The 144,179-nt window shown below is 39.3% G+C and overlaps 4 protein-coding genes and 1 long non-coding RNA gene across 12 annotated transcripts in view; 1 reads left to right on the top strand and 4 right to left on the bottom strand.

Annotated features, from left to right (window-relative positions):
- LOC119480558 (dipeptidyl aminopeptidase-like protein 6) overlaps positions 1–18,753 on the top strand; it is a 239,993-nt gene extending 221,240 nt beyond the window's left edge. For all 4 annotated transcript variants that reach the window (XM_037756936.1, XM_037756937.1, XM_037756939.1 and 1 more), the window contains 18 exons: positions 2,419–2,573; positions 2,667–2,764; positions 3,274–3,397; positions 3,498–3,536; positions 3,673–3,780; positions 4,038–4,129; positions 5,858–5,905; positions 6,035–6,153; positions 7,662–7,733; positions 10,070–10,177; positions 10,689–10,758; positions 11,492–11,686; positions 12,467–12,521; positions 13,533–13,632; positions 14,402–14,460; positions 14,564–14,636; positions 14,746–14,819; positions 16,725–18,753. In XM_037756936.1, the coding sequence (XP_037612864.1) occupies positions 2,419–2,573; positions 2,667–2,764; positions 3,274–3,397; positions 3,498–3,536; positions 3,673–3,780; positions 4,038–4,129; positions 5,858–5,905; positions 6,035–6,153; positions 7,662–7,733; positions 10,070–10,177; positions 10,689–10,758; positions 11,492–11,686; positions 12,467–12,521; positions 13,533–13,632; positions 14,402–14,460; positions 14,564–14,636; positions 14,746–14,819; positions 16,725–16,874 (1,739 nt within the window). In that variant the 3' untranslated portion in view covers positions 16,875–18,753. The remainder of the gene's footprint in view (positions 1–2,418; positions 2,574–2,666; positions 2,765–3,273; positions 3,398–3,497; positions 3,537–3,672; positions 3,781–4,037; positions 4,130–5,857; positions 5,906–6,034; positions 6,154–7,661; positions 7,734–10,069; positions 10,178–10,688; positions 10,759–11,491; positions 11,687–12,466; positions 12,522–13,532; positions 13,633–14,401; positions 14,461–14,563; positions 14,637–14,745; positions 14,820–16,724) is intronic.
- On the bottom strand, positions 15,967–19,763 carry LOC119480559. Its single transcript, XR_005204953.1, has 3 exons — positions 19,549–19,763; positions 16,707–16,844; positions 15,967–16,115 (listed from the first exon to the last, which is right to left on the bottom strand). It is a non-coding gene; the product is annotated as an uncharacterized LOC119480559 (long non-coding RNA).
- A 2,811-nt stretch (positions 19,764–22,574) lies between these two features.
- On the bottom strand, positions 22,575–50,303 carry LOC119480662 (gamma-glutamyl hydrolase-like). 4 transcript variants are annotated; one of them, XM_037757148.1, is made up of 15 exons: positions 50,088–50,303; positions 49,892–49,996; positions 49,630–49,751; positions 49,417–49,505; positions 26,621–26,851; positions 25,657–25,683; positions 25,410–25,518; positions 25,259–25,309; positions 24,810–24,899; positions 24,384–24,471; positions 24,166–24,304; positions 23,560–23,666; positions 23,240–23,330; positions 23,001–23,135; positions 22,575–22,902 (listed from the first exon to the last, which is right to left on the bottom strand). In XM_037757148.1, the coding sequence occupies exons 1-15, from the start codon at positions 50,100–50,102 to the stop codon at positions 22,784–22,786; spliced, it is 1,518 nt and encodes a 505-aa protein (XP_037613076.1). In that variant the 5' UTR covers positions 50,103–50,303; the 3' UTR covers positions 22,575–22,783. The 4 variants fall into 4 exon arrangements, with proteins under 4 accessions (XP_037613076.1, XP_037613078.1, XP_037613077.1 ...); XM_037757150.1 differs by having other exon boundaries at positions 24,384–24,468; XM_037757149.1 differs by lacking the exons at positions 49,417–49,505; positions 49,630–49,751; positions 49,892–49,996; positions 50,088–50,303 and adding exons at positions 27,760–27,848; positions 28,037–28,158; positions 28,338–28,442; positions 28,608–28,750.
- On the bottom strand, positions 32,212–46,817 carry ggh (gamma-glutamyl hydrolase (conjugase, folylpolygammaglutamyl hydrolase)). 2 transcript variants are annotated; one of them, XM_037757152.1, is made up of 9 exons: positions 46,675–46,817; positions 44,906–45,014; positions 35,607–35,657; positions 34,717–34,801; positions 34,499–34,637; positions 33,194–33,300; positions 32,874–32,964; positions 32,635–32,769; positions 32,212–32,537 (listed from the first exon to the last, which is right to left on the bottom strand). In XM_037757152.1, exons 1-9 carry the CDS (start codon positions 46,799–46,801, stop codon positions 32,419–32,421), a joined length of 963 nt encoding a protein of 320 aa, XP_037613080.1. In that variant the 5' UTR covers positions 46,802–46,817; the 3' UTR covers positions 32,212–32,418. The 2 variants fall into 2 exon arrangements, with proteins under 2 accessions (XP_037613080.1, XP_037613081.1); XM_037757153.1 differs by lacking the exons at positions 32,212–32,537; positions 32,635–32,769; positions 32,874–32,964; ... (2 more) ...; positions 34,717–34,801; positions 35,607–35,657 and adding exons at positions 41,421–41,695; positions 41,797–41,931; positions 42,035–42,125; ... (2 more) ...; positions 43,135–43,219; positions 44,723–44,773.
- Positions 50,304–52,463: 2,160 nt separating the features above from the next.
- LOC119480680 (collagen alpha-1(XVIII) chain-like) lies at positions 52,464–122,426 on the bottom strand. The gene is made up of 44 exons (XM_037757186.1): positions 122,151–122,426; positions 121,979–122,058; positions 79,838–80,085; positions 79,541–79,711; positions 78,016–78,147; positions 71,560–71,634; positions 70,140–70,232; positions 68,491–68,629; positions 68,010–68,053; positions 67,249–67,440; positions 67,043–67,069; positions 66,660–66,722; positions 66,509–66,577; positions 65,820–65,867; positions 65,379–65,513; positions 64,329–64,382; positions 63,879–63,914; positions 63,626–63,760; positions 63,373–63,432; positions 63,223–63,258; positions 62,935–62,979; positions 61,562–61,615; positions 61,177–61,212; positions 60,990–61,073; positions 60,752–60,817; positions 60,398–60,451; positions 60,137–60,217; positions 59,927–59,962; positions 59,728–59,781; positions 58,936–58,992; positions 58,713–58,772; positions 58,249–58,290; positions 57,395–57,422; positions 57,132–57,200; positions 56,742–56,767; positions 56,536–56,634; positions 55,757–55,910; positions 55,532–55,605; positions 55,256–55,384; positions 54,525–54,572; positions 54,357–54,419; positions 53,507–53,704; positions 53,266–53,381; positions 52,464–53,176 (listed from the first exon to the last, which is right to left on the bottom strand). Exons 1-44 carry the CDS (start codon positions 122,159–122,161, stop codon positions 52,975–52,977), a joined length of 3,723 nt encoding a protein of 1,240 aa, XP_037613114.1. The 5' UTR covers positions 122,162–122,426; the 3' UTR covers positions 52,464–52,974.
- Between the last annotated feature and the right edge of the window lie 21,753 nt (positions 122,427–144,179).

The following is a 144,179-nucleotide window of genomic DNA, read 5'->3' as shown; positions in this document are numbered from 1 at the left end:
TTGAAAACATGTGGAAACTTGATAATTCTGTCCATTCCTAGTGCATTAATACTACCATATGGCTTGTATCCACAATAGGCATATGTCTTTTTAGTATTATATCTTCTAATAGCAAGAAATGAACTAAATGCCACTGGCTATGTTTGATTTTCTTCTTTTTTTCTCATTAGTTCAGCCTGCGTGTATCTGCACTCATTATTTCCCATTGGCCACTTGACTCATGGTATCTCATGCATTAATAATGTCCTTTACTCAGTGAATAATGTAGTCTGCACAGCAGGACGGAGACGAACATGGAGAGAGGAGATGAGTCTCAGACAGCTCACCTTGGTAATCATCACAATGAGGCGGCTGGAGAACGAAAGAGACGCAATTTCACTACTTAAGAGAGAGAAAATGAAGAGATGGTTCATCAAAAGTAGTTCTCTTATTACTCTCTGTTGTTGCCTCACTTTCCTTTGTTATCACGCACATATCAGGACGCTTCTAGAAACTTAAACTACTTTCTCCTTGACTAGCCAAGGTGACTGGGCGTCCCCAGCCGAGCGGATCCGACAGCCCGGCGGTTCCACTCCACATGGAAAGCTTTTTAAGCTGCCGCTGGTGAAGTCAGCAGGCAGCGGCAGAACTAGCCATGCGGGAAATCATTTTTATTTTTTTTTTACCATCATTTGCAAGTGCAGTGTAATGCTGTGCTGTGCTGCTCTGTTCATCATCAGACAGTGAGATCCAATCATTCCCCACTGAGCTGTGCCAGCAGGGTGCAGGTGGACACACCAGGCAGGCAGAGAGAGCAAAGACAAACTGGACTAAATGCTACTATTAAGCCAATTTCTCCTCATGTCACTGGCATAGAGATGCGTGGCGTTATAATTAGTTTAGCAGTGTCCAGCAGTGACAAGATACTACAGGCGCAATTACTTCTGCAGAACTGCATTAGAGAACAAATGTATATAAGCGTCTGTACTGAGGCTGTTTGTCAAATGATGCCGCATATCAAGTAATTCCACCAAGCGTGCACAGTTAATGAAAATGCTAATTGGTAGTTGATGTCTGTTAATTCCCTGAAGCCAGCACCCAGTCCCACAGATAAACAGCATTAATGAAATTTTAATTGCAAAAGTTGGTAGAAATGTAGCTGTTGGCACGCAGTAACAACGAGTTAAGACTGTTTCCAACGCCGTCTGCGTCGTCGCCGCAGACTTAATGATGAAGTAGAATTGTCACGGTCATGCGTTATGTTGTCAAAAAGTTCCCTCAGTGAGATTTTATTTGCATAATTTCTTAATAACTCACCGGGTGTTGACAGAGGAGTTTGTGTGTGTAGCAGAAGAGATGAAGGACCTGGACTGCTTTTATCCTCCATTATTTTCTCTGGCTGTTGAGCAACAGTGTGAGAGATTGCAACGTGATTTTAAATACACACACCTGCACGCAGAGGGGTCTCGAGGGAACCCTCTCGGTCGCGAGTCTGAAATGAGTTGACGTGAGTTTCTTGCTGAAAATGGTACACGCACACACACACATATACTGAGAGGTAGCGACAACCCAGAAACTAAAGTTTTCTGTGAAGCACACTGTGGTGAAAAATTGCTGTTTGGTTCATTTCTAGGAAATCTGACCGAGTTCTATTTTGGTCGATAGGCTGTACTGAGATTAAAAGCTGTTGAAAAGCTTGTGATTTATGACCTGAACATTTGGTACTTGGTGTGTTTTTGTGTTTAGCTTTAAGAGAGAGAGACATGCAGAGTGAGCAGTGGTGGAATGTAACTAAGTACATTTGCTTTTTGCACTTTACTTGAGTATTTCCATTTGCTGCTACTTTTGCCCCACTACATCTCAGAGGACAGTTTTCGTTACTTATTGAGAGTTATATATATATATATATATATATATATATATATATAACTAACAGGTCAGGCAAGATTTAGTACAGTTACAGTATTGCTGATAAAGCACATGTTCTGCCACTTTGAGGTGATTTTAAGATCACTTTTGTATTTTATTAAGGGAATTCTATAACTATTGATTTTTTTTTCTAATTAAATGGTTTGTGACGAACTGGCATTTTCTTCTGGTACTAGGTACCGTGGGTTTTGTCACTTTGACACTACATATTTTGACTGTTGTATAATCAAAAACTTAACATCCATAAATTCATTCATGCATGACTAATTTAATGAGTTTCTGTGAACAGAGCGTAATGCAATACAAAGAGTACTCCTAATGTTAAAACATTTAATACATTTTTAAAATAAATTTTCCCCACAACACCTGTTAATTTCTAACCCTGACAAGCGACATCAGTGTGATTATGTTGGCCTGCAGCCATGTAATTAACTCATGTCTCTGCTGTGTGAGGTTTTTTTTTAATTCAGTTTATTATGATTGATGGTCATTCTGTTGTTACTCTTCCAGAGGAGATTTTCCAGTCCCACATTGCCCATTGGTGGTCTCCAGATGGTGCCAGGTTAGCGTACGCCACCATCAATGACACCCTGGTGCCCAGGATGGAGCTGCCCATGTTTACGGGCACACCCTACCCAATGGGGAAAGAGTACCACTACCCTAAGGTGCACAGCTTTATCCTCAACACTTTAGACTAATTTCTTTAGATGTTAGATGTTATATGATTTAAACTGTCTCCTCTATCCTCTTCCATTCAGGCCGGTGAGGAGAACCCAGTTATCACTCTGTATGTAGTGAACCTTAACGGTCCTCTTCACACCATCGAGATGAGGAGACCTGATGATCCCAGGATGGGGTGAGGCGTGCAAACTGTCAACCAATCAATCTCTCCACTCAGTCAAATGATGCACATTTTACACCTTCTGCATTTGTACTGTAAATGTACATATTTAATTCATATTCACATATTCTGTCACGTGTGTAATCTCTCTCCATGTATTCATTTTCTGATGCTACATCTTTTATTTTCCAGAGCAAAGTTTCTGTTTCTCCAGCAACACATTTTTACTTAATGCGGTCCCATGTTGAGTTCCATCAAGTTTAATTCCCCCATTTGCTCTGTTCGCATTTATACCCAATCTTTTATTCCTCCTTTGCTGTGGCTCATTATATGCTGCTCTGATATCTCGGTTTTTCTGCAAGAGATCATTAATGTTTCATGCCTTTTTTTAATAAATTCTGTCATAATATGCAATTAGTAAACGGAAACATTTTCCAACATTTTGTCTCAGCAATTGGTCATTTACCCTCTGACAACGCTGATTTGCAAACCTTGCAATGCAATTATTTCTCTGTGTTTTTCAGTGAGTACTATGTGACCATGGTGAAATGGGCCACCACCACCAAACTGGCCATCAACTGGCTGAACAGAGCCCAGAACATCTCTATACTCACACTGTGTGAGGCCACAACGGGGGTCTGCACTAAGGTCTGTGTCCTGTGTGTATATAATATGTGTGCTGTACGTGTCAAAGGCACTCTGGACTGTTTTCATACACTAACTAAAACCTGTCAACCTGTTTCTACAGAAACATGAGGATGAAAGTGAAGGATGGCTGCACAGACAGGTGAGAATATTGACACACGTGAGTTGTTGATTAAGGTGAACTTGCTTAGATTTAACTTTTAATTTGTGGAATTGGGTTTAGATTTTGTTTATACTCTTACCTGATGAGATTTGAATGATCTCTTCTGTGTCCTCAGAATGAGAAGCCTCTGTTTTCCAAAGATGGGCTGAAGCTGTTCTTCACCCGCGCCATTCCCCAAGGAGGCAGGGGCAAGTTCTTCCACATCTCCATGTCCATCTCCCAGGTAAGACATTATTTATGTATACAGTATTATTTAGAGTCAGTAAACATTTATCGCATGTTTATTATTCAGTGTGTTTCCTTATAAATAATCCTGACAGTGACTTATTCAAAAGTGTGATTTATAAGCTTATGAAGAGTGAGTGTTTGAATGTTGCAGCTAAACTTGCAGTTAAACTACACTTTTGTTGTCTTGATATGCACCTGGTCATCATATAATACAGTTACCACACTCTTTTACTTTTCTGTTTATCTTCAAAGCCCAACACCAGTACAGACACACTGCAGTCCATCACGTCCGGAGACTGGGATGTCACCCAAGTCCTGGCCTATAATGAGGACAGCCAATTGATGTGAGCCCCCACGAACAAACCAACATCACCACCACCACACTCACAGAAAAAAAAACGACAACAGTATAATTCTGTAGTAGTGTTATGTAGTTACACATTGTTTAATTCTGAGCAAACAAAAGTCACATGAAAGGAAGCACTAGCTTTGTCAAGCTGTCATCCTGTTAGAGATTTGGCCTGAAGGGGCATCAAAAATAAATGTGTTTCTACTCTCTATAACGTTAGCTCAACATGATGAACATGTCAGTCGTCTTAATGAGGAAACATGATGTGACACATGAGGAAATAGCTGGCATGAGCAGCACGCTCAGCTCCAACACTAAAGAAGATGACAATAACAATTATTGTTTTTAATTAAAAAACATCTTTTAAACTTGTTTTAGTGTGAATCCTTTCAAATATGTTTTCGTCATTCTAACATATAGTGTTGGACAAAATACCAATTAGCTATATATAATAACAACTTAAAACGTTCATGTACATGTGTTTGCTATTTCAGCAAAATCACTGGGGTTGCATTCGAAATTCCAGACTAATATGCTATTGAGTACGCTAAAACAGTATGCCAGATATTTTAGTATGCCTGAAACCTTAGTATGAAGCCAATAGTATGCAAATTGCATACTATTACCGGTGAAATATTACAGTATGCAAACACTGGATACTACACCGGCATAAATATCCCAAAATGAAATGCGGTAATAATGACAACGTTCATAACAGACAATGGCCGACAGCTCTGTAACGTCAATAATGCTTCAGTTTAAGTGTAGGTTTAAAATTCCACTTTGCTATAGGCATAATATAATTCTTTAAAATTACTTTCACACAAATCCTTGTTTGGCCACGAGGTTGGCACGGGTTACCATGGTTACCCAAGATACATACTACTGTTTATTCACAGAAAAGTATGTTGCACATATTCAGTATGTAGTGTATAGTATGTGATTATGGACGCACACATAGACTTGTTTTTTGCAGAGAGACAATGAGTTGAATGTTTCAGCACCATGAACAGAGACATTTGTAGGGTTTCTCTGTTTCCCAGCATTTGGATGCTTCAGTACCATTGGACAGAGCACAGTGAATCAGATTGTTGCTCTTCCAACAGGCAAATGACCCTGTTTATTGTCAAGATGTACACTGATTACGATCCGTTTATAGCCCTGATGGTACATTTCGAGAGAGCAACTAAACTTATCGCCTGTTGTGGTGAGTGTCGTGTTCCTCTTCCAGCTCGTACAGTTCCACCCAATAAACCGCTCGAAATGTGCTCGGTGTAAAAACACCCTGCATCTCTGTTGCACCCGTGAGGATTGTTGTGACTCATCCCCATCACTCCCAGATCATTTCACACCCACACTCCCAGGCCACGAGGCAACTGTGATCTGACTAACCTGATCTCACACATGCACATCTGCATTTGCGCACACAAACCTATAGTTGCTCATTGTTCCTGGTGTTGAAGTGACTTGAAAAACTCACCCAAAAACCTATTTCCCATGGGGGTAAGATTTGGCCTACTTCTCTTCTAAAAGGATCCATCCCCTCTTTTTTTTTTTCCCCCATCATTTATTTATGAAACATCTATTCTAGTGAGTAGTTGGGGCACTGCTTGTGTGTTCCAGGTGCTTTTTTTTTCCACTCCCCAAGCTGAGTGGTGAACACGTTATAGCCAAACTCAAATCTGCTGCCATGACGTTCTTTTTCTCTCTTATATTAATGTAGATACTTCTTGAGCACTGAGGATGGTCCGAAGAGAAGACATTTGTACAGGTAACGGCTGTTCTCTGTATTATATTTTCTGTATCAGAAAGTTTTGGAAGTGGATTACACTTTGCTCATTTGGATTAAAACAAAAAAAATCTGCACAAAAGCTAAATGTCTTCTTCTTTGTTTCCATAGCGCCGACACCTTTGGTTCGTTCAACCGTCGCTGTCTGTCGTGTGCCTTGCCCGACAGCTGTGACTACGTCAGCGGCTCCTTCAGCCACAACATGAGCTATTTCCTGCTCAACTGCCAAGGTAGCTAACACAGAGTCTTTGACCTAAACTCTATCTATTCCTCTTATCTTCCCTCTCAACTCTCTGTCCAACGTATCCACTTTAAGTAGACACACAGGGCTCTTTTTTATTAATGAGACTGGGACAAAAATGGCTCAACAAGAGTCCAGTTTGGCTTCTTCACGAAGGGAAATAATATTTTCTGACCAGTTTGACATGCACAGAAGTTTGTGGCGTAATTTTGCAGTGCTGGCTTTGGCAGTTTTTAAACTAGAAGCTGCAGATGTAATGCTGCAGTTCCTCCGTCCTTCAGATGGCTGTAGGGATTTTAATAGCTGAGGGGGAAGAATTTGATAATGTACCAACAGGTGAAGATGTTGGAGCGAATTTTTAATTCTTTATTGACAGTTAGGTGTTTTTTATTCTGGAAAACAAATAGTATCTTTAGCTGATAAAAATAACTAAATAAAAAAATGTTCATTGTTCATCGTATAAGGTACCATAATATGGAAATACGCGAGTAGAGTACTTGAGTAAATGCACATAGCCACTTCTACTATTCAACATTATTCTGTAGTTTCTGTATATTCACGTCAAGTATTCTGTCTGCACTCACTGGTGGAATCACTTAATGATAAAAAAAGTGGATAAAAGATCTAATCTTGTGACTCTCCTTATAACTTTGATCTATATATGCTTTGCTGGACATGACAATACCAAAAGAACAGACAAAGCGCTTCTCAAGATCAGAAAGGTGTCAAAATGTCGTAGCACTCTCTTCACACAGAGCCCAAAAGATTAAAAAGCTTCATGTTTCAGTCCGACCTGAAGCTCCGTAGCTTCAATATTTAATCACCTCTGAACCTTACTAAGTGATCATCTCTGAAGTCAGATCAAACAGGGAATGACCCTCCTTGCGGACCCCAATAATCACTGATAGTCAATTGTCCTGCACCTCATGCATTTGTAATCCACCTCTCTCCTCCCGGCCTGCCCAGAAGGATTTATGTGATGAGGCTATGATATCATTACCACGAGGAAAGAGAGGGGGAGGGAGAGGGTGAGAGAGTGTCTGGTGTACTTCCCACCGTACGCAACCACAATGTTCCTGCACTGTGTTCCCAATTTACTAAGAGCATCAATCACTTCATTTGCTGTCCCCTCTCCCTCCGATTTGAGGTCTTGGGGCTGTTGTGTGAGGGACTTTGCCTCTATTGGTGGCCTAGATATGGGAGCGCTATTTCAGCCATTGGATTATATAAATCGAATAAAGAATTGTCTCTTCTGACAGACTAAAGCTCTTTCAGAAAAGGAGACAAAGAGACCTTGACGTCATTGTGTTGATGATGAACACAGACTTTGCTCTTGCCACAAACAAAAACTAAATATAGCAATGTACCTGTGTGTCACTACTTTAGTGTCTTAAAAAAAAATTAACCTCAGAAGCTGAAATTATGCCGAACATTCCCCCGATGTTTCACTGATGTCTTTGAAATGATGATGATGAAACTTTCTGTTTTCCTCTATAGGACGGGACATCCCATTCGTAGCCGTTTACAAGACGCAGAGAGACGGAGAGAGTGAGACGCAAGACAGGGAGAGTGAGTATTTTTCCACCCACTAAATACCAGATTTGCATTTACAAGACTCTGGATTATGTTAAAGACGTCACGAGCGACCTTGTACGCAGTAGCATAATAGCTACATTGAAAATGACCTTGTCAAAAGGGCACATATAAGTGTTTCCGTTGCAGTGCAGAGTCACTGTTGGTCTACAAGCCAACTCCAGCATGACAGTAATCACATTACACCTCACGATGGATGTCCTCATTAAATTATGACCTGCCCAACGTCGATATCAGCATACTGTAATGTGATTACTACGGTGTGCTTGTGTGTGTGCCAGTCTGTCATCTTTTACCACCATGATGTCCCTGACCTGACTATGTTAAAAGAACTCTTGATGTTATTACCATAGATAATTTGATGTATTCAGCGGTTTTAAAACAGTGTTTTTTTAAGAGCAATAATGTTTCCTAAATGTTCACCTACTAAACTGCTGAGTTTGCTGTTTATTTTAAATGCTTTTCCACTCTGACGGATCTAAAATATTATTGGATGTTAAGATGACTGACACTCATTAAGTTGTCATAGCAATGCAACCAGGATACCATAATAATTAACAAGGCTGTAACAGACTGACTGTAGCAGCTATGTGACTGTATACTTGAGCTAAATGCTAACATCAGCATGTTCATCTGATGTTCAGCAGGTAAAATGTTACATTCACTTGCTAAACATGAGCATATTAGCATTGTCATTTTGAGCATGTTAGGATGCATTGATTTTTGGTTTCACACAGGACACAAACAGCAGCCTCCTGGGTGAAAGTCCTGTTTGTTTGACCCGTACGTCCACCCCGTCCTCCTCCCTACGTGGACTTTGTTTCTCTTTATACTACGTCACCTGACTTCCGGAGCAGTTTCTCTGAGCTAATCTAATATTGCTGCAGATGGGTTTACATTGGAGTTAGTTGAAAGACTGGTGTGTCTCATATAGACGCTAAAGGGTGCAGCGTGGGTCGGTATCAGACGCAGAGGGCCGTGACAAAACGTCTGTATGTGACGCCCTGCAATGAGACCGCCCAGTCCGGCTGCTGCTAATGGGAATGTCATTAGATTTGCAAGTATTTAGTCATAAACTAAAGTAAGGGACACATTTTGACCTGATGATGGTGCTCTAGGAAAAGTTAACAGATCACAAAAGTTATTAGAATTCAACATGAACAAGCAGACATGAATGTGTGAACCAAATTCCATGATTATCCATCCAATAGTTGTTGAGATGTTTCAGTCTGGATCAAAGTAGTGGACCAACCGACCGGCCGTTGTTGCCATTCCTAGCGCCATACTGTTGTTGTGACCAAAACAAATGTCTGGTTTTAGTGATTTTAATATGATATGAAGCCATAATAGGTAACATAACATTGTTTGTGCTCTGTATGTGACAAAGTCATATCAGAGTTCTTCTATGCATGCATACAGAAACACACTGATTGTAGTGTAAGGCTCCAGTCAGTAATGCTGGCAGAGCTCCTCTTCTCCTCCCTCTAAGAAGGTTTAATTGAAGTTTTCCTCCATCGGCCTGTCAGGTTTTATCTGAGTTTGTCAGTACGGGCAGCCGTGTGTGGATTCCCCTCCTGGATGCTGCCTCTGGACCGTTTACACACACCTATCCTAACACACTACGTTCACTACATCCCCTTTGACTCCAGCAGTCATGGCAACTGAGGCTGATAAGTTAGTGGTGCACAAACCAGCTGTAGCTGTTGAATAAGTACAGCTAGTTCTCTATTCAGGACAACCTCCTGAGGCATGAAGTTTGCCTTCAGCGAATCCAGGTCCCAGTTTCAGCTGCTGTCATGCAGTTTTTTTTTGTGGTTTGTATTTTGTCGGAGTTCATGCTGAAAGTTTTGGAGGACGAGAGGCTCTGATATTGTGAGCTGCTTTCTTGTATGAATTTTATTGCACAGTTATATACAGTATGTTTTTCTACACCATCAAAAATGAATAATATATTTTATTGCACCAGGAAAACCCAATAACTATAAAAACTACTAACCGGTAGTCTTGTGTATGAATATATTAAAACACAGTCACATTAATAATACATATAATTTGAAATAAAATAATATCTAATAAGCGCATGTCAATGTTCAATCAATGTTCCCGCCAGTAACTGTGCCTTACCAATTTAAAACAATTTAACAGGTTAATACGACCATGTCAAAACAAAATGTATGCATCTTTATATTGTACTGTAATATGACTTGGTTGCCAGGTAATCTAACTACAACTTGGACTTATTATATATATTTAAAAGGCAAGCTATTGCCTAATTGCTGCCCAAATATTAACACAGTAAACTCTGTCTACAGGTATTGCGGAAGTACATAAACTGGAGAGCAATGAGAAACTGAGGGAGACCCTGGACTCCATGCAGATGCCCACAGTGGAGTACAAGGAGATCAACATGGACGACTACAGTATGTATCAGAGCCGCAGTTCAATTGATGGACAAAGTAAAGTCCATGTATAGCAATTATCTGATAGTTGACAGAGACAAACAAAAACAAAACAAAAAAACGTACTGTATAGTTCCATAAACTGTGATGTTTTTAATTATAATGTAATTTAGAAGCGCATCAATTTGGCATTCTCATCTACCTATGTGATATCACACTTCATTATTTACATTATCCGCTGAATCAAATCTGTTATTTTTTGAGAAACACCAAATTAATTAAATGAATATCAGAATTATTTATAAAAAAAAAAATAGCATTCAGCTATACATCCCATCCTCCATAGTCCTCATTTTAGATGCAGATCGTACAGATCTATACTTTTATCCATGATACTTTATCATGAATTGGTAACAAACTATATAAGGTTCAGATACGTTAGAGTTTCCCAATGAAAGGTGGCTAATTGAATTTATTGTGTATTTACTGTGTTGTTTTTTTTGGATAACAGCTGGTTGTATCTGCTTTACAGCCTTATCGATGCAGATTCTCAAACCCGCCGGCTTCATGGAGACAGCACACTACCCGCTGCTCCTGCTCGTGTATGTATGAGCGCACATTTTCACACACTTGTGTATAGAACATTTGGTGCACACACGCACAGAGAGAAAAGTGTGTGTCCATTAAGCAGTGGCGACCCTACATGGCTGTCCTCATCAGTGGAGGCTTCCTGGACCGAGTTTTAATCAGGCTTTGTCCTCTAATCTAGCTGGATAATAATTACACTGTGAATGAGGAAACTTGCCCTCCTGTCCACACAGATTTTTCATTTGTATTTCTTTCCTCAGGCCATCTTTCATTCTGCAGCTCAAATCTAAGATTTCCAGAATGTGGCCCTTTGTGCTCTGTCTGCTTCTCGGTTGTCACTCAGTTTTAGCACCTACATGTCTCGAATAATCAGACCATACGCAGAGAGTTTCTGCATTAATAATAATTAGTATAAGTTATCAAATTTGACTGTTTTGGAATAAGTTATGTGTGCTGCATGTTCAGCTTTCTTTCATCCTTGTACCGCTTCTCTGTACTGCTGATTTCACAGTACCTTCCCTGCACACTTATTGCCAGCTCACAGATACTCCCAGTAAATAGTACATACCCAAAAACATAAAAATGATTGAAAAGCAATTTTCAGACAAATTCTGTGTACCCACAGGGTCCCAAACAGATACAAGCTCATAATTTCTATGCAATGATTTCATTTAAATTTTGCTATAAGGGAGAAAAAATCATTATATTGCATTTGGTAGTATTGATTGCTTGTGTGTGTGTGTGCAGCGATGGGACACCTGGTGGCCAGACAGTGGCAGAGCAGTTTCACATGGACTGGGCCACGGTGCTGGTGAGCAGCTTCGGGGCCATCGTGGTGCGTTGTGACGGGCGAGGAAGCGGCTTCCAGGGCACCAACCTGCTGCACCGGATCCAGAAGAGACTGGGGGTGTACGAGGAGCAGGATCAGAAGAAAGCACTCGAGTATGTGATAGTTTCATCTTGTCTTATTAAAGATTTAACAGACATTAGAGTAAACATGGGGCCCCGAATTCACCGTTGTGTGACAATTATACAAAACATCTATTACAGAAGGTGCTTTCCAACACCGCTGACATGCTCTATCTCACACTACCTTTTCTAAAAAATGGGTTTTCCACTCAATGCCATGGTGGCTTTATCTCTTGATATTTACAGCATTTAGAAAGTCTAATCTAGCTGTCATCAAAACAAATTTATAAATATATATATATATATAAATATATATATATATATTTTATAAAGTATACTATTTCCTCTGGCTTACAAAACAGTATGAAGCCACATATATTCCCAAAAAAGGAGCAAGACCATACAGAATCAATCAGATGTGAATCAGAATCATCAATCATCATCAATCATCATCAATCAGAATGAATTGGCCCATTTGGAAATAAATTAAAATCAGTTAAAACAAGTGTTTTAACCCTTTAAATTGCTATTAAACAAATCAAAATATGCCATGCAAACATCCCCTCGCATTACTTATTATATTAAGAATATATATGTCTTTTAATTTTAGCATTTAAATATTGAAGCAATATGTTATCATTGCTAGTAGTAGTAGTTGTTATAGTAGTCGTAATAGTATAATTAGTTTTCTTGTAAACACAGCTGCTAGAAACATCTTGTAGTATTAGCCACAGTTGCTATGGTGAGACAGTGTATGCAAAAGTAAAAATAGAAATGTTCTTCCTAACTAGAACCATTGTTTATCTTTTGCAGTTTTATTTTGGAGGAGTCCTACGTTGACAAAACCAGAGTTGGAGCTTTTGGGAAGGTAAGAATAGTCTCTGTGTGTACCTGACAGAATCCTGCATGTCTTTGTTAACACAGGTTGGACTGTTATGTTCTTGGGGTGTCAGCTCGGGGACATTACAGGATGCAGTGTCCAAAACTCAGAGGTGCACCCAAAATAGTCCATTCATACTATTATCTGAATTCACACTGGCTGGTCAAAGAGTTAAAAAAAAATCCTGCTGTTTATGTGAATGTGCAGTTTCTCAGGCTCTGTGATAACCAGTAGTGGAAGAAGTATTCAGATAATTTTACTTAAGTAAAAGTACTAATACCACATTATAAAAATACTCAGCTACAGATAAAACTCCTCCATTCAAAACCTTACTTAAGGTGTATGTAAGTATTATTAGTCAAATTTACTTAAAGTATCAAAAGTAAAAGTATTCATTCAGCAGTAAAATATTCCTTGTCATTGTTTTCCTAATTTAGATGATGTTTCTGAATGAATATTTCTGCTTTAGATGTTTAAAGTTGTGCTAACTTTAAGTACTTTGTATACTGTTGGGTATTTTAATCTACAGAAATGCATAATTTTCTATAAGATCATCATATGTTTGGAGCGTCACTGTCACTGTGAGAACCATGAGCTCAGAAAAACAGCCTGTTTTCAGCTTTGTGATGATGCATTTCACAGCTGATCCAAGAGGCTTTTTATATAGTTTATTTAGCTTAAGAAGAAGGAGAATTTTTTTATACACATGAAGGAATATTCAATCCTTCAGTTTATCACAAACATTCAAAATCACCAAATTTGGAGGTGCATGGTTTTCACTGGACGGGAAGGGGATGACAAATTGTAATCTGAAAAGTAACTAAAGCTGTCAGACAAATGAAGTGGAATAAAAAGTACAAATTATGTGCCTCTGAGTTTTCAGTGGAATAGATGTATACATTTGCATGCAGTTGTACCTCAAATTTGTACAGTACTTGAGTGAATGCACTTAGTTACAGTCCACCACTGGTGATAACATGCATGTTTGTTGTACCTCAGGTGTATGGAGGCTACGTGACCAGCCTGTTGGTCAGTGGCGAGGATTCCCCTGTAAAGTGTGGCGCTGTGCTCTCACCCATCACCGACTTTGAATTATATGGTAAGCTGTGTCTGTTTGCAAAGATTTGTTTTTCATCTGAATACTAAGTTAAAGTCTGTGCTGCATAGAGTAAACAAATGCAGTATCTCTGCATAATCATTCAGGCTCAGGCAGTGCTGTCAGGATTCAAAAGGAAAAAGAGATTGCAAAGCTAGAACCTTTACCCCTGCAGCTGGGAGTTATTTCCATGACTGTGTTATACATGTATGTACTCTGCATGTGAGGGAAAAAAAAGAGCGTGCTCGCCTTATCAGCGTGGTGCTGCAGATACACCTAGAACCCAATCATAACAGTGTCAGACAAAGTTAACTACACCAGCCTCACCTCGGCTACCAAAGGAATGAAATGTGTGAAATGTAGAATTGTGTGTATCGGGAGAGTGACGGAGAACGAGAGACGACGCTCGTGTAGCTGCACCGAGTCGGGAAACTGCAAATTAAGGAGGAGCTGTGTGTTGCGGTGTGACTGATTTCACATCAATTTGATTTCTCTCGCTTTGCCAGAGGGGGGTGAGAGACATGCCATGACACTGTATAAGTTTGGAATTGCAAATGAAGACACTCCGCAACCCCTTCGAGACTAAAGAATATGTAGATGGCTGAATATATTTGAATATGGAGAAGAAAAAACCTGAAAAAGTGTACTTTTGCATTCAAAATGGCCAGAGAGCAAGACAGAAATGACTCATCAATCTTGTTGTTAATGTGTTGTTTTGATTAGATATTGATGTCAAAGCAAAGTATTAATTGAAGCCATTTTTCTCCTATAGCGTCTGCATTTTCAGAGAGATATCTTGGGCTGCCTAAACCTGATCCAAGGGCGTACACAGTAAGATTCAATTCCAGTTGTTATGTTTCAAATTCCAGCTGTGAGAATTATTGTAGGATCTGATTTGTTCTAATTTGTTGTTTTGTCTCTCATTACTTCTCAGAATGCAAATTTAGCACACAGAGCATCTCAGTTCATGGATAAGAAGTTTCTTATTATTCATCCAACAGCTGATGGTAGGACAAAGATGTTCAATACCGTACATCTATTTTTTTGTTTTTTAGATCTTACATGAAGCAAAAATATCTCTAACATTTTGCTGCATGTCTCATTATGTTTTCCCAGAAAAGGTCCATTTCCAACATACGGCAAAATTCATCGCCCAGCTCATCAATGAAAAGGCCAACTATACCTTACAGGTATGTGGTTTTACTTTCACTCCTTTGTAGATACAACCACTACTGATCCAATTTCTCTGCCTGGTTCAGTTATTCTCCAACCTCTGGGAGCTGTGTGATCCCAGTGGGATCCCACAGCAGGCAGAGGATTAGCCCTCACAATGCCTTCATTCCACATAATGAGATTATGAGACCTTCTTGGGCATCCTGAATTAACACCAGGACTAATCCAATTAGGGTACAATGGACTGCAGCTGAATGTTCATCGGAGCTTATTACTGACCGATACACGGGTTACTGTGCATTAACCTGGTTTCTCTTCACTCTAATAGGCTTTAGGTCAACCCATGTAAACATGATAACTCAGTTAGAATATCTCTGTTAAGATAATGCTCCAGAAATGTATTATGAGTCCAGTTAAGTGCTAAATTAATTAGTAAATCCAAGCAAGTTATTGATAAAATAGTTTTCCTTTTATATCATAAATTTCATTTGAATCCCTTTTGGTTTTGAACAAAACAAGACCTCCCATTACAATAGGCATTTTATTTTTACAATTTTTTTTTTACGTACTATAGTATGACTTTTTTGTGACTTTTTTTTTACTTTTTTCGACAGACTATACTATGACTTTTTTTTATTTTTTAACATACTATACTATGACTTTGTTTCGACTCTTTCAACATATTATACTATGATATTTTTTTCGACATACTATACTGACCTTTTTTTAACTTTTTTCGACAGACTATACTATGACTTTTTTTTTTACTTTTTCGACAGACTATACTATGATTTTTTTTTACTTTTTTCGACATAGCATACTCTGACTTATTTTTCTAAATAATATACTAAGATGTTTTTCAACATACTATACTATGACTTTTTTTCTACATAGTATACTGACTTTTTTTAAAAATTTTAAAATGTTTGACTTTTTTCGACATATACTATGACTTTTTTTTTGACATAATTTACGATGACTTTTTTTCTACATACTGTACTTTGACTTGACTTTTTTCAACATACTATACGATGACTTTTTTAGAATTTTTTCGAAGTAATAGTATAGTATTTTGCATAGTATATGATGAACAAACAAACAAAATGTATACTATGGTGTTGTGTAGAGTGTATTTTGGACCAAAAAACAGAACTCAGACAGAGGTTTGCAAATGTTCAAAGGCAACTTTATTTAAGATATAAGTGGTCAGAGTAGATTCCTCAATGGGGTTGTGCAGGAAACGCTGAGAGAGTAGAGCTGTCAGCTGGAAAGCAGACTGGTAAGTCGCTGGGCGAGGTAAGCGGAAAATGGACCTAAAGCAAAGGTAAATACAAATTATTAAATTCAGGCAAACATGAGGATTTAACTGACCAAAACAAGAAACTGGCCTTAGCGTTAGCACTACCAAAAAAAAGTCATAGTAAAGAATGCTGAAATAGCATAACAAATCATAGTATGTCAGAAACATTAATAAAAAAGTCGAAGTATATTATGTCGAAAAAAGTAAAAAAAAAAAGTTATAGTATGTCGAAAAAAGTCATAGTATAGTCTGTTGAAAAAACTCGAAGTCATAATATAGTATGTTGAAAAAAGTAAAAAAAAAAACAAGTCATAGCATAGTAAGTCGAAAAAAAGTCAAAATAAAGTTATAATTTAGTATGTCGAAAAAAAGTCATAGTATAAAATGTATGTATAGTATTGTATGTCAAAAACATGTCATGAAAAAAGTCATAAAAAGTCGGTGCTAAGACTTGAACATTCAGAAGTGATTTGTCACAGTTTTTACCAGTACATTATGTAAGAAATCTATACAGATAAAATATAATTATATCTGCAATAACTGGTCTTGCATTTACTGATATGTCTATGACAGAAAATGTGGACAAATGCAGTGTCTCATTCACCTGTTCTTTATGTATCAGATCTACCCAGATGAAGGCCACTTCATTCACAGTGAAGCAACGAGGCAGCACCTCAGCCAGTCCCTTGTGAACTTCTTCGAGGAATGCTTCAGGCTACCGGAACGAGTGTTTGAGGAGGCCCTGGAAGAGGAGAGCGAAGACGAGGGTTAGCTTGGCTTGCTGAGGCTGGTGTGCCCCAAATCCTTCCCACCCATACGTTTGAATACCTAACCTCCATCCTGTCCCCATGCCCAAGCACAGCACTGGCATAGCCTACAGTTGTCCACAATATGCAACTCTAGTCTGTTCTTGCTCAATTTGATTTGCATTTGGACTCCCCGTGTCCGCATGCTGAACCTGAGACTGCCTTTCCAGCAGATGACGGATCTAGTCCTACATCCATCCTCCCACCTTCTGCCCTGAGTTCAAATTCAAACGGCCCTCCAGAGAGCCAACAAAGACTGATGACCTGACATGATGTTTTGGAATATACTGATTGATTTAACAGGGAGCCGTCTCCTTCACAGCAGGATGGACAAGCTCCTTAAAAGCAGTGGAGACAAAGCATCAGCTGTCACACAGACTTCCAAGCTGTGAGGAGAAGGAACACCTTATAGCACATAACTCGTGGGCTTGTATATTAATGAAAATCAGACTCCTGGTGAAGAACACTGGTTGACGGTGTTCACAATGGGGGTCTGGAATTGTGGCGATACAGGAAATGTTACTATTTTTAAAGTTGTGAAGAACTTTCATGTTGGACTGTGGTTGTGTCTATTGTTCTTACAGTATGTAAAATAGCACACAAACATTCACTCGGCTATTACGGATATATTTTCTTTTGGTATTCATGTTTGCCCTGATGTTCATCTCGTAGCCCATTTTATGTATTTCAGTGATGCTGACGGAATTCTCTAACTGGCAAAATGTTTGGAAGAAAAACAGTGCCCATGGGTTTCTTAATGTTCATTTGAGACAGTTTAATTGTGACGCTCCAGTTTTATCAAATGTTTTATCAAAAAACAGAAGCATTAACTTGTTTTAGTCACTGTGCCTTATTTGTCAGAAAAAAACATCCTGCTGTGGGACTGCATTTATGAACTACAACGAGGCGAATTTTATAGGAATGGTTTGATTTTGGAAAATACACTTATTAGCTTAGCTTCTTGTCGAGAGTTAGAAAAGAAATTTAGTTCCATTCTATATCTGCCCCTTAAATATGAAGCCAGCTTAGCTTACTTAATATTCACGGACAGACGCAACTGTGGTATTAAACTTATCAGACTCTCAGCATATTTCCCAAAATGGCAGCTATTGTTTTAAATCTGTAGCTTGAAACAGATAAATATTAAGAGAAAGGTGTTAGCTACTTTCAACAGCTACTATTTGATTGGGAAACTAAAGGGATTTTGAAGTTTCACTGAAAAATATCAATCGTTCTCTGGAAATATGCCCAATGACGACATTACACCGAGCTAAAATGTACAGAATCTGCATGCATCATTGCTTATAAGATGTTAAAGAATGGTACAGTAGGTGAAGAAAACGGTACAGAAACTGCAGTGTTTTTAAGGAAAGTGATGTCTCCCTTACTTAAATCTTAAATCAGTGAATACATTGTTCAAGGTTGAAGGCAAGAAGCCATTAAGGATTAGTGTTATACCCTGAAAAAATTATGCATTTGTATATAAAGGAGGAAAATTGTCCAATGAAGCCATGCAAACATGGCATACAAAGTTATGAATTCTTGAGGCACATGTTTAATTTTCTATTTTGTTTTATTTGAATGACCATTTGTGTTACGTTTTCAGTGCATGTTAAGAGGTTATTTGCAGCACTATCCCTGATAACTCAGTTCCACATGGTAATTTTGACATCTTGAATGTTCCTTACTGGATTGCATAAATTACATTTCCAGTAGTATTGTGATTGAGATCCCAGTCTCGTCAGCTTGATGTGTAAATGTTATTCAAATATCATTTTATCCTAAAAAGAAAAAAGAAACAGTATTACCTGAGTGTTATTTGTGCATAAAGCATTTTGGAAGTTACATTTGACTATTCATTTCCGTTCTCCTGTTGCTGTCCTTGAATTGCATTGAAAGTGGACTTTATAAATGCCAATGGCAACATCAACCTCTCTTGCCCTGGTTTAGGACTTTTTCAAGATGTTCCACTTTGTTATCCAAAGCATAGAAGGAAATTAATGGCAGATTGTGGCATGAAGGTAAATGTTAGAATAAAAAATAGATATTTTATCAGCCTTCAGAGTTTTGTGGCTCATCTGTTTTATTGTGAATTTTAAAGTTGTATTGATTCTTTTTTGGCAGCAGAAAACTGAACATTGACTACATGCACAATATATTCCGGGTTTTGCCCTTATTCCAAAAAAGACAATATTCCTACTAAGGTGTTTACATGGATAATGAAAAGGAATATTCCACTAATATTACCGTTTACATGCAGCCGTTCATACTCCGTTTAACGTAACTGTTCGCGGACTTGTTCGACGGTGCAAACTCCTCCTCCCTCTTTCATTCTGCCAACCACTTTCTTAAAAAAGGTTGGCATTGCGATATTTGCGCATATTCAAAAACCTGTTGATATCCAAGTCTTTCATAATGTTTAAAGGTATAATATGTAACCGTCGTTAGTTGCCGTTTGTAAACACACAGAATTCAAAGTTTTCTACTCCTCTGGCTCGATGAGCAAGAAAGTGAATATAGAGTGAATGAAGAGAGAGAGCGGTGTTAATGAGAACAATACAGTAAATCAGAGAATCAGATTGTTTCACAGCAGTTACGTTCTAAAGCACAAATAAAACCCACCCACAACTCTGCACTAACCTGTGGGAAGGTGCCAAGTTGCCAGATTTTTAATGAATGCAGCTGAAGGGCAGGCTTCTATCCACTGTGGCTCAGCGCTGCTTTCGGTCAAGGGGGGACCCTTCTGGAACACATGCACATAAGAACACACAACCCGTTGTCATCTGTGAAAAACAGTTGCTTTGTATTTGAGAGAGCTAAAGGGGGACTTGTTTCTCTATATCAGACGCTGGGGTCATAACATTATTATTTATCACTAAAAACAATATTAGTTTTTTCAAACAAATTTACATATCAACACTTCATTCATAGAAAAAAAATCTTCAAAAGATAGGACGTGAACCTGGATTTCCAGAGCTGAAGGTAACTGTATTAATTTAACGATAAGACTTCTCTCATTGATAAGTAATCAATAGTACATCTATTAAGACAAAGACGTACCATTAGTTCGATCCCCGGCTGCTCCGGGTCACATGTCGATGTGTCCTTGAGCAAGACACTTAACCCCAAATTGCTCCCGGAGGCATAGCCATCGGTGTGTGAATGAGTATTTAGATTAAATCCTGATGGGCAAAGTTGGCACCTTAGTAGCCTCTGCCAACAGTGTATGAATGTGTGTGTGAATGGGTGAATACTGTGTAAAGTGTAAAGCGCTTTGAGTGGTCGGAAGACTAGAAAAGCGCTATATAAGTCCAAGTCCATTTACCATTTAGTGAAGTTCAGAGGTAATGGCACACCGTTTGTATTGGTACGTGACAGTAAGTCCATTCCACTCGTCAAAACGATCAGCTGCTCATAACCAAGACAGTAAAATGTTTTTCTGAAAACATTTGGGGTGAGAAATAAGCATTACAGTAACAGGATATTGATTCATATTTGATCAGCGCTGCCTAGTTTGATAATTTCATCGGAGTTTTGCAAGCAGTGATTGACAGCTGCTTAAAAACTGAAATCTTGCCAATGCCATTAAAAGCACAGGAGGACACAGAGGAACATACTTTTTTTCACAGATTATCTGTCTCATGCACTACTGTCAGGATATAGATTTATAAAAATATTTTTTTATCATATTTGCGCAAATTTACCGACATCAGCATTAATGAGAACAAAGTTTGCAGACCGGAAAACAATGTTTTGTTAATAAATGCAGCTCGGCAGTTTGGTAAAGCACATTTTGAGACATTATTGAAAAATATGTTGTGTGTAACTTGATACAACGACATTTATTAAGGGGCAAATAATTTTCTAAAAATATGTACAGGTAATAATGTAATTAAAGTTTACTATTTGTTACTAAATAAAGCTAAATTGTATAATTTATTGTTGTAAATTTCATACGTTTAATGTTATTCCATATATAGTATATACTGAAATAATTTAATAAGTATGAGATTTATTATTGCGAAGGAGAACAGAGAACATTTTTCCACTGCTTTTTTCATAGTGAGGACATTAAAGTGTTAATGAATTCCATTTTATATATTGGTAATTGTAAATATGAATTCCTTAAATTATCACAATAGGTATTCTGTTATAGCATTTGTAGCACCCCAACTCGCTATAGTAGCTATAAATAACCTTAAACTAAGATGAAGGAGTGTTTGAGTTCGGTTTCTTAAGGTAGCTACCATAAAGGTTTACCTGTTATGGGTGAAAACTATATTACCCTAGTGATACACAATCTATTTACCCTCACAGTGATGTATTTTAAATAACTGACCCCAGACAACTTCTCTGAATGAAAAATAATAGTTTACTGACCGTTTTTAGTAATGTACAAATAATATTTACCCTTTTTGTTCAAAGAAAAAATAACAAATAACACACTTTAAGCCCCTTTAAAATCCCAAAAAATCAACACTTGCCATATTAGACCACACTTAAATCATCAGATTACCTGAGCAATTAGTTAGCAACACTTAAATTACCTGGCCAGTTACTGGCAAAACTGAATTGTCTTACACAAATATACTTTAACAGCACACTTAAATCAACTTAGATTCCCTTTGAAAATCCTATTTCTTCCCTTTTCTTTTTTACCATTATTCCCCTATAGGAAATAAACAACTTCAGATCCAACACTGAACTCAACTAGACTCTAAACATTTCAGTGGGCCCACACACACACCTGTTGCTCGGTGCGGTGCGGCCGTCCAAATCTTTATCCTCAGCGAACAAAGACGTGAAAAGTACTACTTACAGTTCGAAGTCTTCCTGGAAGAAACAGTTCGTAGTTCGGGAAAAACAGTTCAGGTCCGAGAGATGAATCCAACGGCAACGGAAACGAAATCCCCGTCACGAAGCAGGCAAACCGTCCTCCTCACGTAGCAACAGCTTTCCTCACAGCGAGCAAGCGTCCTCCTCACGTAGCAAACAGTCTTCAGTTAGCAACGCCGTCCTCGTGGCTAGCAGTCTTCAGTTAGCAACGCCGTCCTCGTGGCTAGCAACTTACTGACGTTACCATAGCAGCGACACAGCTCACACCAAACATTCACTTAATCCACTGTGATGAAAGCAGAACGGTGTGATAGTCCACAGCTACACTTTTCTACTGTTTACATAAAACATTCACCAGGCTATCAAACCCAGCGTTCTTCCCACTCCTTCGTTCTCTCTTCTCCTACGTCTGTTTTCCGTTTTCCCTTCTTCTTCTCCTCTCCTTTCTCCGCGTCTCTTCTCCGTGTGTTTCTCTACTCCCGCCCCCTACTGGTTCTCTTCCTTAACTGCAGCCAATCACCACAGGTGTTATTGACTGATAACCCCAGTAACCAATCACAACAAAATAGTTGAAACTAAAGGCACAGTCTGTGTATTTTTCACTTAGTTTAAATCCACTGTTTACCTTAAAACAATATAGATCTATTTATTTTGAGCTACTCATTAACACATTAACATCCTACCTTATTTATGATTTAATTACTTTTTAATTAAACCTTTGTTCTTTCTTCATTAAACTAAATTACTTTCAGTTTAATTGCTTTACTGGATTTATCCACCTAACTTTATTAGGCAAACTTGTTTTAGTCCCTGACTGTTTTACACCGGGCTACACATTTATTCACTCAGCTGTAAACCCGGCATCCACAAAGCACAATTTGACATTTTTTACTCAATACTTGTTTAGTTACAGATTGGACAGATGGAATGTGCAGCAAATGCAAACAAACAAGTAAAATTATCTGCAAACATTTACGAGTCACGTGACTGAGACAGCCAATCAGCTGTTGAAAAAGGAAAAGTGTTCCGCAAACAGACATCAGAAATAATAGATTTGCTCAAAGACACTCTCAGGCCCAACGTAAACAGGATTATAGTTGTATATCAGCGCTTTAGTCTCCTCCTTGTCAGATTCAAATCTGTGAAAGTTCTTCCTGGCTGTGAGGAGAGAAAACAAGATTTACAGATCACAAAGGCTCTATCCTGCAACTACTGACTGTGTAATTAAGGAACCAAAAATGATGCTGTGTTCATACCTTCATTGACAAAGAATTCAGCCATGTAGTAGGAGGTCCTGACTGCTGATGGAGAGTGTGGAACGTAAGACTGCTTCCATTCAAATGCATTTTTCTCTGGATGCCACTGTGTCCCATAAATTGGGTACTCATATGCTTTAAAGAGGTAAGGAAAGAGAAAGTAACTCATTAAAAAAGTTCCCTCCAGTGTTATTTTGCTGTAAACTTGTTCCGATGAATTGATGCTGCGTTGTAACTACCTTCCACCGTTGACACAAACTCTGTTTCTCCATCCATATTCGTGGAGAGAACTTTGTAAAAGTTTTTCAGCTTCTCATTTGTGTTTTGAGTCTGAAAGAAACCAACAAAGAAAGTTACAATGCACCCAATAAAACAACACCCGGTTTTCACTTTCTCTACGAGCATCATTCCCCTCAGATGGTACCAAAAAAAAACACCGGCTAACAGGAAAAAAAGCTCATATTTCACAACAAACCAGTAATATTTGTGTATTCTAGCGGTTCTGTGGCTCTTATACTGCTCTCGTGTTTTCTCATCATAATAGTAATGAATGACGTACCGACATTAACAAACTCCACTCGTGAACATTTGCAGTCAGCGGCTCAGAAGCCAGTTCTTCCATGAGTTCAGCTGGCACATCTTTAAACATCCTGCTGTCTTTGGCTTCTGGAAATGGGTCGTAACATTAATATGTATCATGAATAACAAAATGAGATATTTTAAGACAAATATGTATTTGCATCAGATATTTAAACGGGTTGATGTAAAGGTCTATTGTTGTCCTGTAAAATATGATAAATAATTAATAGTCTACAATTTGGTGAAATGAGCAATAGCACTAAAATGCAGATAATACTGTATCTAGTGGGAAAATTAATGTTTATATCATGTTGCTCCCCCACTTCCATACAATTTAGCCTCTTCATCACATTTGTCAATCTAATTGTCATATCTAGAAAACTCGTTTGGATTTGAACACACGGATAATGTTCTAAATACAAAATAGCTTCACACTTTTGGGCAACACTTCACTTGTAAACAAAATCTTCAAAAGTTAGGACTTGAACCTAGATATCAAGATCTGAATGTATCTGTATTAATTTAACGTTAAGGCTTCTCTCATTGATGAGTAATCAGTAGTACATTTATTAAGACAAAGACATACCATTAGTAAAGTTCAGAGGTAATGGCACACCATTCGTATCGGTACGTGACAGTAAGTCCGTTCCACTTGTCAAAACGGTCAGCTGCTCATAACCAAGACAGGTGCCAAACACAGGAAAATAGTCGCCTCTCTTGTTTGCCTGAAACATCACAGACAGTCTGCAGCATAATTCAGCATCAACACACTAAAACCTAGTTACTAATATTTTACACTTTTACCTCAATAGCAAGATCATAAAAGACTTTAGCAGCTCGTTGATAACCAGATGATGTGATGCTGGCACTTCCGCCTGGGTAAAGGATCCTATTAACAAAAGACAACACACAGGAGCTGAGTCACGAAAGAAACAAAATGTTCTGTATTTTATTTATTTTTTTAAGTGTGTGACATGTTTTGAGGTTTATGTGTCGTCAGTCACTTTGTGAGTTTATCACTTTCCACATTATATAATTCTGTTTGCAAGAAATGCTCAAAATATTCAGCTGGTGCTTACTATATAGCTTCTTTGTACATCTGTAAGTAGCCTAATGTTGCCTTGAAAAGTTGTTTATAAAAGTTGTCATACCAGTATTGTTATATATTGACAATTATTATATATATATATATATATATATATTAAAGATTTTATTATTAACCTATATTATCTGCCATTGTAATTAAGATTTACAGCAGTTTCTGCTGGTGTATCAGTCATAAACACAGCAGAATTATGTAACGTGGTAAGGGTAAAAGTCCTGATGTCATGGGCAAAACACCGAAAAATAACATTAGAAAACCAAATTCTTTGTGGGATATTTGTCTCATAAAAAGGGCCTTAAAATTGTCTATTATATTGAACTAAATCTCAACAAAAACTGAGCATTATGACTTTATCCAAACTAAAGTTTCTGATATTTTATCCACCCGGTACATAAAGTTGATTTACTTTTCTGGAACATACTGTAGACCACATGAACCTGTCAGCAAATGTTCTTTTGTCAAAAGCCATTTATAAATAACCACAAATATATCTCATCATTATTCATTTTTTAAATAAATTCCCCCAAACCTAGCATAGAGGCTTTGACTGCTAACTATTTTATAAGACATTTACCCGTTAATGGAGTTGAACAGTGTCTTATACTCCTCCGGTGTCTGGTTAATCCTGCAGGAATTAAAAAAGGGGAGGTTTCAGTTCAAGAGCACTGGTGTTGCAAATGATGTTATGTAGAATGAAGTTAGGAAAAGGTTAAATAATAACTCACATGACGGGTACAACCCTTGCTCCCGCTGACTCCAGGGTCTTGACATAAGAGGCAGCAATGTAAGATATTTGATTTCCTTTTGGGTTACGAATGTCTTGAGACAGTACACCTTTTGAGAGAAAAACACAACCAGTTTAAACACTCATAGGTAGTAATGACACTTCTGTTAGCATGCTGTCACTGAGCCTATCAAAATGTAAGTTAGCCAAATTTAATGTTGCAGTTAATACCATGTTAATAAAATTACCAATGATGGGTCTGTCATTCCTCTTGGCTAGACATGTAAGAGAAATGCAAAACAAGAACAAGATTATTATTCTAAATGAAAAACAACACTGTAGCATGTTGGCGGCAGGTTACATCGTTGTCCACAACACTTCTGGGCTACTTCCTTCAGAGTCACGTTTGACCTCAAATGACCTTGTTTATAGATTTTTATTTTGGACTTTTAAGTAACCAACAAGATGCAAACACATTCTGTATTATATTTCCTGTGGAGATAATTATTCCAATTATTTATTCTCCAAAAAAAAAGTTATCCAAGTAAATTGTGAAATGTCCATTTTAGTCTAATGACTTCATTACTCCAGCACTAGATGCTCTCAACATATTTTTAAAAAGCTGTATTTTAATGATACATAAACATTTGGGGATTTTGAGGGATGTGTTGAATATTATGTAGTTTCACGTTTTAACTTAATTGTTATACCTTTATCTTGAAGTCTACAACCAGAATTGGATGAATTATCTTGTACATGAAAGAAACAATTAGCTGTGTAATAACAATTTTAAGTTGCAACAACATAAAAAAACAAACAATTAAAATATATATTTGCAGAATAAATTGAACTCTTTTTTTCTATTTATTTTTTTGTTGTTAATTTATTTAGATAATTTTTGGGGAATATAATGATCATGAGCTGTTAGCTTATATTCGATGTTTACATTTACCATTTGCCTTAAAGCTGGAACCCACAACACAATACACGATAATAACTTGATTATTTTACTGAGCTATACAACTATACAACAGCAGAAAGACCTTAAGGCACAAATGCCCCTAATTATTGGTTAGTAATGAACTTTTTCCATTGTTTTGGCACTGATAAAACCACATTGGTTTACTTTAATGTTAATGTTCAACCTTAAAACTGTGATTCAACAGTTCAAAACAGAACCTTGTTCCCAATTTTTCTTTTGGCTGATCATACCTCTGGTCTGGTCACATCCAGTCTGATCGCTGACTGTGATGCCGCTTATGTTAACACCAGCAGAAGTCAGCTCATTATGTAACCGGCCGATGACGTCCTCAGTCAACACCCGAGTGCGAGCCAGAATCCAGGTAAAATCAACGTAGAAAGTTCCATAGTCAGAACAAGAGTACACCAGCGAATAGGACTGGTAGTCGGTGTTGAGCACCCAGTAGGGACCACCTGGAATATCTGATGATAAGAATGGTATGAAATAGAAGAATGAAAGGTATTCTGTATTGTCTTATAATAGTAAAACATACTATATATTACTGATAGTAATACACGCAGAAACTTAACCATTATTTTTAGGATATTTGACAGTGACTTTTGAGGAGCAGGTTAAGTGAGTTGTGCAGTCCTGCTGAGAAATGTCTCAAAAATCAAGTCATACCTGTCTCATGCCAATTTAGAGAAGGTGATTCATGCTTTTATTTCATCTCTTCTAAACTATTGAAACTCTCTCTATAGAATTGTTACTGGTACCAGATGCAGACACCATATTAGTTCAACTTAATTACATTCATCATATACATACAGGTACCCAACCTAAGCATTTAGGGGCAGTGGGCTGCTGTAAAGCGCCCAGGGAGAAACTTGAGGTTCACTGTCTCGCTCAATCAGCTAAAGCCGCCCCAAAACACTCCAGTCTTAGTGTCTCTGCTCCGGCTAAAGCTGGCAGTAAAATTCAGAATTGATATGTACTGCATATTTAGTATACTATAGGCTATTGCTGAGCTTTTAATGAGCCGGAAGGCAGCCTTACTGTACAGTAGATCCTCAGGCAAGACTCTTTTGGTAAGACTAAACTGCTTGAGGAAATTAGGCTAGCAAAATTAGTTCAATCCTTTAAATCCCTTCTAAAAACAGGCTTTTATACGATTTACTCCCTATGCACATTTAGGTTTTGTATCTCTGTTTTTTGATGTGTTTATCTGTGTACCTTAGATATTAACTTTTATTTATATTCATTTATTTATTGCTGCTTTGGGGTTTTATTGTATGTAAACATTGTTTTTAGAGACATGCTATACAAATAAAGGTCATTATTATTCTAGTTAAATTTTCTAAAAAAACAAACAACCAAATAATGTATTTACCTTCAACAAAGAGGACATCCAGAATAGCAGGTTGAGATGAGTTTTCAACTCTGGCAACACCCTGAATTGAGTTTATCGTCCCATTAGACCTGTGGAGAGAGGACGAGAGGGAGAAAATGACAACTTCACTTGACTTGTACAAGAAAAGTAAATCCACCCATACTTGTTCCTATGCAGAGTGAAGGATGAACAGATGAATATAGGCTACTTCAGCCATATAAAAATGTTGGAAACATTGTTTTTAACTTAAGCAGCAGCTGGGAACTTCAATCCTTACAGCACTTCTGCATTGCGAACTTTGACCGTCCCATCAGTGCGCAGACTGTATGTAGCTTGGATGCATTTTCCACTTCCAAACAGAGCTGGGAGCTTCTCTATTTCGTACCAGGTGCCCATATACTAGAAGTAGAAGAGCACAAAGGTCAGCAGCGGTGTTTTAATGGCATCTCCTTCAATAAGACATCAAACCAACTTGTTTATATCAACTAAATATCAAATAGGCAAAAATGGCACCACTGTACAAATGACCAATATGAACAAAATCAATACATACATGGCAAAAGTCATCAGTATTTCACCTTTGTAATGTTGAAGTCCTTTTGAACAGATGGCTCAGGGCATTGGCCAAGGTGGAAAGACTGACCGTCAGCTGCCGCAGCAGTCAGGAGGAGAGCAAGCAGGACCTTTCACATCAAAGATATAATAGTTCATGTGGTTAAACTGGGTCCAGTCTTAAATCCAAAATTAGAGTGAAATAACATCCACTCAATGTCAGTGGATTGATACAGCATTTGTAACGTGTAAAATGTATTGTCTGTGTCATTAAATGAAAAACATGCTTACAGTACCTGGAATGCCGTCATGTCCAAGTGGCCAAAAACTCTCAAAAGAAGTTCTGATGTAAAGAGAAACCTGAAAAAGACTCAAAGCAAAGTAAGAGCCCGCTGTACTACTCTATTAGTACCGTATCACGTACTCTGAATAATCAGTGCAGCATAATCTGAGAGCAAGTCCTTTTTTTCTTTCCATGTCAGACCTTTGGAAGGAAAATATTTGAGCTACATGTTTACAAAACCTTTAACCTTTAGCCTTCACAGATAACATGTAGAGCAGTTAAAATGGATTTAGAGACTCCAGAGTAAAACCAATGAGATTATTTTACTCTGAAAGATTACAGTAATATAGGTCTTGCATTTTTGCTTGAATACTGAAAGATATTTCAGTATTTGTGTCTCTCTCCAGGGTGCTGAAAGATCAGACTAGAGCCCAGCTGGTAGATTTACAGTGCATCCGGAAAGTATTCACAGCGCTTCATTTTTTCCACATTTTGTTATGTTACAGCCTTATTCCAAAAATTGATTAAATTCATTTTGTTCCTCAAAATTCTACACACAATACCCAATAATGATAACATGAAAAAAGTTTTTTTGAAAATTTGTTTTATTAAAAATAAAAAACGAAAAAATCACATGTACATAAGTATTCACAGCCTTTGCCATGACACTCAAAATTGAGCTCAGGTGCATCCTGTTTCCACCGATCATCCTTGAGATGTTTCTACAACTTGATTTGAGTCCACCTGTGGTAAATTCAGTTGATTGGACATGATTTGGAAAGGCACACACCTGTCTATATAAGGTCCCACTGTTGACAGTGCATGTCAGAGCACGAACCAAGCCATGAAGTCCAAGGAATTGTCTGTAGACCTCCAAAACAGGATTGTGTCGAGGCACAGATCTGGGGAAGGCTACAGAAAAATTTCTGCGGCATTTAAGGTCCCAATGAGCACAGTGGCCTCCATCATCCGTAAATGGAAGAAGTTTGGAACCACCAGGACTCTTCCTAGAGCTGGCCGCCCGGCCAAACTGAGCGATTGCGGGAGAAGGGCCTTAATCAGGGAGGTGACCAAGAACCCGATGGTCACTCTGACAGAGCTCCAGCATTGCTCTGTGAAGAGAGGAGAACCTTCCAGAGGGACAACCATCTCTGCAGCACTCTACCAATCAGGCCTGTATGGTGGAGTGGTCAGACGGAAGCCAATCCTCAGTAAAAGGCAAATGACAGCCCGCCTGGAGTTTGCCAAAAGGCACCTGAAGGACTCTCAGACCATGAGAAACAAAATTCTCTGGTCTGATGAAACAAAGATTGAACTCTTTGGCCTGAATGCCAAGCGTCATGTCTGGAGGAAACCACGCTCATCACATGGCCAATACCATCCCTACAGTGAAGCATGGTGGTGGCAGCATCATGCTGTGGGGATGTTTTTCAGCCGCAGGAACTGGGAGACTAGTCAGGATCGAGGAAAAAATTAATGCAGCAATGTACAGAGACATCATTGATGAAAACCTGCTCCAGAGCGCTCTGGACTTCAGACTGGGGCGAAGGTTCATCTTCCAACAGGACAACGACACTAAGCACACAGCCAAGATAACAAGGGAGTGGCTTCGGGACAACTCTGTGAATGTCCTTGAGTGGCCCAGCCAGAGCCCAGACTTGAACCCGATTGAACATCTCTGGAGAGATCTGAAAATGGCTGTGCACCGACGCTCCCCATCCAACCTGATGGAGCTTGAGAGGTCCTGCAAAGAAGAATGGGAGAAACTGCCCAAAAATAGGTGTGCCAAGCTTGTACCATCATACTCAAAAAGACTTGAGGATGTAATTGCGGCTAAAGGTGCTTCAACAAAGTATTGAGGAAAGGCTGTGAATACTTACGTATGTAGGGACCCAGCATCTGGCTGGTTTCAAGTGACCTCATGACCTCAGTAACATGATCCTTGACCACAGGACTCAGCTCAGTCCTCATTGGCTACAGTAACATTTCACACAGAGGTGTGAAATTCACACAGAACAAAACCAGAGGAATGTCCTTTGTTCCTCCTCTTTCTACTCATTCTCCTCAACAAGCTGACCTGTTTGAGGTGAGATGCTGCGCTCCAGACCGGAAGCAGCTCTGCTCTCTTTCTACTCTTCATCACAGCTCTCCAGACCAGAACTAGCAAAACAGTTCTGCTTCTGATCTATGGTCTGTTAGGAAACAGCCATAGCAACAAAAGGAACCAAAAGGCAGACGACGCGAGTGCCCGCCTTTCACCAGCTAACTTCAAGCTATCAAGCTACTGGAGAGTTAGCACCAAGCTAACAGCAAAGATGACCTCTTTGACTTGGAACCACAACTTCAACACATGGAATTACAAACCCTGTTCTTCCATCGGTAACGTACTGGGCCTTAGCATTAGCAATCGCACATGGCTGAGCAAGACAGTTAAACTTTGATTTCTAGAATGTACCTGTATTAATATGTTTAATGTTATTCATTGAGTTTGACTGTGGTGATTTATCTGTATTTGATTTTTGGGTAACTGGCTTCGCCACATCTGATGTGTTTAGTTTATGCTTCACATAGACAAGGTCTTGCATGCAAACTAACCATCTTCTCTAACCCACTGCATATCTAACACACATAAAGATCACATACAGAAACTGTGAATTAGTTAAACATAAACATACAGCTTCAGATAATCTTAAACCCACATCAACCCCCCCTATGTGTCCTTCTTGAGCACATGTGCTCAGAAGAACAAAGAGGTTACGTGATGACATGCTGGCGGCCATCTTTGATTCCGCCATCTTTGTAGTTTTACAGCGCCCGCCATTTTGTTTGTAGGCCATACAGACATTTTGAAACAAGACGCCATCTTGTTTCCCCCCCCCTCTCTCTCTCTCTCTCACACACACACACACACAGTGTTTGGTTTGTTTAGTTTAGTTATTTAGTTAATTAATATTGTGTTTTGAACCTTTATTATCTTGTAAATAAATGTTTGTGGAATATACACGCTGGTCTCTTTAATGTTGCACAAAAGTGAATAATGCCAACCTCTGCTATGTCAAGAATTCCGATATCCTTCAACCTTTACTATCTATTTTGGTTATAGTTATTAATTTAATTATTAATCAACGTTCCAAATTGATAGTTTAGCATATATAATGAGACTATATTAACGTTTTGGTCATTGGTCCCTGATTCCAGGGTGGTGCCCCGTTTATTATTGATGTTTATTGATAATCTTTATTAATATTAATAATTCTATTATTATTTATTAATTAATTTGCTAATAACCAAAACCTACTAAAGTAGAATCCCTACATGTACATGTTATATTTTCGTTCTTTGTTTTTAATAAATTAGCAAAAATTTTAAACAAACTTTTTTCACTTTGTCATTATGGGGTATTGTGTGTAAAATTGAGGAAAAAAAATAATTTAATCCATTTTGGAATAAGGCTGTAACATAACAAAATGTGGAAAAAGTGAAGCTCTGTGATTATTATTGCAAAGGAGAACAGAGAACATTTTTCCACTGCTTTTTTCATAGTGAGGACATTAACATGTTAATAAATTCTATTTTATATTGGTAAATGTGAATTCCTTAAATTATCACAATAGGCATTCTGTTATAGCATTTATTCACTCAGCTGTAAACCCGGCATCCACAAAGCACAATTTGACATTTTTTACTTAATACTTGTTTAGTTACAGATGGAATGAGCAGCAAATGCAAACAAACAAGTAAAATTATCTGCAAACATTTACGAGTCACGTGACTGAGACAGCCAATCAGCTATTGAAAAAGGAAAAGTGTTCCGCAAACAGACATCAGAAATAATAGATTTGCTCAAAGACACTCTCAGGCCCAACGTAAACAGGATTATAGTTGTATATCAGCGCTTTAGTCTCCTCCTCGTCAGATTCAAATCTGTGAAAGTTCTTCCTGGCTGTGAGGAGAGAAAACAAGATTTACAGATCACAAAGGCTCTATCCTGTAACTACTGACTGTGTAGTTAAGAACCAAAAATGATGCTGTGTTCATACCTTCATTGACAAAGAATTCAGCCATGTAGTAGGAGGTCCTGACTGCTGATGGAGAGTGTGGAACGTAAGACTTCTTCCATTCAAATGCATTTTTCTCTGGATGCCACTGTGTCCCATAAATTGGGTACTCATATGCTTTAAAGAGGTAAGGAAAGAGAAAGTACTCATTAAAAAAAGTTCCCTCCAGTGTTATTTTGCTGTAAACTTGTTCCGATGAATTGATGCTGCGTTGTAACTACCTTCCACCGTTGACACAAACTCTGTTTCTCCATCCATATTCGTGGAGAGAACTTTGTAAAAGTTTTTCAGCTTCTCATTTGTGTTTTGAGTCTGAAAGAAACCAACAAAGAAAGTTACAATGCACCCAATAAAACAACACCCGGTTTTCACTTTCTCTACGAGCATCATTCCCATCAGATGGTACCAAAAAACCCCACCGGCTAACAGGAAAAAAAGCTCATATTTCACAACAAACCAGTAATATTTGTGTATTCTAGCGGTTCTGTGGCTCTTATACTGCTCTCGTGTTTTCTCATCATAATAGTAATGAATGACGTACCGACATTAACAAACTCCACTTGTGAACATTTGCAGTCAGTGGCTCAGAAGCCAGTTCTTCCATGAGTTCAGCTGGCACATCTTTAAACATCCTGCTGTCTTTGGCTTCTGGAAATGGGTCGTAACATTAATATGTATCATGAATAACAAAATGAGATATTTTAAGACAAATGTGTATTTTCATCAGATATTTAAACGGGTTGATGTAAAGGTCTATTGTTGTCCTGTAAAATATGATAAATAATTAATAGTCTACATTTCTGTGAAACAAGCAATAGCACTAAAATGCAGATAATACTGTATCTAGTGGAAAAATTTATGTTTATATCATGTTGCTCCCCCACATATTTGACTAAGTCAACATTACAACAAAGTAAACATGACCTTTTTACGGAAGCCCTGAGAGGCAAGTGAGATCCATTTTCTAAGTCTAAATTAAATTATTTTCTCTCTCGTTTACTACTATAAGGTGAAAAAAAATATTTTTTTATGGATAATCTTGTTAATTCCCATAAATTTGCTTTTTCATCTGTGAAACAGGTGGAAAAAAAAAAGGTTTTGACAGGATTGTTTTTCTAAGTACCTTTTTTCATCTGTGAAAGAGGTGGAAAAAGGTTTTGGGAGGTGTATTTTTTGTTGTTGTCAGCATCATTTATCCCAGTATTTGTTGTTGTAATATTCATTTCAATGAGTATTTACATAATAAATAATATATCAATTTACATAACTTGCTAACACACAATATATGCACCTTGTGTTTAGAGTGCATGGAAAGATTAAAACTCACATGGGAGAAAAAAAATAATACTTTAAGTCCTATTGAGAACATGGGGTAGTGGTGCACTTCAGCCTCTTGTGGCCAAAATTAGTTTTTTTTTTCGTTTTTTTTCACAGAGGAAACTTTTTATAAGGAACTTAGAAAGATTATCCTGGCAAAGTTTTTTTATCAGTTGTTAACTCATAAACAAAGGAGAGAAACACATTTAGAACACCAGAAAAATAAAAAAAAATAAAAAAATCTCAGTGCAATGCTATCTCAGGGCTTCCATACCATTTTGCCTCTTCATCACATTTGGCAATCTAATTGTTATATCTAGAAAACTCGTTTGGATTTGAACACACGGATAATGTTCTAAATACAAAATAGCTTCACACTTTTGGGCAACACTTCACTTGTAAACAAAATCTTCAAAAGTTAGGACTTGAACCTAGATATCCAGAGCTGAATGTAACTGTATTAATTTAACGTTAAGGCTTCTCTCATTGATGAGTAATCAGTAGTATATTTATTAAGACAAAGACATACCATCAGTAAAGTTCAGAGGTAATGGCACACCATTCGTATCGGTACGTGACAGTAAGTTCATTCCACTCGTCAAAACGGTCAGCTGCTCATAACCAAGACAGGTGCCAAACACAGGAAAATAGTCGCCTCTCTTGTTTGCCTGAAACATCACAGACAGTCTGCAGCATAATTCAGCATCAACACACTAAAACCTAGTTACTAATATTTTACACTTTTACCTCAATAGCAAGATCATAAAAGACTTTAGCAGCTCGTTGATAACCAGATGATGTGATGCTGGCACTTCCGCCTGGGTAAAGGATCCTATTAACAAAAGACAACACACAGGAGCTGAGTCACGAAAGAAACAAAATGTTCTGTATTTTATTTATTTTTTTAAGTGTGTGACATGTTTTGAGGTTTATGTGTCGTCAGTCACTTTGTGAGTTTATCACTTTCCACATTATATAATTCTGTTTGCAAGAAATGCTCAAAATATTCAGCTGGTGCTTACTATATAGCTTCTTTGTACATCTGTTAGTAACCTAATGTTGCCTTGAAAAATTGTTTATAAAAGTTGTCATACCAGTATTGTAATATATTGACAATTATATATATATATATATATATATATATATATATATATACTTTAACATTTTTATTTTTAACCTATATTATCTGCCATTGTAATTAAGATTTACAGCAGTTTCTACTGGTGTATCAGTCATAAACACAGCAGAATTATGTAACGTGGTAAGGGTAAAAGTCCTGATGTCATGGGCAAAACACCGAAAAATAGCATTGGAAAACCAAATTCTTTGTGGGATATTTGTCTCATAAAAAGGGCCTTAAAATTGTCTATTATATTGAACTAAATCTCAACAAAAACTGAGCATTATGACTTTATCCAAACTAAAGTTTCTGATATTTTATCCACCCGGTACATAAAGTTGATTTACTTTTCTGGAACATACTGTAGACCACATGAACCTGTCAGCAAATGTTCTTTTGTCAAAAGCCATTTATAAATAACCACATAAATAAATCTCATCATTATTAATTTTTTAAATAAATTCCCCCAAACCTAGCATAGAGGCCATGACTGCTAACTATTTTATAAGACATTTACCCGTTAATGGAGTTGAACAGTGTCTTATACTCCTCCGGTGTCTGGTTAATCCTGCAGGAATTAAAAAAGGGGAGGTTTCAGTTCAAGAGCACTGGTGTTGCAAATGATGTTATGTAGAATGAAGTTAGGAAAAGGTTAAATAATAACTCACATGACGGGTACAACCCTTGCTCCTGCTGACTCCAGGGTCTTGACATAAGAGGCAGCAATGTAAGATATTTGATTTCCTTTTGGGTAACGAATGTCTTGAGACAGTACACCTTTTGAGAGAAAAACACAACCAGTTTAAACACTCATAGGTAGTAATGACACTTCTGTTAGCATGCTGTCACTGAGCCTATCAAAATGTAAGTTAGCCAAATTTAATGTTGCAGTTAATACCATGTTAATAAAATTACCAATGATGGGTCTGTCATTCCTCTTGGCTAGACATGTAAGAGAAATGCAAAACAAGAACAAGATTATTATTCTAAATGTAAAACAACACTGTAGCATGTTGGCGGCAGGTTACATCGTTGTCCACAACACTTCTGGGCTACTTCCTTCAGAGTCACGTTTGACCTCAAATGACCTTGTTTATAGATTTTTATTTTGGACTTTTAAGTAACCAACAAGATGCAAACACATTCTGTATTATATTTCCTGTGGAGATAATTATTCCAATTATTTATTCTCCAAAAAAAAAGTTATCCAAGTAAATTGTGAAATGTCCATTTTAGTCTAATGACTTCATTACTCCAGCACTAGATGCTCTCAACATATTTTTAAAAAGCTGTATTTTAATGATACATAAACATTTGGGGATTTTGAGGGATGTGTTGAATATTATGTAGTTTCACGTTTTAACTTAATTGTTATACCTTTATCTTGAAGTCTACAACCAGAATTGGATGAATTATCTTGTACATGAAAGAAACAATTAGCTGTGTAATAACAATTTTAAGTTGCAACAACATAAAAAAACAAACAATTAAAATATATATTTGCAGAATAAATTGAACTCTTTTTTTCTATTTATTTTTTTTTTAAATTTTATTTAGATATTTTTTTGGGGAGTATAATGATCATGAGCTGTTAGCTTATATTCAATGTTTACATTTGCCATTTGCCTTAAAGCTGTAACCCACAACACAATACACGATAATAACTTGATTATTTTACTGAGCTATACAACTATACAACAGCAGAAAGACCTTAAGGCACAAATGCCCCTAATTATTGGTTAGTAATGAACTTTTTCCATTGTTTTGGCACTGATAAAACCACATTGGTTTACTTTAATGTTAATGTTCAACCTTACAACTGTGATTCAACAGTTCAAAACAGAACCTTGTTCCCAATTTTTCTTTTGGCTGATCATACCTCTGGTCTGGTCACATCCAGTCTGATCGCTGACTGTGACGCTGCTTATGTTAACACCAGCAGAAGTCAGCTCATTATGTAACCGGCCGATGACGTCCTCAGTCAACACCCGAGTGCGAGCCAGAATCCAGATATAATCAATGTAGAAAGTTCCATAGTCAGAACAAGAGTACACCAGCGAATAGGACTGGTAGTCTGTGTTGAGCACCCAGGAGGGACCACCTTGATATCCTGATGATAAGAATGATATGAAATAGAACAATGAAAGGTATTCTGTATTGTCTTATAATAGTAAAACATACTATATTACTGATAGTAATACACGCAGAAACTTAACCATTATTTTTAGGATATTTGACAGTGACTTTTGAGGAGCAGGTTAAGTGAGTTGTGCAGTCCTGCTGAGAAATGTCTCAAAAATCAAGTCATACCTGTCTCATGCCGATTTAGAGAAGGTGATTCATGCTTTTATTTCATCTCTTCTAATCTATTGAAACTCTCTCTATAGAATGTTAACTGGTACTAGATGCAGACACCATATTAGTTCAACTTAATTACATTTGTCATATACATACAGGTACCCAACCTAAGCATTTAGGGGCAGTGGGCAGCTGTAAAGCGCCCAGGGAGAAACTTGAGGTTCACTGTCTCGCTCAATCAGCTAAAGCCGCCCCAAAACACTCCAGTCTTAGTGTCTCTGCTCCGGCTAAAGCTGGCAGTAAAATTCAGAATTGATATGTACTGCATATTTAGTATACTATAGGCTATTGCTGAGCTTTTAATGAGCCGGAAGGCAGCCTTACTGTACAGTAGATCCTCAGGCAAGACTCTTTTGGTAAGACTAAATTGCTTGAGGAAATTAGGCTAGCAAAATTAGTTCAATCCTTTAAATCCCTTCTAAAAACAGGCTTTTATATGATTCACTCCCTATGCTTATTTAGGTTTTGTACAGTATCTCTGTTTGTTGGTGTGTTTAGCTGTATCTGTACCTTAGATATTAACTTTTATTTATATTCATTTATTTATTGCTGCTTTGGGGTTTTATTGTATGTAAACATTGTTTTTAGAGACATGCTATACAAATAAAGGTCATTATTATTCTAGTTAAATTTTCTAAAAAAACAAACAACCAAATAATGTATTTACCTTCAACAAAGAGGACATCCAGAATAGCAGGTTGAGATGAGTTTTCAACTCTGGCAACACCCTGAATTGAGTTTATCGTCCCATTAGACCTGTGGAGAGAGGACGAGAGGGAGAAAATGACAACTTCACTTGACTTGTACAAGAAAAAGAAAATACACCCATACTTGTTCCTATGCAGAGTGAAGGATGAACAGATGAATATAGGCTACTTCAGCCATATAAAAATGTTGGAAACATTGTTTTTAATTTAAGCAGCAGCTGGGCACTTCAATCCTTACAGCACTTCTGCATTGCGAACTTTGACCGACCCATCAGAGAGCAGACTGTATGTAGCTTGGTTGCATTTTCCATTTCCAAACCGAGGAAATGGAAGCTTCTCTATTTCGTACCAGGTGCCCATATACTAGAAGTAGAAGAGCACAAAGGTCAGCAGCTGTGTTTTAATGGCATCTCCTTCAATAAGACATCAAACCAACTTGTTTATATCAACTAAATATCAAATAGGCAAAAATGGCACCACTGTACAAATGACCAATATGAACAAAATCAATACATACATGGCAAAAGTCATCAGTATTTCACCTTTGTAATGTTGAAGTCCTTTTGAACAGATGGCTCAGGGCATTGGCCAAGGTGGAAAGACTGACCGTCAGCTGCCACAGCAGTCAGGAGGAGAGCAAGCAGGACCTTTCACATCAAAGATATAATAGTTCATGTGGTTAAACTGGGTCCAGTCTTAAATCCAAAATTAGAGTGAAATAACATCCACTCAATGTCAGTGGATTGATACAGCATTTGTAACGTGTAAAATGTATTGTCTGTGTCATTAAATGAAAAACATGCTTACAGTACCTGGAATGCCGTCATGTCCAAGTGGCCAAAAACTCTCAAAAGAAATTCTGATGTAATGAGAAACCTGAAAAAGACTCAAAGCAAAGTAAGTACCGCTGTACTACTCTATTAGTACCGTATCACGTACTCTGAATAATCAGTGCAGCATAATCTGAGAGCAATTCCTTTTTTTCTTTCCATGTCAGACCTTTGGAAGGACACATATTTGAGCTACATGTTTACAAAATCTTTAACCTTTAGCCTTCACAGATAACATATAGAGGAGGTTAAAATGGATTTAGAGACTCCAGAGTAAAACCAATGAGATTATTTTACTCTGAAAGATTACAGTAATACAGGTCTTGCATTTTGCTTGCATACTGAAACATATTTCAGTATTTGTGTCTCTCTCCAGGGTGCTGAAAGATCAGACTAGAGCCCAGCTGGTAGATTTACATGGCCTTTATTTTTGGCCAATTTGAGATAATCTCAGGTATATTGGTACGGGTGTATAATGTATACCAGCCAGCCACCGGGTGGCGATCAAGATGTTTTGGCTTCCGTTTTAGGGATCTATATTGGTATGGGTGTATAATATATGTTGGCCAGTAAGTGTCACAAAATTGCAGCATAAAAAACACCAAATCTATCACTATATCTGCCCATTAAATATAAAGCTAGCTGAAAGTGGACTTTATAAATGCCAACAGTAACATCTTTTGTTATCCAAAGCATAGAATGAGATTAATGGCAGATTGTGGCATTAAGGTAAATGTTACAATAAAATAAATATATTTTATCAGCCTTCAGTGTTTTTGGTTCATCTGTTTTATTATGAATTTTAAAGCTTTTGATTTTTTTGGCAGCGAAAAAAAGAACATTGACATACTATCACTGTATAAAGTTGTTACATGTTATCAAACAAATTCCTATTTACATGTCTAGCACACTGGTTCCCAACCCGGGGGTTCACAGGGGGGTTTCAAGGCCTTCTTGGTTTTAAGGGGTGTAAGACAACATTTTTGTTAAATATACTGTACAGTTGGCCTATATCTCAGCATTTCATTAATTTTTGTGAATAAAACTAAATAAAATTGTTATTTTTAAAGTTTGGATTATTATTTAATATATTGAGATATAGGATAAGGGCACGGTGAAGACCTGACGTCCTGCATTAGAAAAGTACACAGTTAAAACAACCAAAGAGATAATAGAACAATGGACGAGCGTCAGGGAGAAAAAAAACACTGAATTTGTCAAAAAAGAAGCCTATTAAGTAGGTATGATTGGTACAAATAAAAATACATTATACAGACAGAGAATTGTATTAAAAGTTCCTAAATAGTCACCACAAATAATCATCTCTGATTCACTATTCACAGGAAATAATCTGCTCAAAATTCATCCACATCGCTCGTTGTACACAAACTTGTTTTGCGTTCATTATCTGGGTTGATAGTTAAGTTTATCAGTTATTCTGTACTGTTGAATATAATATGAAATATCAATAAAATATGCTACTTAGTCAGGGGTCATCGTTTACTCAGTGATAGATAAGGGGTCCCTTGAGGAAAAGGTTAGGAACCACTGGTCTAGCAGACACACAACAACATTAGCAGCATTTATTTGGAGTCATGTTTCTGGTGACCCATCACATACAAATTACTTTCTTTTCAACTCTGTTTTGGTCTCCAATAAATTAATATTCTGGCTATTAAAGGTGCTAAATGCTCCACTATGTTCACTTGCCAGTTGTTAACTGTTTCTTTGCCGTTTGGTGCTGAACAGGTAGCCTAAACGGGGGTTAATGTAAACACAGTTTGTAGGCCGGAAAAGTGCATGCTATGTTAATAAATGCTGCAGCTTTAAGTAATTATATTTTATGTTGGTAATTGTACACATCATCGAAATGTAGACCGTTAACATTCAAATGTTCAACGCAAAATTCCTAAAAATGTTACTATCTGCAGTGTCGGTATCTGTATCTAATTACTCAGCTGTAGACCCAGGGTCTACAGCATCCACAAAGCATCATTTGACATAAATCCTGCCCTGCATCAAGATTCATGTTTCATGTATAAATTAGGGCTGCAACTTATGATTATTTTCATTGTTGATTAATTTTCTCAACTAATTGATGAGTTGTTTGGTCTAAAAAATGGCAGAAAATGGTAAAATGTCTTGTTTGGTTTGTTTAATTTAGTTAGATTAATATTGTGTTTTAAACCTTTATTATCTTGTAAATAAATGACTGTGGAATATACATGCTGTTCTGTTTAATGTTGTACAAGAGTGAATAATGCCAACCTCTGCTATGTCAAGAACTCCGATATCCTTCAACCTTTACTATCTATTTTGGTTATAGTTATTAATTTAATTATTAATCAACGTTCCAAATTGATAGTTTAGTATATTTAATGAGACTATATTAACATTTTGGTTATTGGTACCCGATTCCAGGGTGGTGCACCGTTTATTATTCATGTTTGATAATTTTTATTAATATTAATAATTCTATTATTTATTAATTAATTTGCGAATAACCAAACCTGTTACTGCCAAATCCCTACACACGTGATTATGACAGCCAATCAGCTGATGAAAAAGGAAAAACTTCTCCGCAAACAGACATCAGAAGAAATAGATTTGCTCAAAGACTCTCCGGTCCCCAGTGTAAACAGGATTGTAGTTGTATATCAGCGCTTTTCTCTCCTCCTCTTCTGATTCAAATCTGTGAAAGTTCTTCCTGGCTGAGAGGAGAGAAAACAATAAGATTTACAGATCAGAAAGGCCTTATCATGCAGCTACTGACTATGTAATTAAGGAACCAAAAATGATGCTGTGTTCATACCTTCATTGACAAAGAATTCAGCCATGTAGAAGGTAGTCTTCACTGCTGATGGAGAGTGTGGTATGAAAGGCCTTGTCCATTCGAATGCATTTTTCTCTGGATGCCACTGTGTCGCATAAATTGGGTAATCATATGCTGCCGAGAGGTGAGAGAAGAGAAAGTACTCATTAAAAAAGTTCCCTCCAGTGTTATTTTGCTGTAAACTTGTTCTGATAAATTGATGCTGCGTTGTAACTACCTTCCACTGTTGACACAAACTCTGTTTCTCCATCCGTATTTGTGGAGAGAATTTTGTAAAACTTCTTCAGCTCCTCATTTGTGTTATGAGTCTGAAAGAAACCAACAGAGAAAGTTACAATGCACCCAATTAAACTAGACCCTGTTTTCTCTTTCTCTGCTTTCCATGTTCTGAGAAAAATGGCTCCTATTTCACCACAAACCAATAATATAATGGTGTACTCTAGCAGTGCCGTGGCTCTTGCACTGCACTCCATTTTATATATATTTGTGGGTAATGCATAATGGTAATGAATGACATACCAACACTGCCAAACTCCACTTGTGAGAGTTTTCTGTAAGCGGCTCAGAAGCCAGATCCTCCATGAGTTCGTCTGGGAAGCCTTTAAACATCTTGCTGTCTTTGGTGTCTGGAAATGGGCCATAACGGGTTATTATTATTAATAATAATGTCATTTTTTCTCAAACAAATACACAATTTCAGGTCATATTTTAAGTGGTTAACATAAATAAGGTACATTTTTTTCATGTAAACTCTGATAACTGGTGCTGGTACAACCTTGACATGGAAACTGATATTATATTGCTCAACTTTACAACAACACAAACATGGCCTTTTAGCCTCTTCTGCACATTCGTCAACATAACTGTTATGTTTAGATAACTCATTAAAGACTTAAGATCATGGATGGAAACAACTAGTTTAGGTCATTTTAATTAAATAAAACATTTCCTAACAATAAACACTTTAACCAACAAGGTTCATCCACCAAAGTTAGGATGAACCTTGATTTTCAGAGCTAAAGATAACTGTATTCATCCACTCACTGCTGATTAAGACTTCTCTCACTGATAAGGAATCAGTATTAAGACAAAGCCGTACCGTTAGTGAAGTTCAGAGGCAATGGCACACCACTTGTATTGGTAAACGTCAGTAGCGTGTTTCCACTCGTCAAATAGATCAGCTGCTCAAATCCAAGACAGGTGCCCCACACAGGAAAATAGTCACCTCTCTTGTTTGCCTGAAACATCACATACAGTCTGCATCATAACTCCTCATCAACACACTAAAACCTAGTTACTAATTTGTTACACTTTTACCTCAATAGCAAGATCATAAAAGACTTTAGCAGCTCGTTGATAACCAGATGATGTGATGCTGGCACTTCCGCCTGGGTAAAGGATCCTGTTAACAAAAGACACAACACACAAGAACGGAGTTGTGACTCTCAAAGAACCAAAATGTTCTCTATCTTTTAAAAACAAAAAAAAATACATGCAGTACATGGGGTGGACAAAACAATAGGAAACATTCAGAGGCCTTCAAAGTTGTTGATTGAACTCCCTGTCCCTTTCAGACGGGAACTGCATGCTCTTGCCAAAGCTACCAGACTCCATGTAAAAAAAACAAAAAAAAAACAGCGATTTTACCTCCCAGAACACGGGAGGTAAAACATCGGTTAGTTTTTTTGTTTTACTGTGTGACCTTGGTTAGTTCAGATTCACCAAAGTCACACAATAAGACAAACAAACTAACAATCGACGCAGCGGTAGACCAGGAGCTATCGTTTTCTACAAGGTTAAATTACTGTTTTTTTTTCCAATTGAGTCTGGTGGCTTTGGCAAGAGCATAGATAACGGCTCAGTTCCCGTCGTGACACAGACTGTATAGCTGTCTCGAGGCAAGGTAAAGCAGCGAAAATATTCTAAATATAGCGTACACTTAAACAGATTTTTTATCTTTCAGATCACTAAAATACGTTTTGCTGTAGTACATTGCTTTGCTGTCCGTTTCTCTAAAATTGGGGTCGTGCCGACCATCATCTACAGTAGGTAATACACTGACTATGAATAAGTAACCCCACTTCAAAACACCCAAACTATCCCTTTAAAATGTCCATTACATTAAAAAATTAGTACAATGGCCTTCCCCCAACTGCAGTGCTTTAATGGTATCATAAAGTTTCTGTTATTTTGTCCACCCGTGTACATAAAGTTAATTTTTTCCTTTTCTGAAACATACTGAACGGTCATCAAATACATCATTTATAAATGACCACATACATATATTGCATTATTAATTAAGAAATACACTTCCCCAAACCTAACATGGAGGGTTTGACAGCTAAATTAGTTACTATATTCAGCCTGTTCTCATTTCCAGGGCGTTAAATACCGAGGCTTTGCCACAGCTGTCAGTGTTCGGTACCGAAGCGCAAGGCACCTTTTTAGTGCCAGTATGAAACGTACCGGGCGTTCCAACGTAAACCCATTCACGGCAAAAGTAAACGCTCATAGAAAGTGCGCCAGGAGCGTGGTGACATAGTTTAAAAAGCAAAAAGACACACATGGCGGAAGACAGGGGAAATGGTTGGGTCCAACAAACATAAGGCTTTCATCCATGAGACCGCTGTTCGTTACCTATGCATCACGTTACAATCAGCTGTTCATTCGTGTCCCGTGTTCACAACATTCAGTTTCATTTTCACTGAACAAACGTAGTAGTTTTAATCTTCACCATGTAGTTTGTTCCTAAACCTAACTATAGTGGTTTTGTTGCCTAACCCTAAAGTGACGCCAAGGGTACCTATAGTGGTATTGAAAATAAAGTGACGCCAGGTGGCGTGACAAAGCGGCGGTATGTGACGAGTTGGGATGAGAAAATGTTGCTATTTTATAAGACATTTACCCGTTAATGGAGTTGAACAGTGTCTTGTACTCCTCCAGTGTCTGGTTAATCCTGTGGACATGAAAAGGGCACATTAAAGGTTTCAATTCAAGAACACTTCTATATAAACATCCTCAGGATGTTACAAAATCTCTTGATGTATCTACTGGAGGAACGACAGTAGACAGATAGATGATTACTCACATGACGGGCACAACCCTCGCTCCTGCTGACTCCAGGAACTTGACATAAGAGGCAGCAATGTAAGATGTTTGATTTGCTTTGGGGTAACGAATTTCCTGAGCCAGGACACCTTTTGAGAGAAAAACAGAACCAGTTTGTTATTATATTATTTTTTTATAATTTAAGTTATAAGTATTGAGTTTAGATTACAATGCCTTCATGCTTGTAAATTAATTATCTTCAATAAAAAAAAAATTATAAAATAAAAATAACCGTGTGCCTCTTCAACACACCTGCTCTGTGATTACTGTAACGATGTGTCGGTCACGAACGAGCCGGCTCTTTTAGGTGAACGATAAGAGCCGGCTCCCGTCCGAGAGACGTTTTTTTCTTTTTTTTTTCTTTAACCCTCCTGTTGTCTTCCCGTCGACCATGCAACTGTTGTTGTCAAAATTGACCCGGTCTGGTTTGACTGATTTTAAAGTATACATTATAAATTATCACCCAATTCTGGATTACACCTTTTTGGCCAACTTCATTTCAACTCATGACCACAAGTTTTACATTTTTTTGGGGAATTCATGGTCAATAAACCTAATTTATATGAAATGAAACCTCATTTTTTTTAAAGAAAAAATGCAGAAATTATGAATTATTTGGACTATACTCAAAAATGGAGGAATAACGTTGATGGATAATCACAGACTGGTATATGTCAAAGTTTAGTCAGAATATTACAAATATTATAATATTAAAAAAAAGTTTAATGACGGTTTGACACATTGCACCACCGGGTCAAAATTGACCCAGGAACACCACATGTGCTATAATTTTGGATAAAATACCCCAAATTCAACGAAAGTAGTGGTCATTATTTATATTTTTGCAAAGACCATATAAGGGAACCATCTATGTAATTTTGGGGCAATTAGGTGAAAGACATCCATATTTATGATATAATGAAGTTTGAAAATGGGTCAAATTTGACCCGAAGACAACAGGAGGGTTAATTAATTCAAGGCAGAATGATAGGACGATCTTCTCCGCGCCACGGGCACTCCATGCACTGACTGTGATTGAATGTTGTGTTAATGACGTCAGTGCGACCAATCGGGTGATGACAGACAAGGATCATACCATCAAGCAGGGAGGGGCGGGGGTGCGCGGCGCGCTGACGGTCTACAGGTACAGAGGAGGAGAGAGAGGAGGAGAGAAAGAGGAGTGCGGTGCGCGAATAGCAGACAATATGAGTGACAGTCGGAACCGAAGCAGCTTGTAAAATTATGGTATTCTGGAAATTATAAGGTTTAGTATAATTATATTGAATAATTTAGGTGATATATGTGCACACATACTAATCATAGGTCAAAACAGCTGAAGCTAAATTTGTCTGAATTATAAAAGGCAGAGGTGGTAAAATGAAGAACCGTTTGGGAGCCGAAAGAGCCGGATCTTCTTGGTGAGCTGAGTCAAATGATCCGGCTCACTAAAAAGAGCCGGAATTCCCATCACTAGATGACTGTGCACCTGTTACACCACCTACTGGGCAAAATGGGAATTACCACTGGTGGACACATAACTACTTCATACACAGAAACAACACAACAAATAGCTCAAAACACAGAGGCCAGATAATAAACAAACATTAAACTGTCCTGGTTCACCTGGCGCTTTGTTTTATCAACAACCTACTAGTCTATGTTGGTGTTTTTAACTCACTCTGACTCATTATTTACACCAAAAGTGCAACAACATGTAGTGAAGCTGGCTTATATAATGTTTATACTCACCAATGATGGGTCTGTCATTTCTATTAGCTGTAGAATAAACCGGTAGAGAAATACAAAACAACAATAAGATAGTTTTTCTTAAAGTTAAACTGTAAGATAGTGAAGCAGCTCTTCTTGGTGTCGCCATCTCGTTGTTTACGTCACTTCCGGGCTACTTCCTTCAGAATAAAAGCATTGTCCTCAAATGACCTGGTTTATAGACTTTCTGTTTTACCACAAATAAGCAAACTGCAAACATATTGTATATAATATTTTCTATTGTGATGATTTTTCTTTGAAGTCCCTTTTAAAATATTCACTTTTTTTAGAATTGCTTTTCTGTGATTTTATTTATGTTTTATGATATTTTAGTTGTTTTACACATTTGGTTTTTTTTATGTGTTTTAGTACATTTTATTATCCTTGTGTTTTATATGTGTTGTTTTTATTGTAAAGCACTTTGGAACTGTGTTTTAAAAGGTGCTATTTAAATAAAGATTATTATTATTAGAATTAAAAGTAAAATGTGTTTAGGATTTTCATTTTGTTTTTCCACAAATAAATGAAAAAATATCAAGCAAAATGCAAACATATTATATATGATATTTTCTGTGGTGATGATTTTTCTTTTAAGTCCCTTTTAAAAATACTCACATTTTTAGAATTGCTTTTCTGTGATTTTATTTATGTTTTATGACATTTTAGTTTGGGTTTTTATGTTTAGTTATTGGCTTTTAGTACATTTTGTTATCCTTGCGTTTTAAATGTGTTGTTTTTTTATTGTAAAGCACTTTGAAACTGTGTTTTGAAAGGTGCTATTTAAATAAAGATTATTATTAGAATTAAAAGTAAAATGTGTTTAGGATTTTCTTTTTGTTTTTCCACAAATTAATGAAAAATATCAAGCAAAATGCAAACATATTATATATGATATTTTCTGTGGTGATGATTTCTCTTAAATCACTTTTATAAACTCAGTTTTTTAGAATTGCTTTTCTGTGATTTTGTTTATGTTTTATGACATTTTAGTTGCTTTACCCCTTTGGGTTTTTATGTGTTTTAGTACATTTCATTATCCTTGTGTTTTAAAATGTGTAAAGCACTTTGGAACTGTGTTTTGAAAAGTGCTAGATTAATAAAGATTATTATTCCAATTAAAGGAAAAGCTGACTGCAATGATGTTTTAAGGTGTTACTACATACAAACTTAGCCTAACAGTGGTTCTCAACCTTTTTTGAGTCAAGGACCCCTAAATTGATAAGATTTTGTTTTTTGGATCTCCATCTAAAAATATTTTGGTTATTATGGTCTAAACCAAAATTCTACCGTTGTCAACTACAGTTGAGGAGATAACCATGGAGGAAGTGAAACCTATGATCACAATAGTCACTCTTCACATTGGGCTCACTTCTATAGTGAAAATAAACTATTCTCCATTTTTCTGTGGACCGCTGGAACTCCCTCAAGGACCCCTGGTGGTCCCCGGACCCCTTGTAATGTCGTTGTAATAAATAATTAAAACCAAGATGTGAATATCTCTTTTTCTCTCTCTCCTTTTTCACACAAAAAAAACAATATATGTTTTTTTTTAAAATGTTGTTGTATTTAGTTAATCTCAGGGGAATATAAGGATCCTGAGCTGTAGCCATATTTGTTATCTTATGTTCAGAGTTTATATTTGACATGAAAACCAGAAGTCCTACAGCTGGAATTTACAACATAACACTATAAGAATATCATTATTTCCATTGAGCTATACAACTCCATGAATCAATCAATCAATCAATCAAATCTGTCAAAACATGGCACCATGTTATGCTGTGTGCATGGACCTAAACATCAGAAAGATCTTGAGGCATAAATGCATCTTCATTACAAAAAACAAAATGTCCCTTCTTATTACATAATGAACTCTTCCCATAGTTTTGGCACTGCTAAAGCCTCAGGTCATGACATCACATCCTGTCTGATTACTGACTGTGAGGCGGTTTATGTTCACACCAGCAGAAGCCAGTTTATCATGTAACCCGTCAATGACGTCGTCAGTCAACACCCGAGTGCGAGCCAGGATCCAGGCGAAGTCGATGTGGAAAAGTCGTCCCAAGTAGTTAGAACAAGAGTACACCAGAGAATATGACTGGTAGTCTGTGGAGAGTACCCAGTAGGGACCATCGGGGACACCTGGACACAGATATGGATAGTATAAAATAGAACGTATTCTGGTAAAACATAGTTGTTAAATTTTTTTAAAAGGGTCCCATATCATGCCCATTTCAGGTTTATACTTGTATTTCTGTTTCTATTAGAACATGTTTACATGCTGTAATGTTCAAAAACACTCTATTTTCCTCATACTGTCTGCCTGAATATACCTGTATTCAGTCCGAAACGCTCCGTTTTAGTGCATTTCAACGGAATTGCATTGCTAGGCAACAGTTTGGGTCCATGTTTACTTCCTGTCAGCTGATGTCATTAACATACACTGCAACAGGAAATAAACTAGAACACATTTAGAATGTTTACGTTTAAAACTGCGTAATGGTCTAAGTATTGTATATTTGTGACATCACAAATGGACAGAAATCCTAATGGCTTGTTTCAAACGCACAGTTTCTGAATACGGGCTGTGTGTTTTTCTCTGTATATTGAGCGTTTTGATAGTTTAACAGTATTTATAAAGCACTTAAACCTGCTTTATAATGTAAAAGAGCTGAAAATCTCACTTTTTACAATATGGGACCTTTAAATCTACAATGTATTTACCTTTAAAGAAGCTGACACCCAGAATAGCAGGTTGAGATGAGTTTTTAACTCTGGCAACACCCTCAATTGAGTTTATCTTCCCATTGGACCTGTGGAGAGAGGAAGAGAACGACAACTATTGTAAATAAGGATTTAATTTGAATGGTACAAGAAATTCAAATCCATGCAGAGTGAAGGATGAACAGATGATTATAGGAAACTTTTAATCCTTACAGCAGCTCTGCATTGAGAACTTTGACTGTCCCATCAGGGAGCAGACTGTATGTAGCTTGGTTACATTGTCCTCTTTCAAAAATAGCTGGGAGCTTCTCTATTTCATACCAGGTGCCCATATACTAGAAGGGGAAGAGCACAAAGGTTGTTAATCAGCGGCATCTCCTTCAATAAGACACTAAACCTCTACTTGTTTATATCAACACTGCATAAATGACCGATCAAATCAATACACACATGACAAAAGTCATCATTATATTACCTTTGTAACATTGAAGTCCTCTTGAACACATGGCTGGGGACATTTGCCAAAATGGAAAGATTGACCATCAGCTGCAGCAGCAGTCAGGAGGAGAACAAGCACGACCTTCACATCAAAGTTAGAATAGTTCATATGGTTAAACTGGGTCCAGTCTTTTGGTTAAAACCAAAATAAAAATGAAAACATGCTTACATACCTGGAATGCCTTCATGTCCAAGTGGCCAAATAAACAACCTGAAGACGTTTATGTTGTCAAAGAAAGAGAACACTGTCCTACTCTACTTCTACTGTATCATGTAGGTTCTCTACCGCATCAGCGTAAAGTATCCTACAAGTTGAGAGCAGTTTTTCTTTGTGTGTTCTATCTTTCCAAGCCAGACCTTTGGAAGGAAAACATTAGACACATGTGGAACCAATTAGGGCGGGGCCATAGATGTATTGGGGCCAGACAATCACAGAAGGCAGGAAAACAACCATAGGCAGGAAGGAAGACTAGACAAGACACAAGAGGAGTGACATTTTCAAAATAAAACAGGAAACAAACTACAAAAACCCAGGACCATGACAGCTTTAGGCCTATATGAAATACTGTTTACAAAACCTTCAACCTCTTCAGTATAGGAAGGAATACTTCACCAAAAAACTGTTTTAATCACAAAAAGTGCAATAAACAAGTGCATGTTTCAATCAATGCAATATGTGCAATATTAATATATTATTATTAATAATATATATATATATATATATATATATATATATATATACTGTATATATATATATTGCTTCTATAGTTACCTTATATATATACCAAGTACTTCCTTTATTATTATACTGTATATTATTTGTAAATACACTATTATTTTTGTTTTATTATTTTTTGCTACTTAACTTACTGTTTTCTTAATGGAGCTTCCCAGCAAAAAGTATTTCACATGACGGTAGTCAGCTGGGATTACAATGGATTTAAACTGTTGTGCAGTTATATGGTAAAAAAAAAAATGTGCACCTTGCATTTTGCTTGAAAAGATGAAAATGTTAAACTAGAAAATATTTTCAAAATAAAGTACAGTGCATCAAAATGACTTTGGTAGCACCAGCGCGCCATAATAATTTTCTTTTTTTTTAGCCGCTTTGGGCCAGTGAAACAAACTGTAAACTGACCTATTAGAATCAGCGGTATTTGAGTTATTTTCTGCACTGAATTGAGAATGAAACAACAACAGGTTATGAAAAGAGAAAACTTTATTCAACAAAGCACCAATATTTATACAAAAACATGACTTTTTTCCCCTTGGAATTTCTTTTTCTAGTATTCTTTTTTTTTTCAGCATGGAAATATTTAGCTAGTTTTGATTGTATCTCTATGCTAAGTGGGATTTTGTTTTGACTGTTGTCAATGTTCTCCAGAAATATAGAAACATGAAAAAAAAACTGTACAAAAAAAAAAAATAGAAAAAGAGGCAAAAAGTGAGAAGAAACAGTCATTTGACAAACAACAAAAGATAAATTACATTCTTAAATTTAATCATCGGATTTCATGTTATGTGCTGTGACGGTATAAATAAATCATTGAATTTAAATTAAATAGCCTATTGAGAGAAAGAGCTGCTAAGATGTGAGATAACCAAGATGGATGAAAAGCTACAACACAAACAACACATTCAAGGATGAAAATGTTGAACTAGAAAATATTTTTAAAATAAAGTACAGTGCATCAAAAAATGACTTTGGTGGCAACACTGGTTGTCTGGTAGTCCCCCTGTTGGACGAGGGACTATGGAAGTTATGGAAACAACCTGTAAACAAAACAGTGAAAATAGCCATTTATGCTTCCATCACAAAAGTCTTTGGAAATCTATCATTTGTAAAAAACTGCCACGTTTCAGGACAGGTGCAGATTCCTGCAGCCGCTGCCTCTTCAGTCTCTTGAACAACAAAGAGATAATAAACTTGAAAAAGAGACGTCTTGTCCTCAACACACCTCGGTGTACATGTGGGGAATAAGCCTTTTGTGTTTGATTCTTGTAAAGTGACACAGATGTGTCTTGTTGCAAATTAGTCCATTCTCCTTAAATAAAGTTTAAAGGTGCTGCGTGTATCATTTTAACATTAAAGAGGACCTATTACGCGTGTGTGCCTTTTCCCGTTCCTTTGGTGTTATATAGTTTTTTGTGCATGTCAAAGGTCTGCAAGGTTAAAAAGTCCACAGACTCCCCCACTGAAACACTGCTCCTGAACTGCCTGAAACACCTCGCTTGAAGTCCCGCCTTTTCTTCTGTAAGGTGTTGATGTCACCAAGTAACACATGTGCATAATACCTGCCTAGCGGTTAATTTGGTACGCTCTCTAACAAAGCTAGTTAGAACGGAGCAGGAGCAGAGTCCAAAGAGTTTGGTTCGGTTGACCAATCACAACAGTGGGCCAGCTGACCAATCAGAGCAGACTGGGCTTTTCGGGGGCGCTGCAGAGGTGTTGCAGCACAGCCGGTATGAGAAAAATAAAGCATTTTTGAACATTAAAGCATGTAAACATGTTCTAGCAGAATCCCAAAATACAAGTACGAACCTGAAAATGAGCACAATAGGTCCTCTTTAATAAATCATCACCACATTATCTTTCAGATGTTACCATTATTGTCATGAATAAGCACAACTGCTGCTAAGGAGACCATCAGCCTTCGTGATGCATTTTACATTATGTGCCACCAAGTTGAATATAAGGAGAAATCTTCTGGATTGCTTCACAACACAAAGGGACGTTCCTTTAAGGCGCAAATTTGGATTGCAAGCAATCCACAAAATGATTCCAGTTCCACAGCGTAGCATCAACTTCATGTCAGTTTACCTTCCAGGATTATATCTTGGCTGTCGTCAAGAGTTTGTTACTGCCACTTAACAATCTTCTCGCTCCTCAGAAAGGGTGTTAAATGTGGTCCTCTGTCTTAAAAAACAGAAAATGCAACACGTAGCACCGAGGATGTGCTGAAAACTACGTCCTTTTCTAGGAAAGACACACTAATCTTTTCCCCGAGTGTTTTACGGTGGCTGGCATGGTGGAGTGGTATGGGAGTGGGGAGGGGGGATTTAATGGTTTTTGTGGGTCTCGATGCAAAGAACGATGTACTGATTGGAACAGCTCCGCGTCTGCTGGCCCAGGAGCAGACCTGAGGTCAGGTTCGAGGACTGGCCCATGACAGACATGTGGTCCGCTCGCCACGTCTCACAGTGTTTGTCCACCAGTCGGTGACCTCTGCTGGTGGAGCCGTGCCAGATGTTCTTCCGAGGCCTGACGAGAAGATGACAGAAAATATCAATATGACAGAACATAACAACAGACAGACACAAACAAGTAGGATATGGATCAAGTTTACTAACCAGAAAGGGTCAGCTAAAACATCCCGGCCGTCAAAGGAGTAGATAGGTATCCTGGCATCCATTGGTCCCCCGTCGCCATTGAAAATTGACCGCCAGTTCCTAAACATCACATCTCCCTGAAAGAAGACACATAGTGGGTTAGATGCAGCCAGAAGTTTTTTGTCTGTGGAGGGTTCCTGCATGAGAAGAGTTTAGTGCAAGTAGTTGTTGACAGTAAAAAGCAGCAGGGGAGCAGACTCACCCTGAGGTTGGTAACTGGCAGAGTTTCCCGGAAACCAGGATAGACCACGTGGACCAGGTCTTGCCTGTGGGCGGAAATGAAGGCGCGGTAGTTCGGCGCCAAACCCATCGCCTTGGCTTGCTCGTAACACATCCGGTCGGCTACGTCGAGCCCCATCATGTCGCCTGAGTGAGGCTGGTTCAAAGCCACCAGGTTGAGCTGGAGGGAGAGGAAGCAACAGATCGGTGTTAGGATACGAGAAGAGTCCTGTATATCATTAATTACAGTTAAACAACACCTCAGAGTCTTGAGTCACTGTAAGGGTTAGTCTGCACTAAAAATCAACATGCTGCACAGTCTTCAAAGAAATATTTGTGAGTCAAATAAAGAGAACTATGCTGTGAACGTTTTTTTTATTTACTTAGTGCTTTTTAAGCTTTCCAGATAAAAATATTTACAGAATATAAAATAAAAAACAGAAACTCATGTAAGACATAGAAAAATGAGCACATATATGTATCAAGCAGCATTGAGCCCATACATAAACAGATGGAGGTGCAAGTGCAGAATAAAAGATATAAGTTCATATGAGAAAGTAAGAGAAGAGAAATATGTTCATATAAAGCAGGTGAAATTTAGTAAAGGAAATAACCACATATATAAAAAATAAGATGCAAATATCAGAAGTGATCTCTTATGAAGCAGATAGAAAGGCAATAAATACTTTTAGAAAAGTATGTGTTACACATGTTTCATAGCGTCCCTCTCCAAATTCATTGTTGCAGAATATTTATTAATCAATATTCAAGCGTAAAGAGTCAAATGAAGCCAGTTATGCTATTTAAAATAATACAGTCATATTGACACTCACCCTTTCGTTGACTGAACGTATTCTTTGCATCGTGTCTCCACTTATCTGATATCCAGCTTGGGGCTAAAAACATAGTTAAAAGAGATGTTAAATGGATAAATACTGCATGTAAAGTACAACGTTCCACAATAGCATGAGCAAAATGCCATAAAAATAAGCAGTAAGTACCTCGTCTTGTGGAATAATGTTATTGGAGAGATAGATCAGACTGCCAAGCTGAGGAGACAAAACAGAGAAAAATCAAGAAAAATCAGATGCAATATATTGTGTTATTTGAGCTCATGTTGTCCTTAAATGAAATGTGTTTTATGTACAACAAACAACCTGAAATGTCCCAACAACTAGTTTGTTTGTTACATTACATACGCACACATTGTATTAAAGTTAAATGAATAATGACCATGTGATTCAGTGGACTGTGGAAGCATTTCATTTGTACGACTGTGTTTCATAAAACGCAATTTTTTTCCAATTTCGTCAAATACCGCTGTACACTGGTTGGCTCATTATTAATCATCTTCTCAAATAGAGACACCGCTTGGCCTTCAAAAATGTTTCCAGTGGTGATGTTGGAGTGCTGATTCACAGCCAGTCAATAAGACAAAACAATCGGACTAAAAGGATCTGCAGCACTCAATTACTGAAAGGACGTATTTTCCAGTGAATGGAAATCAGGAAACTCACTCAGCGCTTCGCTGACCATGAAAACGTCCAAGTAAAGCAATTAAACTGCTGTTACACCATTTTATTTGTTACATCAGTCAAGCCCTGACCTACATACATATCACTTTAAAAGAGGGCAAGCTGTGTTTCTAGCTACTCTAGTGTATGCTGCAGCTTCATTTGTCAGGTGTCAGATTCACCAAACCTACATATATAATACTAGTTCAACTCAGTACCTGTATCTCTTTCCATCCCTGGGAGACCTTGAGGAAGAGACTTCCTGTTGTTGTGACAAACGCCAGAGTTCCCTCTGCGTCCCTGGCGGTCTGCTGCATCATACTCTCACGGCTCGCAAATGTTTTCATCTGAGAAACAAATAAAAAGAAGAGAAACTGAATCTCTCTCTTGATATTGATTTTACAGCTACATGATGTGTAATCCTGTTTTTAGCATGCTGGTGTATCATTTATATTAAGTTCAACAACATGGCCAGAGGAAACACGTTCTCTTACAGATGCTGCGCTACCCGAAGGTCCAGGAGGTCCAGCTGGTCCAGCTGGTCCAGGGGGGCCGGCAATGGTCACAGCTGCCATAACAAAAATGTCACACAAGCTCATCATAACCGGTTGTTTGATCTCATCAGCTACAAGAACGATATTTAAACTTATAAGACTATTTCTATACAGGATAATATTTTGCTGTAATTGTATGACAGCTGTATGACTTATGACTTGTACCTGAGCCATATCTTGAGGCTGACCCAGAGGGTCCTGGAGGCCCCGGAGGCCCAGGAGAGCCAACCTGTCCTGGTCTGCCATAGCCTGGGAACCCCGGTGAACCTGGCACCCCAGGGTAGCCTGTTGGACCACGCACTGCCTCTCCTTTGGGACCCTGAAATGTGTCAGGAGAAGTGTTAATTTAGTTAACAAAAACTATGTTCGTCAACATCCTTTTTCTCTCCATGAAGACGATGACGAGACGGCACTGACGTTATTGAACACTAACTGTGGCGATATCGACATGCAATATCTTTGGTGAAAAAAGACAAGACTAAAATGTAGTTTAAAAAATAAAAAACAAAATCTCTCTTTGTTTTCGTTGACAAAAAAATAGAGGATTTTCCTGCTGCGTGCGCCATATCAGGACTACACCGGCCGGCAGCACACAATGAGCACGATGAGTCAGGAGTATCTTACTTACTTAGTAGTTAACAATGACAACAATAAGGCTTGGGAGAAAGAAACCAGGTGATATTTTGGCTAGACATATTTTGACTGAAATGTTCAATATAATCTGATGACTAAAACAGTTTTCATTGACTAAAACTATACTAAAATAGTTGTGGTTTTCCTTGACTAAGATGAGACTAAAATACCAAGACTTTTAGTCAACTAAACCATGACTTAAAAAAACATGGCCAACAAAAGGAACACTAGTCAGAAGGAAGCTCTTGATTGCTTTAGTACATTTTTGTCACAAAGATAACAGGGTGTGTATCCGTGGAATCTTGACTCACCACAAGTCCCGGTCTCCCAGGGATACCTGGTTGCCCGGGCAACCCTGCATCCCCCTTGTCTCCCTTCTGTCCTTGCATGCCCTGGTCACCTCTTTCCCCCTGTGATTAGACACACACACAAAAGACCTGAAGGGAGAGTCCGACGGCACATAAAGCAAGCATGTCCCCAAACTAAGTTTTAAAAAGTACTTCCATATGAAACTTACCCTGACTGTCCTGGGAAGAAACGAGTCTAGAAGAGAGAAAACAGAGGAGGGAGTTATAACTAATGATAACATTAAAAAAGTCCAGACATATTCTAAAAACTGTTTTTTTCCCCACAGGATTGTGATTACATTTTTTTTTAAAGCACCAGGAAATGTTGGGGAAGTACAAAGAAAGTGATGGAAGATAAAATGATAAATTCGGGCCTTTAAATTCACTCATTAAAACACACTTCATACATTTGTTTTTGTACCCTACTTTTCCTTTTCATTGTGGATTATCTTTTTTCTCTTTGATTTTTTATTGATTGTATTTAAAGGCATTTACATTCTTCATTTTTCAATGTCTATACATTGGAGAGCTATTAGTAGTAGTAGTAAGTGTTGACTCACTTTGTGGTGCCGGCATCCCAGGAAGACCTCTATCCCCCTTTTCCCCTTTTAGTCCCGTCTGACAGTTACCTTTGAGACAAAGAGCCAAACTTCAGTTAATTGCTTGTTCTTACATTTGACTTGTTGATGTAGAAATTGGTTTTAAAGTTAAAGATGTTGTTGTTGTACTGCTACTATCCTGAGTGTGCTGTAAAGTCTGTATTCAAATAAAATAATATAATATAATAAAACATATGGCAAACAAAAGAGATGACCCAACCTACCAACTGCAATGGTTCCATTGGGATTAAGCTGAAATAATGGAGCACAATCATATTAACAGCAGTCACTGATGACTGAAGTTGGAAATCATACATAAATATCAGGGTAATTATCCAAGACAGGAAAAAAACATCATATTACATTAAATTATTAAATATCAAATCATCCAATCTGTACTGTTAATATCATAATCAACATGCAAATGACACATGCAGATTGTCTGTGGATGTAATTTCAGTTCTACCTCATTTCTGTGTTGGCAATGAGCCTTCACCTTTCCAGACTGCACATGCAGCATGCAGGAATATTTGAGAGCCAACCTCGAACAGTTCTGAGTGATTAGAGGTTAGGAGGTACCAGTGTTACACAGAGCAACATGCACTTTAAGTGGACACAGTAGGAAAAGAGGGGGGATGTGTGAAAGAGGAGTTTGTGATGAGATTTGTCTGAATGGGCTCAGCAGCAGACTGTTTATTAGAGATATGTATTAAATTATGAGATTGCACAGGCAACTGAGGTTTAATGAAGATAGACGGATACTTAGGATGCAGCTGTAGAACTAGTAGTTCAATCTGGACATTGACTATAATACAGCATGTGCTAAAGGAAATGAAACATGCATCTCTCATAAACTCCTTTTTTGAAAACCTTCAGGCCATTGTGAGTAAAATGAATATATGATTTAGAGTATAGACAAAGCAGGAGGATGACAGATTATGAGATTTAATTTGCCATTAGAAACAAATAACTTCATAAAAAACAACAAGAGGGAAATTCTCTGGCACAGGCACTGTAATAAAAAGGAATTAAAAAGACATAATTTATCAGCAATATGGTTGCACAGACGGAAACTTACAGGCATTTTGCAGTGGGGTCTGGGAGGGATGGGGAACACGGTCTTCAGAGAGCAGGGGAAGGAAGAGGACAGTGAGTATAAAAACTAGAATTACCACCTCGCGGTTGTACGCCTCCGCCAACCAGTCAAGTTGCAGTTTACATCCATGTCTGTCCAAAATGTCATCACTTCATCATTTTATCCTGTTATACATTTGTGTGAAATTGCCATAATTAGCCAATGAATTCTTGAGTTACGGTCACAGTGACCTTTGACCACCAAAATCTAATCAGTTTATCTTGAGTCCAGGTGGACGTTTGTGTCAAATTCCCTCAAGGCGTTCCTGAGATATCGCATCCGGATGGACGGACAACCCAAAAACATTATGTTGCCGTAATGCTGTCGCCGGCGGGGAGGCATAATAAAACACAAGAGGGAAGAATTGAGTCAGAACTGTGTGTTGATGAATGTGTGTGAGTGCTTACTCCTTTGGGGCAGTTGAATATTCCTGGGCGACCCGGCGGCCCAGGAAGGCCAGGAGTTCCCTAAAAAGAGCCAAAAAGAAGACAAAATCCCTCATATTCTACTACTCAATCACTGCAGGTTTCATTTGCAGATTCTGAACCAGTATTGTTTGTATTCTTTTACATATATAAACGTCTACAATCTTTTCACATGCTCTTGATTTGGCTCAGGTGTGTGACTCACCGGCAGGCCATTAGAGTCCCCTCTGTCTCCTTTTGGTCCCATCTGGCCTGGACGACCCTACACACACACACATACACACAATAAAACTAGGTTTCTTAATCTTAAGAAACTAGCAAGAGTACGCTAGATTTAAAAAAATATCCAACCGAAAAACCCAGCCGAGTGTTGCCAACTCTTTTCCAATGAAAGTAGCTAGCAGCATGAGCTCCAAAAATAGTTGGCAACACTGACAGTCCCTTCAGGCTTCCTTTCAAAGACACTTCACCAAATTATCATTACGAACAAAAACAATGAACATTCAGGCCGAATGAAATGATTGGACGGGTTTATTACAGTCTTGCGACAGCCACAGAAACTGAATTTTAGTCTTTTTTTCGTCAGAGCATTGGATTTATTGATTGCTGGCGGGATGTAATGAGAATTTCAACAAATATAAAAGAAGTTTACCAATTCTAGCTTCAACCAAAACCATTTAAGTCTTGGGAAGTTAAATTGGATTTAACTTTAATGATTCCCACAGGGAGATTTGGGGAATTGGGTTTTTGGTGACTGAGTCAAATGTGTGATTTAATTTAACGTAAAACCAAACAGCAGGTGTATTGAACTTAAACTATGGGTTGAGAAGCTGTGTATTTTAAGGCAGAAGTCAAAACATTCCCATCTGAAAGGAACATAGACAATATATATATTGTTAAGATGATTCCCTGATCAAAGAGGCAAAAATTAACATAATGAAGTGTCTGTGTGCCCTTTTAATCAAATTGGACATGTGTGGTGAGTTCCGGTGCTTACAGGTCTTCCAGGAAAACCAAATTCTCCTTTGGGTCCTGGTGGTCCAACAGGCCCCTGTTATGAACAAAAAAAATTGAGTGACAGTATTTCTTATATGCATTCAAAGCATCCATAGATGTGGAAACAATTGGGAGTTAATGGGGTTATAAAACCTGAAAAGTAAAATTACGTGCTTTTGTTGCTCGCTACTAATACTCACTGGAATTCCAGCAGGTCCGGATACACCGTTATCTCCCTGCAAACAAAGATATGTTTACTCTGATTTGTACAGTTCCATTGAATTCAAAATCATGCTTACGACTAACCTGTTCATACTGATACTCAAAACAGAACATGCATATATTAAATATGGAAAAGACATCTTAATCTCAATGATGAAGGATCTTGAAAGTAAAAAATCTGTTATAACCTTGACTCCTTTGGGTCCAGCCAGGCCTGAAAACATGGATCCATCTGCTGCGATGAAAGATCCTGGCTCGCCCCGTTCACCCTGCATGCATATACACACACATAAACAAACAATATATAGACAGAAAAAGACAACGTGCATTTATCCTAACTTATATTAAACTGTGTGTATACAGAAAAATGACGATCATGTGTGTTTTGCGTATTTAGTCTGCTTAGATGTTGTACATGAGCAGAAACAAGGCATGCATGTCCCACTTACTTTCAGTCCTGGAGGTCCTCGAACTCCTGGCAACCCACTGTCACCCTTTGGACCCTGCAAACATTTAGGGAATAACAATTAATATAACTCCATATATCTAACTGCTGGATTCTGTCATGACAGTAATAGAGTCACATTCCTCTACATGTTGTCATATCCATGTTTGTGCGCTCATTTGTGTCATCTACTTCTGTTTGGAAGGAGAAACCTGACAGCTGAAAGCATTAGCTGGAACTAAGGACTGTGACGCTCTGCAAACATAGACCAACAATAGCTCTCTAACCACACAATCTTTGTTGTCATGACGTCGAGATCATTTGGTTTCTGATTGAAGTTTTTTTGTCTGATACTCACAGCGGGTACCTGAGCTTCAAAAATCCCTGAGAAGTTGAAGGCACCATCTGTATCGTTGAGTAGAAGCTGGATAAGAGGCAGAAGGAGGATGTTGTCAATCAGTCTGGTTATACAGATAGGCCATTCAAGCTCTTATACCTCAACAGGTTGGTAGAGAGTGGCACCAACGCTGGACTCTCCCTTCTAGCCTACTGTAAGTAAACCTGGTCTTGAATGGCTGTGCTCAGGTGCTACTTACATCCTGGAGGTTGATAAGGGGTCCTGGTGGTCCAGGTGGTCCTGGAGGGCCGGGTCGACTGAGGCCGTCCTGTCCCGCCTCTCCCTGGAAAACACGTTTGACATTTTAGCCTTTAACACAAAATGCTCTAAAGTTAAAAAACGTGCGTGTCCATGTGTGAGTTTGGCCTTGTCACACATGATTTTACCTTTTGTCCTGAATCTCCTTTGTTCCCCTTTGGTCCCTGTAGATGACACCAGAAATGACACAAATTCTCAAATTTAAACATTCAGTTATTAGCAGCAGTATGTTTCACTGCTACATCCTTAATCCTAATATATGTTGTTCTTTAGTTTGTCTTTGTATAGTTGAGAATGTTACATTAAAAGTGGAAATACATATGTTGAAAATGACAAGATTGTTTTAGGAATTGCGTCCATCAAGAGATTTTATTAAACCATCAGCTTTTAAAACCATATTTTAGAATCAGAAGATATCTATAGGAGCCAGTAAAATTGGTCTGAACTATTTGTAAAAGCTGACAGTTAAATAAAAACCTGTTCACGTATCTATTAGTCCATCCATTTACTGACCTCTTCCCCTCTTAGTCCCTCCAATCCTGGAAACCCTGATGGTCCTGTAGCACCCTACAGACACCACAAGGAAACACTCAGCATTCATAAACATCACTGGTATAAGACAACCTGCTTCCTTCATTTCACTAGAGGTAGAAAGCCTTTCTCTAGGCTCCATGACATCAAGTAAAAAATGACAACAAAATGACTTGATTTCTGCCTACTTCACACATTAGTTTTGTTGATAAATGATCAAACGGTATCTTCTGTATTTTTCTACCTGGACCCTTTTTTCCCATGTTTTTGTGTCAAAGTGACTAATGGGGACAACACTTTTTGAAATTGGTATTGAGGGAGAGCGCTGTAACCGTCAGCTGCGAAACGAGCTGTGAGGGCAAGTGAGCAGCGTTAATGTTACGTTCACTAAAAGTGCTTGTTTTTGCCACAGACAGGCTCAGATTGTTATTATAAGTGTCTGACAACATTATGGAAAGGACCCTACAGAGAAATAAAAAATGTTTCATTTTGCCTTTCACTTGATCCAGTCTCTTTGTTATTGTGTCCAAGTCCCGCTCAAGGAGAAGTCTCGTTGTGAAATCTGAATATCCGTATAGTCTGGCTCCAATAAATAAGGGCAGCGAATTCAAAGACCTCATCCACATTGTTGAAATAATCTAAATATTCAGCCATGACATTAAAAATCTTCTAGACAACACTAAGCTACTCTCTCTGTACTCCAACACAACAAACTCTGCCCGGCTGGCACAGGCGTTTCCACCATGGATGTATTCCACAATTCCACCGTCCTTGAGCGAGACTCTTTCCATAATGTCAGACAATTATAATAACAATCAGAGTATGTCATGGCAAAAACAAGCACTTTTGGTGGATGTAAATGATGGTGCCAGCTTGCCCGAATAGCACCATACTGCAACCCGGGAGTCGCTCTCTTCTGCAGCGTTCTCCCTCAATACTGGACCAATTTCAGACATTGTTGTCCCTATCAGTTAGTTAGACACAAAAACCTGGGAAAATAGAGTTGAAAAATGCTGGAGTTACCCTTTAAGGTCAATTCCAATTCTCTTTACAAGATTCACCGCAGTGTATTGTAATGCTTCATCTCTGTAAGGAGGTAACATGAGGATGTCAGGTTATATTCAACAAGAACCACAACCGTTGAGGTCATGAGCCTGGTCAGAGGACAGCGTCTCTGCTCTCCAGAACACCTCCTCGCTGCCAAAATCTGACATCGCTTGTCATCATGCGGCCTTTCACTCTACAGCTGTTTACTGTGACCTAAAAGTTCAAGATATTTGAGAAGATTGTGCCAACAGCTTGCGTTGCTGAGATAACATCTCAAAAAGCGTAACAGAACTTGACAGCAGACTCACCTTCTGCCCTGGCTTTCCTGGCGGGCCGTCTAAACCGTCTCTACCCTACGAGAGGCAAAGAGAGGGAGAAAAAAAAACCTGTTATGATTCATTAAATGCCTCCTCTATAGAGTTAAGTGATGTCAGTCAGCTTAAGTGCACCTTGTATGCTTACTCTAACTTTAACAATGTCCACAACATGCCTAACATTAACCCTAAAACCAAGTCTTAACCCTAATATAACGACATAGCCAGCTTTTAGAGCACAATATGACTACAGTAATACTGTAAGTATCACAGATATCTCACCTTGGGTCCTTCAAGTCCAGGGATTCCAGGAGGACCCTGAGTAACGAATACAAGCACATGTATCTGATATCTATCTGATGAAATTACACTGTATGATGAAACATGAAAGCAAAATATCATGGCGCAAAATGCTCTTTAATGCAGTTGTACCTGTGAACCTCTGGAGAGTGCATCTCCAAAACCACCCTGCAGCCCAGATCCTTCCATGTCCTGAAACATATTTGACAAAAAGAAATTCATAATGATCAGATTGTGAGTGTCTAAGAAGTTGTGCTGGGCAATATGACGATATACTGTAGATCATCAACATGATAGAGACTCCTTATGATAACAATCATACTAATGTTGTGACAGTTTGAGCTATATAAGTAGACCGGTCCTGAAATAGTGAAACAGACCGTACCTCAAAGTCCATGGTGAAGCCTCTCCCAGGGGGACCCGGGGGCCCAGGAGGGCCAGATGGACCCCTGGGACCGGGATGCCCTTCTGGACCATCTGAGCCTGGTAGGCCTGGAAACCCTGGAGGGCCCAGATCTCCCTGCAAGAGATGTGATATTATTGTCCCGATTTAAGATGATCATGAAATCAGTTAAACCAATGAAGTATGAGGGGGGAATGTAAAAAGATGACATGCAATGACATAATCCAGATTTTACCTTCGCTCCCGGTTGCCCGTTCACACCAGACTCTCCCTGTTAAATAGACACAATTCAATAAAATCACATGAACTACAGCGACGACTAGAGAGACACAAAAATACAGAGCAGCTATTGAAGCACAGACTTGTTTACACTCGAGCCCCTTAGCTTTATTAGTCCACGGGGTCATCTCATTAAGAGCTTGGCTCTTTGTGTTCGGTGGGTATTTAGTTTGTGTGTAATTGTTTTTGCTAACAGAGCACTAAGAGGCCTGCTCAAGGGAAATCAGAGTGAGCTCATACAAAAGACAGCGTGGTACAAGTCACACAAGCAAAGAGCCAGCTCCTGGTTGGTGTGCTGCACATTCACATGTGATGAAATATAACAACCTGTACTGGGTCACTGCATGTCAGTCCATAGTAAGAATACATTGTGATGATGTCGCAAACTAATATTAAAGAGCTTCACCTTGTCTCCGTTCCCCCCAGCAGGTCCTGGATCTCCATCTTTCCCATCAACTCCCTGCAAGAGTGACAGATTTTAGATGCATTCATATCTTTTCCCAGATACAGTATCTCCACCGGTGGGAATTAACTCACTGCACAGTTTGCATAGGTTATTAAATTGTTGGCACCATATATATTTTTGCACAGAGGTGCATGTAAAACTGGTTAAAATGAGAACATATTAAACAAAGCTAATGGGCTCCAAGGAACTGAAGCGAATAAACCTTTTTATGCGGTAAAACAGTGCTGCAGTAAACCTGTGAGAGTAGTCCATTCACACAGTTAGTAAAAGCTGCTGACATTTTATAAGACAAAAGACACATTTCCCCCAACAGATGCTGCAGCTCACACCATGTTCTGAAGCTCTTACAGTAGTTACTGTCAAAGTGCTGTTACTGTAGCTCCAGGATAATCGGAGAGGGACATGAACTTTTGATATGTGCGTGCATATAGATATAAAATGGGCTCTTACCTAGACACTTCATATCTCAATCAATATATGCACACACTTCAAAAATGGTCCCACTCTCGGTCAACACCACACACACCTAATATGTTTGCACTGAGCACATTAATCAAGCAATGGCAGGAAAGCAGTGAATGAACATAGGTTTTCAAATGAAGTTGGGGGAAATACTGTCTTTTCAGTCCCTTGGATCTGATGGGACCAGACTGTTAATACCTGACCAGACCCTGAACCAGAACCAGACCCTGAACCAGAACCAGACCCAGAACCAGAGCCACTAAACCACTCCTCAATCACCTGAAAACAGAAGGTAGGTCAGCAATGAAAGTGCTCTGAGGCCAGTCAGTAAACTTCAAGAGCAAGCTGTCTCTACGAATCCCTGCTGTCTCGTTTGAGAAAATAAATGATCCACTAGCAAATTCTATCTTAAATGTATCTATGAGACTACATGGCTTTACTGCAGTACGATTAACAGATAATACAATACAATACAGTAGACATTGTAAAGGATAAACAGGAAAAGAAGGAAAAGAATGTTTAGCTTACAGGCAGTCCAGGTTCACCCCTCTGTCCATCCTTCCCATTTCTCCCAGGGATCCCAGGTGGTCCAGGAAAGATGTCCTCAGATGGGTCTCCTGGAGGCCCTGGCTGTCCCGGGAGGCCAGGATGTCCTGGAGGCCCCTGATGAAACAAGATGATATATCGTTGTCATGCGAAGGGAAAAAGGTTTAGAAAGCACCTTCTGTGTATCTCTCTAGTTAATGGTCAAACGTTAGCGAGTGTCCTATAGTGTCAACATGCAACAAGGTGACAAAAGGTTGCTTTTAGTGTCTCGGAATTGATGCTGTCTTTATTTCCTGCCACTTACAAACAGAGCAACACGTCAACCTGGAGCCAGAGATGATGAAATGAACAGTGTGTAAAAGAGCGTGGGATTGCACTGTGACGATAAATATTATCTAATGTCAAAGAGAGAGAGAGACTTACCCTAATAATCTCTGCATCACTGTCAAAGTCTTCATATCCTGACCCCTCCTAATGGACACAGAACATCTGTCAATATCTAAATTCAGCAGTCACAGTTACTGAATTTAGACCGGGTCAAATCACTATGACTGAAAGGTTTCAGGTCTGAAATGCTTCATATTACAATCCAGTCATGTGGCTCCCGGATACTCGTAAAACATAAATGCTTCAGCCATAAAAAGAAACAATCAACAGGACAGGCATCAGTTGTTTTTTTTCAAATGATGAACATTTCATTTTGGACCAAAATTTGTTTTTATAATCACATTTAGAGATATTACTGGTGCATAAAGGATGAAAAGGACAGAAGCAACAGAGCACAACTGTAGCATACAACAGATACCTGTAACTGTGACTTCAGAAAAAACAAAAACAACTGAACAGAGTTTGACAATGAATGAAAAACAACGGGGTGATCCACAAGCTGAAAGACCAGCTGCAATGTATAACCGTCTCTGAATTCAATATCAGCAAATAAAGATAGCACATATGGTTATAATAAAGTTATATCAATAAAAACACTATGGATTTTGTAATATTACCGTACTTTAGCCTGGGGCTGGACTTAAATTATCATGTCTGAATCAAGTGCCATTAATAACTACAGTACCAAGAAATGGTAAAACAAAGTTTAAAGTTTAATAACCTACCAGGAACATGGACTCGCTTGGTCGACCTGGAGGTCCAGGAGGACCTGGAAGTCCGACACCAGGATCACCCTGAAGGAAAAAACGGCAGTACAATGTTTGTATTTGTTTGTACATTTAGTTTTTAATGGTATTAAAGAGGGGTATTGTTTACCTTTTCTCCCATAGAACCAGGCTCTCCCTGCAGTCCTGGGAATCCTGGAATCCCAGTTGCTCCCTGGGAAAAAGACAGCTGAGCTCAATGCTACATGAGATATCACCACATCATGTTGTAAGAAGTGAGAGCAGGACTGATACAGATAGTGATATCAGGAAAGAAGCCAAGACCGTAACTTGATCTGTGGCCCCGATCTAGTTCCATAAAGTCACTAAAGCTAACGGGCCGGATCAGCAGTTAGTATCAGATAATATATAAAGTGTAGCTCTCTGAATTAGTACCTGTAGGTTGAAAACAGGCACATTCCTGCACCAGTTTTCTCCAGAGACACTAAAAAAAATGATCCTATAAATCTACAAGAGAGGGAAGACTTTACTTACTGGGACACCAGCTTCACCTTTGCTTCCCTACAGAGAAAAGACCAAAATAGAAAACCAATCCATCATTTTATCTTCTCACCTGTCGGACTGACCTGAACAACAGAACGTGCTAAATAATTCTTATGATGTTCTGTGAATAGAAAGCTACATAGTTTAGACACTGAGGGTTTTGAATATTGCAAATAAAGCAAACAGATCAAACTCACAGGCTGTCCATCTTTCCCAGAGACTCCAGTTGGACCTGAAGGTCCCAGTGGTCCTTGTGGACCCCGGGGTCCCGGCTCCCCTCCCTCACCTCCGTCACCTGAGGCTTGTCCTGGAGGGCCGGGTGGTCCTGGTGGACCGGATGGACCTGGCTCACCTCGCTCCCCTTTCTGTCGTGGAGACACCTGGACGGACTGAACGTTGAACAGACTCTGAGCGATTCATTCATTTCAAATGGGGCAAATATATATTCTCAGTTATGGTAATTGGTATAGTAACACATGTAGAGCTGCAACAATTAATTGATTAATCGATTAGTTGTAAACTATTAAATTAATCGCCAATTATTTTGATAATCTATTAATTGGTTTTCCGAAGAAAAAAATGTCTAATTTCAAAATTCTCTGATTCCAGCTTCTTAAATGTGAATATTTTCTGGTTTCTTTACTCCTCTATGACAGTAAATTGAATATCTTTGGGTTGTGGACAAAACAAGAAATCTGAGGACGTCATCTTGGGCTTTTGGAAACACTGATCGTTTCGTAAAATCATCGTTAGTTGCAGCCCTAAACACTTGCACTGCAGGGATTTGGCTCAAAGGAATGGGTATATTTTTACAGCAAATCTTGCCTATTACTGCTCTAAGTGAACACAGAATAAAGCAACTGTTAATTTATGTTGGACATTACTGAACTCAAAATCTTAAATATGTGCTGAGCTTTGCATCATCATCATCTAAATTATGAAGAAAATCACTACTTACAGTGTCAAATACTGAGGCTGGACTACTCGTCTGAAATGATTGCACTGTAACAAAGACACAAAGTAAGCACATTAAAACAATACAACAAAAAAAGGTGGCACTTTATTAGCATGAATTGAAAAGGTGGAGTCATACAGAATGGTAACATATATAATCTATAAGGATATGAAACCTTAATTTAGGAGAGGGAGGAGGAGAGAAAAAGAGAGAGGGAGGAGGCTGCTTTTTGTCTCTTCCAGCACCATCTGCTGGCCAATTTGGGAAATACATCACAGGAGGAGCAGCCTTGGTCATGTATTACAGCATTACCTCTATGTCAGCACACACATCTAAAATAAATGCCAGTGTGCATGTGTGTTACAGAGGAGGAGCTATGTGTTTGGTTTAATAAATAACAAATAACTGACATTTGTTGCCACCAAAGACAGATTTCCTAAAATATATTAATATAATAATACAATTTATGTTTGTTTTTTATTACCTTTTATTGTGGTCACCTCCACCTCCTGTCCTGAAGTCTCCTCTAAGTCTTCATCTTCATCATCATTAACACTCAGTGACATCTCAGTAGGCGGAGCTTGAACCGGGGTGCTGTAAGTGGGGTCCAGATCTGGGAAGGGCTGGAAAATGACATAAGGTGAAAAAACAAAACGTTTTGCTTATGTTTGTATTCATAAACACAAGTGCTCAAGGGAAAAAAAGAGAAGCAAAGTGAGTGTTTGCCGCAGATGGTAGGAAATGTCTTCTCTCAGACCAGATCCAACTACACTGTCAGTCTTAAAAAAATCTGTCCACACATTGCGCCAAGCTGGCTCACATCACTGCATTACTAACATTACCTCTACATTGACCTCCTGACCTCATGCCCTAGAAAAACCTGCTGACCTGTTTATGCATGATCCATGGAAATGAATGTTAATGAAATAAGCAATAAATCTTTTCTTTCCTGAAGAGAGTTGGATTTTGTCTTTTGACTGTCCTGATGTGGCTGAGCAGGAAAATGTTCAAATAGCTCAGAGCCGGCTGGATAAGAGCTGTCACACATCTGGAAAACACCTCATGCATCTTAGTGACACAGCACTGAGGTACTTCAGGTACAATCAACAAAATCAGAGTAAAAGTATATTTCCTTTGGGCTACAGTGGCCAGCCGTTGAGATAGAAAATCTGTGTGAATAAAGCACATCTCTCCTGATCGTATCTGTGTGCTTTTAAGCTAAGCATTAAAATCTCTAGCATCTCCAGTGACCAACAGGGCTGAGAATGTCAATGTGTGATAGTAAAGTACAGTCAAAAACTGTTGTGGTATTGTACTTGAATTTTTTTACAGGATGACTGTAAAGTCACTGTATTTATCCTTAATGCAATCGCTTTCTTCAAAAATGCACCCACTATCTATCTAACCTGAAACAACCGCATCTAAAAAGTTAATTAGGAAGGAGCACATGTCTCTACACCGGTGCGGAGGAGTGGAATAAAGTCCTAAATTCAATAAAATCTACCAATTCTCTGAATATTTTATAGTGAAACATCCTTACCAGGACAGTTCTTAGCTTTGGTCTGGTTTCCAAACTTGTTTGTGTCTTTTTATTATTTATTTATTGATTATTTACTGTATAATATTGATGTTTTTATTTGTGTATTAGTGTAAAAATGGGATATTAGTAGCATATACATGTCATCCCCTTCTCCTGCCTGCCTTCTACGACTACAGGACTGCAATGTAAAGAAGTCATGTGACTTTATTGTGATGAATATTAGTGCTGTATGCGCATTTGTGTACTGTATTTTTAATTTATCAAATCAAATCTGCTCAGCTATTATTGGTACCAATCTTCTTCTCATCTCTAGGCCAGAAAGGGAAAGCGACAAACTTCCCAAAACGTGGAACTATTTCTTTAAGTAAAATAGTCTAGTACTCTTTCCAACCCCTGCCTCTCTTCTGGTGCCCTGTCGTATTCTCGTTTTCAGAGAGCACAGAGCTGGCAGGGAGCGGCACATATCACCATGTTCCAGTCTCCACCAGGCCAGCGAGGATAAGAGCTGCTTTCTTTGGTCCAGGTCCAACCCAGCTAAATGAGAAGGACAGAGAAGGAGAGAGTGGAGCGTATGAGAGTGAGTATTTACTCACCATGGTGTACTCTCTCTCCTCCACAATCTTCTTCACTTCGTCCATTCCCTCCATGTCTTCATAAGCATCGTCGCCGCTTCCGTATCCAGAGGCCTGGAGAGAGTCAGAAGATAAACAAGAAGGAAGACAGAAATGATTAAATGCTCTTCAATGAACAAAAGTGATGCAGAAAGAGAAAACTGAATGAGGAAACAAGACAAAAATGCAGTTACCCTCATTTAATAAAAAGAGCTTGGATACGAAGTGTTTTGTTTCCCACCGTTTCTGTCATGACACTGATCAATTATACTTTATGAAGCTCAACTTTAACTTTAACAACACTGGATATCAGAGGTGATTAATGCTCTAAACAATGTTAAAAACACAGAGAAAGAGGAAACCAAAATATATTATGTAGAACAAATACCATTTCTTTGCAGCACATCCAAATATGGGCTGTTGATATCCTCGTATTAGTGTATCAAATCCACGATGCTCTGTGGCTATTATCTACATCTAGCTACATATGGCCTTTGCCTGTATCCTCTTGAAAGGGTTTTTACTGTTTTACAGGGTCATATAGCTCTTAATTAAATGTTACATGCTATTTATCTTCTCTATACTTGGATTTTTTTCTGTGCTTTTTGGTAGTGCCAAGTATTTTTAGCCCTCGAGCCACAGTCATTTTGTACAGTTTGCAAGCATAGATTAACATCACTAATATCTTCCTTCAATAGAGGCTATAGAAAATGTATATAATGAATGGGTTGTGCATTAGTGTGTCTCCATTCATCAATTTGTATGGTGTGGCTCTCATATTTCTTGCGGCCTTGGGCTTTCAATATGTTTTATATTGTGTTTTAGAGGCTGTTTCCTGGCAATTCATTCACACATGAATCTCATTATGGAATCATATATTCTCTTTTCTGATTGGTGTCTGTACCTCACCTGCATGTTTTAAACTGGCCTCAGTGCTTGAGCGATTACGCTGATGGTGGCTTATGGCTGAAATGTGTTCTTCTTTAGCCCAGAATAAACTAAAAAAGACCCTTTATCTGTGAGTGTCAGTGATTTGTTTCTTTGTTCTTACTACTACCTGGTACCCGATACTGTTCAAGATTTGGAGCCGAGCTCGCTGCTACTTTCTACGCTAAGATATATACAGTATGAACAGTAGAATATGTGCAGCTTCTGAAGCACACTACTGTCTAAAATATCATTCATGCTGTAGCATAAAGATTGCCTTTAATTGGAATAAGGAGAACCATTTACACAAAAGTACATAGACATACTTTTGTCCATGTAGTGCACTTTTTCCCCCAGTAGAGGGAGGAATAGTTCCATGTTTGTGCTGCTGATGGTGTGTGTTCTGACAGAAGCAATAAGAACTTCACTTTTACAGACTGTTTGGGTGTGTGTGTGTGTTTTCGTGCACACTCACATAAGGATCGTCCTCCTCACACTGGTCATCTGGGGCCGTGGGATCTGACTTCAGCACCAACAGCTGGATGGAGCCCTGGAGGAGTGGAAGAAGAAGAAGAAGACGAGAGGCTGTGTTATGTTATGCGTGGTAATTAAGTTCAGTCTGTGTCGTTATGTTTTATTAAAGCTTAGCGGACATTTCCCACACAGCAGCATGTGGCCTGTGTCTCTCAGCGAATAACTTTATCCATCTCTCCCTCCATCACATACACAACTGCACACAGTAACACACTCAACACACTCAAATGGACATTCACAAACATCTGGCAGTGAAACAGGTGTCTGACGCTCATCCAAACTGCCCTCCAAAGACAATTCTCACATCAGTCTTAAAGCACCATATTACAGTATGGATACCTGTGCAGATTCACATTTAAAATACATTTACATAACTTTAGAGGACAAATATCATCAGCACTTGTTCGACATCTTGTGTCTTGGGACTGAAATCATCAACAGACTTCAGGCTTTGTAGAGTAGTACAGTATACTCCTGTAGTGTCCAAAAAAATAGAAACCCCTGTTTAGAAATGTTGGACCATCTTTGAGCCTGGTAACAGCTGCTGGACATCATGTCTGTGGCTCAACACGGGAACCGTAGTAGAGTTAACACTTCGACACTTTAACACTACAACAGCAGTGCTGATGTCTGTGTTGTAAAGTTAAACCCCAAATATGTTGAATCTTGTTGCAAGAGGTTTGTGTTGGTTATTATTTCCAGAACCATCCTTGGATTATCCCTGGTCTGTTATGATGTTAACCCTTATGCCTCTCTCAGGATCTATTTTTTCTCCATCACTTTGGCTGTGTTAATGCATATGGCATACATTTTGGCAAGGTTGTGAACTTTGGAAGTTCAACCTCAGCTCCTATAATAAGCCTATAATAAACCGTGTAGCCAAAATACAGATACTCAGCTCCTTAGGGACAAAAATGTCCCCATTGCAACCCATTAAAAACACAATGTTTGACCCCAGGACCACTACAGTATTAAATTATGCATTCTATTATATCAGGCTTTCAATCCAGAGCCATGGCTTCAACATTTTAGTTTCTACTATTTTCATCAGATTGAGCCACTTTCTCATGCTATTTTTCTGGATTCCACCGGGGACGTTGCTGCTGTATGTTGTGGTTTATGCAATGTAATCTTTCTAAACAGATTCTGCATTCACATGCATGCATTGAATGCAGGTAAACAGTCCATGTGGAGAGCAAACGCATTGGCGGAACCCACCAGCTATCATCTGACAATGATTTAGCTTGTTATTGGTTTAACATTAGCTTGTAAACTGGCTACTTGTGAAACAATCCGGTCGTACACGTCGTCTCTCAACTCCAACTCCAGTCTCGCATCTCAAGTTGCTAATCGGACTGTAAACAATGAGCTGCACACGGAAAAGGAAGTCTTGGCCCCGGATACCTGCTGGCTACGGAACCCCAGAAATACATCTCCTTACCCCCAGAGGCTTATCTTTCGTCATAGCCGATGAGTTCCTAGATTGGATGCAATGCATCAAAATCAATGTCGTTGCACAGTGAAAAACTACCTCTAGCAATAAGTATACAGAAAAAAATTACATTTTTGTGTTTTTTTCCCTACAACAACAGTGGCATTATGGAAACAAATTGACATTTAAAGGGTTAAAATTCTGAAAATAAATGAATATTTGGTAGTTCTGATCAGGACTGAAGTTGGTTAATAGATTTAACTCAGTTAAAGTGGAAAATATTATGACATGTTTGTCCTCTAAGGACACCAGAGCAACTTTTTGAATGGGATGCACAAGGGTTAAGGTGGTGCATGATGATGATGGTGCACTCTGACATCTGGATGTCAATATACAGATGTGAATACACCCAGTCTATCCCAGTTAAATATACTAGTAAATGCCCTCCAAACCCCCACTGGCTTATAACCATGTAAAAGTATGACAGTTCTGTTCAGGGTGTCACTATTCTGACGAGAGTTTTGAGCCCTCTAAGTTGTTCATAAGAGGAGCACGTATGGAAATATGTATGCATCCACTATGCCAATGAAAAAGGGGCCCCACTTCATCTGAAGAAGGAAGGTATATTTTTCCAATTATTTAGCGCATGCATGAGTGTGTGCACACATGCATGGTCCTTTAGATGTGAGAGTCCGTGGGCCTGTCCCATTATTAGATCAGTAAAGAGTTGCTAAAGGCAATTTCAGCCAAGTTTATTGATATTGAGTTCGGGCCAGAGGACAAACACCTGTTTTTAATGGAATGGAGCACGGCCTATGAAATTTAATGGTGGCGAAGGAGTGAGAAGTGGAGATGGGAGGGGAAGAATAGAGAGCAAAAAGAGAAAGAGTGGGCGGATGTGAGTGCGAGGCAGCATCCAAATCAGATACATCTGTTTGTGCAGTAAACAACACGTCGGAAATAAACAAAGAATGTGCCACGCAAACGTTTCCGCTTCCTTTCAATCAGTTTAATATGTGAGTTCCTGTTGGATGAAGGATTCAGATGGTCACTTTGTTAAACTGTTAATTATATGAGTGTAAACACCTGAAGGTAGTGGGAGGGTCGGTCCGTGCCAGGCTGTTTGAGTGGCACACACAACTAAGCCGATAACACAGATGACTGCTTCCAAACATGCTCTTGAAAGTCGCTTCATATGAAACAGAGACAGTCACATATGGGGACTGACCTTCCTTTGGGTACGAACTGGTAGTTTGCTTCATACATAAGTGGTTTGGCTTAAACATTCATACCACCTGTGAGATTGTCTTATATAGTAATCGGTAGGTTTGGGTTTCCAGATGTGGAGTGGATTTGTACTGCCACAAGGTGGCCCCATTTTACAAACATGGTTGATAATGATGAACTGTCAGAAGTCTAACTACAGCATCTCTGTTTCTGGACACGAGACAACACAATTGGTCCATCTTGCAAAAGAGTGTCAGCCATGTTTCCTGTGAATCTGGAGCCACAGTGACAACGTTTACATGCACTAAATATAGATTTTTTTATCCTTAATCCGAAAACATTAAATATTCCTACTAACGTAAATGAATATTCCACTAATATTCCTGTTTACATGCAGCGTGAGAACTGATGTAACATAACGTATCTGAGCTACGTGATGGTAGTCTTGGATATGAATGAAGACTTTGCAGTCTGGTCAGCGTCCACATACTGGTACTCAGGAGTTTCCAGATGTCAGGGATGGCTAAGAAAAAGGTTAAGTACTTCTAAGGTGCTGTTCTGCGTCTGCAGTTACTGGCACTCACCATGTTGAGGAAAGTGTTGTTGCCAAAGCAACAGGGAGCAGGTCACTTTACTTGAGCTGCTGCTGGCCAAGTGTGTGTGTGTGTGTGTGTGTGTGTGTGTGTCTGTGTGTGTGAGAACACTCTCAATGAACCCACTTTTAATTTAAAATATGCTGTTAAGAAGCTATGACACATAAACGTGCTACTGCACATACAAATTAGCTTTTTTTCTATCAAATAATGTGCTGCTTTTAACCACAAGGTGTCACCAGTTAATCTGATTATAACAAATTGTTCACATTTGTTATATCCGTGACTTGTCGACTGTAAAGTAATCAGGTTAAATGACAATTATTTTATTATGCAAGTGTTTTGAGACCTCGGCATATTTCCACTGTTAATCTAAAATGAACATTTAACAAAGCTGTTCCATAAAACTGATGCTTGAGCTGAGCTTGTATTGCCAACTCTTCGAATCGGTCAAAGTACGTCTTTCTGACAAGCTAAAAACACAGACCCAATTCTGCACCTTTAACAGGACACTTTTCTGGGAGAAAACCATAAGCACGTTGCAGTTTCATGTCTGCCTCCAGCATTTATACAGCTCCATAGCTGCATGCTTAAATCTGTGCCAAGAAATACTCAACGCACATGCTTGAACATACTTGAACATAACGTAGTGTTTTTCCTCAACGTTATGGCTCGCAAAACACATTCAGTTGCTCAGGGAGTATCAGAAAACTAAAAAAAAAAAAGGTTTGCATTCACTCTCTTCCTTTCTATTTCTATTCCACACAAACACAGACGCGTACAGATGGTGTCAGCCAACACACAGCATGGGCTGTGTTTCAGTGGCACTAAGGAAAGCAGAAATATGAGCGGATAAGTCAGTGAGGGAGAAGATATTTCAGTATATTTGTTTGGATGAGTAGCTGTGTGTGAGAGTACTACTGCAGCAGAGAGCTACTGCTGCTGCTGCTGCTGCGTGGCTGTTATTGCTCTCCCTGGGAGGAGAGATGGAAGATCTGTGACGGAGCTGCCAGTTCAAACACTGAACAGCTGGAAACCGACAGTCACTAACGGGTCCTCTTTGTCTGAGAGGGGAGGAAAGAGCATGGAGAGGGGAGGACTGTGTGAAGAGGGATGGAGCTTATTGGCAAGCGATAGGGGAGAAAAAGACTATAGAGGGCCTCTGGGTGATGTCACACAGCTTACCATGGCCATACTGGAGGTTTAACTGTTGAGCAGTGGTGGCTACATGGGATTTTCTGCCAGACGGTAGAAGGTATTGTGTGATTTGCTGCTGTTATCTCCCATAAAAGGTATAAGTGATGAGTGATATCCCTTAAGTTACATTTTTCACGTCATCTTTTATTTCCTGATATCTGGACAGCCGGGTCTGTTTTCACAAAGCATCCCGAGGCTAAACGTGGCTCTAAACTGGCTGAGTTTGGAGTCCTGGCAGTAGTAATGAGCATGTCTTTTCCAAGTTTAGAAATTCACAAAGTATTTTAGCACTAAAAGTAGCTCCTAAAGGCCATTTCAAACTGGTGTTTTTGTCAGGAATACTTTCACACAGATTTTATTTCAGATAAATTGGTATTTCAGTAAAGATGCAACAACAATTATGGTTTTCCCACGAAGCTTTGACAGAAAGCCAAGTCCTAAGACTCAGACTATGTTAATTAAAATTATAATAAATTGAATTATAAAACTAAAAGTCAACAAATGGGTTCAAGATCTCAACCCCTCTGAGAAATTAAAACATTATTGTTAAAATCAAGTGGTCATTTTTTCTCTAACAGAATCGTTTGGAGATTTTAAATGATGCTAAAATGAAGTGATTTTGGTCTGAAATGAAACTCAAGCTCTCCATGATGTAAATACCCACGTCAGAGTTAGTTTTAAACCACAGCAGGTACGAGAAACCTGCTTAATAAACTGTTCCAGCAACTAAAAAATTCCTGAATAAACATACTTTCTCCCTCCCTGGCTCGTTGGGATTTCTTTTGAAACTCTCCTCAGATTTCTCTCATAAAATCTTAATGAGAGGAAAAAAGCAATAAGAACTTCTTTTCCACTGTCCTGGAGACGAATCATCTTGTAGTTTGTCCGTCAGATGAACTCACGTAACTACAAATCAGAGGAGGAGAAGAAGAAGAGGACAAAGGTCGCAATGCAGCAATAAGAAGAGGCCTGGTTTGTGTTTTAAAGGTCACAAAGTCATGTCTTTTTTCTAGTTTAGCCACCGGCCATGAGTTGATTTATTCAGAAAAATAATTGTTGGCATATTTTATAACATGTGTTTAGCTCTTCTCTTATTCAAATTGCAACTGGATTCATTTTTTGGCTTCGATAAATATCAACTCTGCTTGCTTATCCCATGCATATAGCACTTAAATGAATGCTATTCCCTTCACACTAAACTATTTTCTCCCCATCATCCCTCTTGTTACACTGGGACAAACAGACTCAATTCCAAAACAGCAAATCATAGACGACTGGGAGGAAAGTGCTGAAGCATTGGCTGGTTTATTTTCCTTTACAAGAACACTGAATACAGCATCAGATGTGTTACTACCACTTCTCCTGGATCTGATTTCTAAGCACTTCTCTATCACACTTGCTCATTATGACCACACAGTTTCCTGGGGTTGGAACCTCAACACTTACATCCTCACTATCGTTTGATTCTACTCGTTTTAATTAAAGAATTGGCATTTGCACAGTTGCGTCGGGGGTAAGTCATTCAAGATGATGAGACTCAGATGAGGGATCAGCTATATTTCAAAAATGTAAATCACATAAAGCTTGTCATTTATGAGCTCTCACAGGATAAGGCAGCGCTCATAAACACATTCGGTCATTCATTCCTTGTCTCCTGTGGCGGTCATAAAGCTGCCAACAAAGAGTATTGTGTTCATGTCTCAAATGTTAAATAGGCAAACCGCCCAAACGCCACGTTTGTTTCGGCGACTAGAAATGGATTTGACATCTATTCTCAACCCACTGATCCGACGAATGAGGAATTAACAACACAGAAATGCAGGTCTCGCACTGGGCTGACGACTGAGACGGAGAACAGGGAAATCCTGAGGTGCTCATGTTGCAGGAGATTATGATGATGTATGCACAGACGGAGAGTAGTTACGTGCACACGCTAGACCAGACTCACCACAAACCTCTCCAGGCCCGTACCCCCAGCGTTCCCTACGAAGATCCCTGAGCTGGCCTCGAAGGTCAGAGGCTCCGGGCTCCTGGTGAAGGCCACTCGGTGGTATTCCTCACAGTCCATGTAGAGACGCACCTGAGTGACAAGAGCACATGCACACTTTCAATTTCCAGCAATTGATAAATAGAACATCTGTGGAAGAGACTTTATTCCCTGCAGTTACACATATAGTGACATTTTCTGACAAACATCCTTGCATATTAAATAAACATCTACCAAAGATAAAAGAGCCACATGAAGCCTATTTAACATGAAGATTTCAAAAGTTTTGGCGACTTCTGCCCTGCAGGAAACAAAAACTTGTATCAGAATACAAACAAATCCCATGAAAACATTCAAACTAACAGTGAATTTAACTTAATAACAAGCAGCCAAAACCAGATTGATATATCTTATTTCTCTGTGCTGTAGAGCTCCGTTATTGTCCAAAAGACTATTAAAAACACATCAATGAGCCACATGTTGAATTGGCTGACTTCTTCCTTCATTACAGTGAGTGCACACAGGCACTGTAGTTTATTTTGAGTCAATCCCAAAGAGTCAATCCTGCTGCTGTTAATACTCACTAGCGAATTAATTTGGCTGAAAGTAATTCTCTAAAAAATTCACTACTTGCACCTGTTTGAGTAACATTTGCTGTAAAAGCTAGAGTCGCAGTCCTGCGACAGCCACAGATACCAGATTTTAAGAGAGAAATAGGCTATGCCACTGCTGAATCTAGTTTCATTTTAGAACTACATCGCCTAGTTTCACAGCTTGGTTTAAGTTTCGTGAGCTCGAGGCGTCGGGCTGGACGGGCTCATTTGCATCAAGTTGAGATTTTTCAACTTGATGCAAATACAAACCCTCTCCAACTCTGCTCAAAACTCCCACCATGCACTGGGCAACTGCTTCTCCTGCTTTCTGTAGGAAATTAATGGAAAGCGCTGAGATGCCCTCCGTCACCGGATCTGGTGGAAATGCGCCGATAAAGGAGCACTCACGGCGGTGAAAATATTTCTGAAGAACATTACCAACCCTAGCTTTAACTAGTGCCTAGCTGTGTTAGTAAATTATTTAGCGTGTTTTAAACATGACAGTATAATCTTGAGCCGTTTTAAAGATTGACACATGCATTTCTTATTATAAAGCTTGTGCCTCAATAGAATTACCATAAACAAAAGAGTCCATGATGATGCCAAAGTTCACACAAATTCCTTTGTTTCTTGCAAAGTTGATTTTTCCACTCTGAGAAACTGAAAACCTTCATAATAATATTTCAGGAATGTTATTTGTTTTTATGCATTCCAGTGTAACCCAGCTGATTACATGCCTTAAAGTCCTTATTGTCTCTCAATTTTAGTGCAGAAATCAGTAGATCCAGCAATTTTCTCATTATAATAATCAATCTGATCGTGATTTATTGATGTTGAAATGCCACACATAGCAGCTTTACCCAAACAAAGTGAACTGAACACAGTAAACTCACCTCTGCCCCCTGAACAGTCAGGGTAAACCTCGCCCATCTTCCCGTCAGGTCTCCCATCTTGAAGGAAGCTGCTTCCTGAGTCCCAGTTCTTGTTCCTGGGTCGGTGTAGTACAGTATGACTCTCTGGGATCCATCCTCCACCTCGGACAACGCTATACCTAAGTGCACAATCTTACAAAAAAAATCAAGAGATGTAGAAAATCGTTATTTATTTTCTTTCTGTTTACTTGTAGAAGAAAAGTTGATGCTTAAGAAAAGGTAACAACGAGTGGAGATAAAATGATTTCCATGGTCTACCTTTTGGTAAGCATCCGTGATGGCGAACAGCACACCACCACGCCGTGTGGTAGGTTTAGCGGTGACCGTGATGCCAAAGTCATGGTAGAACGGGTCGGGGATGAATGACTTTGTGAGGCGGCCAACGTTGGCGTCCGGGCCGAAGCTGTAGGCGGGGTAACCCTCGAACCCCGTGACGAAGGAGACGGAGGGAGGAAGGGGGACGCCGATCAACTCCGTCAGGTCCAAAGCTCCCTGAGAACCACGGTCTGCAGAAAACACAAACATGTACACCACGTTAGTGGAGTGGAAAAGAAAATATATTTCTCATGCAACAGAGTGCATCATCGGCCGACATCTTTACCAAACAAAAATAAACAGAGCTGAAAAAGTCAAACAAAGAGGTGCAAGAAAAGTGATTGCTGCCATATGGTGATGTGGAAACAACGTAGGGTCAAGGGTTGGATTCAATTTCACTGGTGCATTTCAAAAGCCTCTTTTATCTCAGTCACCGCAATTAGCTAATTAATGATGTATGACGGATCCTGTTTGTCTGGGAGCACCTACAACCAGATCTCCCCTTTAGCCGTCTTCTCAAGTGAAGTGAAAATCCTTTCATATGAATGATCACTATTGTTTCTAACCACACGATAGTAATTTCCTTTAAGCCTACATATCCAGGTTCTTGATTGGTTTGTACTTTGCAAAAGACAGAGAAAAGATGCCCTCAAGTTTGCCACGTGTCACAAGTCGTGTTTCCATTCAATTGTCAAGCGAATTTTAAGCAAACTTTTGAAATGTCTCAAAAAAAGAAATGCGGATTAGCCGTGTTTCCAGCAACTGATTTTGAATAAACTTGGCTACAGTGTAGTTTCATCAGGATTTGGCGCTATAGGCTACACATGGCTGTAATCCGCGAGTAGAACAAGTAGAGGTTGTGAAACAAAACAAGTCGGCTTGGTTGATCTAACCATCTATGACAAAAAATGAAGAGAGGTCTACGGGAATTTGTTTAAACTCGGCAGGTATTAATTGTTCTTTCATGACAGCTAGTATTGGCCATGTTTCAGGCTGTCCAAAGAGATAAACAAGCATTCGCATGTTATAGTAATATCCAGGAAGAAGCAAAAAGTGGAAACAGCTGATCAGTCATATGTCAGAATTTCTTTTCAATGGATTTCTAATTCAATTCTTCAAAATGTACATAAATATGTGAATGGAAACACGGCTACATTGTCAGTTAGTTTGTGGCAATTTAACTTAAAGAAAAATCAGCGATGAAGCCCTTTAAATTGTTCATTATTACTTCAAGTTAATGGAGTTTTTAATTAATTTTGCTTGTACATATTCCATTGGAAATTTGTGTTAATCAAATTACCGCAAACTAATTTGACACACAGCAAACGTGGGGCCCGGCAGTAAGAGCGCTGGTTGTATCTGTAGACCAAACATAATGAAGCTGCCATGTGGAGTGTGCTGTGTGCTCCGTGTTTGATGGTTACTTGAAGGTGACAGCGTACACAATCCATAGAGAGGCTGTGGTTGACCTGCGGCTCTTTTTTTGCCCCGCGACCCCCCAGTGGGTTAATCCAGCCATGGGTCACAGGACTGATATGTTATCCTAGAAATTAAAGCATTCCTCAGTACAGACTGTGGGAGGTGAAGTCATCTTATATTTGATCTGTTCATTTCCTGCTAGACTGAAAAAAAATGAATTTAGGAAAGTTATTAAGTTGAATAGATTATTACTTTCATTACAATATGATTTTTGTTGTCAGTAAAAATCCTTAATATATATTTTATTCATATTAACCATGGGGGGTTAACCATGGTCAGCTGTGAGTACTCTGGTTCCAATCATCCTTACTTTCCGTCTTTAGACATTTTAAAGTTTGACATCAGATACACCCCATAACGTTTGCCAAGAGGGTGAGAAGGAGCTTCCATCTGTTTAAAGCCCCCTCCCATGTCATCTCACCAGTACTGTCTGTATGCACGGCTGAATGCACACTCGCCTGCTCTCTTCTCTGTCCGTCATGCATGCACACATAAGTGCATGCACACGTTCACAAGTCCTCAAGCATGTCAGACGCTCTTATTCTCTCTCTCTCTCTCCGGCAGACACACACGCACTTTGTGAATGCCCACCTACTGTACCAACCACAACATCTCGGTTCCCCTCCTCTTGCCCTTTCTCTCTGTCAGACACACTCCCGGTCCCATCTACACCTGGTTCTGCTTAAGTAGGGAAGACCCCTGGAACAATCGGCTGTTCTTTTAGAGCAGCAGGGTATAGAGGCTGGGCATCTGGAAGGCATTAGGTTAGACTAATACACACGTGCTGCGCAGTGGCAGCTCCTGTAAATTAGGCTTACCATGTGGCATGTGTGTGTGTTGAAGAGTGACAAAGACAAAAAGAGTGGGCAAAAGAGAGACGGACTGAGGTGGAGAGTGGAAACAGTAAGACTTGAATGAGTACAGTGTGTGTGTGTGGCCAGCGAGGCTCCCCCCACAGGAAGAGAGGCACGCTCCTTTCCCCGTGCGTTAATTGGATTGAAACCCCTACAGACTGTGGCAATTAAAACATAACAACGAAGTGCAACCCACACCGCTCTGCTGTTCTATAACCGCCACTCTATACCTGAATACTGGAACTTAGCTGGGTTGTAGTTTAGAGCTGCATCTGTTCAAACAATGTTTCCTGATTGTACAGTGTTTGCAGTAATTTGGGATGTTACACTTGTGCTTTTAGAGCTGTTCTTCTTTCTGAAACTCGTCATCCACAGACTACTGAATAAGAAAATGATGTGCGTTTTCAGGTAGCTTAAAGTAAAAGATCTCCATTCACACTGATACAGCAAAACGGCTGCAGTAAATCTTCTTCCTCGTCTTTTTTCAGAAAGCAATAAAAACTGTATACTGTGATACGGCTATATTGACATTTAAAATGTGCATAAAGAGTATTAGAGATGACAGAAAGTTGGCTTCTGAACTTTACAGCTGTGAAGACCATGACTGTGTCTGAGCAGGCTTACGTGAGTTTACCTGAGCTTCCAAAAGCTCCGTTTTCCTAAACCACTCTAAAGTGGCAGGCAGGCATCTTTAAATGTATCCACTAAATAGAGTTTTTTTTTGAAAGCTCCATTTGGGTGTGGAAAACGTCAGCTTATTGTGGACTCAAGGCCAGAATAGAAAGAAAAAGATGTAATTTTCCAGGTTTAGTTTAGACGTGGTCTTACAGTAGCCTGGTAGAACCAAATGTGATTGTGATTAAGCAGACATTGAACAGCAAGTGCTTCATTACGCCGAATTCACACCAGAGCAGCGGCAAAGTGCGGCCTGCAGCGAGCTGCCATGCAGTGTCTATTAAAAGCTGCAGTGCCGCTCCCGAGCTCAGTGAACTGCAGCCGTTTCATCGTGCATTGAAGCTGGGAAAAGTTCAACTTTTAGCGGCAAAGTGCGGCAGGAGAGGACCTGCAGACAATCAGTAAACTGTGGCTCCTGTGACATGTTGACTTCTGTTACAAAGAATTTCTTCCCACCTGACACACCTTCAATTATTGCGGCGTTACAGTACACTAGAGCATTACACTCTTTTGGAAGACACTTTTATCCAAAGTGACTTACGATACGTGCATTCAAACTCCATAGGAGTAACTCCAAAGTGTAGGTCTCAGCTAAATAGAACTGGTAAAAATGTCTATGTATAAATGTATAAATACTCTCTTGGGATGGTGTTATCTTTCTGACACTCATTTCAGTGAAACTCAAGTAAGCTAAAACAAGCTGTAAGAGATTTTTTCCAAATACTCTTTGACCCATTTCTGATTCCAGACTTCTCTTGAATCAGAAACTGGTGATTGGCCTGTTGCCAGCAGACGCTATACCTTCTCTGTGTTGTCAGTGATGAAGTCCTGCCAAAGTGTGTCGGCCAACATTCCCACAGCTCAGCCTGTCACTTCGCTCCGTGACATCACTGCAGATGTTCCTCCACTGGGTCAGAGACTTAACAGCTGGACAGATTGCCAGGGAAAAACTAAGACGAACTCTCTGCACTCGCTCGGGTTCTCATGATGCAGCAGGAACCCACGAGGCGAATCCGTGCTCGTCCTGTGTCATGCATCATCCCGACGACATATTTGTAAGCAGCTGATCATGTTGAAGAAATGATGTATTGATGATTTCTGAATGTTCTCATCTCAAGAACACTGTGGATAATAAAAGCAGAGCAGCGAAAATGTAAAACATCCCAGTGCGAGACGCCGTCAGCTGTGAGAAACTTGTGAGTAATTTGGGTCAGGGTGTGACTCCTCAGTGTAATCAGCCTTGGCTGAGTCTGAGCACCACCTGCGCTGGATCAGGGCAAGAGGAAGAAAGCAGAGGAGACGAGGAAGGCTCGGGAGAAACACTACCAGTCCTCTAGATAGTGTTCACACTAATAACTTCAAGGTGTATGAATAAAGTACGAGACGCTGCTGCCATGTGAATAAGTCTGAGTCACTGAGGAATACCACTGGCTTTAATAAGGTGAACTCCCTTTTTCCCAGGAAGAGGAGGATGTGTTGGACGACGAGCTAGTAAAACACATGGAGACGAGTTCAACTTGTGATATTAATGCAGACACAGATTTAATCCTACAGTGCTCACGGAGAATATTTAGCATTTCTGGTGTTATGATTTTGATGTTGTGTGACTTTACTTCAAATAAGAAATGAGGAAGGCAGAGCCCGAAATGTCTGTGTGTAGTGGACTGTTGAAAACTATCCAATAAAAAGTAATGTAAAAGGAAAATGTTTGAGTGTTCCCCTAAAATGTTATTTCTATGGACTTGCTCCTAGCTGGGAGAAACTTCAAGAATTTAATGAGACTAAATAAAAAGGAAATGAGTGGAGCAAGTTCCTTCTAAATGTTTCCGCATAAACGCTATATCAGTAAGATTTTCTGGATGTCATATAGAGAACCTTTAAGTACACAGGTTCATTGTACTGTATGTGTGCGAGGGTGTGTGCATCTGTGGGCATCTAGTGTTTGCATGCCAGCTCCCTCCTCTAAATGAGCAACAGTCGATCCAAACACCGCCGTCTCCGCAAGGTTGTTTCTTAAATGGATCAGTGTGTTGTGGGAGTGTGTGTCTCTGACTGAGAAAGTCCCCGTGTGACACATTGTTATGGCAAAATCCAGACTGTTATGAATAGCAGAAAGTGCAGTACCCCTCTCTTACATAAGCACCACTTGAAAGATGAGGATTGCCATTTCACAATGGAGCGGCCTCTCTCTTTTTGTAAGAAAAAGACCTTCTTAATAAAATGACCGACATCACAACATCTGCACACAAGTTACGTTGGTTATTAGAATATAAGAATAGCACATAGTAGAAGTTTTAAAATGGGAGGCGGGTCTCCCCAGGGGGGCTCCAAACCGTTTTAGGGGAGGCTGAATGGAAGTGAAAAAATATTACATTAGTTATTACATAACAAAAGAAAATCAAGATCATTTGGTTTAAAATATATAGTTCCCACTTCCCCAGTGTCAGAAACTAATAAATGCTGCAGGACAGACCTTTTTTATGTATTTGGTGTAGTCTGAAGTTATGTCAAACTGCAATTTAATGCTATCCTGGCTCAATTGTTGAGTGTCTATAGGATCAAATAACATCCTGATTCCATAGGCGTCCAGGGACGGACCGAAACTAAACAAGTAAACTAACTCCTGTTTCAGTAAATTGTTTGTTTGCTGCTCCAAAATCTGCCATTCTGGGGATAAAATACAAAGCTAAATTGTACAATAGTACAACTGCAGCTCAGCTTGAGTGAAAACAGATGAAACCAAACTCTCAACCAAGCACTCAAATGAACAAAAGGCTGTGTTTAATATAACATCAGGGCAGACGGGGCTAAACTCTGTGTGCTCCACTACTGATATCATCTTTTTACTTGAGGAGGTAGACTTAATAAAGCAAACACCTTGCTCACAAGATGGATAGAACAAGACAGTAGCTGTGCCTCAATTCAGATACTTCCGTTAGTACACTTCCATGTAGTACACTGTGCACACTATGTACTTACTTGCGTAGCATGTGACAGGGTAGTGTTGTCTCAAATCGCACAAATTGCACTCGCCGGAAGCTCGGTAGATCAGCTGGTGATAGTCAGCCACAGACATCACACCGCATTGGCAGTAATTCAATTCAGACGGATAAATTAACCCAATAATGGCTTCTGTCCACAGTATAGTGTGAAAAAAAACACAAGTATAACTTAAATTTGTATAGTTTGTGTTCGCCGTTTCAATCACAAACGCTGCAGCTTACACGTCTCCCATTTTCACGAGCTTGATAAAGGATGGTGGCCCCTTCCCTTCCGCTACGTAGCACAGATGGCAACCGTTTTGACCGTTTTGAGTACAACATTCGGGTACTTAGGGTGTACTGCATTTTGCCATACTTCTCAGTGTGAATGCACTTAATATGCACTCAAAATAGCAAGTGTAAGTACGTAAATTGAGACACAGCATGTGTCCTCTGGTACACACACACTGTGCAAAATATGCACTTTTTCTGACACTACAACACATGATGCAATGGAACAGGTGGATTTAAGTTCAGTGTAGCTGATAGAAACTGCAGGAGTTTTCCAGGTTATGGACACATTGCAGGGATCATGGGCTGTGTAGGATTGGCTGGGGTGTATATACCATATAACAGGTCAGTTCTAGTTCTGGACTGCTTTTTACTTGGCTAAGATGTAAAGATACATTATTAGGGCTTGATCAGACAGAAAGGGAAAAAAAGAAGAAAGGTCATAATAATGTGGTGATGATGGACGCAGTATTTGGACAGCTCTACAGTAAATGGCGCCGGCCAAAGTCTCTCAGCTGTCAGTCAGTCCACAGCCGTTTGTAATGAGCTGTCACATCTAATGAGAGACTGGGTGAAGGGAATCTAATCAAACCTCTGTCATCTATAACTCCACATCACAGATACTCAGATATGAACATGCTCTGCTTTGTTTTTGAACAAATGGCTCATACTCTTCATCCAAGTATTTGGAGATGTAAAACCTCATGATACGCAGCAAATCCTCTGGGGTTTTAGTCACACCACATCTCACACACACTGTTCCCTCGTTTGTTCCAACATCTTTAAGCTTGATCGACTTGAATTTATATAAATGCACTTGTGCCAAAAAAATGTAAATGCTATAATCCTGGTTTGACAGTCAGGCTCTGAATAAAAGATTGTAATAATGAGCTATGACGGGGGAATTAAACCAAGATGACAAATAAAATGGAAACACTGATGTGGTAATAATAATGTGAATTTGTTCATTTCTTGCATAAAATGCTGCTTCTTGCCAGCTTACTTTGAAATATCGAATGTCTGAGTGTTCCTGAATGCAACAGCAGGGAAAGCACCTGCTAACAATTGCATTACCAGGCAACAATAACATGCGTTTGACAAAAACATGAAGTCAACAAAAAAGTTAATGTGAATCTGATTAAACCCAATGGCTGCTTTGACATCAGGGAATAAATCATCGACATATTTAGAAAATGATTAACAGTATTGTTAACACACTTGGTTTACTGTGAGGCGGGAGGCCAACAGGTGTTTTTTCATGCACTTAACTCGCACGTCAATATATTTTTTTGAACTGTTGTTTTTGTCATGAATACTTTCACACAGAACGCGAATGTTACGTGGTGAAAAACTGTTTTTTTTCCAGAACAAGGTTGATTTTTCTGAGCTTTTGCACTGCAAATAAAGGCACCAACCAATCATATATTGGCCCATGTTTATAAAAAAACAACATGAGGCTCTGTAGTCCGAACCAGGACGGCAAACTTTATTACTCTTTTCAACCTTGACAAAGGCAGCGCAGACCAGAAATCTGTATATATATATATATCACAAAATGAATTTGTGTGTAATTTGCGTAATCGTGAACCAGATGATAGAAAGAGCGGACTTTCGGCCAGGACACAGGCATTCATGTCCCGTGTGACACCAGAAGTCAACGTTGAATTATTTGTCACGTAATTTACGTGACAAAAAACGCCGCTTCCGGAGTTATTTTAAGCCAAACCACGATCTTTTCCTAAACCAAACTAAGTAGTTTTGTTGCCTAAACCTAAGGAAGTTGTTTCCTGTGAAGACAACAGTTTATTTTGAAAAGACTGTATGCATGTAACGAAACAGAAATTGACATGTGTTGCTAGACATTCGTAGGAAAACGAATGAAAAAGGAGTATTCCGCATTTTCGTTTTGTTTATGCATCACGCCCCCAGTGTGTAAAAGCCTAAAACATAAAAAACTACAGCTATATGGTCTGTTAAGATGTTATGGACCCCACCAGTCATTTAACACCTGTTTAATTATGAAGAGGCTTACTGCAGATAACCAGATGTCACCTCAGATCTGTGTGTTTAAGTTAATTTAAATAAACATCTACTTTCGATAAATAATCAGACTCAAACATGGATTTCCTTTCTATTCTGTTCCGTTCCATAACTACAGATTAACTCAAATCTTTCCTTCAGTCAGACAAAACAAGCCGCCTCACATCCTTTCATTCGGAGACTCACAGCTTTTGATTGACAGCGCCGTGGTGATGTCAGCCATGTGTTGTAGCGGAAAAGCAGGAAGCTCTTGGTAAATTGCTGAGACCACACAGCCTGCGTATTTAACTTGAGATTACGTACACAAGCGTGTGTGTGTGTGACCAGGTGAGGTTACAGGCCTCCCATTTAGCACAAAGCCGCTCTGTTGGTGTCGAGCTAAAGCGCCGAGTCGGAGCAGTCATTAAGACGAGCGGAGCAGATTTAAGTGTTAACGCTCTCTCGCTGTGATCAAAGGCTCACAGCGCTGAGCTCAGAGATGAATGGATCTTGTTCAGCATGATGTCAGAAACAATGGCACTTTTTTTTTTTCCATTGACGGCAGAGATTAAGCTGTGTTAGTGTAGCGTGAGAAACACAAAGCACTCCAGTAATTATGTGTTTCTTGACTTTAGGGATATGCCACACTTTGCTTAAACAATAAAATACTATTTGTATGTCCAAGAAAGAGAGCGAGATTTTACTGCTGATGCTAGTAAATCTAATTTTCACCCTCAATATGTATATTTTTACAAACTTTCTGAACTCCATGGATTTATTTACACGCTAACCACTGAGTATATTTTCATTAGCAGTTATGTAAGCAAGGAAGGAAGTGAACCTCACATTCTCCTCAAGTCCACTGAATGATATAGTCATGTTCCACTGTTTAGGACTCTAACAAATCCAAAGAATGAGACAGATAACTGCATCATGGGAATGTGGCTGTCATGTTATTCGTAATCTATATATCTTAGGAATGAGGTAGCACCTGTGTATGTGACTCCTGTATGTTAGGAATGTGATGCTCAGATACCTGTAGGAGTAAGAGGCCTACTGTTTTCCTTCCTACCATGTGCACAGAAAGAGACAAACACATAAATAATGTCTCAAAGTCAGCAAAGCTACCAGATTTGTTCAATTTGATGCAGCTTTTTCCAGAGACGTTTGATCCAAAACAGACAGTTTGTGGTTGATGTTGCACCCATTTGTTTGTTCCAATGAGTGGAAAAAAAAAACAGATTCCACGGTGTTGCAAGCACCTTACTGCAGCAGCAACTGAACCAAATGAGCAACACATGGAGACGAATACTGTGATGATGCACACGCGATGATTTGTATGGGAACATCTCATCCACATAATGATACAAACTATTCTCTTGCCTCTTTCTCGCAGTATGTAGCCATGCAGACAGTTTTGGTATTGGTTTTATTTGTCCACGTCTTGAGACGTGCGTTTTCCTCGACTCCTTTGCAATGGAGATAAATGGAGTGTCCTGAATAATCAATGAACTCACCTCAAATTCATTGGAGCTATTTTTACCAAAAGAAAGAGTCTCTATGAAAAACTGTTGACATAGGTATCTCAAAACCAATACTATCTGCATGGCTAGATACAACTAATATGTTTTTTTTTGTAATTAGGGTGTAACTTCATGTCGAAATCACAAGTCAGGGCTGCAACAGCGGACTGTGAATTCACCCTAGATACAACTATTTAGTCCTTAGGAAGCACAGTTACAATGGAGTCCTTTATATGCTCGGAAATGCAAATAGATATGTGCAGCTGCCATGTGGGGTTTCCGAAGTGGGAAGTTACCTGGTGCAGCTTCAATGTACAGCAGAAGTATAAAAGAGGCTTGTTCTCAGCTTGGTTGAACCCAGAAAAGTTCACTTAATGTGAGGAGAATCAAGTTTGCCGTGAAAACCATTGCAAAAGATTTCAATTCATACCATATATTAAAAAGCACACTGTTAAAAAAGTTTGTTTCTGTCACAGACGAGTGCAAACACTTGGCTCCAGCAGTCCCCATAAAGCAGAAGGCCATTTTCCACAATAGAGCCAACATGAGTTCATGCTCTAGTAGCCTTGCAACAGGACATCAACACAACACGGCACAGCTGATTATCCCATAAAATGGAAACAGCTTTGTACAGCGATTTCGATTTCAACGGCTTGTGAGGTGAACCAGATGGTTTACGAGAATCTGAATAAGCCGTTTCTCAAAACCTCGACCGTCCTCGCTGCTGGAACACAGCCAAGCATATTTCCACAGGTATTTTAACTCATATTTGGATAAATCTCTCTCGTCTCTTTATACACTATCAACAGACTGTTTGATCTTGCTTATCAGGGCAGTGGCAGTTAAAAAAAAGGACTAATTTGAGCCAATCAGTCTTCACCGGACAGGCCACAAGGGAGTTGTTGTGGTATTTCCTGCTCAAACTTGGGAACTTTTGAAGTCAAAGAATTGTGTTTATTAATAAGTTTCAAAAGAGCCTGTTTCCGTCATTGCATGCCACACTTATCAGTTGATGCAGAGTAGGTGTGCTTCATTCTTTTTTGTTTATATAAAAGAAAGTAGTCCTGATGCAGCTGCTGAGAACACGAGCCACAGAAATGTGCAATCGTTACTGTCTGGAGAAGAAAAGAACATCTCGTCTGCAATCATTTACCAACAGCATCATCACCAATCACGTCCAAATTCTGCAGAATTTCATAAGCAATCAGCTTTCCCTGACACATTATGCTCTTGGCTCAGTGATGTCGCTCTACAAAGTCTCAGAGCCAGGACTGACTCAACCACAGCTCTGCCCATGTCCCCAGTTAACCCCAGTACAGAGCTCTGGGACTACCTCAACATTGTGCTAGGGGTGTAATTATTCAGACACGAGCTATTAGTTCCCAGGGTGGAGAAAATAAAAATAAATAAATAAAAAGAAAATACAATAACCTCGTTGGGTAAAGGGAAACCAATCCTAAACATGTAATGTTTTCGGGGAAATTCCACAGTAGCCAAACCAGTATAAATAATCCATGATCCTGCAGGGAGGAAATGATAAGCTAGATGGAGAGCTGATGTTAAGTGGCTTTGGTAACAGACTGAGCAAGTGAGTTATACAAATCTTTGTGGTTAGTATCTTCAAAACTTCAGGGAATTTCCCAAAGAAACATTTCAAGGCTGAAAACACTGCTTCATTAGCTGTGTTTCCATTCAATTGTCAAGAGAATTTTAAGCACATTTTTGAAATGTTGCAAAAGAGGACATGCGAATTAGGTGTGTTTCCATCAACTGGTTAGGAGCCAATAAACTCTGCTACAGCATAGTTTGGTCAGAGGTTGGCGCTATAGGCTACACATGGATGTAATCCGTGGGTAGAACAAGTAGAGGTTGCGAACTGGCAACAAAACAAGTCAGCTTGGCCATCTAACCATCTACAACAGAAAAATGGAGAGAGGTTTTCAGGAATTTGTTTCAATTGGGCAAGTTGTAATTGTTCTTTCATGTCAGCTAGTATTAGCCATATTTCATGCTGTTCGGAGATGAAGACAAGCATTCCCACGTTATGGGAATATACCAGAGAAGACGCCGAGAAACAGCTGATCAGTCGTGTGAGTTAAATGTTCGCTACGTCAGAATTTATTCGGCAAAGGCGTTTCCTAATAATTCAAACCATTGTATGTTTTATGTTGCTTTAATATCAATCACCACCAATAAACAAGTGATTGCCTGATAACATCGGCTCAATGTTACTCCCTTTACCCCTACACCAACTCCGGGTTGTAACACCCATTTATCAACTCTTTTTTGATAAAGGCAAAAATCTCAAGCGAACGTAAAAACTTTTTTTTTGCAATTGAGAACGTTCTATCGCCTCTCACCATTTCCATACAGCTTTTCTAATTCGATACTTCAAAATGCACTTAAAATATGTGAATGGAAACACGGCTATTGAGTATTTTTAATCAGATTTTTATTGCAATAATTGTATTTGTCCAATGAGAATGCTTTTGACTATGCTTTTTGAACCTATGCATGTGTTAAGAGTGCAGACACAATCTTGAAAATCAACCCCCTGCAAAAGGACTGACTTCAACTCCTTCAAAATAGCTTCACTTGCAATTTGTCACACGCTGCCTTAAGTGGGAGCACCACATCGCAATTGTGGCCCAAACAGACACACCTCTTTGAGTTGTTGTTGAACAAGTGAATCTCATCCAGCTCCAATCTGCCAATTTTGGCTCCAAGAAGTGACTCGCAGTACCCACCGCAGCAAAATGAGGTAGTGCGCACTGTCTCATTCTTATTGATGCCAGCTGCAGTGTTGAAACCACCGAGCGAGACTCACAGATGTGAGGAGATGGGATGAATTATTGCACAGTTTGTGGGCCTTGTCACTGATTCGCTTGTGATTTTGTTGAGAAGTGTCCAGTTTGGTGACCTCAGCGTTGTATGTACTTTTTGCCAATGATGTAGTTCTGTTGGCTTTATTGGACCGTGACCTCCAACATGGCCCGGGTGAATGGTTGGGATCAGATTGCCAAATGCATGTTGGGTGGAAGTTGGCGCCAAAAGCAAAGGAGATTAAGTAGTTCAAGATCTTGTCCAGTGACTACTACAGGTGCAGCATCGGCACCTTTACTGTAGTCGTGGTGGCGAGGACCTGCTCCTGAATATGAAGCTCTCAATTTTCCAGTCCATCTACAATCCAAACCCTCACTTAGTGTCATGAATACTATAGTGAACAAAAGAATAAGATACTGGAAACAAGTAACCAAAATAAAGGAAAGGAGCCAGTTAAAGTAATGGCTCCAGCAAGCTTTCCCGCATGGGTATTCGAGGAGTGCTTTGCATTTTACTATCTTATGATTATGCCGGAAAACGTTCCCCCTCCACCATCATGGAGGATCCTCCACAGTGAGGAAACATCTAAGCGTATCCTACGCTCAAGTCTTTTATCAAGTGGCGTGGTGTATGAATGCTGTACCTCCACATGTGGCACACAGTTTGAAGTAACTGACGTTGCTTAAGACTGACGCTATGGAACCAAGGATTTCTCATTTGGCAGCTTCGGGTTCTCCATCCTTCCTTGTATCTCCCTCTCACATCCTTGCTAAGATGCAATGAAGAGCCGCGAGTGACGGAAGCGAGTAGACACTTCATCATGATGAAAAGCACCCTGGTCACCTCCAACTTGGAGGAGAGATCTCGGGTTAGGAGCCAGAACACACTGGAGGGATTATAATTTATATCCCATCTGGCCTGAAAATACCTCAGGATCACCCATGAAGAGCAGAATGACTGTTGTTGTCATGGAGCCATTGTTAAGATTATAGCGGTGTAGATGAAGTATGGAGATTAATCCAAGATTGCAGTGACAGCAACTCCCACTGTTGAGTAATGCCATGCCAAAAAGCAAGGGAGCTTTACCGCTGTGCTTCAGAAAGGATTAAGGAATCATTAGTCACCAAGTTGGGTTTGTCTTCTTCTTGATGGTTGGTCGGGTTAGATTTCATGCATCATTTTGAGAGTCTAGCTTCCTCTGTATAGAGTGCTTTGTATTTTCCTCTTGAGGCTCAAGTGTTCATTATTTGCGTCCTGGAGGATTTTCCGCCAGTGGCCAAGCCCTACACCAAAATGTTAGTTTCAGTATTTTTAAAACAACACTTAAAACTTGGCTCAAGTCATTGTGAACATGAGTTTATGGTCTCAATTGCTAGTTTCAAGTCTTCTTCAATACAGCATGATGTTCATTTAGTGAATTATGGTCCCATTTAGAGTCAAATAGACCATAAAGCAAGGGATGCTTTAGGGCGGGGCTAACTTGTGATTGACAGGTCGCTACCACGGCGTTGTCCGGTCTGGGAGTTGTCCGTGTTTCCGTCTTAGAACTTTAACCCTTTCACAGAGTGTTTTCAGTGCATGAAAGTTAATTATAACCTTTTTGGTCGCCAAAAAATGTTTTATTCAGCGTTCGTTGTACTTAGCTCCACCTTCTCATGTCACTTCTGGTTGCAAAAGACCAAGATGGCAACGGCCAAATACCAAGATGGTGACAGCCAAAATGCCTTGCATTTGCCAATGCATTTGCATTGTAATGTTTGTATTGTAATGTATTGCTTTTTAATATCTTCCTGCCCAGGGACACAGATGTGAATTAGCTATACAGCTAATTCTGGCTCAATGGCTGTGCTGTGCATGGCCCCTGTTAAATAAACTAAACAAGTCTGAAGCTGCAACAATAAGTTTACATAGAAATCTTGCTTAATGCAGCTTTTTAAAAAAGCCTCTCTTTCTATAGCTCTCTCACACTGCACTACACACTCTGCACACACAACGGGAGCCTTATGTGTGACAGGTAAAGTGAGGTCTGGACCGGGGTAAAAGGGGCTGAGCGGTAAGCGGAGCGCATTCTTGTGTTTCATCCAACATCCATCTTGGGGAGCAGGGTTGACTGTCTCTCAGTGAGCCGGACCAGCTTCTTCTCAGCCGGTGGTCTCGCAGACTACTGTCCATTTAATGTACGATAATATATGCAGTGGAAAGCTGTTACTGGAATGCACTGACTTTTTCGTGGAAATCTGCTCTTTGATCAACTTTCTCTTCTGTGAGAGAAGGGTCAGTTTTGTGCAAATGCAAACAGTTTGTAGACGATGTAAAGTTTAGCTAAACGTATACATTAGTACACTGAGAACAAAGACGTCCAACTTTTAAGTCCGATATAGCGTCCAAAGTGTTAATATTTAGTGTCCCCAAAATAGCCGTAATTTGGCATTGCAAATATCTTAGCTCTGAGTATGTCTTGGAAAAACAGCAGAGGTCTGCCAGGAAAGACTGGCTGACGCTACACCGGGGTTTAATAGTGGCACTGCTGTAGGTTTCACAAGGGGTTAAAAGGTCTCAGTGTGACTCCAACGGACCGTGGACGAGGAGCATATAATGACTTCCTAATGACAACAGTGTAAGTGTAGCGTCCAGGAGGATAGGGGGTCATTGCAGGTCAGGACAGAATGAGCTTGTAGTGTCTTGATTTATGTCCACGATGTTTAACTTTTAAAAAATATTTAATTTCTAAACATAAATGGGCTGACTGTTGAGAATTTCTTTGATGCAGAGTGGGGCATTTCATGTTATGAATAATAACCGTACCTTTCATTCTCCTCCCATGTCATGTTACACTCAAATAACCGGTACTTTCTACTAAACCCTCAGACTGGGCAACAACACAGGTTAACACTGAGTGCAGGAATCTATCTGGCTCAGTAATACAGGACTTCAAACTGCAGATTTAAAGTTGTTTTGGTGCGAGTCTGGACCAGTGATTCAAAGCTCTGGAGTGTGCCCATATAAGCCAACACTGGACAGGACTGCGGTCACTGATAAGGGTCTTTTTTTCTGTGTGCCGGTAAGCTGGCAGGTCCAAGGCTGCAGAGAGCCAAAGGCCAAATAGTTTAGTCGGTTAGGTCAATGGAGCCAAGTATTACTGCTGTCTGTCTCAACCAAAACACACACATAGATACACACACATATACACACACACACACACACAGGGCTGCCAGCTCCCTGCTCCTTCACAATTCTTATCTTCCATCTTAATACGGGGACCAGCTTGGCAGCGTCGGCAAGAGAACAGTATCACCTTTGTAAAGCGGAATATTTGCCGTGTTTTTTTCTTAATTTTTCACTTAAAGCTCCTCAGGTCACTTTTCAGCACAATATTGGAATTACATGCAGTTTAAGAAGTGTATGCTTTTGCTATTTAAAAACACAAGAAGAGTTGAAATTTCATGGAAAACTACATTCTTCAGTGCTTAGGTATACAGGTAGAGATAAACATCTGTATCACCTTAGTTCCACCATGTCCTGGGCCTGTGAATTATTTAAGCCTAATGTATTTATTCTACTTTCAGAATATGGATTACGCAAGTGCCATTCAAAGTTCCCTTCAGTTCAGTTAAAAACATACTGATCTGATTAGACAAACCAAAAACAGCTATGGGATATCTAGCGTTCTCAAAAAGTCGTCATACCAAATTTAGAGTTTGCGTACTCAAGAAAATCTCAAATACAAGACAAATGTTTGCAGCTTACGGAGGGATGCAGGCGCAGAAAACCTTCACAATATTATAAATTACACAACAGCACCAGATACAACAGAACCTGGACTTTCTAGATTACCCAGTTTTGCACCCTTAACAGTTTTCCTCCTAACGCTGAGGTCACTGCAGGGTTACTTCTAGAGATTCATCTAAAGAATCAATTGATAGAGAAGATCTAGACAATAGGGCTGTCAATTGATTAAAATATTTAATCATGATTAATCACACTAATTACACATTTTGTATCTGTTCAAAACATAACTTAAAGGGAGATTTAAGTAGTATTTAATACTCTTATTAACATGGGAGTGGGCAAATATGCTTGTTTATGTATGTATATATTCATTATTTGAAATCAATTAACATCACAAAACAATGACATATATTGTCCAGAAACACTCACAGGTACTGCATTTAGCATAAACAATATGCTCAAATCATAAGTTGGCAAACTGCAGCCCAACAGGCAACAACAGCTGCCAGTGTGTCAGTGTGCTGACTTGCCCCAAACTGCATGTGATTATCATAAAGTGGGCATGTCTGTAAAGGGGAGACTCGTGGGTACCCATAGAACCCATTTACATTCACATATCTTGAGGTCAGAGGTCAAGGGTCACCCCTTTGAAAATGGCCATGCCAGTTTTTCCTCGCCAAAATTTAGCGTAAGTTTGGAGCGCAACAAGCGAGTATGATATGGTACCAATTGTTTCCTTACGTTTTCAAGCTTCATATGATACCAGTATCTTCACTCAAGCTTTAAAACATTATTATAGCGTTAACTTTGATAGCCCTAATTCTTAAGGAAATAAAAAAAAACACAAAAACCCTTTAGACTCACAGTTCAAGTGGCAAAACCTCAGATTAGCATATGCAACAAGAAAATGCCAGATCATAGAAGGGCTTGATTTCACATTTTTTTTACCTCTCATTACCAGTTGGATCTGTTAACATATATAAAGTGATGCTTAATAGTCTTTAAAGAAGTGATTCACCCTTTACCCTGCCTTCAAGTTAATTAAAGCAACCACAGGCTGGTGGTAAAAGCGGATGTCCACAGGGGTCAGATGTCATGGGGCTCCGTGTAAACGGCACGTTGTCTCGGCTTACCCCAAGCTGTGTTTAACCAGCTGTAGAAACTGCTCTCTGAGCAAAGTGTCAGAGGAGTGATGGGCTGACTGAAAAAAGAGAAACACTGCCTGTTTTTGGCACATGTCCAGCCTTCAACGCACAACTTTTGGAGAAAAGCTTCTTTCTTACTTCATCGTGGAAAAGGTGGGAAGCAGATGGACTGGTGATGTCTCAATTGAAATCAATGTCATGAATAAGCAATAGGGTGCGAGAGAGAAAAGAAGGGAGTAAGAGTGAGGAAAGGTGATAATGTGGATGAGAAAAAAGCAATTAATCAGCAATTAATAGAGGCAAACGAGGGGAAGGTTTAACGCTTCTTTCCCACTTAATCAACAAAACAACTGGGACCTTTTGACATGCCGATGGTTTTTCATAGCTGCTGCCAGAAGAGAGAAAAAAAGGAGGAGAAAAGGAATGGAAAAATGCTGACTGCTGAGTGAGAACGAAAGAGACCGAGACAGGAAAGTAAAAAAAGACAGAGAAAAACTATGTGCTAAGGTGCAACTGAAAGATCAACATCTGCATCAGAGCATCACCCTGTGACCTTTTCATCTCCATCCATATCAGCTCCTCAAGCCATAAAGAAATCCCTTAAGAGCCTCTTTCCTTCGTTTCCAGTGATGAATGCCATGGCTTTGCAGTCATGCGAAGGTTTGGCATGTTTGTATTCATCACATAGGAGATACTTGTGTAGCTTATCCAAACTGTTCCTACAGAGGGTGGGTGTGGGTGGGGGTCTGAGTGATACCATCTGCTTTGGCTCTGCAGCGCGAGTTGTTCGCTACAGTTTGAAGAGCGGGCTGTCGGCCAATCCGCTCGCAGTCCGGTCCATTCATTGACTCAAGAGTGGCCGTTTCCACGGCGCCGGTTGACTGTCACTGTTTAGAGAGTTGTGACTGGCCTGGCTGACCCAGATGAGGATGACCTGGCTGACCTGAGCTCAATGTGCTCATTTCAAGTTTAAATGGTGTTTATTCAGCAGATATGTGCACTCTATTCATAGAGGAGCCACTTTTAGTAAGTGGTTCCTGTTAGTCATACAGACAAGGGCAAAAGAAGACAGTGTGTCATGAATTGTGTTGGCAACATCTGAAATATAATCATCTTGTATCTTCTATTACAATACTTTGTTTGTTGGCACTTCTGGGTTTGGCATTAACCGGAAGAACGCTACCTGCTCGAATGGTTAGTGCCAACTGTAAAGCTTGGTGGAAGAGGGAGCATGTGGACGACAAACCTGTGGTCTGGGGCCTGTTTTTTTAGGCCCCTTCGATTACATTAAGGAGAAATTATATTCTAGACATTAGTGTACTTCCAACAACGAAGTTGCTTTCCTGTTTCAACATGTCTATGCCCCTGCTGTGCCAAACGCCAGGTGGTTTCTTCCAGTTGGGGGGCGGAAGAACTTGACTGGTCTGCACAGAGAACTAACCTCAACCCCATCAACACCTTTAAGATGAACTTTAAGCCAGGCCTTATCGCCCGACATTAAAATGCCTTTATTTTACATGGCGATAATTGACCAACGTTGTTGGTCGCAACATGTTGGTCAATTATTACCATGTGAAATAAAGGCATTTTAGTTTTGTTCAAACACTACAGTGTGCCTTAGAGTATTTTTGAGGGAGACTTGCATTTCGTACTTTTTTGAGACCATATTCCACCGATGCAATGAGCCCTTTACAAGATTTAATTATAACCTTTTTGGTTGCCTAAAAATGACTTGTTCAGCATTCGGTTGTACTTAGCTAAAGATGGCGATGGACAATATGCAGAACTTGAGCTTCAAAACGGCAGTCAACAAACCAATGGGTGACGTCACGGTGACTACGTCCACTTCTTATATACAGTCTATGCCTACAGCTCCTACTGCAAGTAGAGTTTTGTCTTGTCTTCTCTGAGGTCTACTAAGGAACTGTTGAGGCTATGATCCTTCAATGCCGTTTGAATTATTGTATGTGATAATGGGCTATACCATTATACTTCACATAATTTCTATTTATGAATATAATTAATCCTGTAGCTACTTCACAACATACTTTTTATTGGCTGTAGTAAACACAGACGGGTATTTCCAGGAAAACACTTCTTGGACCGAGGAGGAGAACTGTTTTGCATTTCAGGAACCAAGACCAATTTCTTGGAATAAATAAAGGAACTGTTACCTGCTACCCAGGTGGAGCTTTATCTACCATTTCTTCCTGATAGTACACTGTTGCTTTCATGCTGCTTCACTGCCAATTGATCTCCTGTGAATAACAGTGAAAAAACGCTGTCGCAATGACTCCTCTGCTTAAATGATGCAAATTACCACTGTAAGCAAAATGCTGTTTCAACATACCTCTGAGCAAATCATGGAAAAGAGTCTTCTTGCATCCAAACTGTCTCTCGGTCAATTAGTTGCTAAATTGGGTTAAAATGCAGTCTGGGTCCACCCCGGGGAGGATATGACCCCAATCCTTGACCCCAGTGTCCTACAGCAACTGAGAACACTCAGCAGCTGTTAGCATCATGTGTCAGGCCAAAAGCAGGTCAAGCTCATTGGCTTGTTATTTAAATTCCTCTTGTCTCCTAAGTGCTTGGAGTGGTGGGGCCTAAACAAAGGCCGAGCCCTTTTAGTAGCACTCATTTGGAGGTAGACAGACGTTTATTTAATACGTTGTTTACAGAGTGGCTGCATTTTTCTTGCCGGAGGAGTTGGACACTGGTAGGTTATTCTAGTTGTCTGGGCAAACTGAGAAAAGTATGTGAATTTGGTCTAATCTGCAGGCTTTAGACGTGTGTGTTGAACTTGGAATTGAACGTGGAAGTAAGAGAGGGAGAAAAGGGAAAACATTGAGTCTAGATTGAAAGAAAGTGGGATGTAATTACAGATGGCAGATAGGCAGTGAAATATTCACAACCCTTATTAACACCAATAACAAACACTTGGCAAAGGCTTCAATCTGAAGGCTCTTATTCACCTTATAAAATTTTAATCAGCTATTGAAGGGATGACTAACAGTTACGTTGCGTATACCACATGTTTCTCTTTGGATCTGGTCTCAACTTCAATCACAAATTTTGATTCAAAGAGGTGCAAAAAAATGGTTTTGGTTTAAAAAAACACATAAAAATAACACAGGCAAACAGCCAAGATCCCAAAAGTGCAATATCATATAATGTGCACTGTAACGGTCGAGCCTGTGATGTCTCTGCTCCATCTGCTGCTCCGCATGACAGAGACATCAGCACTGTTTTTACAGTCAATGCTAGTAGCTTCAAACGTGTTTTATCCACCATATTCACACCGCGTTCATATTACTCCGCAGAGAACGTCTTTGACTTGTGTATCATTCTCCACAACTTCTTAATGAAAACATTTCATTGTGTTGAGCTTGATGACAGCCTGTGAAGTAATGCCACGGGTGTTGGCCCAACTGATCAAAGAACTGTGAAGACAATCAGAGCTATGAGGTCTTCGCTTCAATTGTTTGACATTTTTACAGCAAATTTGAAACAAACGGAATAAAACCTATTGTTTTGTTATTACTGGCTCTAACACTTGGCACTTCACCCTGTTGAGTATAAATTGTAAAGTGAGTTGCAGACGTGGAAAAAGGCCAGTGAGGCTACATAGCAGTGTTTCCCTCTAAGGTTTTTTCAGCACCAGGTGGGAAAGATTTTTGTTGTACCTGGTGCACGGACGGAGTGAATATCAATAGGTAATTAAAAATAATAAATAAAATGACACTTGACTGCGAAACAAAATGTAGAAATCTCTTTATTCATGCATAATGCCTCTTTGACCCACTACTTACAGAGTGCACTGCATATTAGCCTGAGTGGCAAAGTTTGTAGCCTGGTTGAGAGCACTTCTAAGGCTCTGTCACTGTCATGTTTTACAGCAAAAATAAAGCAGAGCATTAGAGTACTGAAGGGAGGCCATACAGTGAATTTTAATAAGGGAGCACTGGATTCACCTCGTTTCTTCTTCTGTACACAACTTGTATTGAAATGTCTTTGACCACAGCACCAATAGCGCTGAAGACTATGGCTGTTATCAGCCAACCTGAGGTGTTTAAAAGTGACTTAATATATCAAAGTATGGGTGCAATAGTACTGAACATTAAGTTACAGTATCAGTTACTTTGATAGGGTCTGGATTAGGGATGTCAATGAACATTTTTGACCGGTTACATATGTTGGTTTAATTTGCAGTCTATATGTTAATTTAACACGGGTGCTGATCGGCCTTTATAGAGACCACCGATCAAACTATTTAGAACGCATATCAGCTGATAACGATCAGTGCACCTGTGACCTGATCAAAATGCAGCAATAAACTTAAGCAAAGCCAACAGAAAATAAAATAAAGCAAGACATTTACAACACAACGTCAAAATTTGATGGATCAAGTACTTCGAAATGTATCAGGTTAGTAGTTACCAGTTAAACTGATAAAAACTTAAACTTAAAAATGACCTTCCTAGCCTGTATTATTTATTGCCAGTGAAAAACACAGGAGGTTTCTCTGGTAGGGAAATACAGTGGACTACAGGGATCTATCATGTTGTGTTTTTTTATCCATCACAGCTGGACAATTTTCTTTTTGGCATCCTTGATTTCTATAATCCGATGCTCTGATTCCCTCTCCTGCATATCATATAAAATGCCTCTTCCAAAAATTGGAACGAGGACTTGATTATGTCGTCATTAAAACTGTTGGCAATTACATTAATAATGACTCATTTTCTGACGAGTTTCTCATTAAATAAACTGACTATATCGGTTCAACCAAACTTGGCACTGCTCCTGAGTGGAATCTTTGTAATGATATTTTCACAACCCTAAAACCTAAACAAAACAATCAGTCACAAACTGGAAATTAAGCGTAAGTGAGTAATAACCTTTTTCTTCTCTCTCTAATAATGAATAGTCTCTCTCCAAAATGAGCAGAGTGATTTACAGTCGTTGTTCAGGTAATCTATTCAAGAAGCAAAATGTTACGACTTGACCTTGGTTCAGTCCGTCTAAAGGTGTACATCTGGAGGCACATGTGTGTAAAAGTGTGTGAGTTTTGGCATGGATGTTAAGCTTTCCAGATTTAGAAGCTGGCTTCTCTCCTTAACAGTCATCCTATAAGAGAGGAGATAGCACGTAGCTGTTAGCCTCCATAAAAATCCTCACCAAGTACCTGCTGGCACCCTGACAGGCTCTTTGATCCCGAACATCTGACCTGGAGCTCATTTCCTCATCCGGGAGACAAACTGACAGCATGACCATGATCTCGTCCTCTGCACACAAAGTATCTCAAGAAACAGATAATCAAGCTTTCTGATATGACTCATCATGACATCAGCTTGTGCATTAGTTTTGGAGATATCAGAAGATGAAGTTGTCGACTTTGTTTTGTTTGTTTTATCATTAGCCTTTGCTCTAAATAATCACAGGTGCATTTCTGCTTCCAAACTCCTCAATGAAACAGTTAACTGGATGCACGGTATACAAATTTCCACACTAAATTGGTTCCAGCCCCTCTGCCTTGTACTGACAATGCATACAAATTGCTAACAAATGCCGAAAAACCAAAACACCTGTTGGGATAGTTTTGGGATGAGCGGCCACATGTCCCGAACGGGAAGAAATAATCAAGACGCTGCTTCTACCTGATTATACAGATCTCATTCTGGGATGCTTTGGCAAAGAAACACACGGAAATATAAACATGTTTACATCGGATTCATCTCCACAGTCTGACCTGACCTGATGAAACAACAATTATACTGATGGGAATGTATGTCTGAAAGGATTGAGGTCAATTTAGTGACTGTTGTCAAATGCAAAGTGAAACTTTATGAATATTTCACATTTTAAAAAGTACTTAAAAAGGTGCAGTGTGTAGAATCTGGCAGCATCTAGCATCAACCAAACCAAACTCTTCGGACTCCGCTCCAGCTCCGCTCTAACTTGCTTTGTTTGAGGGCGTGCCAAACTAGCCGCTAGGCAGGTATTATGCAAATGTGTTACCTGGTGACATCACCATGTTACGGAAGAAAAGGTGGGACTTCAAATGAGGCGTTTCCAGCAGTTCATTGTTTCTGTGGGCGAGAGAAACTCCCTTTGAGGTGGACTTTGGGCTTTGTAACTTTGCAGACCTTTTACATACACAAAAAACAATATAACACACTAAAGGAGCATAATAGGTCTTATTTAACTAAACTGCCTGAAAGCAGGTTCTGATCCTGAATTTGTTATGAGTGAGAATGCTATCCAAAGTATCTACAAGAAACATTCTCAAAATGTACGGTTTTATGCTAAAAAAAGACAGATGTTGACATCTTATAGCCATCAGTTACTCGTGCTTAGAGGTTGGGCAAACCTAACAAACCAAACTGGACTGAGCATCACTGTCTGCAATGTGATTCTAGTTGGTGAGAACTCCAGTGAATGTAATCTGCACTATAGTTGGTTACACTTGAATTGAGTGCACAACCTTTTTTGGGTGCATATAACTCATATTTTCTAGATTTTTAAAAAGCTATAGTTGACTGCTGCTGCTGAACGAACATGGAAGAAACACGTTCCTGAAACCACAATCCTTTTCCTATCATAAACTAGAGAAGACCTCAGTATAACCCCAACAAACACCATGTTACCCTCCACTCCAGAGCTCCAGGGTCACAAGACGAGCCAAGGCTGTACTAATAGTAATAACAATGATACAGTACCGCCGGCCCCCCCTCTTCTTGTTCCAGACCATTACATGTACATTGCATCATCTGTTGGAAACTTCACTGGAAGGCCTTGAAGCCCCTCAGCAGACTTCAGATTGGGCCAGGGGTGAGCTGTCACGTTTACAATCTCGCCATTGAAAACATGTCTTTGGAAGTGAGATGAGGAAAAGGAAGGATGGAAGGAAACTGTTACGGAGTTAACTGCTAAAATGCATGTGACGTTTCCATTTGGCCATTAAAACGCTAAGCAACAGCAACACAGTCATTCAGAATTAATGGACCCAACACGTTTTTAAATAACTCTCTATATCTTAACTTGTATTTAAGTGTCCTGTCTTTTTAAACCACAGATCCTGTGTTTCTCGGGTTAAAATGCCTGACCACAAAATCCTGAGGGAAAACTGACCCACGTCTGAGGTTTCTTTCTGGTTTCCCACAACCAACAAGAGAAAAGTGCTTCCTCTCAGTGGCTCTGGCTGACAAAAGGTGACTTTAACTGCAACAAACTCTGGCAGTGATTCCCCCACTCCACAGGTGTTGAGTTCATCTGAAACATTTCAGCTTACACGTCTGACTCTGTTGTGTTCAGATAACCCACAAGAAGAAAAAGGAAAATATAAAAACAAAATATAAAAACTTCTGTCAAAATTGGAGTCAGGTTTATGTTCAATAACGCATTAAAAGCAAAGTGATTCCCCAGTTGGCGTTATTTGCTGAGAGGAAATTGGGCCAGAGTTCATGTTTCGTATCTGCTGCCAGTGGGAGAGTTATCAAATCTGGGGTTGCCTACAGAAGGCTGAAGTCTCCTCAGGCAACCGCAACCTCACATTAAATTGGTTTTCTTCCCCCTTGGCCACGTTTCCAGGTTTGACTAAGCTGTTAGAGTTTGCTGATGAGGCGATATACGTACAGGGCATTGTTCAAATGGAAAGACGAGACCTTTTATTGAGAGCTGCAAGCTGATTTAGGAGTTGATTTGTGAGCAGGGACTTTGGGAAGTTGTGCTTTTTGTTCTCAATCTATCATAGAACTAGACTGTACATCGATTTACCAATACAATACAGTACCAGCCTTTGTAAAAGTTCAAGATTTTGCATGATTACATGCATACGTGGATGGAGGAGGCCTTTTACATGATATGAGAAGATATCAGAGCAGAAAACTACCGGATTATAACAATCAAGGACGCCAAAAAAGGAAATTGTCCAGCTGTGATGGATTAAAGAATAAAACACAATAGAATTGACTAGTTTAAAACTGTATCTCCCCTCCAGAGAAACCTCCATGTTCGCCAGACAAACCACAGACAGAATTTACCAGCATTTGACTGCAGTTAATCTCAGGCTGTGCTTGCCAGATACATGCTTCTAACCACCGTGTTTTTCCGTTAAAGCTACTGCCTACAGCTCCCCCACATTGCCAAGTTTCATTCACTTTGTTATGGGTACTATGTCACTGAACCACGAGGGAAGTAGCTGTTTGGGAAGGCAAATTACTTCTTACCACCACTTATAGCAAATAAACAGAAAAATATTCAGCTGGTTATGTCCATTCTAGTTTCTAAATCCCCCTGTTTGATAGTGTCGCCATGACTCAGGGCTCGCTGACTTAACTGGAAAAAAAAGATGGTGAAACAGCGAGGAAATGGCATTCTTTGGAGGGCTGACTTTTGCTCTAATGTCTGTGGGAGGTTGGAGAACGGATCTGTTTTTCTTGAGGCCATTAAAATGTTCTTCTTGGGGTTACAAAAATGTGGATAACTAATCTCTTGATTCCAGTAAATCTTAGTTTTGTTCCTTGTTAATCTAAATGGCTGACAAAATTATACACTTGATGACCAGACATTTCCGGTAACGTGTAATAAAAACATCAAGACTGTTTTCAGGGGCTTAATAGGTGTTGAATTAAGTCTCAAATTTGAAAGCTTTTTGGAAAATGATTCTAATCTGGTCAAAAGAGGCTGCTGAAGGCTTTAGGAGCCTGATGGATGGACCGATGACAGCATTGTTCAACCAAGGCGAAGAAAAAGAAGAAGAAGAAGAAGAAGAAGAAGAAGAAGAAGAAGAAGAAGAAGAAGTCTTTGCACTCGTCCTAGAATAATATTTGAAGTATTGGAATAGAAAAGGAGTAGAACAGATATTGTCATTTGAGTAAATGGCAAAGGTACGCTCTGACCATCCTGTTACGTTGATTTGAATGGGAATGTAAGTTCTACTCATGTTCTATTTCTATGATTTGAAGGTTTCAGCCACTAGAAATCTTAATTCTTCATATAACCTCAAATGCTACTACAGAGTTAGCAAATATCTTAAAAGCAGGGTGGGCAATCTTGAGAAACTAAGAGTACACTTCGAGTCATACTCTTTTTCAATGAAAGTAGCTAGCAGCATTATCCATAAATCTAGCGAGAAAGTCGACAACACTGACAGTACGCCGCTTCAGGCCTCCCTCCAAAGCCACTCCCCCACTATTATCATTACAAACATAATCATATCATAACGAACATGAACGACGAATATGAATATTGTTAGTACTCACAACTGTCGAATGCTGAATTAAATGATTGGACAGGTTTATTATGTTGAAGTTGCTATTTTTTTTTTTAAGAATTGGCTTTCAGAAATCCTCCGTTTACTCTTATGAGACTGGTTGTTTAAAGTCATGCTTGCGATCATTAGTGACCAGCAATGTTTGTCACAAACTAACAATTCATTTTGAACAATTTTCTCTTGGGTGTGTTTTTTTGTTGAAAATGCTTTGTAGCTACATAATTGGTTTCATTTTTTGAAGTTCATCCCAAAATTTTCCATTTCTTGGAATCAATGACTGAATTTCATGTTTCTGAGCACATTTGTTTTTCTAACTGATGATTACTAACAGAAACTTGAATGTGCCGCATGACAAAGCAAGAAAAATGTCACTTGAGCTACAAAGACTTGCTGTTCACACCCAATCAACCATATTGATTTTCTCAAGCACGTGTTGATTGGGTTACTCAACAAGTGTTTGAAAAGACAATGGCAGCTTGATGATATTTCTTCCACTGAACTGCCGAACATGGCTGATTACGGCTGCACTGCTTTGCTTGTCAACTTTAGTACACAATCCTGGTCCTCATTCTAAATTGGGCAGCTACCAAATGTGAAACTTTCTTTCTTTAGAAAGTAAAGACTCAATAGAACTGGACCAACATGATTTTACCTCAAACATTAAGAAAATACAGTTAAAACACATTCATATAGCTGCAATCTTTTTGTTAACTCTTTACTTTTTAGATCACATTGAGGGAAAATAATCAAAGTCACATCTCTGGCCACTTTTGCTCATTAGAAGTGTTTCAGATTCAATGAAAGCAGCACTGTACAACAGGCTGAAATCCAGCTTTGGCAATGATGAAAGAAAGCAGAGAAATGAAATACACCCAAAACGCTTGTCTCATACTGTACACATTGAAGCTGTTTGGATGGATATTTAGGATCCCTTTGGGAAATTCTGGTGAACTGTTTTGACCATTTTGAGTTTTTTCTTTTTTATTGCAGACCATTGACAAGTATAATTACAGAGACCTCAACATTTTGGGACTCGCCATTACGTGACGATGCTGGATACCAGAAAAACACACATTCCATATTCCAACACATATCAACCAGTGCCATATGAAATGATTAAGTCCACCACTTCAGAGCTGCAACAAGTGAGGAAACCAGTCACTAAATGTTTGACTTCATCTCTGTGACCACACACACTTGAGCTGATGTTTGCAGCCTTCTTGAATCCATCCTAAACAGCTCGCAAAAAGTCTGTTGAATCTGCATTTGTGTGCAATGTGTTGCGGCGAATCTCAATTTGCTCAAACTATCGCAACAACCGCGGCAATGGTGCAACTAAATTCAACAAATTACAAGCGTCAACAGCGCTGCAAATGGTGTGAACTCAAAAATTAGATGCCACAACCCTAATGAGAAAGAATCTATATATTCTGTCTTTATTGGTCTATCCTCTTAGACTGTAGGAGAAGGGCAAAATGAAGGGAAAGACAGTAATGAGCTAATAAAAGAAAAGGCACATTTACCACCTCTGAAGGCTTCTTTCTTTCTTTTTTTGATGGAGAAATGTGCCACATATTTCTGGTTGTGGAGTGGTGGAAGTGAAGGAGTCTACGACACGCACAAACATAACAACTGGTAGTGCTAATGAGAGGCCAACAGCAGAAACTGCAGCAACGAGCTAACCGCAAACCAAGGTGAGAAACTGACGGATTTGCACGTACTTAGGCAGTGCTTGAAGTGGAAAAATATAAGTGCCGGTATTCCCCTGATTCACATGTACTGTGTCAGTCATAATCAGCTGTGGTTTTGTTGCTATATTATTATATATGGGCTATGCATCTTCTATAGTAGGCCTATAATACTCCAATAATATAACAACTGGAACATTATAAGGTTAAGGTGGAGTTTTTGTATATAGTGTTAATACTTAAAGTGCTTTCCTGTGTTATTTGTAGCATTGCTCTATAATATATTATAGCATGTCTATTGCAAAAATATACTAGGAGATATTAGGTTTAGGGGAACTCTCCCAAGAAAATTTGAAGATTTTTGGCTTAAAAATATGCAATTTTACATCATTTTGAACCATTATTATTACTAATTAAATTATTTTTATTATTTATCACAGCCTTCGTCTGAACATTTAATTAATTTAATTTAATTTAATTTAATTAAAAATCATATTCTATAAACCAAAAGAGCAGATTCAGAAATATTATCAATTACGTGTCATTAATTATATTTGTTCACAATTTAAAAAAAGTTATGACGAACAGTTCACTAATTATTTTACAAAAAGGACGTGAACATTGTATCGATAAATTACAGCACCCTTGTTCTAACACCCCTTTCCTCGTCCAGATTCTCTCCACATAGTTTTTATGTTTGTACGGTTTATGAGGCGCAGTGCAAAAATGCTGGCATTGCGCCATTATGAATCTTGGTGAGTACCGTCCCACTTCGAGCACTGTACTTACGATAAACAAACACACAGTAGAATCAAGAGCACACAGCTTTTTCAGAACTGTGAGGAGGTTACAAGCAAAGAAAGTGAATGGTCCAATAAATAAGAAAGAAAGAGATTGAATAGATGAGAGGATGAGAAGAGAGACAGATGATTAATGACGAAATATGAGAAAAATAAACAGAAAAAGGATAGAATAAGGCTACGAAACATGAAGGGAGGTATACAAAGAGTAATTAAACAGAAAGAAAAGATAGAAAGGCAAGAAAGGCACATGGCAGATGTTTGTTGATGTTTACTCGCCAGCAGTGGTGACACAATAAACTAAAACCAAACCATTAATTAGATCCGTAGTGGGTTTCTCAGGAAGTGGGTCGACAGTGTGCTCAAAAACAACGCAGCTGCAGACCAGCTGAGCGCACACACACAGGGACACACACAGGGAGACACACGAGGACACACACGCCACAAAACCACCAACAACACCACCACTAATCCCGCCTCCCACTGAGACGCAATCAGGTCCCTCACTACAGACGCTCTTCAGAGAATGTCTCTGTCACTCTTTACAAGCCATCGCGGTATTGATCTCTCCCTTCATCATACGTCAAGCTGCCAAAGCAAAACGCCCATCCCTCAGGAGTAACAATTAAGTTCACCAGAAAGACTTAAATCATACAAGCAAGTGATTTTTCCAATAGGAATCAAGCAGGTGGTCCTCAGACTGGGTAAACATGTTCCAACTATGGAAAAAAACACAAAAAAAGTTAAACAGAAGATACAAAGTTTGAGTTTCTGTGGTGAAAAGTTTAAACTCAAGACTTTCTTTGAAGTCTTACTTTGTTTGCTCATGACCAGAAGTGATCGATCAGCCAGACAGGAGACAAAACCAGAGCCATGAAGGGTCAAGGTTTGGACAACATACCAGTGCTGAGCTGTGACCTGCTGTAACCTTGAGGAGGACTGTCAAGTGTGAGCACAGATACATTATTTTGACCCAGTTTAAACATGAACCCAGGATAGCATATTTGATAATGAGAATTTTAGTTAATATAACGTAAAATGTATTTGAACAACACTACCGACCCTACCTTTAACCTTGATCCTACATCATATAAAGATATTTTGGGCAATTTGGTGTGGAAGAACTGGACTGAGCCCTGGCAGCAACACCATCAAACACATTTGGCATGACCTGGAATTCTGACTGCGAGCCAGGCCTTATCACCCAATATAAGTGGTCTGCCTCATTAATGCTCTTATGGCTGAACGGGAGCCAATACTTGCAGCCAGGTTTCAAAATCTTGCAGAAAACCTTCCAACAAAAGTGGAGTCAATTATAGGAGCACATATGGTTTTGGAATGAGATGTTCAACAGTTACGTTTGGGTGTAATATTTAAATGTCCACACACTTTTGGCTGGGATGATAAACATTAAACTAAAGAATTTGAATTGCTACGATGCTCCTAGTAGTGTTTTTGTGGATGATTAGCTTGACTTCTAAAAATATATGACCTGACCTGAAATAAAGTGTCACCTTTAGTCAAGTAGCAATAGACTATACAGGGAGAAAAACATCCTTATCTTCAACACCAACATCCTGCAACAGACTGATCAAACAAGCAGAGATCAGTGAGCAAAAGGAGGGTAAAGGTGATATTTCAGAGTGGAAAAGGAAGCGTTCATAAATCTGTTCCCACTGACGACTGCTCTGTCATTAGAGGAGCCCTCCTCCCGCAGCGCAAACACAGACACACAAGTAGAAATGTGCTGCATACATCTTTGTCCATACATGCATGTATTTCACATTATTATCAATATTAATTTAACAAGTAAATTAGGAACACTGAGATCCTAATTTCTAACATGCATGTGTTAGAGCCTCACACAGCGTCTCTGCACTCCATGACCTCATTGGACACTCAGATGCTCCGTTGCTGTGTGACAGGACATGTCCTCTCCCTCTGTGGTCTCCACACAGCTGAACAGACACCTGCTTGTTTCAACTCTGTCTTTCCGGCCTGACGGACACTTTCCAGACTGTTAGAAAATTCCATATTTTCGCCCATCGGGATTCTGTGGTGCAAAAAGGCAGGAAGCCGGCCGCTCCCAGAAAAATAAACATGCTAATTCAGACCACTTTACATTAACGTGAATTGCAGTTATGATGCACCTCTAATCCCTTTCTGACGGCAATGTACAGTATGAGCGCGCTATTTCCTAAAAGTATGCAGGAAAACTCATATGTTATATCGTTTGACTCAGTGAAATGTCCTCATGGTACACAGGATGTACTGTGGTTCAGTCACAACCATGCCCTTTACAGCTGTAACCATGTTTATGTGCTGTAATGTTCCAACACTCAGCTACAGAGAGGAATTTTCTTTTCATCCTGCGTCACACTTGTTGCACTCACTTAAACCGCCAACAGCCACAGTCTACTATTAGCCATTGAGCAGCTCTACATGAGCTAATGGCAGCCTTGCTCAAGAGAACTTCATCAGTGGATGCTGATGGGATATAAAGTGCTTCTCTTTCACTTTTCCCAGCTGGTCTGGAACTTATGATTTACCATCCTCTGGTCACAGGCCTGCTCCTCTATGCTTTATAGCTCTAAACGCACCCAATCACAACGTCTGCTGCAGAGTTGAGAAACAAGGGAGCTTGACCTTTGACCTATGCGTTGATGCACATCATGGTTAATCCCCCCAAAAAATGAAGGAAGAACATTCACTCACAAGAATGAAGCCGTCATGACTACTTCACAGGGAGCGTTGGTCCCTCAGGTTTTATGTGTGCTCAGTTTTGGTTCTGTATTGTAACCATGCAATATGGGCCCTGATCACTTGACCACGGTAAAGGCCTTTACACACTAGGGGCGTTTTTTTCGTGCAATTAATTCCCACATCAATTATTTTTTTAACTCTTGTTTTTGTCATGAGTAATTTCACACAAAATGTAAATATTATGCAGCAAAAAAGCGTAAATTTTTTTTGGAACAAGGTTTTTCTGAGCTTTCGCACTGCGCATAGTGGCCTCAACCAATCACGCGCGGAATGGACATATTCAATACATGCACTGTAGTGTACAACAACACGGAGGCTTCGTAGTCCAAAATCAAGATGGCAAACTTTATTACTCCTTTCAACCTTGACAGAGTCAGCGCAGACCAGATCCACTCCTTCTGTTCTTACCTTTCACAATAAGAGCCCTAGACATATACACTGTTTACCAGAGGCAAATTCACCCTGACCTAAAAGGAAACTAAAATAGCTTACAGTAGTTTATAGCTCAGACAGACTACCAGACGCTGCTCTTGGTCAATAGGATCCCAGTAGTTGGTCCTCTGCCTGCACAAATCTATTCAAACCTTTTACAGTGAGTAAAAATAAAGTATTGCAACTGTCGCAAATTCGCATCTCTGCCTTTATGGATAGTCTTCAGGCAAAATATTCAACGTAGGCAAGTATTTTGCATTTTTGTGTTGTTTATTCGTCACGCCCCCGGTGTGTAAAAGCCTTAAGGGGGAACTTTAAGGTATCCGTACCCAGGAGCCCATTATATCATAACCATGTCCATGTATAAAAGGTGATACCAAGCAGAAAACTTAACGGATAGATATACCACAACATAAAGTTAGATACTTATATATAGATTTGGAATTAAAACTTCACATGGAAAGACAGCATAAACAAAAACGGCAGAAAGACACGAGTCAAAGTGTTGTTCTGTCCAACATTAAAATAAAAGCCAGGGGAAGAAAATAGAAGGCCAAATCAAACAAAGAGTTCAGGACATTTGTAATAAAAGCTCTCTGATGGCCAAAGCTTTGATTTAATGAGTGATGACTGATGTTGAGATAAGGATGGATTTATCAGAGGATTAGCAAAGATATGTTATCTCAAGATGTCCAAATTGTTAAAAATACACCATGAAAATGTCCCACTAAAGGAGGTCATTAACTAAAATAGGACAGACAGCAATAAACTAGAAGAGTACAAAGGACGGAGGTCAAAGTGACACTTGGCGTCACACCTTAAGACTCCCACTCAGAATCCATCCTATTCTGAACACACCCTGTGTTTGTCAGTTGGTTCCATGCCTTGAAGAAAGCCACGTATCTCATCCAACACTATCTGTGTCCACGACTCAAAATAGGGACTTGTTTTGTCCAGGACAAATTTAGCTATTCCTGTTTACCCTCCAGGATAACGCACATGTTTTTGGTTTGAGGTTTCTTTCAGATCATTTGCAGATACAACCATCTTGGCCCGGAGACTGTGGAGCAGCTTTCCTCAAAGTGTTTAGTCAGCAGAATAACACAAATTAATGTGACAGTGATGCCTTTTTTACTGCTTTTACACTGTCTCCTGTTTCCTTCTGACATTATCGCATTTCTTCATCAAAAAGAGTAAACATAAATAAGTAAATCAAGGTCACATATCAATGAGTAAAAAAAATCATTACTGGGAGGAAGTCACCAAAACAACAAACTGCATCAATTAGGAGTGAATCAGGAGCCAGAAGAAGATGATACCAGCTGTCATATTGGACGTAAACAGGAATAATCTGGGATGCAGAGAAATGTGCAACACACACAACCTGCAGTACATCTTGAATCAGTTTAAGATTGCTGACACATGGAAGTTTAAACGGCCACAAGAATGGCTTGTGTCACTATCCTAAGAACAAACAAACAGATATAAATACAGTTAATTGAGAGAGGATATAATTAGAACTCTGTTTAAATTTTGGAGACTTGTGGTTTTGAATGTTTAGAGTTTAAAGGACTTTATAACCAAGATATCAACTGTCTACTAGGGATGTCACGATACCAGACATTTAGTAGTCAATACCAATACCAGTAAAATTCCATGATTCTCAATACCCAATGTTTTTGAAAAACATTTACCCCAACATACACTTCTTCATTACCGTTTGCATATTGGTTTATGTTAAGAAGTTAAACAGGTCATAATTCCCTCTCTGTTATCTATTTTATATTGCTGTGAATTCTCGCCATAAACTACATTTTACAAGATTACATTTAAACACATCATAATGTAAGAATGTACCTTCGGCAAATACAAATAATTTTGCTGAGTAGAGCCTGAACACATCATAATGTAAATCAATGATGTTAAGCAGCACAGTCCTTCACAGAGCTAACAGCTAATGTTAACTAGCTCTTGCCCTGCTGATTTCAATATGGATTTGTTGTTCATAATGTAGAATTATCCCTTGTATGCGTTGAGTTTACTGCGACCCAAATACATTTTCTATCGTCTCCGTCTCAAGCCCTGACGATATCTACGTTACCTAAGATACTGTAGAAAAACGAGTACCGTCTTTACTACCGTGTTTTCAGAATTTTAGCATCGACTTGGTAACATAGCTTCGGTTCTCGTGACATCCCTAGCCAACTCCTGAGATATTTTCTGTTTAACTTTCACTGTTTTTACTGTTTGATGACAAGGGATGATGGTGCTTTTTTGTCTCTGGTAAAGGCAGATAAAATGGACAAATAGTTTTCAGCTAAGCTCTATAGCCTGGCTGGCCTACTCTGAGTCGAACTGATTAGAGAGCACTTTATTTTGTAAAAGGAAAGGTGTTACCCACCAACGCCCCAATAATGGTCCAAAAGTCCTGATCACCTCTGATTTATCTTGCCAAAATGTTCTTGAGCCAAACACTGAAACAGCTCACTTACTCTATGAGATAACAGCATCAGCATAATAAAAAAATGAGAGAATAGATTAAGTGTTATGGTTTTCTATCCAACAGTTAATTACTTTTCATGTGAGCATCTGCCAAATGTCTTAAATGTAAACATTTTTTATATCATTACCTCATAACACTCACAGACCTCTTGTACATTTGACATACAGAGTATAAACACACATCTGCTTGGTTGAAGAAACACCTGGCCACTTTTGCCTTGTTTAACATTTAGTGAGCAATCATGATCTCCTTTGATTGTTTGTTTTAATTGGTGACAGCTTTTCGCGCTCAGTGCTCATTGTTGTGATGTTTTCCTCAGGAAAGACCTGCCTAGCATCAAGTGTTCCAAGCAAAACAATGTAAAAACCTTCACGGATAGGTTCAAGCTGACTCACTTGTGTGTTACATCATGTGGTGGATGGAAACTAACTGGACATTTATTTACAAGAAAATGCCACAGACTTTAAAAGTGTGCGCTTTTTCTTGCTCATTCATGAAATCATCGTTGGACAGCGCTGAGAATCGTACTGTGCTCGAGTTGAAATTACACTTTTAATCAAAACCTCACATGTTACCTCTGAGCAGGGCTGCTGTCCAGATGACCTACATCCAAGTAAAGTTAAGTCGGAATCAAGACCAAATGGAAGGTTTTATTTCACACGTTACCTTCTTCCATTGACAAATCTATAATATTTGTGTTAAAAAATTAAGTTAGAAAGCCAGGTTTCAGGTACAGCTTCTGTCTGTCTCAACCTCCCTGTGGTGTTTTACAGTCTCTTTATGCTATTTCTGTACAACTGCCATCTAAGCTTATGTGTTAATTTCTCCTAAGCGTTTGTCTGGACACAGGAAAGAAATCCTTAGCACGCTTAGACATCAGCTTTTTTCCTAATGGCTTCCAGAATTTGGAAACAGAAATGAACAGTCACTGCAGCAGCCACGCCAACACCTCCATTCAAATCAAAAATGCAGTTACAGGCTTTTGTATATATAATAATGTAATGTATGGATTGGCTATAAACTGTTTAATAACACAACATTTTGCAGCCACATTTAATCAATCAAGAAACAAGTGGAACCAATGCATCAACTCATTCAGTGTCAAGTTACTACAGTAGGTGATTCAAAATAATTTGAGCTACTGTAAACATTTTTGTGATCAATTTCAGCAGCTTGTATAAAAAGCTCACATTCATAAATCTACAGAGATATTATATTTTTACAGAACATTTTTAACCCTTTGACCTCTGCAGTAGAAATGGTCCGCCAGTGCCTACATTGGTATTTTTGCTTATTGTTATATCATTTCTTGGAGTATCTTCAAATTCTTCATACATCTGTACAACCAAAGCTAAACGTTTATGCACGTCAATGAACCCTAATAATTCACAAAAAGTATTGAAATTGTGTCATAAATAAAAAAAACATACCAAAATCTGATGTTTTTTCATAAAATGTGCATTGTCAGCACGTTTTTTACCGCCCGTGACGCAACGTGATGATGCAAAAGACAGAAGCCTTGGCTTTCCACTGGAAAAGATTGAATGCTCTAGCTATTATGGTTTTAATTTTAGATCGGTTTAAACAGGATCATGCAAACAACGAAAATGTTTAAGCTGGTTTTGCACGAGTAATACGTTTAGATGCTAAGATGAGTTTCTGGCTTGGTTCAGGACTAGTAGTGGTGATGTAAAGGTTGGTGAGGTTGGCTTGTTTGTGACAGGAGGATCATAATCCTGCCGTAAATTGAGCCCCACAACAACAGGAAAAATTGAGAAACTTGAGCTGAAGGGGGAGTAAAAGAAGAGCAAACACACTCAGTTGACCTTCTCTGAGCAAACAACAGATAAAAAGAAGAAAATAACGAGTCCTGCCTTTGATAGTAGACCAGACTCTGTTTAACTTAAAGTCAGATACAACAGTCAATGTATCTGCTTTGTTTTGGAGGCAAACTCTTCAAATGAACTTGAAGCTAATCTGTGTCTCAAGACTGATTCAAAACAGCTTCATCAGGAGGTCAAACGTCTTTCCATGAATGAATCTGTTGAAGTCATACTTCACCCTGCTGCTTGGTAACATCTAGCAACACCCTTCATACACTTCACTGATCTCTAAGAACTCACATCATAATCATCTTCTTCATTCTCATTGTCACCCCCGTCCTCACGATCATTATCCTCCTCATCATCGCCGGCCCAATCTAATCATCATAACCACATTCTCCGAGACGCGCATCAACAGCCACATCATCATATTCATTATCCCTAATAGCCAACCGTGTCCCGGCCACTCACGTTGTTCCATTGAGATAATTAAAAACATTATCATTTTGTGAATAATTACCATGTGTACAGCAGATGTGCATCCTCCGTGGGTGTGGTAGTATATGCAAGTGTACATGTGTGTAAACGCATGCACAATGAACAGCACCCCAGGCTAAATATGTCACATTGTATACTGCATTCAACATGTTGTTCATTAGTATAGATTGAAAGCATGTAACACCCAAAGTCAAAACATAACCCAAACAGTATGCTTCTTCTATGTTTCTTCTGTAGAATGAAAACCATAACTATAGAACAACAAAGAACCCTTTCACAGCTTGGGACCAAACAACTTTAATGCTCTGTTTTTGGCTTGTTTACTTGTTTTTGTAGTTTTGAACATCTTGTGAAGCTATTCCACTGCAATGAGAACACATATTTGATCCTCCATTAATTTGCTTACATACCAACTGATTACATGTGTCATTCATTCATTTAGCTCATTACATTTGTTTTTAATTTTTCAGTCTTGCATCTAATCATTTACTCTATGTAGCCATTCATCCTTTCATCTGCTCATTCAGTAATTCACTCATTGGTCTGTTGATGCATTTGTCCATTCACTCACTCACATTTTTCTTTCTTGCATTCATTCATTTATTCATGCATTCAATTATTTAACTATTAACACACATCTCACAGATCTGTTGATACGTAAATCCATGCATTTATCCCATAGATTGGACATAGTCACTGTGATGTCACCCATTGCTATGTGCTCTAAAAACTACAGTTTTGAAGCCTCAAGGTCAGCATTTGGCGGTCGCCATCTTGTTTTTTTTGCAACCAAAAGTGACACGGGAGGGTGGAGCTAAGTACAACTGAACGCTGAATAAAACATTTTCAGGCAGACAAAATATTACAATTAACTTTGATGAACTGAAAACACACTGTGAAAGGGTTAAAAAGGTAGCCCCGCCTAAAGCATCCCCTGCTTTATGGTCTATTTGACTCTAAATGGGACCATAATTTACTAAATGAACATCATGCTGTATTGAAGAAGACTTGAAACTAGCGATTGAGACCATAAACTCATGTTTACAATGTTTACTGAGGTAATAAATCAAGTGAGAAGTAGGGTCATTTTCTCATAGACTTCTATACAATCTGACTTCTTTTTGCAACCAGAGGAGTCGCCCCCTGCTGGCTGTTAGAAAGAATGCAAGAAGTACAAGGCACTTCCGCATTAGCTTCACTTCTCAGAACTCAAGGTTGCCCACTGAGTTAATTTAATCACTCTCTCATTCTGCCTAGATATGTATGATTAGTCAGACAACAAAATTAATTAATTAATCCATTCACTATCTGTTAAGGTGTTCAGATATACAACCAAGTCAACATAGCCCTCACTAAACACTGCTGATCACTGCTCTGTATTTTGTTCTGGCAGCTCTCAGTTGCTGCTGCATCCACCTAAAAACATTAGAACACACAGACACAGCTGAAAGAAGCAGCAAGCACTATTTCACATTAAGGAAACTGATTATATCTGCTGTATTTCAACAATCGTGCACAGAGATGAGAATGTTGCCACGGCGACAGCTCTGTTTTCAAGAATATTTACAGCTGGAAATATTTGTCCCTGGTGCTCTCTCTCTCTCTCTCTCTCTGGGCCAGCATGCGTGTGCACACACACACACTTCTTTTTTCTCCCCTCTTGAAAAAGTGAATCATGGCAGAGGATTATGAATATGGCAAACGCACAAACAGCCTGACAGTGGAGCCTCTGGTTCATTCAGTCTCTGCAGGATCTTCAGTAGAGGAGAGTGGACCATGAAATCACACTTGAAAAACTTTTCTTTAGTAACTCCACCCGCCTCCTCACACACAGCCATTGTCACGTTCTTCTGCAAACATTCTTCAACTTCTTTTGAGTCAAAATTCACTTCTACAAGTTCAGATTTCACTTCATCTCATAATTAGGGACAGAGTTTTATTGCAAAGTGGTTTGTGGTGTTCAATTCAAAATGTCAAACTATGATAATTAAGCCTTAGCTAAAGAAGACCCCCGTAATTATTTGCCTGGGCCCAGACAGACAATGCTGCTTTGTGACATGGAGGTCCGTGTGGTAATCATAGGTCAAGATATCCACACACACATGGCTGCAAATGCCAATCTGGATTCCAGCACGCTGACGGAAGCAGTGATGGCATATTGGCCCGTCTCAAGGCCGGGATGAGATCTAATAAAATGAAGCTCTCAGACATAATGACCTTCATCTCTGACAAGCACTTTCCAACACACATTCAAAACTAAGCAGCATTACATCATCTCGCTACATTAGTTATTATGCAGTGCTACTGATTGCAGAGCCCGTCTGTCAATGTGCACGTTGTGAGGTTTTTGCCTGTTTCCAATTGCAATGGAAAAGCCAATCTGCAGTTGGTTCGGCACTAATTGGGACCACGTTGGAGTGTCCCGATTGATCCATTCATCATGGGAAAAAATCTAGATTTAAGCTGTGAAAACAGTCTGCAAAGACAGCAAAGCACTACACAGGGGCTCTGAGGAGAAACATATCAGTCAAGATATAATTGAAACCATCACACAGCACAGAAGCCAGCAGGTACCTCCCTTATGGGCTCTGAAGTCATCAAGTCCATCTAAAAACAATGGTTCCAAAAAATGATCACAGTTTCCAAAGAGTTTCGGGAACGCCATGTTTCACTCTCCACTAAGGCTGTCCTCTTCCAAATAAATTCTTAATGGACTAATGCCGAGTTCACGCTACACGACTTTAGCCATGATTTTCTGCTCCCCGACAGTTTTTGGAGCTCCCTGACAAAAGCCCCAGATCAGAGACAAATCGGCATTGGCTAGTCGCTCGCACATTGGCGCTCTAGCGTCATGTGTGAACTGCTCAATGACGTGAGCCGAGAGGCTCGCCAACGCTCGCCGATGCCTCGCAGACTAATTCCAGATATCTAGCACACTAAATATCTGGACCTGTCAGGGACTCCGGTCACAAGCAACAGCCAATGAGAGCGTGAGACACGGGTCGAAGAGAAACCTGGGGGAGGAGTGGTCGCCTGTAACAACAGGAACTTACTGGATGTGCTGCATTCGCAACACGGAGCAAAGTTGTTGTTGCACTTAGAGGAATAAATAGTAAAAAAAAAAAGAGTCTGGAAACCGGTGGAAACAGGCTAATTTGTAAACACGTGCCAACAGCAACATCCGCAATGTGTTTCGCATATGGAATCACATCATTTACCGTGTATTTCTTGCGTCTGTTTTCGTGACAAAACATAGTTTGGAGAACTCATCCCCCCTTGTCTCCGATCAGTCATGTAGTGTGAAAACCATAACGACTAAAGACTCACGATTACAAGACAGCAAGTCGTGTTGTGTGAACAGTACTGCGATCTGATGACTTTGAAAGTTGTGTAGCGTGAACTTAGCTTAACACTGATACGATTTTGATATAGTTGATTTTATCAGCAAATCTGTAAAACAGAGTTTCTCCACAAAGAATATTACATAAGCACCACTTTAAATCTTGGGTTTACCAGAGATGTTCTCATAAATCTGTTGGAAATAAGTCATTCAGCATGAACAAAGCATCAAAAATGAGTAATCGACCAAAGAAATATTTGTTGACTAAGACCAAAATGACAGATTAGTCAACTAATCGACTAAAACGGGGCAGCCCTTCTCTCCACACTGTTGTACTTCCAGTATAAACAGTGTTTTATATAGTCACTTTGGACCCAGTCCAATCCAACATTAAGCGTCCCATGGGATGTACTCATCTTATCAAATGGGGTGTCTAATGTAAATATGCCCTGAAAAACGCAGACTCAAAACCCCTTAAGACTTTCTCATGATCTTTGCAATAGAGTCCTGCAGGAATGAATCCTAAATCCTGGAAATGAGTTTTTCACTTCCGGTTCCCTCGTCTGGAAGTCAATGGGTTTTTAGTTAGAAGTCTGAAATACAGTAAGGTCTGTGGTTAACACAAGCTGAAGAGATTTTAACATTTTATTCTACGACATAAAATACATCAGTAAATATGCCACTCGTAGCTAAATGATGGTACTAAACGTCATCACGCGAACTCGTCCGCCTTTACAGCCTCGTTGTAGTGTAGTTCGTTTATAGCCTAACGCTAGCTTTTTACTTCTGGCAAATCATAAAAGTGGTTTTCATTTGTGGATATCATCTTGCTTAAAGGGTTTAATTCCTGCAAAAATGCAAAACCCAATCGAAAAATCCCATTGGCTTTGTGTTGAGGGAACCCAGGGCGATGCTAACTTCCGGGTTGGCCTAAAAATACATCATCCCTGCATCTACATGTGAGTAAAGAGCCAAAAATAATTTGCAGCGAAAGAGGAAATTGTAAAAAAGTGGTACTGCTATGATATTGCTTTAATAACATACCAGAGGGAATTAAATGTGTGTCTGTGCTACTAAGTATAGAAATAATAAGTAGTGTATATACTGTATAACTTGACTTTCCTTTCTGAATATTTTGTATGCTACAACATTACTACAGCAACAACATAACATTAAATATTTAAGTTCATAATGACCTTAACTGTCACCTCAACATTCATATAATCTCCTAATAATAATGTTGCTGTGTAAGCATCTTTCCCAAAGTAATATCATCATGAGCCTCAGAGTAACACGCTCAGTTTCCAGGACCAGAGTGCAACAGTTTCCCCATTCATATTCAGCAGCTGAAAACTCATGAGCCAGCAGAAAGTTCCCCAACAGCACAAGAAGAAAAACAAAAACACATGAACCAGCAATAACAAGACAAACAGAGTGCACATACCGTCCAACAGCTGAGCAGAGGAGGGACGGCAGCAGAACCAGAGCACGAGTAGAAGTAATCCAAAGAACCAGGGAGGAATGCTGCATAAAGACAGAAAGGAAAGAGTTGGAAAACTGACTAAATGTTGACTTAAAACAACTTCTTCACTGAAAACAGAGTGCCTTTCATTTACCGTGAAGTCATCTTCAGTGATGGTAAGCTTAGATCCAAACTAAAGTTGTCCTGTTCATGTGTGATAGACCTGGTAAGAGAGAGAGAGATGGAGCTCACTCTGACTCTCTCTCTCACTCACTCCAAACTAAAAGCACTCACTCTCCTCCTCCTCTCTCTCTCTCTCTCTCGCTCTCTCTCTCTCTCTCTGGTTCCCAGTCAAACAAAGGCAGCTTCAGTGAGTCGGACTCAAGGGGCCCTCGCAAAGCTGAAATGTGACTCCTCGTGTCTCTCTACGGACCACCGCTTTTCTAATCCAGCCCTCCCCTCAGACATCACAACTCCAAATACAAATTAACACACTCCTGTTAAGTCCTCCTCCCTCCTGCTCCTCCTCACTGGTGTGGTTTCTCTCACTTTCCCTGTGCGTTAAATCACTTTTCTTGTGTGGCCTTGACCTATGGAAGGAGATGCTTCAGGAGCTGGAGCATCACAACTTTCTTTTAAGTAGTGTAGACAAGAAGTTATCATTGGATCAAAGTAAATATTCAAACAGTGGAAATAAAAACCTCATCATATCCCTGCTATTACAGGAATGTGTTTTCTTCATGACAACCAAATCCACAATCAGACTGTAAAAAATGTCCAACTACTAAATGTCAATTCCACTCTATTTTCCAAAAATGCTATAATGTATTGGACGTAAAATCATCTCTTAATCATTCAATATTTCTATAAGAATAAATAAAAGTATTGCCTTTTTTGTTTCAAATATTAAATGCAACTTTTTTTCATCCAGCAGTTTTCTGATGCTTATTGGGTTCCCAGTCGTGGTGGCAACAGGATAAGTAAGGTATTCCAGGTTTCCTTCCTTCCCCCAAGCATGTCCTCATTTATTATACTTAAAACCTCGGAAAACACATTTTCAATGGTGCCGAGGTATACATACAATAAATGGAAACACAACTAAAATCAAATAGCAATAAAAGAATAATCCCTGACTATATCAGTTAAAACAACAACAAAAAATAAAAGCAATGACAGTTACGATCAACAAGATTAGCAATTAAACCTTGGAATTGTCTTAACAAGGTCAACTTAAAGTTTTGTTGAAGCATATTCCAAGTATGAGGGGCACAGTGACAAAAAGCAGATCTTCCTAACTCCGTATGACCTCCAGCTCCTTTTGGAGGATCTTGAGGCATTCCAGGCAAAATTGGAAATTGTATCCCAGTCTGTTGTGGGTCTTTCCCAGTGACTCTCCCAGTTGGACATGTCCAGAATTCCTGCACAAGGGAGGCATCCGGGAGGCAACCTGAGCAGATGCCCAAACATCTCAACTGGAGCATTGGTTCAACTGGGAGCTTCTTCTAGATGAGTTCCTAACGCTGCCCCTAAAGACGACCCCTTCCACCCTCTGACCGTATGACGTAAACTCTTTTTGGTTTGCTCAGTGATCTCATTCTTTTGGTCACTACCCAGATTCATGACTATAAGTGAGGGTTCATAGAGAATGGTAAGCTTCACCTTCAGGCTGACTTTACCAATCCACCTGTTGATCTCAGACTTCATTTTACCCGTCCCACATTAGAAGACCCTGAAGTAGTTGAACTCCTTCAACAACAGTTTGTTCACAACCTATTTTTGTTTACTTGTTTTAACACTGGACCATGGGAAAAAGTTGAATCACTTATTTTTTATTAAAAAAAAACATTAAGAAATTATAAATAAAAAAAATCGCTATACAAAGGTGAATTGATTTTTTTCCCCACCCCTATAAGCCATACAAAGGCCTAAGATTTGAAGTTGCAGAATTTCACCCAAACTTCTTCACTCTCAAACTGCTGGTGGTGGTCCAGCCTATTCTCATTCCCAGGGTGTCAAATACAGAGGCTTTTTCACGGCCATTGGCGTATGATACCGCCGCACAAGGCACCCTTTAGCACCTGCATGAGACGCACCAGGCTTTCCGTTAACTTCAATGTAAACTCATCAGCGGCAATATTAAACGCTCAGAGAAAGTGCGCCGGGAGTGACTGTGGTGACGTAGTTTAAAGAGCAAAAAAGACAAGGAGGTGGATGGGCCCAACAAACACAAGGCTTTCATCCAGGAGACCGCTGTTTATGTCCCATGTGTTAAGATTCACTTTCACGTTACAATCAGCTGTTCGTTCGTGTCCCGTGTTCACAACGATCAGTTTCATTTTCACTTTAAAAACGTAGCAGTTTTAAGCCCAATGATGTAGTTTTTTTTCCTAATCCTAACTAAATGGTTTTGATGCCTAAACCTAAAGTGACGCCAATGGGGCGTGACAAAGTGGCAGTATGTGACAAGCTTGGATGAGAATGTGTTGGGTGTTCATAGTCTGATGCAACAACATCATCATCAGTAAAGTGATGTAATCCTGAAACAACCAAAATCTACACTTTTCAGCTGCTTCCTTGAAAATAAACAGAATTGATGGCAACGCACAACCTTGGCACACATCACAAAAGGCGTTTACTCAATTAGAAATTAAACACCACAGTGTTAACGAATAAATGCACTTTTGATGAACTAAGACAGAAAATGTCAAGGTATGGCAAGCCAAAGTCAGCAATTGCCTCCTGTTTTCCATTATGTGATTTTTGATTAAAAGTACGTATCTCCGCTGGTGATGAGGCCATCAGTGATTCATCTGCCTCGATGTCTGGACTCAAGAGCATTAATACAGCGGTGCCAGATGGAGTCTGCCTGCAACAAACACAGACAAACATCCAGCAGTCTATCAGCAGGAGCCAGTGTGGTAGAGGGGAGGGCTGATAAAGATGTGTTCAGACCTTGTTTCTGACAGCTCAGACAGATAAGAGCCTGTGAGCGATGCCGTTAGTGAGGCGGAATCAGTGATAAGCCGTCCTCACTTTACTGACCTCGCTCAGACTGACCAGCGCTGTTGTTAGGCAACATTCCTCCTAAAATTGTCTGTCAAATCTTAAGCTAATGAGCCTTATTCATATTCAAAGGCATCCTAGGTCACTCACACCCTCATCTTCTCAGCCTAAATATTCAGGATATGAAGGAAAAAAAGTTTCCCATCCATCATGAGTGGACAGGGCACCCTATTTTGTATCCATTTAAAGGATTTCTAGGTATTGAAATAGTTGTCCTTCACTACCCATTAGGGGTGTCAAAGTGCAAACTCAGGTGTTGTTGACTGGTGCAGAGACATATGTATCCCCATTAGAGATTTACAGAAGGCCACATACTGACATGCTGAAATAATCAGCTTAAACTATAACATTTCAGTCTCAACTCAATATGCCTGATTGGCATTGCGTTTTCTTTTCTTTTTGTTAGAGATGTACTGGTCGATCAGTCTCATATATCCTTTTTTTGCCTGTCAAATTACACAGGTGGCGCATGATGGTTTTACGCTGCGCAGACAGCAACGTCACAGCCACACACACACGTCGTCGGTGTGCGTGGGTCAGACGGGTTCGGGTAAGATTACTACTAAAATATCACATTAGGTGTGTTGTTATAGCTTAGATATGTTGCACCTGTTTTCTTCTGGGAAAGTAGGCTACAATATGTTAGATAGAGTGGAATATACTGTAATTCACTTCCAGCGTGATTTTATTTCTGGAGCACTTTTATTTTGAGATTTGTTTGAGTGAGAGAAGGGAAGTTTTGGAGAAGTCATTTAATAATCAATGTTTTATTATGAACATACACAATGGAATTTCAATTTTCCCTGAAAGTTACAAAAATGTTTGTGTATGCTGTCGATTATAGTTCTTAGAAAGAAAGAAAATCTGAATCGGCAGACTTCGGAATTGGAAATCGGCCAAGTAAACTGCAATCAGTGCATCTCCACTTTTTGTAAATGTCGTGTCTGCTGTATGTCAGGTTTTATACCAGGAAATCATTTTCAGGGGCAAGGACTGAAGCGTTGTAAGTGGAGTTAATTTGTCATTCCTACCTTTGGTCTTATTAGGGGCTGTTACATCAGCATGAAGTGCTTCTTGCAACAATCTGCTTAGTTTAGTTGGAAGTCTTGCATGCAGGTGTTTACTTTGCCTCACAGGTGTCCAGATTAGTCACCGTTTCTGAGTCAGTGCAGATGATGGAGGTCTGTTTTGACAAAAATAAACTTTCAACTAAGAAATTGTCACATAAGAGTCAATGTTTGTGTTTCTTTCTACATTCATACTTTAAAACACAGCTGGTTGGTGGAGGCGTATTCGATTTGACGCACATTGCCTCCAAAACCAGCACTTTTTTGTCATTTATTTTATGTTTGAGAATCTGTGAAGTCTGCACATCCAATTTCAGCAACAGTTCTGAAAGACAGAATAGCGGCTAGGCCCAGCAACGGGATGTCAGATTGTTAAGAGATTTATATAATAAAAGATCGATACTTGACGTCTGTGTATTGATACAATATCACAACGCAAAATATCGCTATATACTCCAGTCTCTGTTGTCAAAGTCCTGCATTGTGAACGCTCATCCATCCATCCGTAAGACCATCACACTTCCTGCATTGGAAAACAGTTGCCAGTAAACATAACACAGGCAGCAATTACATTTCCTCCAGTGCAAATTAGTTGTATATAAACTGGACTGAAACAAAAAGTGATGAGTGATTATCAATTCATAAATACGTGGGGAAAGCTCACATTTCTTTAATGGATGTTTGTTTTGGCAAAATTGTGTGGGTTGCCAAGATTACTGTACGCCCCCTCAACACCCACACTCAGACCGTTAGGTGAGTGATCTCCATAGTAGTCTTGTATTTGGTGGTAAACAAAGCAGAAAGCCCACTCGTTGTGAGGAGAGAGACAAGGAGACAAAGAGTAACAGACTGGTGTTTCTAGGCAAAGAAAACAGTAACACAGAGAAGAGGAGGTGGGGGAGTGAGAGCGAGTGACTTCAGCCTGTGGGTGGCTGAAGATTAAGAAGGGGTCCAAGTCCGAGGTCTTGCCGGTATGACTCAGTAAGATACCAGATCGTCATCGCTCTTTAGCCGAGGGTTGTGAGAAACTAAGCTGATGGGCCCCAGCTGACATCAAAAACGCTCCAACGAACAAAAAGAAAACATCTGCTTGCAGTGCCTGGCTTTGAGTCTGAAAGGGGGCATTTTCTTTCAGGGAATTTCCATGTTGTGGACTTAAGCTGTTTGTGGTTGTAATAGACTGCGGTGCAGCCGAAAGACATTCAGAGATGGTAAGGGAAGACAAACCCACCAAGAGTTTAACTCAATAAAATTCATAGCAAAAATAATAGATTGTGATATGAAACTTCTTTTAGGGGAAGCCCAAACTCAAACTTTGATGATATTGAATATGTCAATCCTGGATTTGCAACCAGAGAGGGGATTTGATAACGGGACATAAAAGCCACGTCTGGTAGAATGAAGCAGAAGGAGCCTGGCAGCGCCGATAAATGTAGAACAGAGTGAGGAAGCTGGAATGAGGAACCAAGGAGTCAACTTCGCCGTAGATAAGCAGCGTTTTCTGATGCTCATATTTGAAATATTTCTCATCAGAGGCCAGGATTCCTCACAGCACCTTTGACCCGCTGTAGGTGTCTATTAACCCTCAGACAACACTGATAAATGATGTATGAGGGGAATGAACACAGGGATGCAGCTGAGCAGATTGGGTTTCAATGAAGTACGTCAATTCACAGAGAGTCTTTGGGTAATAGAGTGCTGCAGGGATGACGTCTTTTTATATGCCAGACAGGAAGTTAGCATCACCCTGGTTCCCTCAACAACAAAACAATGGGATTGTTCCATTGGATTTTGGATTATTGCGGAAAATAAGCTCTGTGGCAAACAAACGTTTATGATACTTACACGTTCAGCAACATAATCTTCACAAATGAACACCACTTTTATGATTTTGAGAAGCGTGAATGCAATCATCAAAAGTAAAAAGCTATTAGGCTATAAACAAACTACACCGCGGTTACATGAACGCGAGTATAAACATAACAGGGCTGTAAAGGACGAGTCAGCGTGATGACGTTTAGTAGTCTCATTTAACCACTTGTTAGCAACCGCTTTCTTTAAGAGACGTACAAGCTTCGAGTGCGATATTTACTGATGTATCTTATATTGTAGAACAAAAAATCTCTTCAGCTTGTGTTAAACACAGACCTTATTTCCGGCATCAAACCAAAAAATCATTCAAAAAACCCATTGTCTTCGAGACGTGGGAACTAGAAGTGCTAAAATGCTAACTCATTTCCGGGTTTTAGGACTCCTGCAGCATCTATTCAAGTTGTCAGTTGACTAAATTCCAATAACAACATATTTTTGGTAAGTGTTTCCCGGCGATATTGTGGCTTCTTTGTGTTTTAGCCCCACATCTTCCTCTGTGCTTTTCACTTTCGCTCCCTTCACACGCTCCCCTTATGACTGACACCGACTCCCCAGCCCTCTAACGTCTGCAGCGTTATGAAGCTTCTTCACAAAGCCGGTGGGGGCGTGTTGTAGGTTCAAAGGTCACACTTCAACTCTGGGGGTGGGATTGGTGGTAGAGCTGCAGTATGTGGTTGTGTGTCCCGGGTCACGCAGAAAAATAACAAGTGGTGTTTTTTAAGCTGAAATTCAAATGCAAAGTTAACAAAAGGGGGTTAGCCCTGCTACTGAAAACAAGCAAGGGCTCCACCATTCAGCCTCAGAGTGATTGGCAGGGACATGAGCTACAAGGTCAAGCTGCTTCTTAAAGTGAAAGCTGGGCTTTAAATAAATGGATTTAGAGCCTGAATAGCCGGTGGTAAAATAGACCTATTTATTCATTGATGACAGGTTTAGAAAAGGTTTTCCAGACCACAAATAGCACAGATAAAACACGATTCAATATATTGCAATGTATTGTGATACTGTAAGCAAGGCGATACATTGCCCAAATCTGCATGTGATTGTCATAAAGTGGGCATATCTGTAAAGGGGAAACTCGTGAACCCATTTCCATTCACATATCTTGAGGTCAGAGGTCAATGGACCCCTTTGAAAAAGGCCATGACAGGTTTTCTTTGCCAAAATTTTGCATAAATTTGAAGCGTTATTGTGAATCGATATTTTCTTACACCACTATCCTATTATGCTTCACATATAATGAACTTGTTTAGCTCAAGTTCTTCAAAGCACGTCACTTGAAAAGACGACGCCCTTGTGGGATTATGGATGTTTGTCACATTACAGAATGAAATCCTGTAAGAGGCAGGAGTTCCTCTGCAAATAAAAGTGTTTTCCAGAGTAAAAAATACAGACCAAATTCCACTCAAAGAAAAAAACAAAACATTCTGGCTTTAAAATTCGCCTTAGATCCACTTAAATGTTCCCTTCCCGGCCTTGCTACTTTATAGGAACATGCCTGTGCTTACAGGTGTTTAAGGTGCCGGATCAGAGAGCGTGCCAAGCATGTGAGAGATGCCAGTGTTGTCAAGTTGCATTTGAAATCCCATTTATCTTCAGATTTACTGCTCCAGTGTGGATGTATTTAATGTCTCCAGGTGTAATTATCCTTATACTGTAGGTGTTCCTGGCTCCAGCTACGGAACTGTAAAATGCCAAAAGTTTGACCTCTGAACGGGCTGTCCTTCAACAATACACAAGGCTCACTGGCTATATACAGTATATATGTAACCCTGGGATGATGATGATAGGACCAACTGCGTGTTTAAGAGGCCGGGCTGCAGTCTGCATGGCAATTATGATGTTAAATTGTCATTCTGTGTTAGTGCCTGGAATTTAAAGAGTAAACGTAAGCAGCCTGAATGTAATGGAACCGTCAGTCAGGGGAGGATTCAGTAGCAGCCAGATATTGTTCATTCATTCTGCGCTTGGCCGTGCAGCTGCAGCTAGGAGGGGAAAATAAAGTGGAAAAATAAGAAGTCCTAAACATGATGGGCGTTGCATTTTCAGGCAGGAAGATTGTGACATTTATAGAGTATGCTGCAGTCTCAGTCACGTACAAAATACTAATTTAATAGGGAAAGAAAGCATTGGTGGACATTAAACTCAATAGAATTAGAAGATAATCTTATTTTAGGATCCTCACATGTACTTGCATTACCTCTATGACTCATTTGTGTACTTTTTAAAGATATATTGCCTGGCATTAAAGTCTAGTTTTAGTTCCCAGTTTCTTTCCCCACTCAAATTTATACCTGCTTCATCCAAAAAACATCCACATCATTGCTGAAAATGTCATTTCCTGTGCAGAGATAAAAACAAAAGGGGTACACACACTGTCCTTTTCTTCACCTCCTCTGCCTGTATTTGTGTGGAAAGTTAGGTAACAGGGACGTTATGGCGATTTTGAGGACGTGGGCTGCAACGCTAGGTTGCTCAAAACTTAAGATTCCTTTTTTATTTTTATGCAAGTGATTTTACAGTGGATTTATCCCTGGTGGCCTCCAGATGACACTAGAATAAGAGTTAAATAACATCTGAATGTAATCTAATATATGAGTGAAATATGTCAAATAATATTCAAGAAGAAATTTAGGAAGGGTTTTACCTTACATAAAGTGTGGGATACAGAGGTTTGGAGTGGAGAGAGAAACATACCAGTAACCTTTTGTTTTTGGGTGATCTGTGAGATCAAACTCAGATGGTGATTAAGGTGGGAGGATTAAGGTGGGTGAGCAGCAGCTGGTTTCAATGAGCAGCAAAGGATTAAAGGTGCATTCCAGCTCTGCCCGCCCACATGATGCTCACCAATTCACCTCAGTAGAAATACAATATTTTTTTACATTGTCGTAAGTGTGTAAAGTTAAATATGTCACAGGAGTGATGTTTGGCATTGGGATGTCACAATAGGTTTTAACAAATTTATTATTTATCCCTGATGAATCGACTCAAGTTTCTCACCCAAAACTACATTTTACAAGATTACATTTGAACACATGATAAAGTTAAAATGTACCTTTGCTCAAAACTATTTTTACTGAATAGAGCTTGAACACATCATAATGTAACTCAATGCAACATCCGTACGTTAGCTGTTAGCTCCATTACTTAGCCAAGCAGGACTGTGCTGCTAACAGATAACGTTAACTAGCTCTCCACCTGCCGATTTCAACATGGATTTGTTGTTCACAGCGTAGCATTATCAGGGATATTTTCTATCGTCCCTGGGACAACGTTAGTCACGAGCCCTGATCCCTGGTGCCTACAGTATTTGTGGTACCGTAGAAAAAACGAGTACCATCACGTTTTCAGAATTTTGGCATCGACTTGGTACTGAAGTATCGGTTCTCGTGACATCCCTAGTTTGGTGTTAGAGGTCACTCCTAAAGGCATTACATTTTTTTGTGGGATTGGCTTATAGATGCTAAATTACAGACTTGATGCACGAGATCCTTGTGATCAGGATTTGGAGCTCCCACCTTGAACGATGTGTGGCAGAGTCTTTGGACAAGCTGTACAAATAATATGTCTGACACAAGAAGGGATAAATGATCATAGAAAATGGCTATATAATATATTATGAATACAAAATGAAACAGCAGGCAAGGACAGAAACAGTATTATTGTGTAACTAATAATGTAAAAGTAAAATGTTTATTCTTTAGTCTCTGTTCATGTTATCGGTGCAAGCTGTGTGTTTTGGCTAGCAGGCCACAAAGCTAACTTATCAAAGCAACACATGTGAATCCTGCTGCTTACCACTAATGCTCTCTCTACTAGATGAATATTATCCAAACATGAAACCTGATCCTATGTAAAATAATCAGTCCCCCGCTAGAACAGCTACAACATCGCCTGCAAATTCAATATTGACCTCCGATATGGCTGCCAGATGACAGCCTACTTACAGAGATTGATTATCGTACTAAAACACAGTATTAACACCATAATACAACACCAATTTGCGTGTAATGTAAAGCCAGGAGCGCATGTATGTGCATGCATATTCATGAGTGTGTATATGTACAGGTGTGGCGTCCGTTCATTCCGCCGATGTTAAAGAAAACACGGCTGGTAAACACAGAGACGTGGTCAGGCCTTCAGCCACGAGTCGGGCCTCTGCCATATTTCACTCTGTGGACAGGAGAATATGTTCACAGGGTTTTCTCACATACTGTCGTCTGTCTGCCAAGGAGTTCAACATATCCCCCAATTTTTTTTCTCATAAAGCAAACATTTTTGTACATCATCACCTTCCTGGGTCTAGTAGTGAGAAACGGGGGTCAAGAAGTTTGTTGAAAACCAAATGAATTAAACTGTATGTTTATATTATACTCAGCATTTCTCTCTTGGTTTTTCTCTGTTTGAGATACTTTCTATACAAGGTCATTTGTAAATGAAACAAACTTGACATGTCTTGCATGTATCTAAAGCTTATTTCTACATCAGCACATGTAAACATGCTCATTAACAAGTTTGGGCTGCTGATTTGTGTTATTTATGAGCATATACACACTGCAATCAAAGAGTTTATTCTAAATTACAGTGCATGTTCTAACACCCAAACATTCCCCATTTTCATACTGTAAAGACGCAAGGGTCCATAACAATACATTTAATCTGATGCATCAAGAGAAATGAGCTATGAAGTTTATATTTTGGAGGAAAATCCCCCCGTATTCAAGTTCATTTCTCGTCTGCTCAGCATCAAAATGGTGACATACAGATATGTACTGTATCTGAAGAGGAGACATGATGAATCAATTACCTACAGTGTTGAGATTACAACAACAATGAGAAATGCAGTCCTTGTACACACAATTTGGAGAATGTTCAGGATAAGACTTCACTGCTTGTGCTTCTGCATATCACTCTTGCACTAACTTCGAGGCTAAATGTTGTCAAGGTGAGGCAGCATTGAGAGCTCGGTGGCGTCTCATCCAAGTGTCTGGTATTAACATCTGACTCGGGACATCCCAGCCTCTTCCCTTCACCGTTTACCGCCCTGACAAAAGCCCCTCCGGTACATAAATAATCTCCATCGCTGCATCCAGCGTTTCCATTCACAACAGACGTCTGAGCCGTGGGTGGGTGGGTGGATCGCATTTTTCAGCAATCGATCAAAAGTCACTTTTCCAGACGGAGCGCCAGAATTTCAATAACAAAAAAATTCCCCTTCTTCGCTGAATCGTATATGTTCTTTTCTCTCATGTTGCAGAGAAAGCATGCATGGAGCATTGCTTTGTTTGGGCCAAATACAGAACTCGGCTTCAACACCATGCAGTGAGGTGTGAAATGAAGCCGGGTGCAAGTGGGGGTTACTGCACGAGCCAGGAAAGAAACTGACTGCAGATAAAAGCCATGAGGGTTTTAGTGTTATGTGTTCAATGTAATTCTTTTAGATTAGATTTAGATCTTAATGGAGTTGGATCCTACTTATAGAGTTTCAACGCTAGATTGATGTCTAATGTCTTTTTGTTCATTATGCTCCAAATTAAGAGCTTTCACTTCTCAACAAAGTGTCTTAGAGGATGTACACTTTCATGCCTGCCGTAACATTACATGGTGACATTAAGACAGCAGTGCTGAGCTGGCAAGTACTAAAGACATAGCATCAATTGAAAATAAACATAAAAATCTCAATAAAGTTACGTCAGACCATTGACCCCATGGACTGCAGCTGATCTTCATGCTTTGTTTTTGAAACTTTTATCACATTAGTCTTTCAAATAGAAGTTCTAGAGAATGTTTAAGTTCCTACAATCAGTAGAAGTACATCAGTAGAAAGTAGGGATATGCCTGATTAGTTGACTAGTCAATCGAACATTGCTACCCTCGCTAGTCGGCACCATAAATACCAGTCAGTTAAACGTATTATTTTATTAATGTACACATTTAGATACCATATTATGCTGTCCCAGCTTTTGCTGTGGAGAGCTCCGCTCTGATCTGAAGCGAACTAGCATGCTATGACTCAACGAAGCGGGATAACGTCAGCTAAATCAAATGTGCACACTAAGATACTAATGGTATAAGCTATGCCAAACCATGACTCTTCTAAAACCACAGTCCCAGTTGGCGTTTCATCAAATATTACACCACACGCCGGGTTCATGAGGCACATTACTAATCGGGCGGACACTGGGAACAAGTTGACCTCAGCGGTATTTAAAATATGATTTAGTTGTTGAAAAATGTGATTAACGATTTCAAATGAAATATTTTTAAATATTATATACTTTATAGATTAAATTATGCTCAATTTTGACTGTTTTCTGAGTGTTTTCTTACTATTATAACTAGTCTAAGTTGGCTGTTGCTTCTCTTGTAGCTCATTGCATCTGAACATGTCATTGAGGTCTTTCAGTATTATGAGTTCCAGCCTCTTCTTACATTGGAAGTAAATTAAACCAACTTCTCCTCGCCTCATTTGTGTGAATACTAACAGTTCTCTCTCAGCAGCAAAGCTGGACGTAGTGTGACATTACAGTATGAGACCACAAAACCTCTTAAGGAGAAGGTTGGGGTGGATGGTTGGGTGTATGACCTGACATGTCTCCCAACAGTCAATATTTCTCTTAACCATGACAACAATTTTACCCAAGCAGTTGCTTTAACTTAGCCAAACCTTAACCAAATGGGCACCAGATCAAAAAACACTTAATAAACTAGGTTGTTGTCCTACAAATACGTCACAAGATCAGAAAAATGTTCACATGGGTTGTTTGGAGACACAAAAGCAAAAACAGAAAAGCTAAGCTTATAAACAGGCTGAAACAAGGTTTGGATTAAGAAATGGTCAAGCATCTGCATCAGCCAACTACTTCATCTCTGGGCACCTATCAGGGTTGTGTTTCAGCTCACTGCTGTACCAACCAACACCCTTTACCACATGGAACACATAGACGATGTTGATTATGGATTTTGACTGGAAAAAAAATTAAAATGACACTTCTTCCTTTCCCTTTCTTACGCAATTATACAGGTTTTGCCAGTTTTGTTACTGATTTTATGGTAACTTAGGCAAACACTGAAGAGGTCAGAGTTTCTTTCCTGCCAGAAGGGACTGATGATCAACAGCAAAGCCAAGCTGAGGTCATCCACAAAGTCTGTACCAGATATCATCACCGGATCTACGCCTGTGGTTGGTTTTCATAGCTGGAAAGGCGTTTTGCAGTGGTACTTAAAGGTTGGCAAGAAAGCAACTGCTCGTCCAAGTAGAAAGGCGGAAGGGAATGCAAACAATTTTTGTATTGGTCAAATTCTTTGACTAATCACTACCAGAGTTGCCATCCGAGACTAATTCTCCAAACGGCTGTGAGAAAGCAGTTACGTGTCCAATGGGACTTCCCTGAATTTTCTGAATTTCGGCGGGATGTCTGCCAGTTCTTTTTACAATCTGGAAGCATGCGATCACCGAAATGTGATTAAAATGCTGCAGGACTTTTCTTCCTACTCAAAGAAACCAAAAGTTGCCTAAAAAGAATTACTTTTGCTGGAAGCACTGCAAATAAAAGCGTAGATCTAAGAAAATATCAAATTGTCAGGGGAGACAATTTAACTAGGGCTGGGCGATCGATATTTCGATGATAAATAATCATCAGTAATGTGGATTAAGGTGGGGTAAAGGCAAATAAAGCTTGAACAGTCTGGTAAAGTTCAGAAAAATACATCACTTTACTGTAATGCACACTTTAAAACCAGGAAAATACAACACTATAACCAAAATCTGAGACAATATCTAGTCTCATATCACGATATCGATATAATATCAATATATTGCCCAGCCCTGGTTCAAGCTCATGGTTGGATAGAGGTCACACATAAAGGATTTGTCCTACAAAAGCTTGTCTAAGCATGCACACGTACGCACCTGTTCACCCAATGATGACACTGGGAAATAATCAAAAACAAAGAGGCCTCTTCTCTTAACCGCCCCGTCTGATGGCTTCTTTGTTCTTTGTGTAGAGTAAATGCACAGTCCTTAACCACCACTCAGCTTCCTGTCACCACTATATTACACCCTATTATCTCCACATCCCTCTTCAAGGACATGCCTGAGTACATACTGTATGGTGGTATGTTATTGTAAAGGCTGTGAGGTAAGAGCGTGATGAAACTCACTCTGAAACTCGCCAAACACACTCAGCTTTCAGCACGGATCTCCAACCTGATGGAGTCAGCAGACCAACAGAGCAACGGTCTTCTCTCTCCTAAAGACGGACAGGTGAAGGACTTTCCAGTTTTCAACTCTGGGAGCCAATAAAAGTGGATGTCTGATTGCAAAGACATTAGACAAAGGTCTCTTTTTCAACGGAGGTCACTACTGGGTCGAGGTTTTCATCAGTGCAGCTGACTGTTCATCAGCACAGAAAAAAAAAATGTTTTGCTCAGTCAAGAGATATTAGATTAGATGTTTTAAATTGAATTTACTTCCATTTTTAGCTGGGATTCACAGTGGTAACTCACTGCTTCTTAATCTGTTGTTGGTTTTATTCTATTACTTCTAACTTTTTACCTTTATTTTATTGTAATACATCATGTATTATTGCCTTTTATGTGTTTAAGCACTTTGAGTCAACTCCTGTTTTCTAAATGTGCTTTATAAATACACTTGATTTGACTTACAATATGATGTTAAGCAACAGGAGATTCATTAGGCTATACAGTAAAAGTTACTCACATAGAAGGACGTCATTATCCACTTGTGTAAATCAGGACTTGAGCTTCAAACTCAGTCTGTGAAAACAAAATTACCTTGCTCCGGTTCGTAGCGTCTGCAATTTGCTTCGGAGTCGTGAAGACGATCTGTTTCCTATAAAATAGAAGAAACCTTTATTTGTGATATACATACAGGTACATACATGAAATTCGACCTCTGCATTTAACCCATCCTAAGTATTTTTAGGAGCAGTGGGCTGCTGCAAGAGCCCAGGGAGCAACTTGGTGTTTAGTGTCTCGCTCAAGGACACTTCGACATGCAGTCTGTAGGAGCCAGTGGTAACATTTAGAAACAGGAGATCTGTGATACACCATAATGCTATAAGATAATCTTCAATATGTCACAATAACTGTTCCTCAAGAGCTAAATGATTCTTTCCAAAACAAACTTCTACTGGATTAATTCACTGCATTATAAAACGATTTATTTCACAGTTTTACAGACAGCTGGGCTGAAACAGTGTGTACCAAAGTGCAGGGAGTCTGAGGCTTTTCAACACACACAGCAGCATAAACATATGTGCCATGTAATGGAAATTCTTTCAGTATTCCAAGATGAGTCCTAATGAACGTTGAAATCAAGATCCCAAACAGATGAAATGTCTTTGTTGTATTTTATTCTTGCAAGAAGAGGCACTGGTTATACAGAGTCGCACAAAGTCTGCAGAAGAGTGCTCCCCAGGAGATTATTACATTATCACTTCAGTGTCAATCAGCCATTAACTGGCAAAAAGCAGAACAGCTTTAAGAGTTCAGTGGTCTGCAGGGAAATAAAGAAATAACTCTGTCTCAGCACTGGTAGTAGAGTATTAATAATGTACTGAAAAAGAGGAGTGTTTATATTGTAATACTGGCGGCAAGCTTAAACTTATCAGAGCTAACATCGGGCGAAAGGCAGAGTACACCCCGGACAAGTGTGACCAAGTTCAAGACCTTTATTTGTCCCCGAGGGGCAATTAAGATGCTCTTAAGATAACACAGGACTCGATAATAACGGTAGCCAGGTTGCTATTGGCAACCAATTGTTGACCTTTGGTTGCCATCAATTGCATACAACATATAAAAAAGAATTACAGCAAACGTGTACCTAAAATAAATATATTTTTAAATATTTGTTGCATTAGTGATATTCAAATATTGCTTTTACAGTCAGAATCAGAACCAGACAGCACTGCACATGCGTTTGCGCGTACGCACAGGCATCTGTTTCAGAGACAATGGTGAAGCAAATTAAGTTGTTTGACTGTGGGGTTTCATTTGGTTACTGTAATAAAGCGTTTCTTTTTTTATGTCATTTTTTTTTATTAAGCTAGTGTATAACTGCATTGTATCGTAAATATAAAGTCACTACAAATGGCAACCATATTTTCAGTTTCGGCAAACCAAAAACTGATGCCCTTTTAAAAGTTAGTGTTAAGCCCTGTAGCAGATCCATATTTGCATAGTACATATTTACATTGTACATTTATTTTTCTTTAAGAGTTAAAAGTTGAATTTCTAAAGCATGCCTTAAGCACATAACATTGACATTAATCTTGGATCAAGCTGCCAGTACTGACGGTTGACTATTCATGGGCGTATGAGTAAGAAAAGGCAGTTAAAAATCAAAATGATTTACCACAAAGAAATGTGACTCGCCACCAACCTCAGCTCCTTAGGAGGTCAGATAAGTTGGAATGTATGAACAAAGTGCACCATCTATTCGCTCAGGAAAAAAACTGAATAACCCCGACATCATCAAGGTTTTCATAGCAGGAATGTAGATCTCAGAAAGCGTTGAAATAGTTTCACAGCATGCTTCTCAGATTGTTGCTTCACTTTCACTCTGATCCAAAGAAGAATTCATATTTTGTTGTAACAAAAATGCAGGAAGGATTTTACAACTGAGTCATCTCCAGTGATGGGTTATGTTTGTGTGTTTAAACTCTCTGCAATTTCCACAGTGGGGAACATGTTTGTTTTTATTTGCCACTGCTACTCTTGCGGTAGGATTATAAAGCTGAGGTAACACAGACGATCTGGATGTAATAATACGAACATGCGTGCAAACTTAAAATCCACTGACTCGTCTGTTTTCACAGACAACACACAGTTGTTTTCTCCTCCTCTCACTGTGCTCACTGCGGATGAGTGACCTCGTCTTTCCCTGATGAGCACATCACGGACAGCCTCTACGAATTTCCATTACACACGCACAAACACGCATACAGCACATACATGAAGAGGGACTCATACAGGCAGGACATGGAAATAATTAGAGCTACAGAGGGCGTCATTCTCAGGTTCAGTATGTTTGTCTACTCTGATTTGTTTTAAGGCGAGGAGACAATAATGAGGTTTCATACAGAAAACAAAATCTAGAATAAATCCTGTATGTTTTACGTCAAAGAGTAAATGTAATGAAATGTAATCCTTTTGCCTGGTGAGGTCATAAAATTATACTTTACATTAATGGGTATTACATAATATGACCTCTGAAGGTGCAATAAAATGTATAGTTTATTTGGATATGCAGTAAATTCTTGTTAAACTAAAGTTTTTATTGGTTGGTTTTATTAGCCAGATGGCTTTAGGTAGCCAAGAGACTGTCCCCACCAGGAAAACAACAGCATCAGTTGTCAAAATGTCTGAATTTGACACAGGAAACCACTGTTTGCATCTTGTTTCTACTGTACCACACAGTGGGCATCCTCCAGGTCTCAGAAGTGAAGCCAATGCTGATGTGCCTTAAACTTGCATTATTTCTAATAACCAGCAGGGGGCGACTCCTCTGGTTGCAAAAGGAGTCTGATTGTATAGAAGTCTATGAGAAAATGAGCCTACTCCTCACTTGATGTATTTCCTCAGTAAACAATGTAAACATGAGTTTATGGTCTCAATCACTAGTTTCAAGTCTTCTTCAATACAGCATGATGTTCATTTAGTAAATTATGGTCCCATTTAGAGTCAGATAGACCATAAAGCAGGGGATGCTTTAGGGCGGGGCTACCTTGTGATTGACAGGTCGCTACCACGGCATTGTCCCTGTTTTTGTCTTAGAACTGTAACATTTTGGTCACCTAAAAAATGTCTCGTTCAGCGTCCACTTGTACTTAGCTCCACCCTCTTTTGTCGCTTCTGGTTGCAAAAAAAGCAAGATGGCGATGGCCAGAAACCAAGATTGCGGCGGCCAAAATGCTCAACTCAAGGTTTCATAACCATAGTCCACAAACCACATGGTACCACAGTCAAAATTGGTTTCATTTAACCTTTAACCATAATCTTTCCCTAGCCATAACCATGTAGTTTTGATTGCCTTGTTCACCAGTGGCAGATCAGAAAATGCTCACATGAACTTATATTCTACTTTTATGCCAAAATTAATGAGAAGCTTAAAATGATAAGGAAAAATAAATGGAAATTTTCACATATATATTTTTTTAAGATCATACGATATGATCAAAAGCTCCAAAACAGCTACTAAATGGATCTTGAGGTGAGATTGTTTTGTCATCTTAAATTAATTATTTTAAAGAGACACTGACAGTTGTTTTTTAGCCATTATGACTTGGTGATAGCCAATGAAACTGCGGCCCGAGGGTTACCCATTGGTTTACTTAATTATTTATTGATTGATTGATACTTGTCACTCTATCTTCACTAACACTCTTATGTGATGAATAACATTTCAAACTTTACAGTAATTATTTCCTACCATTGTTGGGTTGTTCATTTATCTATTCACAAATTTCTGACAGCACTTGAAGGCAGCGTCAGACTACTGTGCTCTCAGAGCACTCAGAGCGGGGATACTCTATAAACCTCTGGGGTTCCACTGCAGATCATCAGTCTCTACAGGAGTTTTTCTCTGGCTGGCTGGCTTCAGATTAAGCCCTTTTCCAGAGAAGCTCTATCTTAGTCTGGGCTCTTTGCACCAAAACCCCTTTCTGTTCTGGGTTGCCAGGTTTGGGATTGAACTTGGAGTACATTTCCAAACAATCACAATCAATCCACACCACTGTTTTGCCAGACATTATGCTGTCGCCAGGTATTATGTAAATCTATTTCCACTAAACTTCTGGGATGCTAGGAGAGTTTTTTGTTCTCTCAGAGGATGAGAGGATGTACGCCTCTGTGCTGGCAGACATTTCTGTTTTTGGCAAATTCATTTAAAACCAAACTTCAGTTTCCGGGTTTGGGGATCATTTGTCAGCCTGTAACAACAGTGGAGCCCAGGGTTGCCAGGTCTGAAGCTAGCACGTTCCTTTTAACGTGAACCCCTGATGCTTTTTCCTTCGCTGATCAAACGACATGTCTGTGGCTGCTGTTGTTTGACAGGGAACACACATGGGCCCAGTTAGCGAACAGCAATTCACACAGACTCATAAAAAAAAGAACAATCAACGAGTCCTGGGTTTGATTTTTGTCCTTTTTCCGCTCCTGCCCAGAGTAGCACCAGAGCAGATGTTAACTGGTGCAAAGGCGACTACTCACCGCCGGTTAAATCACCTGTTTCCACCTTGGAAGCGGTACTTTTAAGTGGTGCAATTGCTCAGTAAGTTTTTGATTTGAGTCAATTTAACAATAAAGTGAATTTGAGCAAAAATCCAGTTTAACCTTTCAAAGGAGCCGTGTGCTCAGTATATAAAATGTGACTTTGATTATATAATCCTCCTCAAGTGGAAAGAGATTTAAAACTTAATTAATTCAATTTGAGGGAGGGCATTAGTCGAGTCGGGGATACAGATGGTTGTGCAGTACAGTAGAGTAATTGTTCCCGGAGTGACCCAGACTTTCCACTGCTTTAACAATAACAGAGTCATTAATCTCCTGTATCCCATCTTATCTCTCGCACCAGAGAATACAAGCTGATACCTCAGTGGACGTGTCACTGTCCACATCCGGGTCTGTGTGTGTGTGTGATAGAAAGATGGGGGTCTGCTATTGAAAACTGCAGGTTATTTATGTACATTAGCCAGGAATTATGTCAGCATTATTTCCATATTGAGACAGATGTTCAACATGTCCTGTCCACATAACCTGCTGTGTGTATTAGGCTATAAACTGCTGCCACTGGTTATTGTGCTCCTCAGATGTGTAAAAGATGAGAAGGAAAACTACTTTCCTGAATGAAATGCAGCTTGACTGTTGGCAGCCGCTGCTGCTCAAAGCTCAAAGCACGGATGTTGACGTCAAAGACATGTTGGCAAAATACAAGCTAATAAAATCTGGTCTTTAATCTAGATTAAATCTACTTTCCGAGGACGCAAAAAACTGTGGAACTCTCCCTTTAAAATTTCTATTTTATTATATTAGAATAAATTAATAGACACGTTGGACTCAAAACATTGTACTTTTAAAATGGAGATTTCAAAGGGAGCATTCAACAGTGTTGCATCTTGAAAGGTAGAAATCACAGCTATAGTTTCCAGACTCAGCACCTGGACAATAAAGATGTGTGTTTTTTTCACAATGATTGTTTAATAGTTTAAATAGATTACTTATAACCATAGGTACATTAAATTATAGCTTCCCATTGTGATGGCTGATTCCTCTAAAATTCTCTAACCTCGTCAAAATGATGCCGAAATCTAATTGGCTGACACGAATTGGAAGTAAAGGATGTGTCAAACATTTCAAATGCATGCTATGAGTAGCACAGCAACAGGCTACAAGTCATTATCGATAGAAGCCGGTGACATGAAGCTACAAAACTGACGCCTGACACTGTTGCTGTGTGATGGCCGTGACGCGCTACAAATCAAAGTTGAGCTGGTCTTAACTTTTTTCAGAGCTCCAATGACGCGGTGAGGCATCAACCAATCATATGTTTTTGTTTCACCATGTTCCGTTACATCTAAAAAAATGACAATAGACAGTTCCTACTGTAGTGCTATTTAACGATATAACTACGTCAATGAGCGCTTGAGCAACACTTCAATGGCGACTCTGCCATGCTTGTCGCAGTTTTGTTGGTTTTGTCGCTCGTAGTGTGAATATAGTCTCAGAGATACAGTAGGGCCATTTGAAGTTAGGATGCTGCCACTGTTCCACCTATGAACATAATGGCATCACATTTAGCAGGAAGACTTGGAGTTAATGCCTGCACAAGAACACCAAATTTGGTTGCACTTCCACCAAAAATATATGAGCGAGAACACCTCCAAAACAAGTGACAAAGATCATTTGTGTTCTTATTTGTTTCCATGACCTCGTATTTCACAGCCATTTACAGTTCATCCCACACCGAGGGCTACGTTTACTCCTTTAGTGGCAGGATTACCCATGATGCTTTACCTCCCCAGTGTATGACCCATTCCTCCAGGGATCCTATCTATACTGCAGGCAACTTTTTACTACTGTTTAATATTTAAAGAAGACACACTAAATCCACTGCTCGGAGACATTTACCCACTCTCTGTGCAGCCTAAAGATTCATTGCCTTGTTTTCTACATAAAGTATGCAACACTCACAAGGAGCTTTGGATTTGATTTAAGTCCTTTTCTGGGTTTATTAATCTTGAGTGCCAAAGATGTCAACAACAATGTTTATCATTGCTTTGTAGCACAAAATCCGAGTAACAAACAAACTGGATTTAAACGCCAATAACTCCATTAACAAGCTGAAGCCTTTCCAATGGATTTTAGAAACTTCAATGTGGCGATTACACAGTGGAGCATGAAAGTTAAGAGAAAATGTATAATTTATAAAACCTATACTAAGACTACAGCCAGGTCGACAGTTCACTGGTGCGATGAGACTCTAAGGAACTGTGAAAATATTTTTGAGTCAAAGCCAAAATTTAATTTGAAACATACAGGCTCCCACTATTGATGAATCAAAAGCTTGAAAAGGAGATGTTCATCATGGAGTCACTCCCTCTGCACACCTGTAGATGACACTTCAAGAGGCACCTCTTGTGCTTCTTTCTCCTATGAATCTTATTTTTTTTCCACTCATGTGTTCTCAGACACTCTTTCCTTCAAATACAAAATAATCCTTTTTATGTTCCCTGTTTTCTATTATTTATTTCCCTTCACTTCTGTCTCACATGGTCATTCCTCCAGGATCAAAAGAAAATTGTGTTTCTATAAAGTACGGCACCTCGATGAGAGAATCTCAAACACAAAAATGTATTATTCGCTCTTGCCTCATGCAGCAAAAACTGAAAATAAAGTGGTATGTGGTGAGATTTAAACTAGAAGAAAACTAGCAGGGAGCATGAGATGAGACAAAATGTCTTAGATTTGAACCCAGAATAACCCTGAGCTTTCTGAAACATCACACGCTTGTGCATGAAAACACTGTATGATAATGTGAATGTAGATGAACCCGCTGTCAGTCACCCCAAAAGTTATGATTAACCTCTCCATATCCCCTCAGTCTCTCTCTTTCTTGCACACACATAAATGCCGGATAACACACACTCCCAGTCACACCG

This window comes from Sebastes umbrosus, chromosome 21 (assembly GCF_015220745.1).
Source record: "Sebastes umbrosus isolate fSebUmb1 chromosome 21, fSebUmb1.pri, whole genome shotgun sequence".
Lineage (NCBI taxonomy): Eukaryota > Metazoa > Chordata > Actinopteri > Perciformes > Sebastidae > Sebastes > Sebastes umbrosus.
The sequence above is the reverse complement of the archived record's forward strand: the minus strand, read 5'-3'. Positions and strand labels throughout refer to the sequence as shown.

Bases quoted from the DNA above. Each gene is read 5' to 3' on its own strand.
- ggh (XM_037757152.1), bottom strand. From the start codon at position 46,801: ATGGCGACACCAAGAAGAGCTGCTTCACTATCTTACAGTTTAACTTTA. The intron at 33,301-34,498 runs GTATGTCTTTGT...ACCCATTTCCAG, and splicing joins ACCTCTGAACTTTACTGATG to AAGCCAAAGACAGCAGGATG. The intron at 32,538-32,634 runs GTATGAACACAG...CTCTCCTCACAG, and splicing joins TGAATTCTTTGTCAATGAAG to CCAGGAAGAACTTTCACAGA.
- LOC119480680 (XM_037757186.1), bottom strand. The intron at 65,868-66,508 runs GTAGGTTATTAA...TGTGTCCATTAG, and splicing joins CAAGCGAGTCCATGTTCCTG to GAGGGGTCAGGATATGAAGA. The intron at 56,635-56,741 runs GTAAGTTTCATA...GTCTAATCACAG, and splicing joins TTCTTCCCAGGACAGTCAGG to GGGGAAAGAGGTGACCAGGG.
- LOC119480662 (XM_037757148.1), bottom strand. The intron at 25,310-25,409 runs GTGAGTTATTAT...TAATTCCTGCAG, and splicing joins GCAAGGGTTGTACCCGTCAT to GATTAACCAGACACCGGAGG. The intron at 22,903-23,000 runs GTATGAACACAG...CTCTCCTCACAG, and splicing joins TGAATTCTTTGTCAATGAAG to CCAGGAAGAACTTTCACAGA.